The 122,377-nt window shown below is 35.3% G+C and overlaps 23 protein-coding genes and 1 long non-coding RNA gene across 53 annotated transcripts; 12 read left to right on the top strand and 12 right to left on the bottom strand.

The window, feature by feature from the left end:
- Window positions 1–4,418: 4,418 nt before the first annotated feature.
- On the top strand, window positions 4,419–6,612 carry LOC110606440 (glycosyltransferase family 92 protein RCOM_0530710). The gene has a single exon (XM_021745241.2). It carries the CDS (start codon window positions 4,576–4,578, stop codon window positions 6,355–6,357), a length of 1,782 nt encoding a protein of 593 aa, XP_021600933.1. The 5' UTR covers window positions 4,419–4,575; the 3' UTR covers window positions 6,358–6,612.
- A 1,857-nt stretch (window positions 6,613–8,469) lies between these two features.
- On the top strand, window positions 8,470–9,874 carry LOC110606927 (transport and Golgi organization 2 homolog). The gene is made up of 5 exons (XM_021745937.2): window positions 8,470–8,707; window positions 8,775–8,958; window positions 9,030–9,236; window positions 9,309–9,500; window positions 9,576–9,874. The coding sequence occupies exons 1-5, from the start codon at window positions 8,625–8,627 to the stop codon at window positions 9,714–9,716; spliced, it is 807 nt and encodes a 268-aa protein (XP_021601629.1). The 5' UTR covers window positions 8,470–8,624; the 3' UTR covers window positions 9,717–9,874.
- A 1,867-nt stretch (window positions 9,875–11,741) lies between these two features.
- Window positions 11,742–13,680, top strand: LOC110606996 (high mobility group B protein 2). The gene is made up of 8 exons (XM_021746035.2): window positions 11,742–12,048; window positions 12,136–12,184; window positions 12,383–12,487; window positions 12,775–12,832; window positions 12,938–12,982; window positions 13,069–13,149; window positions 13,233–13,322; window positions 13,420–13,680. Exons 2-8 carry the CDS (start codon window positions 12,144–12,146, stop codon window positions 13,435–13,437), a joined length of 438 nt encoding a protein of 145 aa, XP_021601727.1. The 5' UTR covers window positions 11,742–12,048; window positions 12,136–12,143; the 3' UTR covers window positions 13,438–13,680.
- A 3,451-nt stretch (window positions 13,681–17,131) lies between these two features.
- Window positions 17,132–26,954, bottom strand: LOC110606780 (Fanconi anemia group J protein homolog). Of its 2 annotated transcripts, none has more exons than XM_043953477.1 (28): window positions 26,434–26,954; window positions 26,050–26,143; window positions 25,729–25,804; window positions 25,262–25,326; window positions 25,133–25,177; window positions 24,953–25,053; window positions 24,717–24,858; window positions 24,150–24,211; window positions 24,001–24,074; window positions 23,846–23,916; window positions 23,645–23,732; window positions 23,483–23,555; window positions 23,309–23,407; window positions 23,023–23,131; window positions 22,815–22,908; window positions 22,644–22,727; window positions 22,391–22,547; window positions 21,972–22,171; window positions 21,457–21,501; window positions 21,174–21,202; window positions 20,971–21,092; window positions 20,616–20,663; window positions 19,971–20,095; window positions 19,566–19,861; window positions 18,032–18,968; window positions 17,830–17,898; window positions 17,537–17,647; window positions 17,132–17,453 (listed from the first exon to the last, which is right to left on the bottom strand). In XM_043953477.1, exons 1-28 carry the CDS (start codon window positions 26,789–26,791, stop codon window positions 17,412–17,414), a joined length of 3,816 nt encoding a protein of 1,271 aa, XP_043809412.1. In that variant the 5' UTR covers window positions 26,792–26,954; the 3' UTR covers window positions 17,132–17,411. The 2 variants fall into 2 exon arrangements, with proteins under 2 accessions (XP_043809412.1, XP_043809413.1); XM_043953478.1 differs by having other exon boundaries at window positions 23,309–23,404; window positions 26,434–26,953.
- Window positions 26,955–27,809: 855 nt separating this feature from the next.
- LOC110606995 (epidermal growth factor receptor substrate 15) lies at window positions 27,810–36,227 on the top strand. Of its 2 annotated transcripts, none has more exons than XM_021746034.2 (13): window positions 27,810–28,088; window positions 28,871–30,008; window positions 30,312–30,530; window positions 30,614–30,834; window positions 32,237–32,311; window positions 32,992–33,063; window positions 33,149–33,247; window positions 33,502–33,573; window positions 33,648–33,762; window positions 34,040–34,108; window positions 34,310–34,598; window positions 34,711–34,792; window positions 35,514–36,227. In XM_021746034.2, exons 1-13 carry the CDS (start codon window positions 27,942–27,944, stop codon window positions 35,928–35,930), a joined length of 3,015 nt encoding a protein of 1,004 aa, XP_021601726.1. In that variant the 5' UTR covers window positions 27,810–27,941; the 3' UTR covers window positions 35,931–36,227. The 2 variants fall into 2 exon arrangements, with proteins under 2 accessions (XP_021601726.1, XP_021601725.1); XM_021746033.2 differs by having other exon boundaries at window positions 27,811–28,088; window positions 34,708–34,792.
- A 773-nt stretch (window positions 36,228–37,000) lies between these two features.
- LOC110606062 lies at window positions 37,001–40,122 on the top strand. Of its 3 annotated transcripts, none has more exons than XR_002486478.2 (9): window positions 37,001–37,373; window positions 37,603–37,629; window positions 37,709–37,788; window positions 38,247–38,319; window positions 38,602–38,653; window positions 38,951–39,019; window positions 39,153–39,177; window positions 39,280–39,371; window positions 39,881–40,122. XR_002486478.2 is itself a non-coding variant. In XM_021744798.2 (9 exons), exons 1-9 carry the CDS (start codon window positions 37,269–37,271, stop codon window positions 39,930–39,932), a joined length of 537 nt encoding a protein of 178 aa, XP_021600490.1. In that variant the 5' UTR covers window positions 37,006–37,268; the 3' UTR covers window positions 39,933–40,122. The 3 variants fall into 3 exon arrangements, 2 of the variants coding, with proteins under 2 accessions (XP_021600490.1, XP_021600489.1); XM_021744798.2 differs by having other exon boundaries at window positions 37,006–37,373; window positions 37,721–37,788; window positions 38,977–39,019; XM_021744797.2 differs by having other exon boundaries at window positions 37,013–37,373; window positions 38,977–39,019.
- Window positions 40,123–41,116: 994 nt separating this feature from the next.
- LOC110607109 (probable protein phosphatase 2C 27) lies at window positions 41,117–46,265 on the bottom strand. 3 transcript variants are annotated; one of them, XM_043953297.1, is made up of 5 exons: window positions 46,026–46,265; window positions 45,342–45,583; window positions 44,758–44,949; window positions 44,156–44,361; window positions 41,117–41,966 (listed from the first exon to the last, which is right to left on the bottom strand). In XM_043953297.1, exons 2-5 carry the CDS (start codon window positions 45,540–45,542, stop codon window positions 41,408–41,410), a joined length of 1,158 nt encoding a protein of 385 aa, XP_043809232.1. In that variant the 5' UTR covers window positions 45,543–45,583; window positions 46,026–46,265; the 3' UTR covers window positions 41,117–41,407. The 3 variants fall into 3 exon arrangements, with proteins under 3 accessions (XP_043809232.1, XP_043809233.1, XP_021601868.2); XM_043953298.1 differs by having other exon boundaries at window positions 45,342–45,573; XM_021746176.2 differs by having other exon boundaries at window positions 45,342–46,263.
- Window positions 46,266–47,266: 1,001 nt separating this feature from the next.
- Window positions 47,267–52,501, top strand: LOC110607106 (glutamate receptor 3.3). 11 transcript variants are annotated; one of them, XM_043953291.1, is made up of 6 exons: window positions 47,267–47,485; window positions 48,652–48,969; window positions 49,058–50,415; window positions 50,501–50,778; window positions 51,016–51,526; window positions 51,804–52,501. In XM_043953291.1, the coding sequence occupies exons 2-6, from the start codon at window positions 48,705–48,707 to the stop codon at window positions 52,281–52,283; spliced, it is 2,892 nt and encodes a 963-aa protein (XP_043809226.1). In that variant the 5' UTR covers window positions 47,267–47,485; window positions 48,652–48,704; the 3' UTR covers window positions 52,284–52,501. The 11 variants fall into 11 exon arrangements, with proteins under 11 accessions (XP_043809226.1, XP_043809228.1, XP_021601861.2 ...); XM_043953293.1 differs by having other exon boundaries at window positions 48,649–48,969; XM_021746169.2 differs by having other exon boundaries at window positions 47,271–47,485; window positions 49,076–50,415.
- Window positions 52,502–52,589: 88 nt separating this feature from the next.
- Window positions 52,590–55,326, bottom strand: LOC110607108 (glyceraldehyde-3-phosphate dehydrogenase B, chloroplastic). Its single transcript, XM_021746175.2, has 9 exons — window positions 55,085–55,326; window positions 54,898–55,011; window positions 54,274–54,435; window positions 54,025–54,192; window positions 53,776–53,936; window positions 53,617–53,678; window positions 53,484–53,533; window positions 52,986–53,392; window positions 52,590–52,889 (listed from the first exon to the last, which is right to left on the bottom strand). Exons 1-9 carry the CDS (start codon window positions 55,181–55,183, stop codon window positions 52,754–52,756), a joined length of 1,359 nt encoding a protein of 452 aa, XP_021601867.2. The 5' UTR covers window positions 55,184–55,326; the 3' UTR covers window positions 52,590–52,753.
- A 562-nt stretch (window positions 55,327–55,888) lies between these two features.
- Window positions 55,889–58,624, bottom strand: LOC110607110. Of its 2 annotated transcripts, none has more exons than XM_021746179.2 (5): window positions 58,397–58,624; window positions 57,354–57,474; window positions 57,055–57,151; window positions 56,724–56,810; window positions 55,889–56,279 (listed from the first exon to the last, which is right to left on the bottom strand). In XM_021746179.2, the coding sequence occupies exons 1-5, from the start codon at window positions 58,455–58,457 to the stop codon at window positions 56,145–56,147; spliced, it is 501 nt and encodes a 166-aa protein (XP_021601871.1). In that variant the 5' UTR covers window positions 58,458–58,624; the 3' UTR covers window positions 55,889–56,144. The 2 variants fall into 2 exon arrangements, with proteins under 2 accessions (XP_021601871.1, XP_021601872.1); XM_021746180.2 differs by having other exon boundaries at window positions 57,354–57,408.
- Window positions 58,625–58,889: 265 nt separating this feature from the next.
- Window positions 58,890–62,868, top strand: LOC110607005 (MLO-like protein 9). Its single transcript, XM_021746046.2, has 15 exons — window positions 58,890–59,331; window positions 59,962–60,019; window positions 60,134–60,357; window positions 60,447–60,563; window positions 60,709–60,766; window positions 60,858–60,946; window positions 61,012–61,086; window positions 61,169–61,257; window positions 61,346–61,395; window positions 61,492–61,532; window positions 61,617–61,790; window positions 61,880–61,915; window positions 62,005–62,072; window positions 62,174–62,234; window positions 62,324–62,868. The coding sequence occupies exons 1-15, from the start codon at window positions 59,203–59,205 to the stop codon at window positions 62,606–62,608; spliced, it is 1,554 nt and encodes a 517-aa protein (XP_021601738.1). The 5' UTR covers window positions 58,890–59,202; the 3' UTR covers window positions 62,609–62,868.
- Window positions 62,869–63,682: 814 nt separating this feature from the next.
- On the bottom strand, window positions 63,683–67,297 carry LOC110606486 (dolichyl-diphosphooligosaccharide--protein glycosyltransferase subunit 1A). Its single transcript, XM_021745307.2, has 10 exons — window positions 67,092–67,297; window positions 66,627–66,671; window positions 65,823–66,457; window positions 65,588–65,735; window positions 65,342–65,518; window positions 65,169–65,237; window positions 64,928–65,017; window positions 64,604–64,762; window positions 64,281–64,505; window positions 63,683–64,086 (listed from the first exon to the last, which is right to left on the bottom strand). Exons 1-10 carry the CDS (start codon window positions 67,188–67,190, stop codon window positions 63,895–63,897), a joined length of 1,839 nt encoding a protein of 612 aa, XP_021600999.1. The 5' UTR covers window positions 67,191–67,297; the 3' UTR covers window positions 63,683–63,894.
- A 117-nt stretch (window positions 67,298–67,414) lies between these two features.
- On the top strand, window positions 67,415–70,361 carry LOC110606487 (outer envelope pore protein 21, chloroplastic). The gene is made up of 6 exons (XM_021745308.2): window positions 67,415–67,700; window positions 67,947–68,021; window positions 68,095–68,247; window positions 68,486–68,584; window positions 69,398–69,505; window positions 70,092–70,361. The coding sequence occupies exons 1-5, from the start codon at window positions 67,608–67,610 to the stop codon at window positions 69,479–69,481; spliced, it is 504 nt and encodes a 167-aa protein (XP_021601000.1). The 5' UTR covers window positions 67,415–67,607; the 3' UTR covers window positions 69,482–69,505; window positions 70,092–70,361.
- Window positions 70,362–71,978: 1,617 nt separating this feature from the next.
- Window positions 71,979–72,980, top strand: LOC110606021 (RING-H2 finger protein ATL8). Its single transcript, XM_021744736.2, has one exon. It carries the CDS (start codon window positions 72,055–72,057, stop codon window positions 72,643–72,645), a length of 591 nt encoding a protein of 196 aa, XP_021600428.2. The 5' UTR covers window positions 71,979–72,054; the 3' UTR covers window positions 72,646–72,980.
- A 1,193-nt stretch (window positions 72,981–74,173) lies between these two features.
- On the bottom strand, window positions 74,174–78,632 carry LOC110606582 (monosaccharide-sensing protein 2). Of its 2 annotated transcripts, none has more exons than XM_021745450.2 (6): window positions 78,065–78,632; window positions 77,782–77,898; window positions 76,977–77,537; window positions 75,179–76,116; window positions 74,871–75,058; window positions 74,174–74,791 (listed from the first exon to the last, which is right to left on the bottom strand). In XM_021745450.2, the coding sequence occupies exons 2-6, from the start codon at window positions 77,858–77,860 to the stop codon at window positions 74,347–74,349; spliced, it is 2,211 nt and encodes a 736-aa protein (XP_021601142.1). In that variant the 5' UTR covers window positions 77,861–77,898; window positions 78,065–78,632; the 3' UTR covers window positions 74,174–74,346. The 2 variants fall into 2 exon arrangements, with proteins under 2 accessions (XP_021601142.1, XP_021601143.1); XM_021745451.2 differs by having other exon boundaries at window positions 78,226–78,632.
- A 1,317-nt stretch (window positions 78,633–79,949) lies between these two features.
- On the top strand, window positions 79,950–81,115 carry LOC110605786. Its single transcript, XR_002486444.2, has 2 exons — window positions 79,950–80,298; window positions 80,896–81,115. It is a non-coding gene; the product is annotated as an uncharacterized LOC110605786 (long non-coding RNA).
- Window positions 81,116–83,492: 2,377 nt separating this feature from the next.
- On the bottom strand, window positions 83,493–86,198 carry LOC110605785 (protein CUP-SHAPED COTYLEDON 3). 3 transcript variants are annotated; one of them, XM_043952914.1, is made up of 4 exons: window positions 85,835–86,198; window positions 84,723–84,997; window positions 84,193–84,403; window positions 83,493–84,102 (listed from the first exon to the last, which is right to left on the bottom strand). In XM_043952914.1, exons 1-4 carry the CDS (start codon window positions 86,034–86,036, stop codon window positions 83,678–83,680), a joined length of 1,113 nt encoding a protein of 370 aa, XP_043808849.1. In that variant the 5' UTR covers window positions 86,037–86,198; the 3' UTR covers window positions 83,493–83,677. The 3 variants fall into 3 exon arrangements, with proteins under 3 accessions (XP_043808849.1, XP_021600114.2, XP_021600113.2); XM_021744422.2 differs by having other exon boundaries at window positions 83,493–84,099; window positions 85,835–86,197; XM_021744421.2 differs by having other exon boundaries at window positions 83,493–84,403; window positions 85,835–86,189.
- A 1,599-nt stretch (window positions 86,199–87,797) lies between these two features.
- LOC110606135 (probable inorganic phosphate transporter 1-9) lies at window positions 87,798–91,487 on the bottom strand. The gene is made up of 2 exons (XM_021744900.2): window positions 89,563–91,487; window positions 87,798–88,953 (listed from the first exon to the last, which is right to left on the bottom strand). The coding sequence occupies exons 1-2, from the start codon at window positions 90,258–90,260 to the stop codon at window positions 88,065–88,067; spliced, it is 1,587 nt and encodes a 528-aa protein (XP_021600592.1). The 5' UTR covers window positions 90,261–91,487; the 3' UTR covers window positions 87,798–88,064.
- A 145-nt stretch (window positions 91,488–91,632) lies between these two features.
- On the bottom strand, window positions 91,633–94,138 carry LOC110606010 (increased DNA methylation 3). Of its 4 annotated transcripts, none has more exons than XM_021744722.2 (3): window positions 93,845–94,138; window positions 92,262–92,435; window positions 91,633–92,017 (listed from the first exon to the last, which is right to left on the bottom strand). In XM_021744722.2, exons 2-3 carry the CDS (start codon window positions 92,428–92,430, stop codon window positions 91,755–91,757), a joined length of 432 nt encoding a protein of 143 aa, XP_021600414.1. In that variant the 5' UTR covers window positions 92,431–92,435; window positions 93,845–94,138; the 3' UTR covers window positions 91,633–91,754. The 4 variants fall into 4 exon arrangements, with proteins under 4 accessions (XP_021600414.1, XP_021600412.1, XP_043808850.1 ...); XM_021744720.2 differs by having other exon boundaries at window positions 92,262–92,453; window positions 93,845–94,128; XM_043952915.1 differs by lacking the exon at window positions 93,845–94,138 and adding an exon at window positions 93,312–93,711.
- Window positions 94,139–94,824: 686 nt separating this feature from the next.
- On the top strand, window positions 94,825–96,596 carry LOC110606774 (heavy metal-associated isoprenylated plant protein 44). 2 transcript variants are annotated; one of them, XM_021745762.2, is made up of 3 exons: window positions 94,825–95,575; window positions 95,783–95,861; window positions 95,936–96,596. In XM_021745762.2, the coding sequence occupies exons 1-3, from the start codon at window positions 95,570–95,572 to the stop codon at window positions 96,121–96,123; spliced, it is 273 nt and encodes a 90-aa protein (XP_021601454.1). In that variant the 5' UTR covers window positions 94,825–95,569; the 3' UTR covers window positions 96,124–96,596. The 2 variants fall into 2 exon arrangements, with proteins under 2 accessions (XP_021601454.1, XP_021601455.1); XM_021745763.2 differs by having other exon boundaries at window positions 94,831–95,575; window positions 95,789–95,861.
- Window positions 96,597–96,739: 143 nt separating this feature from the next.
- On the top strand, window positions 96,740–99,873 carry LOC110606773 (short-chain dehydrogenase/reductase family 42E member 1). Its single transcript, XM_021745761.2, has 5 exons — window positions 96,740–97,076; window positions 97,849–98,191; window positions 98,454–98,725; window positions 98,922–99,118; window positions 99,334–99,873. Exons 1-5 carry the CDS (start codon window positions 96,887–96,889, stop codon window positions 99,766–99,768), a joined length of 1,437 nt encoding a protein of 478 aa, XP_021601453.1. The 5' UTR covers window positions 96,740–96,886; the 3' UTR covers window positions 99,769–99,873.
- A 543-nt stretch (window positions 99,874–100,416) lies between these two features.
- On the bottom strand, window positions 100,417–107,948 carry LOC110606427 (AT-hook motif nuclear-localized protein 10). Its single transcript, XM_021745225.2, is given in 6 exon segments — window positions 100,417–100,794; window positions 100,796–100,959; window positions 101,732–101,893; window positions 103,139–103,270; window positions 105,750–105,802; window positions 106,815–107,948. Coding segments are annotated over 6 exon segments (1,362 nt in total). The 5' UTR covers window positions 107,629–107,948; the 3' UTR covers window positions 100,417–100,757.
- A 4,088-nt stretch (window positions 107,949–112,036) lies between these two features.
- LOC110605865 (SWI/SNF complex subunit SWI3B) lies at window positions 112,037–115,452 on the bottom strand. 3 transcript variants are annotated; one of them, XM_043953343.1, is made up of 7 exons: window positions 115,082–115,452; window positions 114,576–115,003; window positions 113,813–114,223; window positions 112,892–113,018; window positions 112,460–112,590; window positions 112,207–112,374; window positions 112,037–112,075 (listed from the first exon to the last, which is right to left on the bottom strand). In XM_043953343.1, exons 1-7 carry the CDS (start codon window positions 115,284–115,286, stop codon window positions 112,052–112,054), a joined length of 1,494 nt encoding a protein of 497 aa, XP_043809278.1. In that variant the 5' UTR covers window positions 115,287–115,452; the 3' UTR covers window positions 112,037–112,051. The 3 variants fall into 3 exon arrangements, 2 of the variants coding, with proteins under 2 accessions (XP_043809278.1, XP_021600225.1); XM_021744533.2 differs by lacking the exon at window positions 112,037–112,075 and having other exon boundaries at window positions 112,159–112,374; XR_006349427.1 differs by lacking the exons at window positions 112,037–112,075; window positions 112,207–112,374 and having other exon boundaries at window positions 112,457–112,590; window positions 112,736–113,018.
- Window positions 115,453–115,980: 528 nt separating this feature from the next.
- Window positions 115,981–120,817, bottom strand: LOC110606989 (RNA-binding protein 38). 4 transcript variants are annotated; one of them, XM_043953345.1, is made up of 8 exons: window positions 119,956–120,814; window positions 119,558–119,681; window positions 119,091–119,205; window positions 117,914–117,950; window positions 117,575–117,773; window positions 117,030–117,140; window positions 116,851–116,950; window positions 115,981–116,524 (listed from the first exon to the last, which is right to left on the bottom strand). In XM_043953345.1, exons 1-6 carry the CDS (start codon window positions 120,184–120,186, stop codon window positions 117,043–117,045), a joined length of 804 nt encoding a protein of 267 aa, XP_043809280.1. In that variant the 5' UTR covers window positions 120,187–120,814; the 3' UTR covers window positions 115,981–116,524; window positions 116,851–116,950; window positions 117,030–117,042. The 4 variants fall into 4 exon arrangements, with proteins under 4 accessions (XP_043809280.1, XP_043809279.1, XP_021601719.1 ...); XM_043953344.1 differs by having other exon boundaries at window positions 117,575–117,785; window positions 119,956–120,810; XM_021746027.2 differs by lacking the exons at window positions 115,981–116,524; window positions 116,851–116,950 and having other exon boundaries at window positions 117,058–117,140; window positions 117,914–117,970; window positions 119,956–120,817.
- Window positions 120,818–122,377: the final 1,560 nt, after the last annotated feature.

Raw genomic sequence — 122,377 nt, 5'->3', positions numbered from 1 at the left:
CAGCCATTGGCGACTAGCTCTTAGAATTCAAAAAGGCTAAGCAGCACAAATTTAAGCCAACAACAATAAAAATAGACCACCATGAGAGAGATAACAGAGCTCACAACGATTTTTACCTATGAATGCATGTATTAGTGGATATAGTGGTAGCACATGCAAGACTTCTCAAATAACAATAAATATATCTTCAAATAAAAAAGAGAGATTTACAATTTAGTTTATGAGTATTATCATTATTAACAAGTCAGTCCCTATATTTTTAAAAACATATTAAAACATCCTTATATTTTCTTTCGCCAACGAAATAGTTATTCTGTCATTTTTTCCGTTAAAATTAGATAAATGAGAAGAGATAAAATTTTTAAAATTCAATTTTACCCTCAAATAAAATCCTTTATTTAGTTATTGGATATTGTTATTATTAACAAATTAGTCCTTACATTTTCAAAAATCTATTAAAATATTTTTATATTTTTTCATATCTATTAAAACGTTCTTATCATTTCTTTTCGTCAATAAAATAGTCTATATCTTTTCTCATATCTATTAAAACGTCGTTATCGTTTCTTTCCGTCAACGAAATAGTCCTTTCTTATCGTTTCTTTCCTTTAACGAAATAAATTTCTCATCGTTTCTTTCCGTCAACGAAATCGTCATTCCCTTTATTTTTAGAAATATATTAAAACGTCATTATCGTTTCTGTTTATCAATAAAATAGCCCCTATCTTTTCTCACATCTATTAAAATGTCCTTATCGTTTATTTTTGTCAACGAAATAGTCCTTATCGTTTCTTTTTGTTAATGAAATAGTCCTTATCTTTTCTTTTCTCCTCCTCCTCCGAAAAAGAAGAAAAAGAAGAAGAAGAAGAAGAAGAAGAAGAAGAAGAAGGAGAAGAAAGAGAAGAAGGAGAAGAAGAAGAAGAAGGAGAAGAAGAAGAAGGAGAAGAAAGAGAAGAAGGAGAAGAAGGAGAAGAAGAAGAAGAAGGAGAAGAAGAAGAGAAAGAAGAAAAAGAAGACAAAGAAGAAGAAGAAGAAGAAGAAGAAGAAGGAGAAGAAGGAGAAGAAAGAGAAGAAGAAAAAAAAGAAGAAAAAAAAAAGAAGAAAAAGAAGAAAAAAAAAAGGAAGAAAAAGAAGAAAAAGAAGAAAAAGAAGAAGAAGAAGAGAAATAAGAAAAAAAAAAAAGCAAAAGAAGAAGAAGAAGAAGAAGGAGGAGAAGTAGAAGCAGAAGAAGCAAAGAATGAGGAAGAATTGATGAAGAAAAAAAGGAAAGAGGAGAAGGAGGATGAGGAAAATAATGGGAGTAATTTAGTTTTTTACTATATTTTTAACGGTAAAAATAGATAGAATAATTATTTTGTTAACGAAAATAAAAGATAAGTACGTTTTAATAAATTTTAAAAAATATAGGGATTGATTTATTAATAATGGTAATACTCAAAAATTAAATCTCTCAATAAAAAAATATATAAATGGCAACAAAATTTCCTTAACGAATAAAGCATGAGGGCCGCGAGAATCACACCAAAACTAAAACCACGCCAACAGAGCAGAGAGAAACCACTGAATGGAGAAAGATCAAACGAGATAAAACAACTTTTCTTACTAGGAAAAAAATTTAAAAAAAAAAAACTCCCAAAATGCTTATAAAAGTATCAAAAAAATGTAAAAACAAACAAAGAAGATTGCATGCTACCACGCGTTCACTCCATTTCATTATTGCCCTTGATTTCTCGTTCTCTCCCTTAAGTCTTCTGTTTTGATTTGATGAAGTTGCAATTTCCTCCTATTTTTAGATTATTTCATAAAATTACTTTTTATTTCTAAATTAATGCAGCAAACGTCAGAGTCTCATTTGAAAATGAACATATTCAGATTTGAGTCGGAAATGAGATTTACTTAAATGTATGAATAAAATTAAAATCAATTTTGTGAGAATATGTCTAATTACGGCTGAATTTTAATATTAATTGAATTTAGGTGAAATTCAAACTAAAAAAATAGAGTTTAAATTTCAAAAAAATCCAGTGTGCAGCTCTAAGATTTGTATGAGATCGGAGCCAGACTGGACATAAATCTGTTATTAAATACTCATCTCGAATACCCATTATTTCTTCCTGAATAATATAGAATCAACTTAAATTACATTTTTACATTTAAATAATAAAGTTAAAATGTCTGTTAAATATAAATTTTAAAATACAGATATAAAAATATACATTTAGTAAAAATCAGTTCTAAGGACTTCTTTTTTTGATGTTTTTGTTTTTGAATAAATTTTTAAAATAAATATTTATTTATATTTTATTGATAAAAAAATTTAAATAAAATAATATATATAAAAAACCTTAAAAAGCAAAAAGGAAAAAGAAAAAAATATCCCATAATAAAATAATAATAAAGGTCGGGATTGTTGATCATATTGTGATAATTAGAATGGAATGCGCGGAGGGGACAGGTGGTTGACCATGTTAGAGGGTCCACATCACATGAGGCACCACCACCACCGCTAAACCACAGATCCATCATCACCGTAGTCAATAGCTATCACTCTTTTTTAATTTTATTATATAATAATCAATATAAAATGTAATAAAAAATAAAATAAATTAGTTTTTATCCGAAAATGAAGGAGAAGGTCCATACCTAATTACCATTAGAGATAAAAATTTAAAGAAAGTAAATAAAATGAGAATATTGTGGTTCAATTAAACCTTTTTAAGCAGACAAAGGGCGAGGGTTGATCAGCAATGGTGATTACTATTGTTGTTATTTTTAATTGGATTACATTTCTGATGCTCATGACCCCTCAATTTGAGCCGTTTAATTAATTTAAAGGTTTAAATTTAAGAGAAATGATGATACGTATTATTCTTAAGAGTATAATTAATAATTAATATATTTTTCAATAAATAGTTTAACTACTTTAAACTCATGTAAGCATAATCAAATACCATCGGACCAAATCTAGTTCACAAGACTTATTGCTGCTTAAGCAGGCAGTGACCTCAGCTGTAGGCATGCCATAGTAGAAAAACTCCAAAGTGTTGAGGGAAAAATAAAGAAGCCTGTAATCATGGCATATGGGTATGGGGTTATTATCCACAATCATAAGTTTGACTCTCCCATTCAGATTTTTGTACTTTCAATTCTGCATTCTATCATCACTATTTCAGACTCATTGTTTTCTTTTTCTTTATTCTCCATCATAAAAATAAGATGAAAGACAAGGATTGAAGAGCCAAAACTAAAGAAAAGGAGTCCTATCCTATCCTATGTGCTCAAGGCCTGATTCCATACTTGTAATAAATTTATGGGCTTCTATTCTTAAATTACACTCAGTTTAACATAATTCATATTTCATTTTTAATCAAAATAATTTTAAAACCACCGGACCCAATCCATTTACCACCTCTAATAAAAAGGCAGAGAGAGAGAGACTTCCTAAGCCCAAGTTTGGGCCTCTACTCTATATTTCAGCTATGAACTGCAACATCATAAATTTTATAGCCACACCAACAATACGCTATCAACAATGGAACACACCAAACTGGTTGGGCCATTGCCATGAACCAATGGAAGCCCTAATTCCCAAACCTGAAGATGGAGAAACTATATTTTTCAAATATCTTTTAACTAAATAGAATAAAGGTTTTTCAAAATATTTTAAACATGCAAATTATTTTCTGTTAAATGCGATAATAATTAGTTACTCCTTTTTTATTATTATTATTATTTCTTAGAAAAATTTTCATTCTTTTTCTTTAAAGCTGTCTGTGTTAAAAACATGCTAAATCTATTTAAAATGAGATTTGTTTTTTTTAATAATTTGTTTCTTTTTGACATTTTTTTTTATTTAAATTTAGGGAAATGAACATATGCTTGAGATATCTTAATTAAGAAGACAATACACAAAAGTAAGAAGAAACAATTTGTTTCATAACGTTTTAATTAATTAGAGAAATGGATAATAATTAACATAACGGGTGAAGAACGGAATACGATCAATGCCGATTACGAATAAATGGAGAATTATTATTAGATTCTGAAATTTTTAGGAAATCCACCACTTTATTTTTTTTTCAAAGTTATTTCATTTATTTTATAAAATCGGATCTTTTTTTTTTTAAAGTCATTAATTAATTGTAATTTTGATAAAACATATTAATAATATTTTTTAATTTAAGAAGGATTGTATAAAATATAAAAATAAATTAATAAATTTTTTAAAATATTTAGATGCTTAATTATAATTTACCGAAGAATAAAAGTCCTTATAACCGATAATTGTAATTAATTAAGAATGCCAATATTATAAACTGGAAATCTAATATTTTGAAATTAAATATTTCCATTATATATATAGAAGCAACCTTCCGTATCATCCTAACAATCATAATCTGCTCTCCCCCCCACCCCACCCCACAAAAACAAAAAATCGAAATTCTTGAATTGTCCGTTGTGCAGAAACGTGAAACCCTCAAACAGTCGTTCCTCTTTCCCTGGTACTGGACTGCAACCCTATTCCGACTGCTGATTTCTAAGTTCCAAACTGCTAGTTTCTTCTTCAAACTTCTTATGATGAGAAAATCTCCATCTCTTCATCTTCTTTGTGTAGGGAGAGGAACACTCCCCACTTTCAAATTTTCTTTTACTCTCTTCGAAACCACGCCTCGTAGAATTCTTCTTTTTGCTTTCTTTTCCCTTTTCCTCTGCGTTTCTTTCTCTCTATTTTCCTCCCACAACTCAATCTATGCAAACCACCTTTCTGTCAACTATTCTTCTCTTCCTCCTATCCACCCCACTCGCCTTGCTTCTTCTTCCTTTCAAGATTTCATTTTTATTCATACTCAATCTGTTTTGTTGCCGGATTGGCAGGTTCTTGTCATTGTCTCGCCGGAGACGGACTCGCAGCTTCTTTCCTGTGGAAATTTCATATGTGTTTATCCAAACAACGCCACTGCTCCTGCTACTTTCTCTGGGATCTTGCCTTCCACGAACCAGACCACGTTCAAGTGTCTTCTTCCCCGAAGCACAAGGCGTCGATTACCCTTTGCGGCTCCGATATTATCGGATAAGGAATCGCCTGTTCCTTGGTTGTATTCGCCACCACAGCAAGAGTTGATCAGGTGGACATACCTCGTGTACGAGTCGTTCTCCACGGAGGACGACGTCGTTCTCTTCGTTAAAGGCCTGAACAACCGCCAAGGGCTCAACAGATCTCCTCGCGAATTCAAGTGCGTGTTCTTCGTCGAAGAGGCCAATAACGACAGCGGCACCGTTAAAACCACCGTTACCAGCTCAATTCAAGAAGTCTTCAGGTGTGGTCATCCGGATTTAACGGCGTTTGGTTCCATCGATGAGCATGATCATGATCATAACCCAATCAAACTCAAACTCTCAGTGGAAGAAACCACCGCGACGGGGGCGAAGAAGGTAGTTCCTTCCGTGGCGTACTACACCCCTCGGCGCAAGAGAGCAAAATCACAGCCAAAATCCCTACTGTGCGCTTCCACCATGGTCTACAACGTGGGCAAGTTCTTGAGAGAATGGATCATGTACCATTCAAAGATTGGCGTTGAGAAGTTCATATTATACGATAATGACAGCGATGATGATTTGATTAGCATCGTAAAGAATCTTAATGAAGAGGGTTATAACGTAGAGACGCTATTATGGCTGTGGCCTAAGACTCAAGAAGCTGGATTTTCCCACGCTGCTTTATACGCTAAAGACTCGTGCAAATGGATGATTTATATAGATATTGATGAATTTATCTTCGCCCCATCGTGGGATAATTCATCCCAACCGTCTGATCAAATGCTAAAATCTTTACTGCCACCGTCTTCAACCTCCCGTCGCCATATGATTGGAGAAGTTTGGATAATGTGCAACGAATTTGGTCCGTCGAATCAAAGATCGCACCCAGCGGAGGGTGTGATACAAGGGTACACTTGTAGAAGGCGGCTAGAGAACCGGCACAAGTCTATAGTCCTATTAGAAGCAATCGATGATTCATTACTTAACGTGATACACCATTTTAGTTTAAACAAGTGTTATAGAATGAAGCAGTTGAGCTTGGAAGTTGCTGTGGTGAACCATTACAAGTACCAAGCGTGGGCGGAGTTTAAGGCCAAGTTTAGGAGAAGGGTATCGGCGTACGTGGTGGATTGGATGAGTTCACTGAACCCATTGTCAAAGGACAGAACACCAGGGTTAGGGTATGAAGCAGTGGAGCCACGAGGGTGGGAAAACAAGTTCTGTGAAGTGAGAGATGATAGGCTGAAGATGCTGACAAGGAGATGGTTTGGTAAGCAAATGGGAAGTAGAGGAACATACAGAATGGCATGGCAAAGTTGAAAATTGAAGGAGAGTAGTGGATCAGCGAGGAAAGGTTCAAGTGAAACCCTATTGAGCTTTTTTTTTTGTGGTATGTAAACTAATATAGTATGTGAGGTTGGCCTGCTACTGTTCCATTATATTGGTTCTTGAGTTCCTAACATATAACCAAGAAAATTCTTGAAATTTTGGGAAGTGGTTTAGTCTTTTAGAACATGATGGGAAGGATTTTATATATTTATCTGTAATTTTAGTCGAATTAATAAATATCATTGGAGGAGGAATTTACTTTTTTTTTTTTCAGAAAAGGATAAAATTATCCCTAAATTAATATATTTCCTTTGTTTCCCTCCAATTTGATGTGAAAAAAAAACAAATTAGCATAAAATGGGATAAAGAAATCAATTAGCATAATCATAGAGTTTCTTCATCGAGATGGGTGAAGTTATACATATTCGTAGGTGAATTGTATCATTGATTTGTAAGAAAGAATAATTGACAATTAATTGTACAGGAGCACGAAAGTAGCAATTGTCCCATAATGAATATTATGGACATACCCTGGGAAAGGGAAGTTTTGCTTGTGATACCATCTTCAATTTGATTATTGCAAAATTTTCAATTTTTAGATAGAATTAAATTGAAATTAAAATTACTGAATTAATTACTTTAGATAAAAAAATAAATTAAACAATAAAAAATCGTCATTAATCCTTAATTCATCCGCGTACTTTAGGGAGAAAAATATTAAAATTTTAATCATAAGAATTCATGGGAGTCTGTCTTGCCACTTATTAGGCTTATTCTGCCAAATCAGGCTAGAGAAATTGCGTTAGCATTTTTCATATGGGTGACGTCATCTCTCACCATGAGACCTTGGCAAGTATCCTTTTTGGTAAAACAATCACCGCCGCCACTGCCAGAGACGCTCTGAAAAGTTCCTGCACAACTCTGTTTTGATAAATTATAATAATAATAATTTTAACTCAAAACTTCTAAAAAATTTTTAGAAATTATTTCTTTCAAGCATAACTTTAAATAGCAAATGAGGCTAAATTATAAGCTGCATTCAATCCATGTGTGTCAATTGCTCATACAAAAAAAAAAGAAATGGCCTAGAGGGGAATTGACACATTGATCTGTACAAAATCTCACCCTAGGGTTTATCATGTTAGGAATCATGTAGATGCTACTCATCATCATGTTAAGATACTAGATAATGTCGGATTCCCATGCGAGAGCAAGAATGAAGGGGTGCTTCAGTTCTCCCTTTAAAATATTCAAGGACGATGGCCCATGTGAAGAAGCTGATGGATGCTTATAGGTGTGTCGCCTATTCTCATCTACTGCAAATGGTTTCTTCCCATATCAGAGCATAGTCTTCAGAATAGTAGCTGCAAGTGACGAGGAAAATATCTTAAATTGGGTTGCTGGGCAATTCAATAAATTTTTATAGCAATGCAAGGAAATTCATTTTCCCATTCAGACATCCAGTTAGAATAGGTTTCACTGACATCTGCAGCCTGATACTTGTGTGAATGGGTTCTTATTATTCTAACCAGAACTACTCTCCAGAGGCTAGAATTGCATATGAGGAATATTCAGAACAAGCACCATACATCTCAAGTGATTTTTTTAGCCAAATATCAAGAGTTTTATTAGATTAACCCCTCAATCAAATATTAAGACATTTAAAATTTCTCTGTTATCACCTCTTCTTCTTTCTCCTTTGACCGAATATTGACTTTTTATTTTAGTATAAATTACTATAAAAAATAATCTGTTTAAATTGGTTTATGACAACCCAATATTAAAAAGAATTTTAGATTTAAAATATTTAAAAAATTATATTAAAAATAAAATTAAATAGAATTATAATAATTAATTTATATATTAATTATAATATAAAAAAATAAATTATAAAATAACGTAATAAATAAATGTAGGCAGCTAAAAGCATCACCGACCTTTTGAAGCCTGTCATGAATGAAGACCAACAACTTTTTCTGTTTATAATTATCCGTTGCATAATGGTATTTATGATCTATAGCTAGCCACCTAGAATTAGCAGTTTTATTTATTTATTTATGATTTGCTAGAAGGGAGACTCTGAGGCTATATATGATCATACAAAGCTGAATGGATGCAAACCCTTTTGGATGCTCATCTTTTTCTCTCCCCCTTCTTCCACCATCCTTCCCTTTTTATTCCCCTTTATATTATTGATTCTGCCATTTCTGAATTTGCAAATAAGCTCTAACATCCAATATACTTGATAGTGTTCAACAATGTGTATAGCTGCTTTTATTTGGCAAGCTCACCCTCTCTACCCTTTGCTTCTCTTGCAAAACAGAGATGAATATCACAACAGGCAAGTTTCTAAATTGGTGGGTTTTTTGTCTAATATTTTGAATTTTTCTAAATTTTGATTTTTGTAGACCCACTGAGCCAGTGGCGTGGTGGGATGGGTGTGATATACTGGGAGGGAGAGATGCAGTAGCAGGTGGAACATGGTTGGCTTGTTCAAGAACAGGCAGAGTGGCTTTCCTTACAAATGTTTTGGAGCTTCATGCCCTCCCCGAGGCAAAGAGCCGAGGAGAACTTCCTCTTCGTTTCTTGGAGGTAACAAATCATACATTAGCATTTTGTTTTGACACTTTTAATGACTTATTTTGTTCTTTGCACCATTGTAGAGCACAAAGAGTCCAAAAGAATTTGCTGAATCACTGGTGAAAGAGGTTCATCTGTACAATGGATTCAACCTGATAGTGGCCGATATTGCATCCAAAAGCATGGTGTATCTGTCCAACAGGCCCAAAGGTGAAGCCATTGTCATTCAAGAAGTTTCTCCTGGTATTCATGTCCTTTCAAATGCCAAGCTAGACTCTCCATGGCCTAAGGTTAGAACACAGCATCAAACTCTGGAAAAGCAGGTGCTAAAATTTTTAATTGATCTTTCTGTTCTCTTATAGGCACAGCGCTTGGAAAAGAATTTCAAGGAACAGCTTGAACAATATGGTGAAGGTGAGATACCCGTCAAAGAGATGATACACAAACTCATGAGAGACACAGTTAAGGCTGCAAAAAGCAGGTTGCCAGGCATTTGCTCTACTGACTGGGAATACAATCTAAGCTCCATATTCATTGAAGTAGAAACTCCACTGGTAAACATTACAGACATGTAATTTACTGTCACTTTAATTAATAGGATTTTACTCAGGTTTTTGTTTGATGTACAGGGACGTTATGGCACAAGAAGCACCATTGGGTTGACTGTAAGAGCAAATGGAGAAGCAAGCTTTTATGAAACATATCTTGAAAATGATATGTGGAAGGAACGGACAGTGAAATATTATATTTCAAAAGCCAAATCATACTGAGAAGGAATTTTACATCCACTTATGATATGTACATGGTCGTGTTTGATTGATGTGCTCCGTAGATGGGCAGGTTGGCAGATGAAAAATTTGTATTTTATCGCTATAACATTATGTAATTCTATTAATATCACTATAAAATTTTTATTCTTTCGCGTGAATGAATTGATTATTTTTTTGAATAAAAATTATTATATCTAAACGATTATTATTTTAATTAAGTTGATATAAATTTAGGTATTTAATATATTAAAAAGATTTTAAATTTAAGGTAATTTTCGTGAATACTTTATTGGCTAGCCATAGAAATAGCAGTTTTACAAGAAAAGGAAAGGAAAGGAAAGTAGCCAAGTGCGTTTATTTTCAATTATCCAAACGGAGGAAGAGCTATTGAGTTTTAGACTAGGGCCATGTTTATGGATGTCTTGCTCCATGCAGGCGTGGTCTTATTTGGGCATGTTGATAGCAATGAGGGCAGTTTCAGATTAAATTTTTTTTGTTTTTTGAAGTTTTGGTATGAGAAAATTTTTTTATTAATTGTTTCTATTGCGCTTGAAAAATACAATAAAAATCATCACATTTGCATGCATGTGATGCGTTCATTTAAATTAATAATTTAAATTTTATTTATTTTATTTTTTATATTTTATTATATTAATATAATTAATTTAATTATATATTAAATTATATAAATATAATTATAAAAAATATATAAATTTAAAATTTAAATTTTAATAATTTTAATTCGATTTAAAATATTTTTTTAAAAAAGTTATTATCTAGATAAATTAATTTATAGAAATAGAAATAGATAAAAAATAAATTTAATAAATAATTATTTTAAATTTATATAATGTATGTCGAAAAAAATTATATAAAAATATTTAATATAATAAAAATATAAAAATTTTAAAAATATGAAATATTTATTGAAATATTTATATAGGCTGATCGAAAATATTTTAAATTTAAATAAAATTACTAAACTTTAAATTTTTATATTAATATAATTTTTTATTATAATATTAAAAAAATATCACATATTATTAATTATTATCATATATTTTAATTGGTTATAATTAAGTTAATATTATAAAAATATTTTAAAAAATATTATCTATTTTATTTGATAAATTAATTTATAGAAATACACATGAAAAAAATTTAAAAAATTAATGCTTTAAATTTATATAAATATATATTAAATAAAATTTATATAAAGATATTTAACGTGATTAAAAATATAAAATTTTTAAAATAAAATATTAAAATTTCTTTATACATTCTAATTAAAAATATTTTAAATCGGATTGAAATTATTAAAATTTAGATAGTTAAGTTTATATAATTTTTATAATTATATTTATATAAATTTAATATATAATTAAATTAATTATATTAATATAATAAAATATAAAAAAAATAAATAAAATTTAAATTATTAATTTAAATAAAGTACCTTACAGCACTTTAAAAGTACAGATTGCACATGTAATAAAATGTTACCAATTTTTTAAATGTGATAATATTTTTAAATTTTTCAAAGTGGTGATTTTTATCGTAATTAAAAAATACGGTAGATTTTATTGTATTTTTCAAGTATGGTGAAAATCATTTTCAGTCTAATTTTAAAAATATTTTTTTTGACTAAAATTTTAAAATTATTATTATTTTTTAATTTGAAATTACAAAAAGTAATGACAAATAACTAATAATTAGTCCATGTATACATACCATATTTACAACTAAATAGGTATTTTAAAACAATGCATTAAATTAAATTATTAATTTATTGACAACCAAATAATGCAAAACTATTCAAAAATTGAAAATTTAATTATTATGCTACTGAAGGTGTGTTTCACATTACTTTTTTTTTTTAAAGTTAACTAACATTTTTTGAATAAAATAAAAAGACACATGCTCATGAAGCCCATTGAGATTCAAGAGCCCATAATGTGCTGGTTGAGTTGAGATCCAACTTCTTACATTATCCTATAAAAAATCACAAAGAGAAGCGCTGTCTTTGTGAGAGCAAAGAAGCACATAGAAAACACAAAAGCATCCTGCACGATACCAACTAAGCTTTACCCTCACAATCCTATACCCAATCCCTTCACACCACACGGATCGCTTACGTGGCATTTAATTTTCCAAAATCCCGCCTAAACCCCTCAATTTCATTTCGTGTGCAATTGAATTTTAATTTCCCTCACGCTTAATATCTCCGCTCTTCGCCCCTTCAAGCATCCCCTTACAATTCGCACTATCCTCTTTATATTTTATTATTATTTTCTCCCTTGCCTTCCAACCCTAACCCTAACCCACCAACCCTGTAAGTATCGTCTATTTTTCTACGATTTTTGCGTTTTTTGATTGGTTTATTATGTTTTTTTTCACTCATTGGCTCTTCAATTTGCAGGATTCGCCATGAAAGGAGGTAAATCGAAGTCAGATACCAAAGCCTCCAGGTAAGTTATTCTTATCCAGCTTCCTCTTTTCTTTGAAACTCCTTGTTTCACTAACTTTTTACGCGGAAAACCTGCAAATCGCGGCTTGGCTGATGTTAGATCTAATTAATATTGGGTTGAAATTCTTACTTTTTGGATTGTTTGTGTTTAGATACATCTGTGTCTCTTATTGTGACGTGGTTGTTTGTACGGCAATAGGCTTTCCGTGAACAAGAAACCCGCCAAGCCAACTAAGAAATCTGGCAAGGCAGCTAAGGACCCAAACAAACCTAAGAGGCCGGCCAGCGCTTTCTTCGTTTTTATGTGAGTAGTCCTTTTTTTTTTTTAATAATTTGAAATATAAAAAATTTACTCTGTGATATTTCTGGGAAAATTAATCCAATTGGGAACTTGACTTTTTTCGGAATTGTAAATACTAAATAGCAAGTGTAATATTGAAGTATCTTCATCCTTCCAATAGTGTGCCAACACATCCGCAGAAAGAGTGAATTCTGAGTACAAATGTTCTTGAAATTTTAAGCATATGGAGATTCGTTAATCGATCACTTGATGTGTAAATTTATTGTTAAAAGATGAATTCTTGCCTGCAGGGAGGAGTTTAGAGAGCAGTATAAAAAGGAACACCCTAAAAACAAATCTGTTGCTGCTGTGAGTATGAGTTGGTCCTCATAATCTTTGGTAGAGTTTAGCAGTTCCATTTTTCTGGTTTGTCAATTGTTTGATTTAATATTATTTTCCTTCCTTGCATTTTAGGTCGGCAAAGCTGGCGGAGACAAATGGAAGTCATTGTCTGAAGCTGTACGTATTTATTTTTTTTCAATATTTTTTTTGGCTCTTATGGTCTGATGAAAAGGTTCGAGTGAGTTTGACCTTAATGAATATAGGAAAAAGCTCCTTATGTGGCCAAGGCTGAGAAGAGGAAGGTCGAGTATGAGAAGAAATTGAAAGCCTATAACAAGGGACAGGTGGTTGCCTTAATTTGGTTGCTTGCTGTCAATTTCTTATCGTGCTTGTATTTAATAGTTGCGTTTATGTTTTATTATTTTAGGCTGAAGGACCCAAGGAAGAAGAGGAGTCTGAGAAGTCGATGTCGGAGGTGAATGATGAAGACGAAGATGATGAGGAGGGCAGTGGAGAGGTTAGTTGGCATTATGTTCCAAAACTTTTGACTTGCTTGTGCTTGGTATATGTTTGTACACTTAATGTGTGATTTTGCTTTTATTCAATTCATGCAGGAAGAAGATGATGATTAGGAGCTGGCAGGAAGTATATCATAGTCATGTAGGCGGTGACTTGGAACAACTCATGTTAATGGGAATATTTGCTTGTTAATTTTTGTTGCTTTTGTCTTCTAAGAGGAGGATGTCCCTGCCTCATCTTATTGTCTCCTCTTTTTGGGAAAAAAAAAAGGTTTAATAGCTGTAGAAGGGAGATTGCATCTGCTTACTGTGCACCAAAATTAATGATTTAGCTAAGTTGTTATCTTTTGTAGAGAATGTGGTCTCTTTGATGATTATTCGTTTCGTTGTGGATTTTCATATCAGATTTATTGCTTTTCACATACGAGTTACTTTAACATCTAATTCAATGCCTTCAATTCTTTTTTCCTACGCAATTTGTAATGAAGAGCTCCGATAACTGGAAGTTGAGAAACCTGCTATGATATTGTAGTTGTCGCCCAGTATATCTCGTAGCAATGTGGGGTGGCTTTTGTCCTCGTTGATATTTCCCTTTCTTCAAATTGTGTATTCTGTCTTGGGTTTGTTATTTGTTAGTCTTGAGTTAGATTAAAACGTGTTTTTACTCGGCACAATGTTTTAGTTAGTTTTGCATTTTTCACATTCCCTTGCGGATTATGTGAAATCTTTAATAAGTTCCGTAGAACTGATAGGATTTTTTTTTTTGTTTTGGTAGAGCAATCCTTGTTAAACTTATGTGCGCGTAATGGAGCTTGAACCTAACATTATTTTGGTCGTCAAAATTGTTCTTTGTTTGGTTTGTCGAGTCTGCCTGGAGTATGAAATTTTTTGGTATCTCGGCTGGTCTTTCTATTTTTCTCCAAAAGGTAAATCCATTAAAAAGTTTTAAACAAGCAAGCTAGGAAATATAAAATTCATTTGAGCATAGGATTGCATTTAAAAAAACAATGAGCTTTTTGTAAAGAAAAAATTGGTATCTCCAATTTGATTAGATCCAACAATAGAATATCTGCAACACGCATTTGCAAATCGTTAGCGAAACTTCTTCTAGGATCTTCTTCTGATGCTAATTGGAAAGCTTCATTCTATAACACCACTATGTAAATTGCGAAACATTAGATGTTGCTGATTGACTTTACGGGAGGACATAATCGACGTTGGATTTTTGATAGAGTTGGAGAGGCGATGTGGGGAGGAGATGTTAAAAGAAGAGGAGAATAAACAAGTGGAAAATATTTTTTGATAGCGAATGGCTCATATGTTTCCATGGCTGTGATTATGATATCGGTGGTAGGTCTTCACTTTTTATTGAAGGTTTTATCATTTTTACTTTTTCAAATTTATCAAAGGAGGAAGTCCATTAGCTGCAACAGGTTACTTTCCAAATGAGAAGACAAAAGCTTCTTTATTTCTTTTCATATATCAAGTATTATTGAGTTTATAAGAAGAGTTGATTGGATTCTCAAAGGGGATTGAATGCAAACTGAAGCACCAAGCAATAAGACAATGAAGCACTAAGTAATAAGACAATGAGAGAAGATATAAGGTCCAAAAACTAAGACACTTGCTTGAAGAGTTTGAATGTTCTGGCATTGGATTATAAGGTCCAAAAACTAAGACACTTGGGATATCGAAGGTTGATGATCTTGATTCACTTTGAAGTCTAAAGGGGAATAAGCTGAGAATCCAACAATCTTCCTCGTAAAAAATAGCCCTACATTGCTGTCTGGGATTATTTGTTAGAAAATGTATTGATTTAATAATTATTTGGTCTGTTAGTATGATAATTATTTGAATGTAGTGATTTTTTTTCCTTGAGTATTGCGTGTTTCCTTCAACTAGAAGACAAAAAGTGATTGATATAGTAGATCAGTAGTAAGTAGTGTTGTAATAATCAGAGTGAACCAATCATTTGTTTTAATAAGTTATATGTTTTTTGCTATATTTTATTAAGTAAAATATATTAATTTAAAAATAATTTAATAAATGAGCGAATTAATACTGTAATGAAAACATGAGAGCCAGCCGCACTCTTAAAATTATCAAAGGAGAATGTTCTACCTTCGTCTTCGTCTTCGTCTTCGTCCCATTGGCTTGTCGGTACTAGAGATTGGAGACTGCCACTTTGGCTGAAAACCTCTTGTAACCTGCAATACGGTTGAACTTTCTGTGCCAGCAATTAATTAAACAGATTCCAATTATCACCGCATGGTTTTTTTATTTTTTTTTTTAAATGAAAAATATTATTGTTTTCTAATGCTTTGAAGTGGAAGTTTCATTTTGGGCATCTCCTAGCATGGCAGAGTTGACAATTCTGATGAACACCATCCACATGTTCTCTTGTCCAAAAAAATTCCAAGTGTTGGGCGATGAGAAGAATAGTAAAAGGGGATGTGGTTGAGCTGTGCTGGGGAGTTGTATGATCTCATCCTTGTCAAACGTGCTAAAAAACTATCCTACAAAACAATCAAAAACCAAATATCTTTCAATGGCCCATTTTTGTGATCTAAACTTATCCAGCATTTTCTTTTTAAAAGTTTCGTTTCTTTTCAGATTAGAAAGAGCAGGGAAAAAGGAAGACCAATCATGAAGATTACTAGGTTGTTGAAGATCATACTCTGCACCAAAGAACACATGATTTAGGTGCACCAAATTCCCAAGAAATGAAAGATGAGATTTGATTTCATTGCGTCTCATGAATTCAATTCAACAAAGCAGTGCTTCTTTATTATTACTAGTGATTCAATATTATTAAAAATAGACCACCTATAAAATCATTTACCAAAGCTAATATCAAACTGGATTCAGGTCAAGCACACTAAATTTTATCTCACTATATTGAATGTTGGAATGATGGATGTGTACTCAATCAAACTCTTTTGATATTTCTTCATTCACTGAAATTAAAACAAAAAAAAAAAAAAGCAATTGAAGGATTTAATTAGTTAAAAAATCATATACTCTGCATGTGTCATGTGTGGGCTACCACCCTTTCCTCCTTATTTTGTGGCTAACAATAACATTGCTAAAAAGAGGGGTTTTCTTTTCCTCCCAAAATCAAGGAGGAATTTTGAAATTTTAAATTGGGGTTTTAATGTTGGAGATTTCTTCCAAATTTGGGTGTATGGGATCAATCTATAATGGACTCACTGTTTCATAAATCTAACTACCCCTTGAAGAGAAGATATACATGCTTTCATTAGTTTACAAGTCCATCATTGGATGCATGCATGTACACTAGGGTGTATAGAAGAAATTTTTTAATTATACTATAATTTCGTTTATTTCATAAAAAAATACGTTTTATATAATATTCAGAGTCAGAGAGTTCAAAGGCTTGAGAGTAGATTTGAGCAAAGCAGATAGGCAGAGAGGTTAGCAATCAAGTTGCAGTGCATGGCCCAATTTCTGAAACATTGGTTGCAGAACAGAAGAGCGAAAGCAACCAATAGCAAACCATCATCACTCTTCTGCTGAAGAAGAGAAATATCCAAATGGACGAAAACTTGGCACTCATGCTCCTCCATCACTCGCTAAAAGATTTTGATATTCAGAGAAGATATTTCTTATTGTTGGTAGGTACCTTACTCTTTTGATTATGGCATGTAAAGATAATTTACCTTCGTCAAGCCTAATTCCAACCGACTCTGCCCCCACAATCATCAATCACCATAAATGCAAAATCAAAGCACCAATTGTCGGAAGCTAACAATTCCCCAAACGTTAAATATCTAAACAATGCCCACTATGGGAGTCGGGACAATTAACTAAACTTTCTCTGTTGAATATCAATTCCTTGTGCCAGTGCTCAACACACAAGGATCTACACGATCAAAACAGCAGTGAAATGAAGCCAGAATCCTGTTATTATACATAATTTACAATGACTTGTTTTTACTGTCACATGCACTTGTGAGTAGACAGACCTGAGCCTATTTTATACTAATAGTAATAATTATCACTCTTAAGTGAAAACAAAAATGGCAAAATTATACATCCAAGCTGGCCATATGCAATGTACAAAGAGTTTACTTTCTGTTCGAAACTTGGCCTCTGTTTGGTAGCCTCAGCTGCAAGGAAAGAAAAAATAAAGTGCATATTTCCCTGGCGGAATCTTATTATTAAAAGTTCAACGCATGCATAAATTTCTCACCTTTGGCCTTGTAGCCCTCCAACCTCCGGAATTCTGCTGTGGGGAATATGAAAATCTACCAATGGAGTTGAAAGCAGAAATTTTATCCACGCCTTGGCTGTCTGGCAAATCCTGCAATTGTACAGAATTATAACTTGACTATTAACACAACAATGAAAGCAAGGCAAACAAACCTTTATTTTTTTTCAACCAGTCAGACGTGTGAATGCATGGTTAGTCCATTGAGATTCTTTGACATGGACACCCACAAAACCATAAAAAAAAAAAAAGAGAAGCTACAACGTCAATAGTACCTTTTCACTTGATTCCCCCATTGCTGATTCAGGATTCTGAATGTCGAGACGATCTAAATAAAACAATATCTGCACATTAAGCAGTAATCAGAAGAATAGGAAGCACGAAAAAATTAACAAAGCAGGACCAATTAAAGAAAATAAAGATGAAACTACGTTTAATTTGCAAAAACATTAGATACAAAATCCCATTAAAATGAACCTTGTTAAGTAATTGAACATTTGATGCATCAGTAGCCATGATTTGCACTCCGAGACAGTTGGAGGTGTTGCAGAAGGGACAAAAGAGAGAATGGAAAACACACCCATCTTCTTCACACCAAACACCCCGTCCTGGCTTATCTTTGATAGTATTATTGCAGAGACGCTGATCTACTGATGTGATATCAGTCATGAGAACAGGTATGCATGTTGATGCATTCTCAGAGCAAGGCTCCAATCCTCCATTCACAAGAGACATTAAGTAAACTTTTGATGATGAAGTCAATGAGCACCTAACATATAGCTGGTTTTCAGAAAGACCCAAGGGGCTATTACAGCGTGAACAAGAAATGAGTAATTTCTGGTCCATGGCAGGATCAGAAGAGATATATGATGGAGCACAATTGCCCACCGGGAGAAATTGGGATGCTCTTGACTTAGTGGACTGGCATTCTGAAGGGTTAGTTGGAAAATCAAATTCGATCTTCCGATTTGCATCTTTATTAGCAACTGTGTTTCTTATGAAACTAACACAGCCAGGAGTTTGAGCGCTGGGAGAATCAGATTTTTCTTCAACAAGGTCAATTAATGGCCAGACCATGCACTTGCTCTTTTTCTGGGTATGAGAATTAACACTCAAATTAAGGGTTGACTCTGCTTCTGGCATCAGGTTGCAGGTGTTTTCAGTGAAGTCTTTTTTGGGAGTCACTTCAGCTAAACACTGGGATTTGCGAACAGCTTTGCTCACATTTGTTGGAGACAAGGGACAGGACGACACTTGATCTATAAACTCAGCAGAGGCCTGAACCATGGTTAAACTAGAGTTCCCATCCTTAGAGAAAGAACTGGACTTGGTTGTGGCTCCAGTGCAGCCCATACCAGGGGTTTCCTTCACAAGGGTTACTTCTGGATAGTCCTGGAAGGATGCCTCAGAGCACCTACAAAAATGCACCTTTTAATCTTGCAAGAGGCATAGTTTCAATAATTAATAGGAAGAAAAGATACTTTGGGCATAACCAAATATTCACCCTATAATCTATATATATATGATTGTATGTATGGATCTCATATACTAGTACATAACATAAAAAGAGTAGCTTTATGCTTTTTTATTTTCCATTACCGTATGTTGTACCAGGAAAGTTAGAAACATTGCCAGATTTATGGACCAAGATTATAATGCAGGAAATTTTGATCGAATTTTTCTTTCACTACATTCAGTTCGTTTTACGAAATGTTGCTCAAATTTCTTTTTGGTATAATCAGAATAACTACATTTATTTTATTTAGCTTCTAACATGTAATATACTAACTGAAGTTTCTTGAGGTTTGTATTTCATTGAACATTCATTCACCATTATGTAGTCAACAGAACCTTGTTGCGCAATAGAATAGTACCCATAGATAAGATATTAGCTGTAATCTTGATCTCACATGTTAGACCTGAAAACTAGACCCTAATGATCATCATACCACAGTATCCGAAGTTGATCTGATCACCTGAAAATGAACTAAAAATCACAAGATACTCTTACCTTGAACTTGAATCTTTCTGAAAGTCACATTCTAGGTCAATAATTTCTCTCTGACTGTCAATGTCCTCATTCATTCGCATAGATGCTTGTCCTTCAACATCATCTTCAAACTTTTCAGGAGAAGTTGCATCGCACTTGGCCAAGGGCACTGGTGTCCCTCCAGAATGATCAGACTTGTTCAACATCTGTTTTTCATTTCGAGCACAAACTTTTACTTGATCACCAGCAGTCATGTTTTTCCCCTTGCTAGTGTCAGAATTCAGCAAGAGATCCACCGTTCTCTTGCCAATGTTGCCCTACAAGCAATTTCAGCCACAGAAACAATATAATGACGTATCATTCATCCACTAACTTGTCTTGGCTATAGGAAAGAAGCTGCTTAGCAACGCAAAAATATTTAGATACCTTGACATCTCTGAAAAAGGACTTCAATCCCTCCAGTGAGGTTTTATAGCTGTCATAGTGGCGAACAGATTTCTTTAACCACTTTGAAATGTATGCTTTATTCTGCTCTTTGTTATAACGCTCATCTGCTTGTGGGAGTCATATAAAAGAAGCCTTATTGACTAGATAGTCGCCTTATTGGCTAGATAGTGAAGGCAATGGTTAAATTGCAACTAAGTTTTCGTTCATTGTAATGATCTGAATGCAATATTGAAATTCCAAATTATCCAAGGCCAGGGTTTTCACAACTGGTTGCAGAGGCTTCACATCAAACTCACTCCAATAAATTTTCAAAAAATGCACTTAGTAGAAACATATTCTTTATCCTTTTTTAAAAAAATGAGAAATATTTTCTCAGTTAAAAAATGTAAGCATAACAAAGAACTTAGATGTAATTGATAACAAGGTGCAGTAGATTCTCCTTGAGGCCTTTCACTGAATAAAAGGGCACTTACTTCAGTAAATCCGGGCAATGCCAAACTAGAAATATGGCCAATGGAATTCTTGCAAATTAATTAGAAGACATTGTTTCATAATAAAGGTAGAGAAACTCATTTCAGATGACATGAAATGATGATTATAAATCAAAGCAATCAAAAGAATTACCTAACAGGATGATGGCTCCATAGTCAAACCTATGCCGTATACAGCGTCCTACATGAATTTAAACAAAGATAATATCACGTGCAAATATAGTATATAACTAGTTAACCCGAATAATACCTCCAAGAAATTGTTATGGTGATGTTAAATTTTTTGAAACAGCATTACAGCCATAGTCTCCACGTTCATAGTAAAATTATAATCTCACCCTTGACCATCTACATTTACACACACACACAATTCTTAAAATTAAATGTAAAAATTTGCTGAGCACAATACATTTGTGGTTAACGTGTGTGTGCATGCATGTATGTCTTTGCACAAGAAACACTAAAATTAACACCAATCATTAGAGTACCTGCAGCTTGATTCAGAGCTCGGAAGGCTTGATGACAGTACCAGTCATTCCCACTTAGAAGTTTTTTGGATGTTTTGTATATGTCGTTGTAGTTCTTCTTTAGACTGACTTGAATATCATGTCTAAGAAGAATTTTGAATCAATAAGCAATTCCAAATTGTAAATTACACTCTCTTCATTAAAAAGCTTTTATAACTTCTTACATGTTTGGAAATGGAATACCAACTACTATCTGAATGTTAAGGGTTTTGAAGTTAAGGATCTCTAGGGGAAAGAGCAACGACAATAAGTACTGAATTAATTGCTTTTACCAACACGAACAGGAAGCACCAAAAAAAAAAAAAAAAGACATTGCACACTCCTTGCCACTTAGTTACGCCTCTAGTAGGAAAATTTTATAGACAATAGGGGCACATATATTGCATAAGATGTTTAAGAAAATATAAATAAAATGGCAAATATAATTCATGTAAAACACAAGGATACGACCACTCGAGCATTATCATCAGAAAAGTCAATTCCTTCAGAAACCTGTAAGAAATAATCCACTAATTGAAAATTGGAAGAAAAAAATCACATAATTTGAAATGAGCATCATTTATTTTTACCAAAAACAACTGCGCCTCGACAATTGTTACTGTAAGGAAACATTTAGATGAGCCAAATATGATAAAAAGTTTTTCATTTCCTTTTGTGGGGAATTTGGGGGGGTATCATTTGTCTCAAGAGCACATCAATAAGATTTCCAGAATTCAATATCAATTATCCAAACAGTATCTGGATAAACAAGACATGTATGGTAATTTGTTCCTTACTATGCAAGTGAATTTGGTTGAAGGAGAACCATCCTAGTGACTAATCCAAGAAAGAATGCCAAATTGATTTACTATTATAATGAGAACTTCCTGACAGAAAATGACGCCCAAAAATGGCTCAGAGATTCTTGGACCAAAACAATCCAATTATCTGATAACTTGCGCTTTTGAAATTAAACAGTTGACCTTTCCCCGGCAAACAGCGAGAAAAGCAGCTCCTCCTTTTTGAGAATTTTCTGTGGGTTCTGCAGCCTTGAAGTGATTTTGGTCTATCTTTTTTATCTTTCTCTTTTTTCCAACAGTATGTTTGGTACGTTGATGAATAGAATCATAATAACCCGTCAAAACGGAGTCAAAATCATCCTCCTGGCTTCCTCTTCTTGGCTCTGCATTAACCAGCACAAAGCGGCATTTTCAAACTAATATAACTCCAAAGAGATATCCAAGAATAAAGAGGTCAAGACATGAATGCCAAATATATAAAATTATGAGAACATAATAAAAAAGGGTTGACCAAAATCCATAGAGACAAAATATTACAGCAATTCATGAGGAATAGTTGTCAAGTATATGATCAAGTACATATAAACAGTAATCAGTCTCACCGACAAACAGGCTCTTTTCCACATTTAGTCGAGACCATTGACCAGTTTCACGCCAACGATTGCACAGTTTTTCCATAAGCTTATAACTTGGGAAGAACACAAGAGAACCAGCTGGGACAACCGTGAAAATATCCTCCAACGTTTTTCCAAGTGCATCCTTCACAATGAGATATAAATAAAATATTATCCGAGTCAAACATGCACAAAATCCATCTAGGATCATCCTATATCAATGATATAATAGATAAGGTACCTGGAAAGCAAACTCATCTGCTGTTTTGTAACTTGCATTCAGTGGATAATTATCAGGACCAGTGGATATTACAGCAGCCCACACCTTATGCAAAAGATTGATAAACCATATATGAAATGAGGAACAAACTAGAATTAGGATCAATAAAGACATAACGATAACAAAGTTTACCTGTGACTCGGTATCAACTACATGCGGTGCTTCCAGACAAGTTCCGAACTGAACTCCCAGCTCAGATGAGAAGGAATTCATTGGTGATAGAGTTCTAAAACATCAGAAATCATACATATATAAGTAATATTCTATACAGAAATTAGTGACCTGTAGGATGTAATTGAACCAAGGACCAGAGAAAAGAATGTTAATGCCTCACGCTTACCCAGAGGTTAAAATGACTGACAAAGAAATATTAGCAATGTCTCCGAAAACAACAGCTGGATTCAAGCACCATAAACTTAAAGTGTGCTTCCAGTCACCAACAGGATTTTCTGCATGTATAATTAGAAAAAAAAATGATAATAATAGGGAAACAATGAAAGAAGGCATCTTTGTTTTCTAATAAATAATGAACCTGCATCCAAAAATTGGGTGACAAATCGCCTATTTTTGAATGATAAATAACTCTATTAAAGTAAATCAAAAGGCAATAATTTTGTGCGACTTACTTCTATCTCTTTTAATAGATCGTTGCAAAGCAAGCTGATAGTCAGATGTGTGACAACCATTTCTTGAGAAGAAATAAGTAAGTGAACAGAATAACCCTGCTTTGAAACTTTCAAAGTCAGTCAGTTTATAATGTTGAATCACTGACCATACAAGCACAGGGCAACGACCTATACCTTCCAACACTATGACTGACATGCCACTTAAATGATCTGTGTCAGATTCCGCATCTGTTGCAGCTTTAATTGCCTTAAACAAAGTAAGATTCAGAAACAGTGTAAATGGTGAAGATCACATAAAGTAACAAGAATCAAACCCAAAAGAATGCAACAAGAAACCTTTGTGGCACAATCCAGCAAGATTGGAAAGCACTGCTGTGAAATATTAGCCTCTTCAAGCTCCCTCAGGGCCTTATCACCGCTCCAACTATAATGCAAAGAAAAATTAGTCACACTTTGACAATAATGTTTAAATTATAATATTGAGCAATTTGTCACAGAAAGTTTATACATATAGATGAACAAATAAAAGGAACTTACCAAGAACAGTAGTGCTGAAATTCACGTTTCTGCAATGTGCTTTTCCTCCGGTTAATCCAACTTAACAAATCCTAAGCATATTTAGCACAAATTATCAACTGGTAAACAAGCGAACGATATTTCAAGCTTCTACTATTGTTAAGTACAGCTATTACCTGTGCCATATCATGTAAGGGTTGGTAAATTGCGGGTTTGAGCATACAGAGTTCCTGTAATTCCATCTGCAATTCTTTGGCAACATGGCAACAGTAAGGAAATAATGATTTAATGATGAAATGAAAAGCTATCAGGTTTTGTAACCTACTATATAAAACCTCTTCTTCAATATCTACACTTCCAGCATCGCGAGCAATGTCTTCTATGTTACTGAAGACCAGGATTTTCAGTAAGAAATAAGACTTGAAACCCAACTTAAAATGTACAAAGAAATCCAGCATCAGTTAGTTACTGAGGATAACATGGCTGGTGATACTGACATGAATCAGATACTAGCTTAGCAGATGTGTAAATATATCATATTCCAAAACCATGGGATACATGCAATTTCTATTGCTTTAAAAGAAAATGCTGAAAATCTCATTTTAAAGGAAATAAAAAGGACTTGTACATTTGCAAACATCATGCTGCCACAAATTGAATATCATAAGTTGCACCTATACACTAGGAAAACTTTAAGGAAAAGAAAAAAAAGCGCTGGCCATATTTGTTCACAGAATGTAAGAGTGGATGCAAGTTCTGAAGGTTTAGTAGATATTGCTCAAATAAGTAACAACAATAAATTTATATACACAATATGATTAACAAAGAATATGTAAACTTGTTAAATTCTTTGTTTTTCTGAGCACTTTTAACAGAAAATTGCAAGACATACTGGGCTTCATCAAGAATAATAATGGCTTCTTTAATGTCTACATCCATTGCTCCTCGGATGACTGGATTAATTATATAGCTGTATGGGCAGAAAATTAACTGTGCATCATCTGCCATTGAGCGAGCTGCATAGTATGAACAACCTGGAAAAGAAAAGAAATGCATATATGATATTGAATGGCAATTAAGTGTTTGGAACATATTGTGCAACAAGATTCTTAAGAGTACAACACAAACCTTTAACAACTTTTCCAACTTTAACAAGATCTTCAATATCGTGGACCTCATGGCAACCTCCACTTTGAAGTGATGGATGAGCTTTGACCTTATTTGCATTTCTGATTGCAGAAAGTAATTTTTCTTTTATGTAAAATAAGATAAATGAATCAATTATATATGGTTTGACAAGTAACTCACTTGAATTGTGAGCACCCAGCATCTGGATCTTTCAAGAGTAGTTTGCTGAAAATTTTCAAAAGCAAATTTCAGGTAGAGAAAAAGGATATAATCTACATACGAATGGGCCATTTAACATTAAAAGTGTACCATTCTTCATCAATATTCTCTCCCCCACGTACATGTGCATTTGTGCAGTAATGTTTTCTTGAAGCCTGGAAAGCAAATAAATGACATCTAAATTTGAGAAAATATAATTAATATAATCTTTGAAACTCGGATATTTAATGAGGGTGATTTTCAGACACCATAAGAACATCTCATCTAGAAACTTATATATGTGTATGCACCCAAATGTGAGTATTAAATTATTTTTCACCTAAAAAATAACGAGTCAAGTTAGTTAAAAATTATAAATACCATCATAAAACCACGATATGATGTCGAATTTAATTAAAGCATAATTTCTAACGTTACAATTTCTTCGAAAGCAAGAGGAACATAAATAACTGGTAAATGAGACCAAATAAACTTCAAGTCAAGTGCAAACTAATTAATGAACGCCTCATAGTCAGACATAGAAAAGTACAGTACTTTATGGAAAGGAATAAACCTACCAACACTGCCATTGGCACCCGATATGCCGTTTTCCGATATTCGCGGATCACTTGAGAAATCTGTGAATGCGTCCTCCTTTAATGAACCATAGACAGCAGCAGAGAAGAAATTTTGATCAACTATTGCGGCATGTTATTAAATAACTTTATCTCCAGGTGAATTTAAAAGAGAATTTAACATATTACGCGAAAAATTTAACATCAGAAACATATAAGGAGCATGAGATGTATCGACTATCAATACAAAGAACAATGAGATTTCATTACCCAGAAGAAGATAGCGAGACATTTATGGTGTTAATTAAAGATTGGAAAACTTACGATGAGTAAAATATGGTGGGTGCAACCTTTTTCTTCTGACTTTTGTTAACTGCTACAGATTGGGGTGGCTCTGCATTCCCAGAAGGTGGAATACCTATGGAAAATCAAATGTTAGCCTGACTGATCGGTACAGAGTTCCAAATAAGTACCTAGATTAATTTAATTAAATTAAAATCCATGTCCCTTTTCGTCGCCTAAAAGAAAGCAATCAATAACATAAATAAAAATTAAGAATTTGGTTTCCTTTTCACTCCCACTTAGTTTTATGTGTAAGAATGGGTAAGACTAACAGAAAACTATCGTTACTCTCCGGTCGTTATACATCAACTGTTACTTTAGGGAAAAAATGTTATGGTTTAACACAATGATCAGTCTCCAGCTTACTTGAAGGCTGTGTCTCCGGAATAAATCCACCGCCATGGGCCAGAGGATCGGACATTGCCTCGGGATTGGGTTTTTGATGAGACTGATTGGCTTGCTGTTGTTTGGACGTGTAGTTCTGTTGCCACGCGAGAGTGGAGCAAAGAAGAGAGAGGGATTTCCCTGTACCAGTAGGTGACTCAAGCAGTGCATGGCAATGGCCGTCTTTCTGAGCTCGATCGAGGGTAGAAATGACCCTTCCCATGAAAGCGAGCTGCGTTCCATACGGTTGATACGGAAATTCCACTTTGATTCCACCGATGTGATATACATTTTTAGTTTTAGGGTTTGGTTTCTTGCTTTCGGGAGTTGCAGAGACCATTATCGTGCGATTCGGTGGAGGTTTTTGGAAACACGGAAAGAGGACAATGAACAAAAGAAGAGCTGGCGACGGAGAGAAATTAGAAATGTAATAAAGTGGATACTGTGATTTTGGCGGGAAATTTTGAGTTTACGCGGTCTCTTGTTTTTTCACTGCGTGTTGATCCTTGTTTGGGCAAGAAAAGGCGGGAGAGGGAGGAAGATATATGGACAGGAGGGAAGGAAAGGTGGGGGAAGAGAAAGTTATCTTTAAATTAATTAAATTTTCGGATTAATTTCATAATATTAAATTGATTTAGCTCTGTTAAATTGGAAAAAAAAAGAAAAAGAAAAAAAAATTATTAACTAAATCAATGACGCATATAATCTAGCAAGTAAATTAATAATTGGATAAATGGTTAACGGAAAATAAACTGATGAACTAATTTAAAAATCATAAATTAAATTCAATATTGTATAATGAATTCACATGAAAAACTTCAAATAAATTAATTTATTTATGCTTTAAAAAAAAAATTAATTTATTTAAAACATTATTTATAAAGTCTTCGTCTCACTAAATTGTTCACGGAGAATTTTAATGAACCACTTTGTTATTCCACTGGTACACAATCAAGATTAATTGGAAAGCTAGCTTATGAATTAGCAAAACCAAACTTGCATCTCGTTTTTTTATTTATTTGTTTTTTAATAGCATCTGGGTATGAAGTAGTCCATATATTTAAGTTTTGTAGAGTTAATAATGTTAGAAAACATACTTAAGACTAGTCCATATATTTATTTAGCGAATGCATTCGAGTACCACATATGATTTTTTTTTATTTGTTTAAAATTGTATATTTCAAATGCTATTTAAGATATTTAGACCAAAAATGCCATTTTAGTTCCTAAACTAGATGATTTTCATGATTCAAATAATTCTCATAAAAAAGCAATTCAATGGTGCGTAATAATAGGAAATTAGATATATATATATATATATTTTAACCAGAGGAAATTAGGTAACTATACAATAGCAACATATTTTTTAATCGAAAATAAATATTTCGCCATTGTGGGGCTAATAGCATAATACCAATTACCAAACCTGTGCTGCAACTCCTAGGGAGATCTAATCTGAGGATTTAGCCAGTTAACGATATCGCCTGGAGATGGCGGGACAAACTCAACTACCTAACATGGATCAATTCGAAGCTTACTTCAGGAGAGCTGATTTAGATGGAGATGGCAGGATCAGTGGAGCTGAAGCTGTTTTTTTTCTTCAAGGAGCCAATTTGCCCAAACAAGTTCTTGCTCAGGTGCTTTATCATTTCAACCTTTGATTTTATTTTTTCTTTTTAAATTTTCAGTTTGCTTGTTTCGCATTTCAAATGATTGTTCTACGTGCTTCCTCGCGTCAGTTGGAATCTTGATCAAATTTAGGTCAAAGATGTATTTCCGCAAATTATCACCGGTTATGATATGTCTAAATCTGAAAATTTTGTTTGACCCAACTCAATTACTTAATTTTGGCTATCAGCGGTTCGGTGCTTATTTTCGATGTAAATTTCTTTGAAGAGCTTCAAGGATATGAAATTTGGAACGCCCAAAAGCGTTATGAATTATTTATTCTCAAAGGCTTGAAAATAGAACTTACTGCCAGTTGTATAGTTTGTTGTTCTTAATGGATAGCTAGTGTTTTCCATTTATCACTAGACTGGTTGCCTTTTGATAACCTATGTATCAGAATATAGATTCCATGTTCATGGATATATGAAAAGCAAAAAGGTGAATGATTCTATCGCTTAACACATTACTAATTTAAGTGAATGAATTGTTTAACAAGGTTCTGATTTGCACCGGTGGCTTTTATGTTCGCATTTGTAGAGAATTGGGTCATTGGTGGTTTTATGGCATTTCTTTTGGTAGACTGATGATTGATACAGGATGATAGGACCTTCAATTATGTGTGTATAAGTATCAGATTTCTTTTCCCAGCTATATTTTTCTCTTTATGGGAAGGAAGAACCAAAGTAATGCATCATGTTATGGTGCATGCTAATCATTTCTCCCTTCTATCATTTTCTCTATGTGGTTGCAGATCTGGACACATGCTGATCAGAGTCGTAGTGGTTTCCTCAGTCGTACTGAATTTTATAATGCTCTCAAACTTGTGACAGTTGCACAGAGTAAAAGAGAATTGACACCAGATATTGTCAAGGCAGCATTATATGGCCCTGCTGCAGCTAAAATTCCACCACCAAAAATTACTCTTCCGGCCACTCCTGTTCAACAGGCAAACCCAATGGGTGCTGCATCTGCCCCACAGATGGGTTTAGTTGCCCCAACATCATCTCAGAATCTTGGCTTTAGAGGGCCAGGAGTTCCAAATGCTAGCATGAACCAGCATTACTTTCCTTCTCAACAGAGTCAGTCAATGAGACCACCTCAGGCCACCCTTCCTGGAACTGCTTCCCGTCCCACTCAGGGCATTATTAGTCCAGAATTTTCTAGAGGTGGTAGTGTGGTGGGTCATTCTCAGGCTATGGCTACTAGCACTGCATCTGGTTCCCCTCAAGCCATTCCCAGTTCTACTTCTTGTCCTGCCACTCCAAACTCAAACATCTCAACCAGTTGGATTAGTGGAAAGACTAGTGCAGCTTTGACTGGCCCTCCATCCACACCCAGTGCTACTATGCAGCCACAAACTCAAGTTTCTATGTTTTCCCAACCAACTTCTAATGATTCTAAAGCTTTAGTTGTTTCTGGAAATGGGTTTGCAACTGACTCGTCTTTTGGAGGTGATGTGTTTTCTGCACTCTCATCAACTGGAAAAAAGGAAACTTCCATGCCTGCTTATTCTTCTAGTGGTCCACCAGCCTTAGCAACTGCAGTTCCAGCTTCTAGTGGAGGTCACCTTGCTGTTAAGTCCAACTCACTTGACTCACTTCAGAGTGCTTTTGCCATGCAACCTCTAGGTGGTCAGCTTCAACGAGCTCAATCGCTCCCAACATCGGATCAACAAGTTTCCGCTTCAAGTTCTTCCTCAATCACATCCCCTAGCATCCCAGTTGGAGTTGGAAACTCATCTGATAATTCACAGATTCCTTGGCCAAAGATGAAACCATCAGATGTTCAGAAATATACTAAAGTGTTTATGGAAGTAGATACGGATAGAGATGGAAGAATCACTGGTGAGCAGGCACGTAATCTATTTTTGAGTTGGAGGCTACCACGAGGTATGGATTTCTATTTTTCATATGGCTTTGGGCTTTATGCTCTCTTTCTCTCTCTCCCTCTCTTATTGGCTCGAACGAAGTAATAATTCATGGAAAATTAACCTAGTAGGTGTTTTCTATAGGATGATGATGGTGATGATTTTCAATACCCCATAATTTGATTTATAGGAGATAACTTTGTTGGTATACTTGTATTTTTCTTGTGTTATTGCATTCCAGCCTTGTGTATTCTTTGTTTTTCCTTTGTCATTGCTTATGCTTAATGAGTCTATTTGCCTTTTTTTTTCCTTTTTCTTTTTCTAGAGGTTTTAAAGCAGGTCTGGGACTTATCTGATCAGGATAACGATAGTATGCTTTCTTTGAGGGAGTTCTGCTTTGCTCTTTATTTGATGGAGCGGTACAGGGAAGGTTGCCCTCTTCCAGCATCACTTCCAAGGAATGTTATGTTAGATGAGACACTTTTGTCCATGACAGGTCAACCAAAAGTTGCTTATGGAAATGTAGCATGGGGTCAAAGTCCTGGTATAGATTTTGCTTGTTCTCTTATTTCTGTTTCTTGCTGTACCTATAAATTTTTGAAGTTCCCATCCTGTCTTCATCATCAGGTTTTGGACAATTGCCTGGAATGGGTACTCAACCAATAGCTCCTGCAACTGGTTTGAGGCCACCAGTTCCAGTGACTGGACCCCGGGCTCTGCCTGATGGTGCAACAGCATCTAATCAGCAGAACGCAAGAGCACCCATTTTGGAGGATTCCTTTCTGAACAAAAGTGATGGTGGAGAGCAGAACTCAACTCCTCAGGATGGAACGGCCTCAGATAAAAAGGCATAATTCTCTTTCTTCTTTTGCTCTTATATATTGTTTGATTGATGTGGAATTTTTATTTCTTAGAGGTTTTTTACATTCTAAAATCATATGTAGACCGTTTTAACTTGAGTGTGAGAACTAATTTTTTTCAGCCCTTCTAATAGAGAGTGCAGAGGAGCATGAATGCATGATTTGTGTGACTTCTTTTTATACAAACTAAAATGGGGCTGAAATATTTATTCATATAATGGCCATGAACAAATAATGCCACTTTGAATTATCTTTCTTGAACTTTGACTTGAATTTCAGTTATTAGTCATGGAGTTGGGTTGGGGTGAAATTTCTGAGTGAATTTATGTACCTGAATCAATATGAATGTGTAGAGTTAGAGTTAGTGTTTTCAGTCTATGGCTAAGAGAGTTATTGTGCTGTAGTCAGCTATTTGTTTCTTGAATGTCTGATTTAGATCTGCTCTTCATGTGATCAAAGTACATTATTGTTTTGTGTAATGGCTGTCCTGTAATCCCACTGTTAGTGGTTTTTACCCTTACACTTTGTTTGGATAAAAAAACGGAAGGGAAAGGAAAATAAGTTCTATTTTTCCTTCTTTATTTTCCCTCTATGTTTGGATAAGTAGAAAATAAAGGAGGATGGAAAGGAACATAAATTTATTTTCTTTTATTTAGAAAAGAAATGAATGGAAAGAAAATAGTTGAAAATACAATTTTATCCTTATTCTATAAATTATTTATAATAAATTTAAAAATATTAAATAATAATACTACCAAACCTATTAAATTTAACATAAAAGATAATTTTACATAATTACGGAATAAAATTAAATATTACAAGAGAATAATTTTTATATAATCATGGAATAAAATTAAAGATTACATGAGAGAATACTTAGAAAAATTATAAATAAAGAAATATTCTATAAAAATAGTTAGCGTGGAACTCAAATATGCTCAAATTTGCTGCTGGATTAGTCATAGCAAATAATCATAAAGAATAGCCTTGCATGCATTTGGTCGCGACGGTGAAGATATGAATAAAAATAAAGGGATAGTTATGTAATTTTCTACTTAATTGTTCACTTTTTCACTTTTACTGTCAACTTTCTCTCCATTTTGGAGGGATAATATGCAATGTAAAATAACCATTATTTTCCCTTCTGTTAGAATTTTTCATTGGTTAACCAAACGGCGGAAAATGTCTTGTCATGCTTATTTTCCACTGGTTATTTTCCATTCCCTCCATTTTCGCCTCATCCAATCACAGCATTATTTTTTATTGTTTTTATTTTTTCCCAAGGACCTCTCATAAAAGCTCATACAGTATTGTTTGCTACCTAATTTCTTAATTTAAAAGGATAAATGCACTTATGGATGATATAAGGACTGCCTTAAATTTATTTCAGGTTGATGAACCAGAAAAGGTGATTTTGGATTCAAAAGAGAAGATTGAGTTTTACCGTACTAAAATGCAAGACCTTGTAAGTAGCTTCTATTACCTAATCTTCACTTTAATTGTTTTCGTCACTGCCCAGTCTTTGTCAATGTTGGGCATGCAACAATGACATGCAAATTTCTGAATTACCAAAAAAGCTTTTGATAACCTAGTTATGCTAGAAAGGCATCATACCTTATTTCTGTTGCTGGTGTTGATATCCTGTGACTGAGAAGCTTATTCACAAAAAAAAATCACCTGAGACTTGAGTGTTTTTGTTTGCAGCATGAGGCTGCACCCCTGCATTGCTTGTTAGTTTAAAAGCTTCCAAGCTAGGAGAAGAAATGAAAATGTTCATATAAAGGCACTAAATATGTGTTCAAGTAGAGATAGACCAGTTTAATTGTCAGAAAGAAACTGTTCTGTTGAAAGCAACACTTACATTTTTTTACTAGCTTGGAAACTTTTAAACTGGTCAATGACTCAATGCTCCACTTGAACACATATCTGCAATAAAATATCTCCTTTGCTAAAAAGGCACTTGTAATTTAATCCTAGACATGAAAATAGTTTTACTTAGCTATTTTTATGTGTTAATTTATTAGTAAGAACCCTAAAGAATTTATTTTTTTAAATATGGTCCTAAACTCTGAAAACTTTAAGGTCTATACTCTATATCCCATTCTTGGACCGTTTTTTTCTAATCTTTTGGTCAATATATGTCAGGTGCTTTATAAAAGCAGATGTGATAATAGGCTAAATGAAATCACTGAAAGGGCCTTGGCAGATAAGCGTGAGGTATTCTTTGAAATATAAGGTTTAGGTAGCTCTTGTCTATCAAGATTTTACTTCTGTTGGCTTCATGTCAATATGTACATAACAGGCAGAGATGCTGGGTAAAAAATATGAAGAGAAGTACAAGCAAGTGGCAGAAGTAGCATCTAAATTAACCATTGAAGAAGCTACATTTCGTGACATTCAGGTAGATATAAATTGGCTTAGGGATTTTTCCAACTGTTTAAGTCCCATGTAGCATTTAACTTTCCTTTTATTTAATAGTTCTCTCTCTCTCTCTATCTGTGTGCATGCTATACATTCTTTAATTAAAAGATTTACTACCACATTTCTCAACCTAAGAGGACAATTATGACATTGTATTGTATTTTAGGACTATATGTTTGTAATTGTTGTGTGAAATCTTACTCCATGATAATTATTTCACCTGTTAATGATTAGGAAAGGAAGTTTGAGTTGAATCAGGCAATTATTAACATGGAACAAGGTGGGAGTGCCGATGGTATTCTTCAGGTATGTTCTCACTATTTAGCTTTGTTGAGTCAATGGAGATTTATTCAACTCTAATCAGTTATTGGCCTGTATAGGTCCGTGCTGATCGTATTCAATCTGATCTTGATGAGCTAATTAAGGCTTTGATTGAACGTTGCAAGAAACATGGGTTAGAGGTTAAGTCAACTGCAATGATTGAGCTTCCTATTGGTACTTTCATTACTTTCCAATGTTTAAAATTTGGACACAGTTCTTTCCTTGTGGATTTTATCATTTTCTGAAACATGTCCTCAAACAATTCAAGAGTAATAGATCGTATTATGCAACTGGCATGTATCTGCATGGATTGCGCTTGTTGTAATAGTGCTTAGCCAGAGCCATGTGAAAAGCCTTGTGTTGTGCATTTTGTACTTTAAGCGTCTTAGTTTTAGTTTCCACCCAGTTCCAAACAAATTGATTACCAAGTTCTCATCTGGTGATTTTTAAGGTTGGCAACCTGGAATTCAAGAAGGAGCAGCTGTTTGGGATGAAGACTGGGATAAGTTCGAAGATGAAGGTGAATTTCTGGCATGGAATCTTTTCTCATGTTTCGTCCTCAAATTTTCTCCCAGCCCCCCTTTTATCCTTTTCTTTCCCCTTCCACCTCTTCTATCCCTTCCTCTCTAATAAATGCCATCAACCATATGCTCTTAAATGAGAATTTGGACAAGTATTGGTAAGGCTTTTTATTTATGTAACATGCCATTGTCCCTTTCAGGATTTGCCAATGACCTCACAATTGATGTGAAAAATGCTTCTGCCACACAAAAAGAGAAAGTGTCACAAGATGGTAGTCTAACCCCTGATTCTTTATCGAATGGTGATGGCAAGTCTGGGAACTTCTTGAGTGGTGGTGAACATGCCCTCAAGGGTGAATCTGCATATACCCACAGTGAAGATGAATTGGCAAGAAGCCCTCAAGGTGGTTCAGCTAGAAGAAATGCCTTAGATAGTCCGTCTTCTGATGTTTTTGCAAAAAGCATAGATCCAGATGCAGAAACACATAGGTATTATGTCCATCCATTTCTGTGTTTTGGGTATCTGTTTCTTGCTTTATTGTGGATCTATGGCTCAAAATTATGGTGGTGACAAACTTTTCTATATTTCTTGCAATAGAAGTTTTGATGAATCTACATGGGGTGCTTTTGACACTCAGGATGATACAGACTCAGTCTGGGGATTTAACCCTGCTAGTACTAAGGTGAGTCTTATCTACCCTTCTCAAAATATAAGGTCTCATTTGTAAATCCATTGTTTTGTTTAGATGTTTAACATGTCATTAGTTTATCAATTCAAAGTTAACATTTATACATTTGTTTAGGTGTTCAACGTGACATTAGGTTTGGTGGATTTGACTACTGGACATTCCTCTAGGTCTTGAACATTTATACCCTAGCTCCTTTGAGCTCTAGGTTTCCAGATTTAACAGTACTGGACACTTAAGCTGTTCATGGATGTCTGCTAGTTTCTAGCATTTGGGTGTAGCATTCACATGCATATCTCTGTACATTCATAGGGTTTAATGAGATCCAGAAATTTCTTCTTTGTTGAGATTGTGGTGTCATGTATTTGAGGAAACTTCTGGTACTGCAAGTGGAAGCAATCTTACAGTTGCCTGACACTAGACTCTTTCATACTTTTAATTAGGCATTCTCGTTGGTGCACCTTGTTTTTAGCTTCAATTAGCGTGATGCACGAGCAGAGTTTTACCATTAAAGATTTCTGCCATCTCTTTTACCCAAAAAAAAAAAGGAATACCGATAGGGTTCAGCAAGCTTTATGGCTGTACATGTGCTGCTATTTTCTTTGTTTGACTATTATTAAGGGTAGTTGCTGATTCATTTAAATAGAGCCACTTGGATTCAAAAGGGATTCGCTGCATGACTTGTATTAACTATTTATATAATTTTATCATCTGGCAGGATTCAGATTCTGATAAGCATAGAGATTTTTTTGGAACTGGTGATTTTGGTGTAAAGCCAATAAGAACGGAATCGCCATCCTCTGAGAGTATTTTTCAGAAAAAGAGTCCATTTTTTGAAGATTCTGTTGCAGGTTCGCCAGTCTCCAGGTTTGGCAACTCCCCAAGATACAGTGAAGCAGGGGATAGCTTTGATAATTTCTCAAGGTTTGATTCCTTCAGCATGCAAGAAAGTGGATTTTCTCCAGGAGAGAAGCTTACGAGGTTTGATTCCATAAGCAGCACAAAAGACTATGGCCATAGTCGTGCCTTCTCATCTTTTGACGACGCAGACCCATTTGGCTCCAGTGGACCATTTAAGGTTTCATCAGACAATCAAACTCCAAAAAGCGGTTCTGGAAGTTGGAATGCTTTCTAGTCGGCAGTCCAATTGTCCATAATATTTTTTTCTCCTTGCCGCTAATTTCCTAGTTTGTTTAGATTATATGTATTTGGCCATTTTTTCCCATCTCCTGTATAGATTGGGTAAAGAGCTGGACTATTGTCAAGTTATTTGGTATGGTTGTGCTCTTTTTTCCTTTTCGGTGGGGTGCGGGTATGGCGAGGCTGGTCTGTTTGTTTGTGTGTGTGTTCCTAACATGCCAAGTTGAAAAATATATTGCTTATGTTTTGGAGTAACAAATTCTGGAAGAGCAACGAGCAATTATTTTTGATCTCTTATGTCTTAACCACAAGTTAAAATGGAGCATTAAAGGCATCCAGTCTTGTTCTTTAGCTTACTATTGCTACCAATGACGTTGCATTATTATGTCTTGATTTATGAATGCAAAATTGCACCTTTCCTTTTTTTTAAAAAAAAAAAAAAAAAAACTTTTTCCAATTAGTTGCTCATTTAAGATTTCGCTCTTAGGTTACTTGCTCTTCATTTTGCAAAGATCAGTAGAAACGTTTTTGCGAAAAAAAAAAATGTTCTCTCGCACATCCCTAAAAATATAAAGGTAATTTATAATATAATGCTAAGGTTTAATAGAACTCATTCTAATGAAAAATAATTTAGTTTTAAAGTTTTATTTTATTAATAAAATATTATTTGTGTCAAAATTTATTATTAAATTATAATAATTTAGTTTCGAATTTTACTTTTTATAACAATTTAAATTTTTTAATTTTAATAATTTATAACAATATAGTTTAAATAGCTTTAATATTTATAACAATTTAATCACTTTAATTTGAATTGATTTTATCCATTTATATTTAGTTAATAGTAAATTTGATATAATGATTATTTTATTAATAAAATAAAATTTTAAAAATTAAATTATTTATTTATAAAAATATAGAGGTTAAATAATAAAATTTGGTAAAATTCAGGGACTATATTACAAATTATTAGACTTTTTTTTTCTCAGTCCCTATTAGGTTCAAATGGGATACATCCTGGAGAGTGAACCCAAGAAGTAATTACTTTTACTTTTTTTTTTTCCATCTAGAGAGAGTTTTTTTAGTTCTCATTCATGAAGTTCAGAAAAATACCAACAAAACAAATTTTAACGCTTTTTTAGGTACTTCAAACTACCTAACTAAGTTCCCCAACCAAACAGGCCTAATTCGCGTTATTAGGATGTGAATCTAAGGCTCGAGATTTTAGGATGGGTTGGGCCAACTGACGTGGGTTTTAAACACAAATCATAAGTTGGTAGGGACGCAAGAGGACCAGAGGAGGAGGAAGAGGAAGAAGAAGAAGGGGAAGAAAATGGCGGAGTCAGTGGCAGTGTTGCTCATCACCATTTTCACCATCTCGACCTTCACTATTGTTTCGGCCGTCGAAGACAAGTGTGCTGCATGTTATGCCGTTGCGGTATTTCTCATCCTCATCTCTTCTTCGGTCTCACATTTTTACTCAGAAATTGCGTCGCACACTTCATCTGATCATAATTTCAGATCCTTCATTTCGATGATCTCTGTTTTTTTTATCACTCAGAGCGTCTTTGCCAGATAAATTGATCTTATTTGCGATATTAGTGCTTGCTGTTTATTATTAGCTAAATAATTAATGTTATGTGATCGCGTTTGCAAATGCTTTGCAGGATGAGTTGGAGCAAGGACTTTCAAATGTAACGGTTTTTGCTGTTTGTTCTCTTGTTCTTTTCGCTTTTGTTTTAAGGGAACTTGTAATGATTTCACACTCTATAGGAGAAACCAAAGAATAATTTGGATATGAGAGATCGATTGAATTCTAAAGGTCAGCGTGAAGGAAAGGTAATCGATTACAGGTATATTCAAAATCTCCTTTCAGCTTCTGCAGGCGGAAAAAGGAGAGAGTAAAAAGACCAGTTATATGAGTCGCAATGTTCGTTTCTGATGGTAATGCTTCGTATTAAATTTAGAATGGGAGATTAAGAACAAGGGACTGGACTTAGTGAATAACAATTAGATCAGCAAATGGCTTTAAACAGGCAAAATTTTGTTCTTTTCAATGTTTCACTTATTTTAGATAGTAGAATCAGGTGTTGCATATTGATATAAACTGAATTTACTCAGAAACGTACGTTTTACTTTAATTTTTAGTTAAGATATATGCCTTTGACCTTTAAAACAACTACTGTTTATTTAAATGTTATGGACATTTCTTTATATGAACTCTTGTCAAATAAATTATTTCTTATTGGGTGTAATTTCTGTAACAATGTCTAATTTTGTAACTGAGCAAATGCTTCAAAATTTCAAATAGAGTCAGCGAACTGAGAGTTGTCGAACTCTTGGATGGACTTTGCGAGAAGATGCAAGAATACACCCTTCAAAAGGTATTTTCAAAGGATTGGTTTCTCTGTCAATCATGTCCTTTTCATTCATATTTGAGGCAAGGCATGTTTCAAAATTTTTTGTTCTGTCACGGCGTGTCTTTCTTTCTCTTCTTTCTTTCTTTCTTTCTTCTTCTTTTTTTTTTTTTTGGAATCAGACAAGGCATTTTTGTGGACATGGTTCTATTAATGAGGTTTCTACTGAAATTTGTATAAAAGATGGATATTCTGTAAAAAATTTTGTGACATTGTAAATAATATGCAACTTCGTCTTTTTCTTTGCAGATGGATTCCACTACAAGCTGGTGGGTCAAAACTGATTACTATCTTTCAGATGGTATGTACTTTCTTGTACTTAACCATATCTCTCCTTTACTTTGGCTAGTATGCTTTTAAGCCTTGTACAAATTTGCGCCTGGGGAGTCATTTTCTTCCGCTTATTGACCTTGATTTCTTTGAATAAATTAGAATTTTCTGTTCATTTTCATGTACTCCCAAAATGGTAGATTATTGATGGACTCTTCACCTAACATCTTATATGTTTCCAAATTACTAACTGGTTTAACTGTGGATGTCTAGTGCGAATTCACTCTTCTATAGTTTTTTGAAATTTTTGTTAAATTATTATTAACAGCTATTTTTTGCTCAATATTATGCAAGAGGCTCGAGCATATTCAAAAGAGATATCATCTTATTGTGGAAGGTGAGATGCCAAATGCTTTTGACCTATTCTCTTAAGTTGTTGTTTACTTTTGTAAATGGCCTCTGTTCCAATGTTGTTATGCCAATAAGATCATAGTCTACTGAGTTTAACCCATGTGTTTAAAATGGGACAGGTTACTGGAGGAAACTGAAGATGAGGTGATTATTCTCATCCTGATTAGCCATTTCTAGCTTCAAAGGCCATTTTTGTTTGTACAGAAGCTAACAATGTAGTGCTACCGATGTTGAATGATACTGCAGTTGGCAGAATTGATAAAGAAAGGGTCTGTGAAAGTTGGAGGTGTGAGGAAAGTTCTATGTCAAGATTTGAGCAAGCATTGCGTCCATTCAAGGTAATATTGAATCTGAAATTTGAATCCATCGGTCACTTAACAAATACTGAACTTATTGGTTACAAGCATAATAACTACTGGACAAGGCTGGCCATGTGTAGTAATTGTGCTTCAAATGAAGGCCAGTTTTAGAAGTGTGAGTTTAGTAGCGGGGACTTAGCTTTAAAGGTTTACAACCTATGCTTATAAGTAGTGACCTAACTTGATATAGTTGGTGGCCATATAGTTGGCATTCCTATAGGATTAAAGTTGGAAGTGGAAGACTAAAAACGCAAATAAAATAAAAGGTATAAAAAAAATGATATTAACAAAAAAAACATCAGAAACTCGGAAATTGTAATTCATTCTTCAATTTCATATCTTTTGTAGATTGTTATTTTTATAAAAAGATATTGTGGTTCTTTCCCTTTTTTAAAAGAAAAGTCCTAGGTTTAAATGTTGACGTATAGAGTTATGTTTTACTGATCTAGTGATCTTCGTATAAGATGATTTTTCTATTTTACGTGCAGTTATTCTCATCAGTCGCATGAGGATGATGATGAACCAGATGAAGAGCTATGAGTCGGTAACTTGTCATGAAAAAAATTGCCATGATTGAACTTTGGAATCTTCTTTCTTTTGGCATTACAATTTTGTTTCAATACTTAAAACTGGTGCACTGTTGGGGCATTGTTAGTTCTGTTTCCATCCCCAAACAACTCGGACAATTTTTATTTAGTCACCCGACTTCAAGAGCTTCAAATTTACTTCAGAAAAAGTCATTGTAAAGGCTTGGAGATCACCCATCCTTTTACGTATTTACACTCTTTCTTTTGCATTTTTAATATTCAAATATAATTTTTTTATAGATAAAGCAATTTTATTTTAATAAGTTTTTTTTATTGCTAACCTTATAATTAAATATATGATATGATATCTCCTTATTAAATATAATATTCGGACTTGAATTTAGATTTTACACGGTCATTTGCACCGGTATAAAATCAGAGATTAAAAATTCATAGTTAGTTGTAAAATTAAGGAGTAATTGTTAACCAACTTATTAATAATGTTTTGAAATTATATTATTCAATATATAAAATTAGATTGTCAATAATAAATTTATTTTTTAAATTTATAAAATAAATATAAAAATTAATTTAATTAAAAAAAATACAATGTTTAAAAAAATAAAATCAATTAAAATGGTAATGCTAATTGTTTAAAGCTATGTGAATAAAAATTTATAATTATTTTAAAGTAAAAATTTATAACTAATTTAGTAACATAAAATTATATTTTTTTACATTATTAATTAAATAATTAAATGCATGTATTATTACGTTCATATCGTTGTGTTGTAGAAAATTTTTTGTATTTCTTTTTATTGAAATATTTAAAATTCTTATTCATAATACTTTTTACTAATTAGAGAGAAAATAAATAAAAACTCAAGATTAAGTAATAATAATTTGCAGTAATTAATTTAATAAGTTTTTTGTAGTAATATTAAATAGAAGAAATAAAATTATTTAAAAATAAAAATTTTATTAATCAACAATCAACTTTTTTAGAAACATTTAAATTTCTTTAAATATCAAAGATGAGGGTAGAGAGAGAGAGAGAGAGAGGGGTCAAATTTCATTTTGATAATGTGAAAACTTGTTATAAATTATCAGAATGATTTTAAAAAATAAATAAATAATTTCAATGAATTCAATGAGCGATCAAAGAGGATAATTAAGACAAGTGACAAATGGGAAATGTAAGAGAATACCCCCTCAGTTTTCATTTTTCAAGTTTATGTACAAAGGATAAACGAAAAATGAGAGATTTGTCGGTGCAACTGGATAGTGTTGAACAATGAACTCATTGAAATGTTACAACATAAATGATCTCAGATTTACAGGGTTCTGAAACTCAAAAGAATCACATTCTATGCCATGTTTATTTCCTGAACAAGGAAACCATCCTAGGAGAGAGGAAAAAAAATGTCCATACCAATTCTAAACCGTGAAATGCATTTGCACACGCCTCCATAAATCATCCCCATCGTTTCATGAGTTGCTATTCAGCACACCCTTGAGCAAATTCAGACCTTCTGATGATATGCTTCTTCGAACTCGAAACTGTGGGATCTCTATCCGAGGGGGTGGGTCTAGCGAGAAACATACCACTATCACCGTTACATTATCACATGTGCTGCGCTTTAGAGCCTCCCTGACCAATTCTCTTGAGCATCTTTCAGCATCATTATGGAGCATTAGTTCCTTCCTTGCAATTGTCACTGCGCACTGGCTGCTCATTACATCCCACAGGCCATCACAACCCAGGATCAAAAACTCATCCTCCTCAGTTAGATTTGTCTCTTGCAATTCTGGCTCTGCACTTAAAGGGCATGCAGAACCCTTGGGCCCCTTCATGTGCCAGTCTCCCAGTGCACGTGCAACAGATAATTGGCCATTAAGATAGCCATCATATATCACTCCTCCTAGTTTCTCAATCCTCAGCCTTTCAGATGTGCAATTAGGTTTATGGTCTTTGGACATCTCAATTGCTCTACCTCGCCTTCCTAATACTGCTCGACAATCTCCAGCATTGGCAACTATCAAGGTCCTGTCAAAAGAAATCATTTCAGAGACAAACTAGTCATATATCAAAAGAAAAGCAACTGAGGACAGAATTCCAAACGACCAATATATCTAGCTGTTCCATGTGTCTAGGAACCAGGAAAAAGCTGCAAACATTTCATTTTTCAGCGATTAAGATAATCTAGAAAAGACATATTAATGTTCGTTTTCCAGAAAAAGATGGTGCAACAGAACAAAAATACCATTAGACCTTTTCTTAATATCTATGTTCAACTTCCCTAGTCCTTGATCTAAACTCAACTCACGAAGATAAATCATGGTGCATCCTAGCTCACATAGTCACACTAACTTAAAAAGTTCAAATGGAACTTTGATCAGATGCATCACTATCAGTGTGATAGAACCAAATTTAGACTCATTTTCTATATTGTTATTTATGTTAAATTACATATTTTCTGCCTAATTTTATGGTTTTGATCTTATTTTGCAAAAAATGGAGTAAAAGGGTAATTTGGCAAAAAAAGCCTTAAATCTGCCTAAAAGAGAGCAAAAGAGAGCAAACGTGGTTTGCCCATACCAAAGTGAAGCTGAAACGAAGAGAAGAATGAATTGCTGACTGACTAGGTTGTTTGCCCAAGCAAACTGGACAAACAGCGGAGCAAAGCAGAAACAGTGCACAGACAGCAGGCAAGACAGCCTGTCAGCCCGCGTCGTTTGCCCGCACTACCTGGGCAAACAAGGAATAGCCCGCAGACAGCAGAGACGACAGATAGCTTGCCCAGTCTGTTTGCCCACACAACTCGGGCAAACAGCACCAGCAACCAACAGACAGCAGATCCGCCAAACTTGGAAACCAAGTCATCAAGAGTTCTTTTTCACTCCAACCACGTGGGACAGCTTAGCAACTCATTAATATACCTCAGCAGTCTCTCCTACATAGTTAGGAAGCCAAATATCAAAAAGACACAAATGCCCTCCATGAGTTCAAATAGGAAAAGGAGTCCCATCTCAATAAAGAAACCTAGGGCAGCCTCTTCAAACTATAAAAGGGCATGCAAACCAGCAAAAAAAAAATCTCGAATCTTGGGAATCAAGGCCAGCAGCCTCGCGCACCTCCAGCCGCACCAGCCGGCTCTTCTTCTACCTTTTTCTTGCTTTCTTTCTTTTCTTTTATGTTTGTTTCAGCCATGAGTGGCTGAAACCCTTATTTCTAGTTGAAGATTAGGTGAAACTTTAGTTGATTATGAATTGGGAGATCTGAATATAATATGTTAATATTTTATTTATCACTATTTATGCAATTTGATGCTGAATTCTATTGTTGCTTTGTTATTTAGATCAATAGGGCCCATTGATTCTTAATTGCAAAGTGATAATTTGTTAGTTTGGATAGTTTGAAATCCGTAATTGCTTGAATTATTCAAACATGAGTAACCCTTGGTGTAAAAATCTAGGAAATTGCATAATCTAGCAATATCAGTTTGGGTAACTAGAATTAAGTCTCTCTATTTCTCAATACAATTAACAGTTGTTACATGCCAAAGGTCAAAAGACGTTCCTTGGCAACTTGTTGATTAATGGTTAATTAGAGGACGTTCCCTAATTAACCTATGCTTAAGGAGGGATATGGAGGTGAGAAGCTTCTTCCACCTCCATAACTAATTTATTGAGTCAAATAAAAGGACATAAGCATCAATGATCAATCTCAACAACTAAAGTGGATCCAACTCTTCAACTAGGCTTTTCTCAATATTAAATTCTCTTTACTTTATTACTTGCTTTACTTTGCTATTTTTAATTCTAGTTTAGTCATCAAACTTCAAAACCCCCCCAATTTACTTTTATTGTCTATTTATTTACTTGGTCTTGATTAGGAAAATAAATAAATATCAATTCCCTGTGGATTCGATCCTTTTGCCACTATCTACAGTTGTAATATTGTGCTCTCACTTTGGTTTTCATTTTTTCTTTTGTGATCCTTCTTTACTGTAATTATAATCTTACAGCTCCATTCTGTTGAAACTAAAATTTATCCATAAAGTCATCTGTGTCATTCTCAAGGGAAGCATTTTTGGGGGGCCAGTGTCCATTGCCGAATGCTCGGACACTTGGGGAACTATCCCTTGAAAGGAATTTGACAGCAATTTTCACCAGTACAGCAATAAATCCCAGGTCAAAATTTTAAAATCAAAAGCAACCATGAGGTAAACCTACCGTCCAAAGATAATGGCAGTTAGTGCAGTGGTGCCAGAGGAGATATCAAGTTCACTATCATCTGCAAATGCATAATCAGCTTTCACAAAAGCACTCTTAATTGCCTTCTCCATGCAAATTGGAAAATGAGAATCCTCAGTTATGAAAGTGAGAATATTATTTCTAACAAAAGATGCTGCATCAGTACCTCCATGTCCATCGAATACCTGGGCACATGTTTCAATAAGTATCAGTTAATGAATATGGCCAGCTAAGGCAACATGTTTTTAACAACTTACCAAAGTCACAACTTACCAAAGTCACAACTTTTGCCACTAAATTTAGAAGTATTGATAAATGCTACCTCTATATCAGCAATGAAGTGAAAGAATATCACAATATATATGTATCTCTCTCTCTCTCTCTCTCTCTCTATATATATATATATATATATATATATATATATACACATATATGCTTAGATAATTAAAAAAAAATCAACAGATCAAATGCTGTATGAATTTTGATTCGCCCCCTTTCAATTACATACAATGAAAGAAATTATCCATCTAGATGTTTCCATGATCAACGGGAAGCATATGGTAAGACAATGACATACTCACCCCATAGAAGGCTCCAGGAGAGGGAAAGTTGGATGGTGCACCAAGATATTCAGTAAGATTATCTATACAAACATGTTCATCCTCCATATATTGCTTAGGTCCTCCTTCAGCACAGCTCCCTGATCGGAACACAGGTAGAAAATTTGATTTTTCATCAGAAGGTGACTTGCTGACAACCCCAACATCCGTTGCCTGAAGAATATTGAGGTAAATAGTTAATCAAAGGACTGGTAATAAATCATATAACTATCCACACGTAAAGGAGAGATCTTTAAAACCTTGTACTAATTTTTGAAAGGGAAATGAAAAGAAAAATCTAGAACCTTGTCTCTGCTTGTTGCTAAAGATTTGTATCTGAAATCTGTCTTAGGTGGTTTTTCCTCATTACTCGAGGAAAAAGATTGTATTGCCATTGCAGTATGCAAGATGTTCAAATTCTCAAGATTAACTCCCTAACTATATGATGGCTATAACATTCAGCATTTAAATCAAAAGTTACGGACTCGGACACAGACCCACTGCTACTGGTTATTAACACCAAAGGAAAAGGACGAAAAACGAGGACAAAACAAAATAAAACTTACCAGATCAGCAGCATCCAGCATCCTCATGGCATTCATACTATGCCGCATAACCGAGAGGTTCCGAGGAGGTTTCGCATTTGCAGTTTGTTTAACATTATCTAAATTTTCCGAGTTCGGATGTTCCATAGATGATGCATTGACCTTACTGTAACCACCTTCTAATACAGTAAACGGAGGTGAAAAATCCATACCAGCGGCCATACTCCCTTCCCAGTCATAAATCAAGTATTTTCTGCGAATACCTTTAAAGCAAATTACTTTTACTTTCCCTCAAAACCTCTGATCTATTAACATATCCTAAAATATAAGCTTCACAAATCAGGCAAAATAACGAACTACACACTTCAAGAAACGAAATTCCTCAAGATATCAGGCAACTATGCAAAGAATAACAGGAGCAAACTCAAAGCATCAGGGGAACAATTCTCAAATCTTCAGCAAGTTCCAGATCACAAAATCATGCAAAATTATTCAAAATTTCCAAGAAAATAATACTAAATTATCTGAAATCCGCAGCAATTCAGAGACACATAGTGACCCAAATCGAAGGTAATCCACAGATTAACCCAGAAACACGAGGAAGAATTCCGGAAATGGTACAAGAAATTAGCAAAAACACATGGAAAGATAAAAGGGAAAATTTGGAAAACAAGGGAGTGTAGAAAAGCAAAACAAAATTCTCACAGATGGAGATGATGGTAATTCCTTATTCCTCTTTCTATGTCAGATGATCGAAGAACCCTAAAAAGAGACGTCTGAGAGAGAGAATGAAAAGTAGTTCAAAAAGAGAGGAAAATTGCAACGCAGAGAAAGAGAGAGAGGGCATTGGTTGGGTACTGGCGATTCCAGGTAACCGGTGGACCTTCTAGTTGGCGGTCTTAAGATCGGGTACCGACACGTGGTAGTAAGGGGTTGGTGGATGGATATGAATCCCAGCCATTGGATCTCTGAACCGGCGCAGTAAGGACGGTGCAAGTGGTGGAAGGTTAGATTCCGTTGAAGCTTGAAGGGGTAACAGCATTGGATTCCCGCGGTACACGCGTCGATGTTTGGTTGGTGAAAACTTAAAAATTTCGGCTAAGATAAGAATGGTTTTCTTTTGTTTTCACTCTTGAGTAGTGAGAAAATAGTTGAAAAGAGTTGTTAATCTCTTTCTTTTTGCGGTCATAATTCATAATATTGATTATTATAGCTTTAATAATTTATTTATATATTCTTATCATAATTATAAAAATAAAGTTAAGAATATTTACATTTAGCTATGATAATAATTATTATATTTTATTTATATTAATTAAAATATGTTGAGATATTAAGATCATAACTCTGTAAAGGTTTGGTAAATAATTGATTTAATTATACAATCATTGCATTGCATTGCATTGCATGATGGATTTGGTGGTTTAGTGAATTGTTGAAGAAACTCAATCTCATTTGGGTCATGTTATGATCTAAATAAGCCCAAATTTGAAAAGCAAAGCCCAAATCCCAGCCCACTTAAAACTTCAAAATTTCATAATTATGATGGATGACCTACTTAGGATTTTTCTTCAGAGGCATAATTTGGAGATTGTCTTGTAATGCCCTAGGTAACATCAGTCATCAGGTGGACCAGGGCAAGAAAAAGAAGTAGGCTTTTTTTTTTTTTGTTTTTGGCTAAGCCAGTCATCTACTTCACATTCTCATCCTCTTTATTCCTTCCTTCGTCCAATCAACAAACACTTGCTTGCCACTTGCTAGCTTCTGAAATTAAATACAACCCACTTTTTTTTTATAAATATATTTAATAAATTATAAAAACTTTTCATTTTAATTTGAAAGGGAACAAAAAAATACTAAATAAATTATGAGATTGATAGGAAATTTTAGTGCATGGAAATCATGGGTATTATATTTAATTTTTGACTGCCTAATGATGAATTTATGAAGATAGTGAACGCATAGAACGTGGAAATAGTGTGTGAATTTTAAAGCAAATTATTTCAACAATGATGATTGACCATTTCCCTTTCACATAGTATTTTCTTTGTTTTTTTTTCTTACAATCAACATAGTTAATATAAATCTAACGGCCACCTTATTCAACTGAGCAGGATTATTGCCAGAATCGCTTTGAATTTGGACAAAGCTTGTCTCTCCTCGAAGTAAGCTCCTACACCTCTGTCTTTGTCATGTGCATTTCAAATGTTTTCGTCGGTTTTGGTCATTTCCCTGTCGCTCAAGTTCTCCCTGGTTATAATTAATCGAATACATTGTATTTAAGTCTCTCGAATGATCCATAAATGATCAGTTTCATCAGGTGAGTTTGGCATCTGGGTCTTCACTCTTTTGTTCTCTACACAGAAGCCCCCTCTTCTTTGTCCACCTATCAAATTGCATATGGCGATGTTTTGAACAACTTTACTTAATCTTCAATGGGCCTTTTCATGGTAGTATAAAACCTGGTGGCTATTTGTTTGTGTTCTGCAATTATTTCTTTTTGGACATTATTCTATCATTTGTGTATTGCAAAGTGAAAATTGCAACAGATGTTCCTTGCCCAAGTGAATTCCTATGCCCTACTCTCTTCCTCACGCGAATTTCCGGAGAAAGGTTGCTGCTTGGTGCTCCACTCAGTTCCCATGCTAGATTTCTCTTTTTCATAACTTGTCGCCTGGCTCTTTATTCTTCAGATCTGCCTCCTTGTTTATTTGTTTCGGAGAATTGGTCTTTCGGTGCATTAATTGAATTGAAGAGTAGTAGAGCACATGGATAGTAAACAGCAAGAATCGGCAGCAGAAAAATGCTGTCTATTCTTTATAATTTTAGCGTCATTTCTTCAAACTTTAGATATAAATTTTAGCTTTTAACATGAATGGGGAATCTGATTCTACTTTACGCTTTCTGTCTCTTTTTTGGAATTGAATTTCATATTCCTTCATTTTCCTCTTCCTCTTCCTTTGGCCCTTCCCCTTACCCCCTTTATATTCTTCTCACTAATTTGTTGCTTTGATAAGAAAACTGAAGAAACAAAGTTGAATAATAATTTGAAGCGTGTGTCTTCAATTTCCAATGAATGAATCACGAAGTTAAAATTAGTGCAAGAGGTATGATTGAGTAGATGATTTTATTTCTCTGATTAATGAATTCTGTTATTTGCTTATTCTCAGTAGTTTTGTTCAGCAATAAAGAATGTATTTGGTGGTCTACTAGTTATTTATATTCAGTTTTGCTCATTTCTACCCTTGGAAAGTATATCTGCTGCTGAAATTTATGGTTTTCATCTCCTAAAATCCCATGATTCAATTGACTGCAAATTCTCTGGCAGCAGCAGTCAGCAAATTCATTTGCGATGCACGAGGAGTAATGTGCTTTTGATTTAAAATGAACGCGATAGTGCTTCTTTCGTTTTTCTTTGCCGTCTGTGGACTGTTTTCAAGCATCCACAGTAGGAATTTTACTTCAAGACCTGCTGTTGTCAATATTGGAGCCATTTTTTCATTTGAAACTACCATTGGAAGGGTGGCCAAAATTGCTATTGAGGAAGCTGTCAAAGATGTAAATGCAAATTCTAGTATTCTGCGCGGAAGCAAACTTGTAGTTTCGATGCACAGCTCCAACTGCAGCGGGTTTACGGGCATGGTTGAAGGTGAGTAACTAAATACTCCTATATTGTTATCAGTTGTGCACTGAACTACTTAGTTTGGGCTGGAATAGATTTTGTTTACGTGCTCCAGTTGTTGTATTTTTCACAGCTTTGCGATTCATGGAGACTGATGCCGTTGCAATTATAGGTCCACAATCTTCTGTGGTTGCTCATATCATATCCCAAGTTGTAAATGAACTCCGAGTTCCTTTATTATCTTTTGCTGCAACAGATCCCACTCTCGACTCTCTCCAATTCCCCTTTTTTGTTAGGACAACACGAAGTGATTTATACCAAATGGCTGCAATAGCTGAAATAGTTGATTATTACGGTTGGAAGCAAGTAATTGCCATTTTTATTGATGATGATAATGGACGAAATGGCATATTAGCTCTAAGTGACAAACTTGCTGAGAGGAGGTCTAAAATCTCTTACAAAGTGGGGATTCCACCAGACTCTGGTGTTACTAGGGGAGACATCATGGATATTCTTGTTAAGGTTGCATTGATGGAACCTCGAGTTGTTGTTCTTCATGTTAATCCTAAATTAGGTTTTAGTATCTTTTCTGTGGCAAAATATCTTGGGATGATGAGCAATGGATATGTATGGATTGCTACAGATTGGCTATCATCTTATTTAGATTCCTCTTCTCCTCTGCCTTCTGAGACCATGAACATAATGCAAGGAGTTCTTGCTTTACGTCAATACACACCTGATTCAGATAGGAAGAGATCCTTTTCCTCTAGGTGGAGCAATTTGACTGGTGGTTCTCTGGGGCTGAATTCTTATGGGCTTTATGCTTATGATTCTGTCTGGCTGGTTGCTCATGCTATTGATGCATTTTTTGAACAGGGTGGGGTTATCTCATTTTCTAATGATTCCAGGTTGCGTTCAGAAGGTGGTGATCTTCATCTTGATGCAATGAGCATTTTCGATGATGGACTGCTCCTGTTGAAGAACGTATTGAGAAGTGATCTTGTTGGTTTAACAGGTCCACTAAAGTTTGATTCAGACAGATCTCTGATTCTTCCTGCCTATGATGTTATTAATGTGATAGGAACTGGGTATAGACAGATCGGTTACTGGTCCAATTATTCTGGTTTATCAACTGTTCCTCCTGAGACATTCTATATGAGGCCACCAAATCGGTCCAGTGCAAACCAACAACTATACAGTGTTATTTGGCCTGGAGAGACAGTATTAAAGCCTCGTGGATGGGTATTTCCAAATAATGGGAAACAATTGAGAATCGGTGTGCCCATTCGAGTTAGTTTCAAGGAGTTTGTAACAAAAGTGCAAGGGACTGACATGTTCAAGGGTTTTTGCATAGATGTGTTTACAGCTGCTGTAAGTTTATTACCATATGCTGTTCCATATCAGTTTATCCCCTTTGGAAATGGCAAAGAAAACCCCAGCTACACAGAACTTGTGAATTTGATCACAACCGGTGTGAGTACAACACTACTGATTTGTTGTTTAATATTCAAATTTATGTGCCCATTGGCTGACTTAGTGACTTGTATTCTTGTTGCAGTTCTTTGATGCTGTTGTAGGTGATATTGCCATAGTTACAAATCGAACCAAAATTGTAGATTATACACAGCCATTTGTAGCGTCAGGATTGGTTGTTGTGGCCCCATTTAGGAAATTGAATTCAGGGGCCTGGGCTTTCCTGCTGCCATTTAGTCCACTTATGTGGATTGTTACTGCCTGTTTCTTCATTGGTGTTGGCACAGTTGTCTGGATTCTGGAGCATAGGATAAATGATGAGTTTAGGGGCCCACCTAAAAGACAAATTATAACTATTTTATGGTCAGTTCTTAAATTAATACCTTGTTAGTATATAACTTGTGCCAATTTGCATTATGGAGCACATTTTACACATTCCTCTCGATTTGTACAATAGCAATAGCATCAGCAAGAAACATTCATCAAGGGAGCTCTATTATTTGGAGATTTTTTTTAAAAAAAATTCATTAACCAATTATCTTATTACAAGCATGCGAAATTATTGCCATCTGATTCATTTCTCGTTTGTTAATATTGCAGGTTCAGCCTCTCAACCTTATTTTTTGCCCATAGTAAGAGCGAGTTGTATTTTTGCCAGGATACATTATTTTCGGTAAAGCTGATATCTTTGTTCTGTTTGGCAGGGGAAAACACTGTGAGCACCTTGGGTCGCTTTGTGCTAATTATATGGCTATTTGTGGTTTTAATAATCAACTCAAGCTACACTGCAAGTCTGACATCAATTCTCACAGTGCAGCAATTATTTTCTCCTATAAGCGGGATTGACAGCTTAAAGGAAAGTGATGAACCCATAGGATACCAAGTGGGTTCTTTTGCTGAATATTATTTGAGCCAGGAACTTGGAATATCTAAGTCTAGGCTTGTTCCCCTAGGATCACCTGAAGCGTATGCTAGAGCTCTCGAACTTGGTCCTAAAAAGGGGGGTGTTGCTGCTGTGGTTGATGAACTTCCTTATGTTGAACTCTTCCTCTCAACCCAGTGCACATTCAGGATTGTAGGTCAAGAATTCACAAAAAGTGGCTGGGGTTTTGTAAGTACCTGCCTTTTAGTTGCTGTGTTCTTTTATCATGTGAAATCAGAGTATTAGGTCTAAGGTTAGATGCATATTTGTGTTTCGAACAATAGATGAATACCATGCATTCAATTGTTTAATTGCTGCATACCACTCAAGTATTGGAGGAGATGTGGTTTCAACTAAATTTCACCCTAGCATGATCTCATTTTAGGTCTCATATAAAAGTACAATGTTGGAATTATATTATTTTTATTCTTCATTCTTCCTTCTCATTTGCATTTCTGCATGCCAGGCATTTCCTCGGGACTCTCCCTTAGCTATCGATATGTCAACTGCAATTTTAGCACTATCCGAAAATGGTGATCTTCAAAGGATCCATGATAAGTGGCTCATGCATAGTGGTTGCAGTTCAGATTCAACTGAACTTGAATCAGATAGACTTCAGCTTAAAAGCTTTTCAGGCCTCTTCCTCATTTGTGGGCTGGCTTGCTTCTTGGCTCTCTTCATATACTTTTTGCAGATTATACGGCAACTGTATAGTGCCCCCACTGTTGAAGCCGCTTCCCCTCTTCAAGGAAGCTCACGCTCTGGACGTCTGCATAGATTATTATCACTAATGGATGAGAAGGAAGACCAGTCTCGGCAGAAGAATAAGAGAAGAAAGGTTGAAAGATCATTATCTGAGAATGATGGGGATGCAAAGTCGGGAAGTAATACCAAGAGGAAAGGAATTGAAATGACCTCAGGTAGCAACATCAACCCCATAAGTTAATCCTACGCTTGTTCATTAGAATACAAAGCCATTTATACACATTAATCAACAGGGTCTTATGTTAAAGCCTGTTAATTGTTTATAGGAGTCTTTTCGTAGGAATTTTAGCATACCGAAATTTACTTTATCCCCATAAGAGAATCTTGACATAATGTGAGAAGGAAATGTAAAATGAGAATTACTAGATTTAATAAAGACCTCCTTTATTTTTGTACTAATTTTCTCAATATATTTCATATAAGCTTAAAACAAAATTAACAAAAGAAAAAGAAAAACTGAGAGTTGCAAAAGCAGAGAACATGTGGGTTTATCTCAGCTAATATATAGTTCATTGATAATAAGCTTCAACATCACTACTTCACAATAATAATATTCCTCTTCTCAGCATTTGATTATTTCAAGCACTAGAAAATCCAGAGTCTCAATAAGATTAAATCAATAAGAAAAGAATTTTAATTATCATCCATAATCTAAGCTTCATAAACTTTGCACTCTTCATCTGCTGGGTTCGTCTCGCAGAAGTCTTCCAATGGATCTCCACTTCCTGATGAAGATACTCCTGACCACTTGCTGGCTACCAAATGAGCCAAATCAACAACCCTTTGGCTGAAAACAAAAATCATAATCATATATTTGTTAAAATCAACAACATTTTTGAAATGCCATTCAAGTCTTATAGTTTAGAATCTCCTGATTCCTGACCTGTAACCCCATTCATTGTCGTACCAGGCAACCACCTTAACCATGTCATCTCCCATGACCATGGTCAATGAAGAGTCTATGGTGGAAGAAACATCACTGCACCTGAAATCAACCGAAACAAGAGGAACATCACACACATCCAATATGCCCTTCAATGGCCCTTCTGCTGCTTTTCTGAAGGCTGCATTGACATCTTCTGCTGTAATACCCTTCTTCTCAACATTCACAACCAGGTCCACTACCGATACGTTAGGTGTTGGGACACGGAGTGCAATGCCATTGAGCTTTCCTTTGAGCTGGGGCAGCACCAGAGACACAGCCTTGGCAGCACCAGTGCTTGTTGGCACAATATTCAATGCTGCAGCCCTGGCTCTCCTCAAGTCGCGGTGTGAAGCATCCAAGAGCCTCTGGACAATGCAATTAAACCTTTCATGTTTACAATTCAATTATTTGCAATAGGCTGTAATAGCTGAGTAGAAATTTTTAGCATTTGCCTACCTGATCTCCAGTGTAGGAGTGAGTGGTTGTCATTGTTCCCTTGACAATGCCTGTAAAGTTAAAATAGTTCTTGATTACAGGATCAAGCCTTTCATTTTACGTGAACCTGAATACTATTTGGAGCAATTCTTACCAAATTCCTCATCCATAACCTTCACAAATGGAGCCAGACAGTTTGTGGTACAGGAAGCATTGCTTCGAAACATAAATAGAGAGAATATCAACTTAATAAAGGATTGATGATTTTAGCGAGAAGATGGATTTTTTTTTCCCCTTTAAAAAAGACACCAACCTTACAATGTTGGAAACCTCGTGACTGTAATCCTTTTCATTAACACCAACAACGTACGTTGGAATATCAGCACCTTTTGCTGGAGCAGTGATAATGACTTTCTTGGCGCCGGCTTGAATGTGTTTCCCAGCTCCAGGGCCGTCCACAAAAACTCCAGTTCCCTGCAAATTTCCCAACACATACATGGTCAAATCATCTTCGAAACATCAAAATTAAATAAAGAAGGATAGTTGAAAGTCGTCCCTGTACCTCAATGACAATGTCTATTCCAAGCTCAGCCCAAGGAAGCTGAAGAGGGTCTCTATTGGAAACAACCTTGATGGGGTTACCATCAACACTAATGGTGGTGTCATCCACGATTTTCACGTCTGCTTTGAATGTGCCTAGCATGGAATCATATTTCAGCAAGTGGGAAGCCTGTATATAGTATGATTAGTTGGTTTCTAGTTCAATTCTTCAAGATGTAGACAACTCATCAGAATATCATAGTTTGCATACGTTCTTGACACCACCACTGTCATTGACAACGATCACATCAAGGGGAGAGTTCTTGCGCCCATGCCAGCATCTCAGGAAGTTTCTGCCAATGCGTCCAAATCCATTGATTGCCACCTTCAGTTTGGCTAGTGTTTCTGCTCTAGTTGGAGTTGATGCTGCTACCTTATTTTCCAAATAATTTCCAATAGAAAATTAATCTAGATATAGGACGCCAAGGATGCATATATCTTAAATGATTTTGCCCAACAAGGACCGCTTATCTTTAATCTTATAAAATTCACAAGCAGACATGAAACCATAAACCTATGATCATTTATAGCCAAGATCTGAAGAACCTAAACTCGGATTATTAATCATCAGATCAATTTGAGAAACCCTTTTCTTTAATTATATATTTACTTAAGGATCAAGAAGAAGTACGGTTTTGAAGTCCTAATTACTTGTACTGCTGCACCATTTCACTAAACATGATAATGAAGCAGAGTAAGTTTAATTCAAACTGATGATATAAAAAAAACTTGATTTTGGTGTAAGTTGGAAAATGAATAGACTCAGCAAATAAACATGGACCTTATTAGCTTCGTAGAAAAACCAGCTTTGAGAGAAAAAGAGTGTGCAGGAAACCTTGGGAGTCATCTGAGCAGCCACCAGATCAAAGAAGGATGTCTCGCTAGCATTCTTGCCATAGGTCACAGAAGAACTGGCTCGAAGTCCAGAAAACTCGGTCACTTCAAACCTCTGCGCAATCAAGTAGAAATTAGAGGGCAGCAACTTTACTTGCTAATATCTATAGATTGCAATATAAAGAGACCTTAGAGGAGCATTGAGTAGGGATCGAGTGGACGCTCTTGTAGGGAAGCCTTGTGCTGGCTGGGATTCTTGAAAGAGCTAGAGCTGCTTGGGAAGCCATTGTTACAACTAAAGCTAGCAGAAAAATTTCCTTGCTATATATACAGTTCAACTCGTTTTTTCAGTTACTCCCATTTTCACTTTGTAAATGTTGTTTCTTCAAACATGGGTACCATTAACTTGAGACCAATGTGTGGTGAGAATCATACATGAGGACATATGGGATAAGGTGATATTTAAGGCCATCAATTTCAAATTCTGAACCACAGATTTGTAACTGTTGTATACTTTTTCTTCAAGTGCCTTTTTGTAGTCTTGCACATTGTAAAAGCAAAGACTTCCTAATTGCCACAATCTGGGTCACGTACTGTTCATGAATTATGTTAATGCCCCGCAACAAATATGTCCCACACACAATAGATTTTTCTTGCTTTATTTTTCTGGCTGATGGGGAAGCCATAGTGAATGGTGGATGACACTCAAAAACGGAGAACATCGATGTCAATTCAGGCTGGCAAGCGGAGAATTGATACAAGGATTGATCAGATTGTTGGGAGTTTTCCGGCGGAGTTAGGCCTTGCTACGTGTATTTCATATAAAAACGGATGGAGAAACCAAGGGGGAAGAAAATATGAATCCCTCTTATGTCCAGAATGGCAAAATCATTTGCCATTTGATGTGTAGCATCGCATAGGCCGAACTAGAAGCTCATTCAGTGCAGGTGGGCTTCAAAGTGTTCTTTTTTTTCTTTTAATGATTTCAAATATTTGGATAAAATTCTTTGGCATTTCATAATACATGCAATCCAAGCACCAAAATCACAGCTATATGGAAGTTTAGGTCCAAATGATGCATCATAAAAGTCACAAAATATGCGTGCCCACTTGAGCCTCAAACACAATTGTGCAAACAACCACACTGCCTGGTAAGAAGAAGACATCATAATCAAGCTCGGCTGTTATTTCTTGCCCTGAAATTACACGAGGGCGAAATGATGTATCGTAACACATACAGTGTCTATCTCATATAGCAGCTTCAATTTCATCCGAGTTCACCGCCACTCCATTTGGGGCATCTTCTGTTCGAAGCTGAGCAGAAACATCATCAATAGCAGAGTTCAGTTGTGCAATCTTCTCGGTTAATATCTTTCGGGTTTTCTGTAAATCAACCAAATCCAAGCATTACCTATCATCAGAAATAGAGGCATCGACCATATAACACATAATCATAAGCGTACAAATGTGATGGTGGCTGGGATCAACTAAGCATTGGCTTTTCAAAATGAAACAAAAACAGCGACGAAGAAACTTCTAAAATCTGCTTCTAAGACAATAATCAACTAGTACTTTGATAGATCAAGAAATACGAATGACTTGGGAAAACACATAGCAAATATGATAATCACAAGTGTTGGAGTTCTTCATGATAAAAGCAGAGTTAAAAAAAGAAAAAGAAAAATAAAAAAAAAAGAAACACTAATTTTAAGCATGGGGAAAAAGCTAACCATACGAAAATATGATAATCACAAGTGCTGGACTGCTTCATTACATTAAAATGCCAATAGTTGACAGCGTATAAACACAACAAGAGCAAAAACTCACCTCCAGAGCCTTTTCTTCATCATAGATGAATTTAGGGAGTTTTCTCATAAGATCTTTGCGGTCGGTACCGGCCAATGCCTTGCTAATCTATATATAAGAAACAAGATTCATCCACTGTTAAAAGTCATTTTTAACAGTAATTTTCGGGTTGCTAAATGTGCATTCACCATTAATTCTAGAAATAGAAGAGCTTAGCCATATCTTAACAACAGAACTATCTTTTAAACATCCATTTAGTTTATCAGACTATGCCACTAATGCTAAAACCATGCGTCTTGAGACTGCAAGTAACCATTCCAAAATGTAATAGCAAAAGGCCAATCAATTATACCTGAGGTGCATATACACAACCAAGTGCACCAACTACAAGTCCTCCCAAAACAAAGCCACCAACAAAAATACCTGCACTGCTTGGCCTTCCACTGTCACTGTAATAGAAAAAAAAGAGCTCAGTCTAGGATAAAAATGATCAGAAAATCTAAAATGCACATTGGTGTAAGAAAATAAATTAGTATTTCCTTTTTTATTTTTCTTCCCTTGCCTTCCCACTAATTAAAAACCATCTCAGTATCTTACACCTTTATGCTAATGTTGTGATGGCATAAAGAAGCAAAAGCAGTGGTACGGTACCTATGTGCAGCTTTAACTGTGAATGCCCTTCTGGAGGTAGCAAGTTGAAGTTTTCCTGGACAATTCAAATTGAACGACAACTTGGTGGGCATAGAACTCTGAAGACATATATCCAATGGGACTAGAAAAAAAATTTAAAAACCAATCAAGATAATATGAAAGCCACGAAATCTTCAATGAACCGATTCACAGCTCAAAACAGAGACGAACTAAGCCTAGAACTTATAAAGATATATGCATTCTGAATATGACACTTCGAGTATGGAGAATTCACAAAGGACATGAAAATTCGATAGTTCAAATGTAGACAGGTTTAACATTTGAAGAAATTTTGGTTTCCTGCCTCATATAACAAAAATATGACAATAAGAGCAATGAGATACACATGTGTTGTATTATTTATAATTGAGAACTACCAATAATGTGTCAGTATGGTGCCATCCAGGACCAGGACAGTCCAGACCCTCAATGGCATGGGATTTTGCACGATGGAAATTAACATTTTGTTGATCTAAATTAATGCCTCGATGATCTGGTTGTTGGAGGAAACAAGCCCTAAAAATTTCAAAGGGATTTAAGTTACTAGATTCCATTCTTTGTTTTGAAGTTATCAAAGTGATAAGGCCCCAGTCACATACCCAGGATAACATTCCCAAACAAAATATGCAGTATATTGGGAACTTAAATTCGAATTTATAGTTTTTCAAGAATCTCAGCTTTCGCTGATTACATAAACTCAAATCCTTAGTAAAACGTAATTCTTTGATTGAGGACGCAAAGGACTTTTAGAATTTGTGACGAATTCAACCTAAAACCAGCATCCTAAACGTTTTAACAGCAGCGGTTCTCGATATATGCACCAAACAAGTGATGCTAAAATTGATTTTCTCACTCATATAACATGCTCAAAAATTAAAATAAAAAGAACAAGTCATTAATTTAAGATGTCGGAAATCCAGAACTTATCCATATAGTAGTAAGGAATTGGATTGCAAAAGAAGAATCAGAAAAAGAAATGAAAAAGAGAGAAAGAGCAGTATTACCAGGAGAGAACTGAACCCGGGGATTTCTGGTAGGAACCAAAGAATTTGAGATGGCTGTCATTGTTATCGACAGTAGAGAGCTGAGAGCGAGGGAGTGTGCTGCGTAGTGGAAGAATTAGATGATGATGATGATGATTGGTAAAGGATCGATGATTTCTAAGCTTCAGTTTCAGTGAGATGAATGAACGAGCGAATGAATGATACTCTACGGACTCATCACCAAAATTGATAATGGACTCTCAGATTTTATGCCTGATTAGCGACGGCGACACGTGTTCTTGGGCCGATTCCCTCCGGCCCGACCCATTAGATGGATCCTTTTCCTTTGTGACCGATCCAGTTTCCTCCATAATGTCATCACGTAACATTATTTTAGTACAAGCCATGCACTTCCTTAATTTTTTTTTCTCTTTTTTTTTTAATTTAAAAGTTTGTAGAAAAAAAAAATAAAAATAGAATAGTGCTAAGCAAAAAAATAGGTACTGTCTTGAAGGACAACCATTATTTGTTCCTTTGTATATTCGCAGTTCAATACAGTTATGAAAGGAAAAAGAGAGCCAAAAAAAGGAGAGAAGGAAAAACAGTCCTCTCGGAATCCTTGAAGCCTGTCAAACATTAGCATCAGCAGCAATTTTCATAAGCTCGCAGAGGTTTGCACAGGTCATGAGATTGAGAAAGGGGGCATTCTAACAAGGCATATGCTCGTCTAGAATTGGATAATTGAATCGAATTGAAAAGTTTTGTTTTTTCTTTTTTAATAAATATATATAAATAAATAATTGTGAAGAGCTCGAGGTTTCAGAGAAATGGGAGGTGCAGAAGCCCCAGGTGCAAGAGAGCTAGACCAGACACCCACATGGGCAGTCTCAGCAGTTTGTGCTGCTATTGTTATGATTTCTATCATCCTGGAGAAAGTTCTTCATTCGACTGGAGAGGTGATTTTTTAAAAAAAAAGAAAAAAAAATTCAAACAATGATTTTCAGTTTCATATATTTGGATTGGCAATTTTTTTTTTTCCTTTCAAGAAGATGAATAATGGGTTCTTGTTGCTTGATTGTATGGAGTTGGATTGATATCTTCAAGGAATCAGCCTTTTTCTTTTTAACTTTGATTCCTATTGTTATACGACAGACATGCATGGGGAAGAATCATTGATTTTGCATTTTTTATTCATTAAGCTGAGATATAACAATCTAAATTTCCATTTTGATTCATTATTTTCATTTTATACAAGACTGAAACATTGATCTCATTGCATTCTCAACTTTCTTAAACATGATAAATTCTTGTAAGGTGTTGAGAGTATTGAAGAAAACAGATCGTAAAAATACAAATTGGGGGCGATGGAGCATTTATTGTAACCATTTAATTTATTTGAATATCTCTGATTTCCCGAGATTCCTGAATCCCTGCAAAAAGAAAGGCGTTTGCCTCATTTTACCTTCATCTTTTTTAACAGGCCTTCATGTCCTGCTTTTTCATTTTTTTTTTCTGTAGGGTTAATCTCTCTCTCTTCATGCGTATATATATGTGTGCATGCTCATTCTGCTGCTTTTATCTGTCAGTGGTTTCAAGAAAGACACAAAAAAGCTCTGTATGAAGCTCTTGAGAAAGTTAAAGCAGGTAAACCTCTTCTGTTTTATCCTAGAATTTATTTTGGTTCTTTATTGGTTTAATAGAGTAGATGTGAATTTCAAGTGATCAATTAATATCCAAATTTGTGATTAATATTTGCAGAGCTTATGGTTTTAGGATTCATATCCTTGCTCCTAACATTCAGTCAGAGTTACATTGCCCAAATCTGTATTGAAGAAGATTATGCATACACAATGTTACCTTGCACCAAAAAGGTTGAAGAACATCATTCCGCCTCTGCGCATGAGGAGGAACATCATCGCAGGCTTCTATGGTATGACCGCAGATTTTTAGCTGGTGGCCACCATGTTAAAGGATGCCAAACAGTAAGCCTATCCTTTTAGGAATTTGTATTGAAAATTGAATCTGTAGCACACAAGTTTAGTTCCTGAAATTGTTTTTTCTGTTATTTCAGGGATATCTACCTCTCATATCTTTGAATGGACTGCATCAGTTGCATATCTTCATATTCTTTTTAGCAGTTTTTCATGTGATGTACAGTGCCATAACAATGATGCTTGGAAGATTAAAGGTATAATAGTTCTGTTGTATTTATTTAGTTTTGTCATTTGGCTTATTACAAATGGAGCTGCAGGAATAAATCAGCATTTCTGATTGCATTCACTCGATACAAATTTATGAGCCTCTTCACTTCTTCACCTTCTTCTTCTGTGCAGACCCGTGGATGGAAAGAATGGGAAATAGAGAATACCAAGGACCACGATGCCATGAATGGTATTTTATTTGGAAGTTAACACATCAAATGATCAATATTCCTGTGCTGTTGAAGTGCCTTATATTTTTGGTGCTGATGTTTACTGTACAGATCCATCAAGATTCAGGCTCACTCATGAGACATCTTTTGTAAAAGACCACACAAATGCCTGGACGAGAACTCCAGCCCTCTTTTACTTTGTAAGGTTTTACAAGGTATACTTTTCCTATTCATATGTCAGTGCTTGAATATTTAATCCTTGCAGGTGTGCTTCTTTCAACAATTCTTTAGATCAGTTACAAAAGCTGACTACTTGACCATGAGACATGGATTTGTTTCTGTGAGTTTCAACAGTATGTAAAAATTTCAACGCTGTCTTGGAACATTTATGATTTGTAAATTAACTGACTTTTTCTTAAAAGGTTCATCTAACACCTTCGAGTAAGTTTGACTTCCAAAAGTACATCAAAAGATCATTAGAAGATGACTTCAAGGTAGTCGTCGGTATCAGGTAAAAATAATGAAATCTGTGTCTTTTACACTTGTGGATGGCGAAGTCAATTTTATTGAAACCATGTATGAATTGTTATTTTTGGCAGTCCATTACTGTGGGCTTCTGTAGTGCTCTTTTTGCTTTTCAACGTTCATGGTTAGTCCTTTTAAATTCCTTTTAGCATTTCACTGGATTTTCAATTTCTGCATTCAAATTTGACTTAGAATATCATGCTGCTTGGTTGTCTTTCAGGATGGCATGCTATGTTCTGGTTTTCTGTACTTCCTCTATTTGTAAGACATTAACCTTACAAGATTCATTGGTAATGTTGGTTAATATTTTACGAGATGAAAGATTAACCAGAAGTGTTATTGAAGATAATCTTAGCAGTTGGAACAAAGCTTCAAGCAATTATAACACAGATGGCACTTGAAATTCAAGAAAGGCATGCTGTAGTGCAAGGAATACCACTTGTGCAGGTTTCTGACAGGAATTTTTGGTTTGCTTGGCCTCAGCTTCTCCTTTATCTCATCCACTTTGTCCTGTTTCAGGTATGAGTTGAGTTGCAAACTAAATTATAAAAAAGGAAAGAAAGAACTAAGCTTTCTAGGATTTTCTAACAGAAATGGTTTATATGTAGAATGCATTCCAGCTAACGTATTTCTTCTGGATATGGGTAATGAGCTAATCACGTTTCCCTGTTGTAATTCCCTTTAACTTTCTTGAATGGATATGTCTAATGACAATTTCTCCTGCTTGCTTCAGTATGAGTTCGGGTTGAAATCATGTTTTAATGAGAATTTCGTTCTTATATACTTGAGGGTTGCTCTCGGGTAAGTTAGATATTATTTTGTTTGTGTAGAGGGGATCATATGTCCTGAAATCAGGTTGCAAATGAACAATGGGATATTAATGGAAGTTGTCATTTACACAGGGTAGGAGCCCAGTTCCTGTGTAGCTACATTACACTTCCGCTCTATGCCCTGGTTACTCAGGTATGGATATGCGAACCTTGAGAATTAAATGAAAGAAAACAAAATTGAAGGTGTTGAGTTGTGTTTTGATATGCATTTGGGAAATTTAGATGGGATCGAACATGAAGAGATCAATCTTTGATGAACAAACTTCCAAGGCCTTAAAAGAGTGGCATAAAAAAGCAGTAAAGAAGACGCACGATGGGAAGCCAGAACACATGACCACCAGGACCTTGGGAGGAAGCCCAGGTGACTCTCCACCTCCAGAACTTATGGGAGATCATCCAGGGGATCAGGAAATGGCAGATGCTGAAGCAGACCACACAGCAAATATCACGGCCACTGTGGATATTAAAGACGATTCCCAATATGACCAACGTGATCTACTAAGTTGATGATGCTTAATTACATGGCAAACAACTGTTTCTGTTTTAGGGTAGCAAACCAAAGCCTTATTAGTAGGTTTTTTTTTTTTTTGGTTCCAAAGTAGTTTATTGTTTGAGATTAAAGCTTAGGTGTTATCGTTTTTGTTTAAATTAATATTTGCTTCAGAGTTGAAAGGTTGACCTTGAGTGTAATGTTATTTAAGGGTCACCCACTCACTTTTGCTACTTGGAAAACCAAAATTATGTAATAAAAATACCGTTTCCTTAACTTTTGGCGTTTTGTATGTATACTAGCGATTTCAACTGGCATTTGAATTGGGTACTTTTACAGTATGGAGATGCATTTGCCCTTTAAGAGAAATGAAATCCAAGGAGAACCAGTTATCATTAGAGCACCAGGAATGAGCTGGTCAGTCCAATGATGTAAGAAGTTGCCTAGGCTGTCAATAAAAATTGCTCAAGGACAACGTGATTCCCGGTGTATTCACATGAAAACTAAGATTTCCGTTCAGCCAACCGCTGCTACATAAATGTGCTAGTCATTTGAACTATGAACTCAAACTCATAGATCTGACGGCCACTGCCACTGGTATTTTGGATTTGAAATTAACAGTTTGCTTTTTTCATTGGTTGCGCAGCTGATGGATTAAAATATTATGACTTTGTAGAGGGAAAAGATCCGATTAACAGTTGAGGTAAAGGTGATTGCAGATGTCAACCAGTGAGAGTCATCTCTGATGGTTGCAGCTATAGATGATTGCAACGTAGCTTGAGGTTAATTGTGGACAAATGTAATTTCCATTTTGGATTTTGGTTTTAGGTTTTAGTTCACTTATTAGGTAAGTTTACCGTGGTTTCTGTAATTGTTCAGTAAAGTTTGTTTTGCTTTTTGTACATAGGAAAACATTTGTTTTACAGAATAAAAAAGGGGCTGTTTGTAACTGGTAAAGCTGATTTGTTTATTCAGTAAACAAGGTATGATTCATATTCGAACTTTAAAAAATATAAACGAGTTGTTCATTCTCACGGTAGATTAATTGTGTTGGCAAACCGATATGAACATGTACAGTACACACAAAAAACTGTTGGTCAAGAGGACTGGTTCGCTTACAGCCCTCTAATCTCTAATTGCTCCCCAAGAGAAGTTCAAAATTCCAGTTTATCATGACAAACTAAAAGTATAGTCTAACAAAATGTAACCATGGAACTCACAGTTATCTCTTCGAACATAACTTAATAAACAACCAAAATTCTGACCCCGATATTTAGTTTTACTACGCCGCTGCTCATTCAATTTATATTTCATCAATGTACTCTAGAAGATCTTCAACCTCCTGTCTCAAGGCTACAACTTTTTGCTGCTGTGGAGCAATCCGATTCTCAATTTCCCTTCCTCCAAGCTTCTTCTCATAGCAGTCCACTATTGTCGAGTGTTTCGCCATCAACTTCTCTTGCAATTCTTTCTCCTTAACCACCAACTCCTCCACCTGTATGATCATTACAGATCACTTAGTAAGAAGATGACTCAAGATAAACCACAACAGGCACCACTTCTCAAGTAAATACCAACTCATGTTGCCTGTGATGGTTTAACCTTTTTTTCCGCTACGTTACTAGGACTAACTATGATATTGAGATGCATTCTAAATCCTTAAGTTGCATCATAAATATAAAAATGAACCTTAGGCAATATATGAGAAGCTGCAGGAGATGATTGTAGGAATGCTAGCAAGGGCTTCAATTCTTTTGAATGTTCTTTCAACAAACTGTCAGCTGCCTTGCGAGCGGTTTTACAAGACTGGACATCTCCTATCCTAGAAAGATCACGTAGAGACGCTTCAAGCTTCTCATGTGTTGCTAAGCATTGCTTGATGATGCTCTCAACCTGCTGAATTGTTGCACGCACCTGAAATTATAAAGATTCTATTATACATGTAGGTTTTCCAAGTTGGAGTTAAAAAACTGACAGTGAACTTGCGAATATTGTGTCAACACCCTACTTACCTCATCCCACTGCAGTTTTGCCAAATAAGAAGCAGATGACTTGGAGATTGACAAGTCAACATGCACATATACAATACAAGCAACAAAGAGGAAAAAAAATCCAGAAATCAACATAAATGGCTCACTAAGCATCGAAAGCTTGTTGAAGCTGTAATAGACCTGCAATAAGGAAGAAGTAATTTCTCAATATTCCCATGACAACTCTAAGGAGAAGCTACCACAGAAATTGCATAAAATTCATGAAACAATGAAGAAGCATTCTTTTAAAAAGGTATTTACTCAACTGAACAGTTCATTCAAATAACAAAGAGGCGAAAGGAGTACCTGAAAATGCTGATTATGCTCTGGCACAATATTGGCCTTTTCCAGCACAACTACTGGTCGACCAACAACATCCAGGTGGGAAATTTTGGACTGTGGTAAACAAAAATTTTGAAATTACATAAAGATGTCCAACAAATTTTCCAAGCATTAAAAAGAAAAACCTATGACTAAAAGTAGTCTAAATGAAAATTGATTTTAAGAATACACGAGAAAGGGATGAAAAAAATTAATTCATAGATACCTCTTGCCTCTGCTTCACAGCAAATGGGATTGAAACAGATAAATCTCTGGACCCCTCAGGCAAAACAACCTGCAATCAAAATACTGAGTCAAGACAGCACTACTGTAGATCACAAGGCTGCAGCTGGTAGATATTTACATAACCTAAAACCAAATGAGCACTATATCACAAACCTTCACGATTAGATTATCAATTACCAACTCATTAATAGGAGAAGCAAAAGAGATGTTAAGGAAACGTTTCCCCTCTGACTCAAACAAGAAGTCCTGAAGTGGCATACTATATCCAATGGTAAAAGCTGTTCTCCAGCCTCCAAACATTGGATATCTAGGTTCCATCAATAGCTCTATCTGCAAATACAAGAGGTAACTCAATTAGAAGCAGGAGTTGAAAAGATCTGAACAATTCAAAATATCTACCTTTTTAGAATCAGCCCAAAGATGAGATGTAGATATATTCCCAATTTCATCCCTATAATAAATGGAATGAGCTCTGGGTGGCAATTTTGCAACAAGATGTCTAATGGCTGATGCACCTCTAACTTGTGGTCTGGCCTGGTAATCAAGCCTGCAAGATTTAAGAGAGAAGAAAAATCAGAATAAAGTTTACAGAATCTTAGCAAAAGACAAACAGATCAAGTACATTCTTACTGACCTAGAAAATTCACCCTTGCTTTTAGCACCTTCATGGACAATGTTGTAGCATTCTGTGACCTGCACATTGCCCCAATGTGAAACCTCTATCTCTTTCACCAACTCCTTAGCAACAGCAAAAGGCTGATTGGTTTCAAAATGCACAACTATGGGCAAGAATGAAAATGGCTGGAGATTCTCATATGGACCATATTTGATCTCTGAGCCATGAATCTTAGTATTCTCAATTTTTGTATACGACTCTATTCTCCCATCAGGCAGCTTAATGCTGAGTGACTGAAACTTTACTGCATATGGAGAGAGATAGTGTGCACTATCCTGGTACAAAACCAACTGAATATCAGCCTGAGTAATTTTCTCAGGAAACGGTTTTAAAGTATGGGTAAAAACGGCCAAAACATCCAGAGTCACTGCATCCCCTTCACCAAGAGCCTTGGGTAATGATACAGAATAAATATTCAATGCAGGAGGCATTCCTTTTGGATTGGCAGATTCAATAGGGAGACTAACACTAGAACCTTTTGTTTTGCCTTTTCCTTCATTAGCTGTTGCCACCAAATATACCAAATTTTTTGCCTGAAGCTCTGGGAAAGCCAGCAAAACCTCTGAAACGAGACTGGAACCAGCATTCTCCACCTGAAGCAACAAATTTGGTCAGAGGATCATAACTATAAGAAACTAACATAAATAAATGCAATAAGCTGCCAGAAAAATACGAAATTCTAGCTTTAAGGTTCAAAAATCGTTCTACAAAAAATTAAACCAGAAAGGAAAACACAGACACAGAGGAAAACCAGTTAAGCACCTTTAGGTTTGAAGTGATGCGTACAATTTGTGAAGTCAAATCAATCTGCAATAGAAAATCAAGCTAGGGTTATCAACAAGAATCAGAAACAAGAACAAGAAAAAATTCAATGCAATAAACAACATGCATTTATCAAAAGTGAGACAGAACACAGTAATCTAAGGTCAATTCTGAATCTCAACATAGAAGACAATTCAAACAGCAAAAGAAATCAATAGAAGCTGATAAAAGCTCTGTTATTTCTCTTCCTTTCTACTCTCTACTCAAACCAAATACGAAACTTCAGCTCATTTGGCTTCCATTAGATCACAAAGATGAAAACAAAGCAAACGAGATCTCCATAAACTGAAAGCATTATAGCTTAAAATGATGAAGGAGCTCAGTTTTCACAGCAAAAAGGGTTGCGAGAGAGACACGGTTTTTTGTAGAAACTGGAGACAGATAGAATAGGAGGAAATAACTTACACGTCGATCAACCTTAGAGAGTATCAGATCGGAAAGTACAGGAGTTGATAGAATTGCAATAGTAAACACAAGCAGATTGAACCTCAACCAAAACCCCATCTCGTTGATTCTAATCCAATCTCAGATAGGCTCTGCGTCTGCGTCTGCGTCTGCGTCTGCGTCTGCGTCTGCGTCTGCGCCTGCGTCTTCCTCGATAGTTTTCCTTTTCCTCAAAAACTAATGAAGATCGCAGTCTCTCTCCTCAATGGCTGGTTCAGCTGGCTTGGGCCAGCCCATTAGACAAAGCCCATAACTTTAACAGTAATTTCTGGCCTCGTACCTGAAAAAGTGGCCTTACCTTGTTGGTTCAGTTTAGCCGTAGCTCTCCAAGATAACAGAGTGAAGAAGCACCGTATATTGTGCCAGTATACACCGCAGCCAGCGGCGATAACTGTGGTCTGCGCTGTGGACGGGCAAGTCAATTTTCGGTTCAGGGCTTCTCCTCTTCTTATTCAGATTAGACTTCATACCAAACGTATGGAGACGTCTTTGAGATATGGAGGAGACTCCAAAGCTCTGAGAATCCATGCCAAGGAAAAATTTCCTCTCGATTCTATAACCCGCTTGCAGGTGAATTCATCTCTCTTTACTGTATTTATTCACAAATATTTCTTATCCTTAAGAGGTTTAACTTCTAATTAACTTCATTGTTTGTTAAAATTGCTTGATTCCATGCGAAGCCTATACATTTTCTGTTGCCAGAGGCTGATTTATTACCATCTTCAAGCGCTTCACTCCTGCTCATTTGGAATTCATGTTTGATATTAGCTGGCATTGATTTCCTCCTCTTTTGTTTTTTATTTAAATTGTGGTTAGGTTCATGGAGCCCTAGATACAAGAATTGGGGCGCCAAGCTATTTTAGTGCAATGATAAGACGCTTCTACCCAGATGTACGTCTTCCTTTTTTCCTTGTCTTTAGATCTTTATTGTTGTTATACTGATTATTTTGTTGACTGATAATAGTTGTCAGCCAGCCTTGGTGTGGGATTGCAGTACGATAAACATGAGAAGCTCACATACAGAATGCGAGCAAAGAAAGCCTTTCCTGTGACTAGTGATGGTTTGTTAAGCTTCAATATTAAGGGATGGTGCAATATTGACAAAGAATTTAAAGAGGTTGGTGTTTTCTTTGGTTCCCGGAGAAGCTTAAAGGAACTGTAGTTGGTTTATTAGGATTCTTGCTCCTCCAATCATTTTAGCCTGATGGCATTGTTATATCTTTTTGCCATTTCCCAAAATTCCAAATGTATTTTTTTTTTCTCATATAATTATTATAACTAGGAAATGAAAATCTGAAACGTAATATGTTTTTCTATGTTCCCTGTGCAATTAATGTTTTCTGATATGTTGACAGAGGAAGTCAAAAGGAGCTGCAGAATTTGCTTGGAGCATATTTAATTTTCAGAAAGACCAAGACGTTAGGTTCAAAATTGGGTATGAAGTGGTGGATAAGGTATGTTCCGCTTGCCAATAATGTTTAGAAGTCTACTAGTGTACTTCTTAAACTTCATACAATTTATCATCATTAATTTTCTGCATACAAATGTGCTTCAATTTGCATTGTATAGCTTGTGTCATGATTCTTCCTGACCATTCTGTCTTCCACCATTGATTTTTATCTTTACCTCTTCTTTCTCTCTATGAACAAGAAGATGAAAATGATGATGTTAATCTTCCAAGAATATAATGCAATCTTCCAGTTTACACATTTTTAGGTGGAAGGTAGATTTTAGCTTCTGGTTAAGCATTAGGCACAAATGTTTGTTATGATTTACAGTAAACCAGTGAGGGAGGGAGAGAGGGAGTGCAAGCAAAGGAAGATGGGGAGGGGAGATTGCTCAGAGATGATGAGGACGAATTCTAATTGGCCGATTACAATGTCCCGGCCAGTTGTCCAAGTTGCTTTTTCCCCGCTTTTGGAATTGAAGGTTTTTTTGGGATAAATTGAATAATTAATTCTGAATTAGGGTCACATGTTATAATGACTGTTTCAATTACAACAAGCAAATGATTTTGACACTCCTTTCCTGCATGATCTCAATGAGTCAGCTGCTTAAATATTCATAACACCTGCTTTACTTTATCAGGGGACAATCAGGTTAGAAAGAGTGTTTATGTGTGTAATGATGCAACTTAGTGAGATGGTACCTTCCATTAAAAAATCCATTAGTAGCTTTCACCGTGTAGCATACTGATCTTCAATTTTCTCATTTGCTGTTGAATTCTCAAGTTAACTCCTTTTGCTCCTTTTTCTTCTTCCTTTCAGGTTCCTTACGTGCAGATTAGGGAAAATAACTGGACCCTCAATGCTGACATGAATGGTAGATGGAATGTGAGATTTGATTTGTGAGTATGAATCGGCATATCTTTGGAGGTGAGACGCTCAACTGAAAATTGCTGATTATGTTTATTTCAATTGAGTAGGTGCTTAGAACTCAGAAGTGATTAGTAGAATACTGATTGGCCTTTATGTCTTGGGTCCTCAACTGGATTTTCAAGGGCCACAATGTGCAAGAACACTTTATTCACGACTAACAACTTGTCATCCATAGGAGAAGTCTAAAACTGTCCCTCATATTTTAGGGTGAACGATTTAGTAAAGCTCTTCCATCAAAAGTTGTCCCTCTGTTAGGGTTACATTGAGTAAATGTGCAATGCTGGTAAACAAAGGTGAAGGGTTGCTTCAGATACATTGAGAGCACAAGAGAAATAACTGTCTTTGTAGACTCTGTTCTTCATAGCGTTCCCAGTTCCATGACTCAGGGATGTGGAACAAAGTCCTAAGGTTTATTTGTTTCCTGTTACCTTTTATTCATTGAAGAATTTTCTTGTTGTAAATATTTAAACTTTTGCCATATATAATCACAAGCACATCTGGCTCTTTGTTTGGTGTTGGTGCATTAAGATATATATTTAGGTCTATTATTTCAATGACCAAGATTTCACATTGTTGGTTGCAGGCATGATATGTGAGATACACAATGAGTTGGTTTATGCCAGTCTACCAAAGAGTTCTGACGTAAATGTTGTCGCTGTCTCACTGGGTGATTGTGAAGGCCAAACTCTTGAACTTAAATGTTACCTGGAACTATGATTCGTCCCTCTTTTTATGTCAAGCCATATTTTCTTGTTTCAAATATTGGTGATTTTATTGACTATTACTCTGAATGTTCTATATTCCATCATATCAGTGATTGCCTAACGATATGTCATAGAGATTATTGGTTTAAGACGAGTTAGAATGAACTGATTCCTTGATTAGAGACATCCTATATTGAGTGGACATGTGATCCCAACTTCTGTGGTTGCAAGTCACTTACAGCAAGCTTTGGACAAAAAGTTAAAACTGATTTGTAGCAAAATTCGACTTGCTATTTATGTAAGCCATAATCCTTTGTCCTCTAGGTACTCCTCTCCGGAGGCTAAACAGGATTATAGTTGAATGTTTGATATTTCCCAACTCTTTCGTGTTTTCCTTTCATGGTTTGTGGAGCTGTTAGGGGCTGTGGCTTTCTACCTCTCAGGGATGCAAAAGCAGCCAACTTGGATGTAAGATGAGAGGAAGATATGGTCACAGCTCACAACAGACTTGGGAATACCATCTTATCAAGTTTAATACTATGCTTGGTAGAAGTTGTTAACTTGTTAGAGATAGAGCAATCGTTTTTAAAGTCATATTGATATATTATATGTATTAGATCGATAAGCAAAGAGCGAAGCCCATGAATTGTGGTAGAGAATAGCCCCTTAACAAAAATGGATATTGTCACACACACTTACAGGGAGACGTGTAATGGTCCTACTGAAGCTGGATTTTATCCCCTTTGGATATGAGTTTTGTGCATCCTGCAGCAATAAAATCAATGGAATAATAACCAGTGAACAGCAAAATAATTTGAAATCATTAATCGTGGACTGATGACTCTTGAAAAGTTAATTCTAAAACTTAATTTTATAATCACAGATTGAATATTTATGTTAAGATTTATTTTAAAAATGAAGCTCAAATTTGCCATGCATTGCTTTTTGACACGAGTAAAAAGTCGGTGAAGGATGTTATGCATCAAACGCAGAAAGCTTTACCATCACAATCTTGGATTGTTTGGTAACACCTGTGTCTTGGGTAAAAGCTTGCTTTTATACAATAATTTTGTACTTCTGACGATCAATGTTTCTTCTTATAATTTGGTCTCTTGGGTTCTTGGAATACGTTGTCCCCATTTTTGTATATTTAAATTTCATTCTTTCTAAGTTGTAAAATAAAATATAAAATAAAAAAATATTAATAGGGAATAAAAAAAGCACTCATAGATTTCCCAATCCTCAATTCCTATGTCTTTAAAAATAAAATAAAAATAAAAAAGAATCGTGAGGAAATTGTGTTATATCTTTATGCAGCAAAGAGAGATTCAACCTGTAACAAAGATTTTAGCTCTTTTTGCGACATGTCCGTGGTGGATTAGTTTATTCAATTCATAAATTTCAAAATTAATTTTTGACCTCATGGATACAATCGTTGTCTCTGTTGCAAATACATTATGATTAATTTACTTCAACTCATAAAAATTATATTAATTATTTATATGTAAAAATATATCTATTGAATGAGATCAAATTTTATCATGATAAAAATAATTTTGAGCTAAGCTAATAATATATTTGATCGAGAGGTTGTTTTTGTTGGTTATTCTTAGTAAAAACTTATTTTATTTTTGGAAAAAGTAAAAAAATAATATGAAAAAAAAAATTAATAAATACATAAATAAATTGTACTAGTATTTTATAACAAATTAAAATAAAAGGGCAATAATAAAACCCAGCCCAAATCATTCAATGCTGAGATTAATAATCATACTAATAAACACTTTACGCACACTGTCACGCGCTGTGAAACAGCAAGGCAATTTCACCCTCTCGCTTCAAATGACTCGTTGTTTCAGGTTTCTTCGCGCCGTAAACTCGTCGGCGATCACCGGCGCTGCTACTTCGGACTCGCCGGAACAACCGGCTACTTTGGACTCAGATTTCGTGGTGATACTGGCTGCACTTCTATGCGCTCTTATATGTGTTCTGGGACTCATCGCCGTCGCCCGCTGCGCCTGGCTTAGAAGGCTTTCTTCCCCTACTAACTCCAGGGCTTCGGCTTCGGCTCGGTCTCAGCCTCCTCTTCATTCAGCTGCAAACAAAGGTCTGAAGAAGAAGATCCTTCACTCCCTCCCTAAACAGACCTTCTCTGCCAATTCTGCAGCCAAATTCACCGATTGCGCAATTTGTCTGACGGAATTCACAAACGGAGACGAAATCCGAGTGTTGCCTCAGTGCGGTCATGGATTCCACGTGAACTGTATCGACATGTGGCTAGGGTCCCACTCATCCTGTCCATCTTGCCGTCAAATTTTGGTGGTAACCACGTGTCAGAAGTGTGGCGGTTTCCCGGCTAGTACGAGCGGCGGAGCTGGAACGGAGGCTAGATTCAAGGAGCGAGCAGATGAGGCCAATAGGTTCTTGCCCTAGCCTTCTTATCTCTCGTTGTGTGATAGTAATTAAGATGCTTGACTATTAGTCCAGGAACTAAATTAGATGGAGAGCAGCAAATTAGGATTAGAAAAGGAAGAATGAAGCATGGATCCGACTAGAAATTGTGTTTTGGCTTACGTACCTGTGTGTATGTCAATATCTGTAAAAATAAAAAAAAAAACATTAGAAAAATTACCCCAACAGAAAGAAATAGTCAACCTTGGTTGTGTAATTATTTAGTGATTAGGGTGTAATTTAAAATTTTAATCTCTCTCACCCAGGAGTTGTGCTGGGTGCTAATGTGCTGGGCAATTTGTTTTTTACCCTTTTGCAAGCAAATTGTGTCGCTTTTGGTGACCCATCCTTGTATACTTTTATCAAACAGTTTTAAAAGAGTGAAGCCAACGAAGGAAAAACTTACACTGCTACCTTATTAACCAATTAGAGTAATATCGCCATCTTCATTTTAGGATTAAATAATTCTTATTTATTTTCTATATAAATTTAGATATTCACAGAACGTAATTCTTAATGCACTATTATCTATACTCAATTAAAAACAAAAACAAAAACAACCTCTCCCATTATGGGTTTTGGTTTGGTTGAATTTATAAATGAACCAAACGTGTGCTTATGGTATGCTTACACAAATGCAAGTCACTAACTTGTATATTTATTTTATAAATCACTAATATCGTGACGAATCTAGAAAGAAGTTTTAATGTTATTTTTCTTTTAATAAAAAAAATGGTGGGATTGACTTTTTACTTGTAGAAAAAGTTTTACATTTAAGAAACTCAAAAAATTAAAAAGGGATATATACAAAATATATTACTCCAAAAATTGACCTCATTTCGGTTGGTACATCCCCCCTGACTAATAAGTGTTGACGGAATTGGAATACGGATTCCTTGTTTTGTTTGTGTTGACCCAATGAAATGAAAGGAAGTATTCACTGGAACCCTCCAATTTAATAAGCTTTATATTGTACCTGCATGACCCACCAAGTCACCACCTCACACATCACATTATTAAAATCATCTTAATGATAATATTTATCACCGCTGAGGAATAAATAATACATTAAATTAAACTCATCAAGTTCAGTTTTCGATTTTCTCAAACCATAACCACAATTCAGAACACATCTATGTAAAAAAAAAAAAAAATTGTTAGATATACTAAATAATCTGTCTTAAAATGATGCAACTAATAGAGAAAATGGGATATGAATGCAATCTTGTGACATCATTAGCGACTATAGATCCTAACATCCTTATGACTTAAATTTACTATATAAAATCCTCACATCCTAACATCCAGTTGACATGTACTCGGAGAAATACAACTTTCCACTTGCAATTTTTTTTTTTAATTAAAAAAAGTAAATTCATATAAAAAAAATTGACATAAATTTACAAGAATTTAATACATCTAATGAAAATTTTCTTTAAACACTCAAAACATCTCCAATTAAATAAAAAGAAATAGCAATACCGTTGAACATAGTGCTAAGAACAGTGCATCGTCCAAGTCAAGTATCTATATATTACTCATATATTTATAATGAAAAAAAAATATGAAACAAAATGGTAATTTTAATTGTTTAATTATGATTTTTTTTTTCTCAATATAATGACATCTGTAGCAGCTCAAACTGCATAATAATCAACAGGCCATCCATCCAAGCTTTTTCTATCAATCATTCTTGGCAGCAGCAGCTTGTCTTGCTCCAACAGCAAAGAATTCCGTAATCACTTCAAGGGGCATGCCCTTAGTTTCTGGGACCTTCAAGAACACGAACACCCAAGACATGCTACACATCACCGCAAAAATTATAAAGATGCCCTTAAGTCCAATTGAAGTTAGCATTACAGGCACCGTGTAGGTGACAATGATGTCCCCAATCCAGTATACTAAGGCACAAATGGCAATGCAGAGCCCACGAACCCTTGTGGGGAAGATCTCAGAGCACAGGATGTTTGGAATTGGTCCATAAGCCATTACAAAGCAGCAGAAGTAGATAACAACACAAACGGTTGAGATTGTTGCATTGGCAACTGTACCCAAGTCCACCAGTTGCCCAATTATTAGGATGATGAGGGAGACTATAAGCACAGGAAGTGTAGTGAGTAGCAGGGTCCTGCAAAAAACAGGGAAGAATTCGTCTAACAAAATACCCTTTTGTGAATGAAATTCATATAAAGTGTACAAGGAACCACCTTCTGCCTGAGATATCCATGAGCCTCATGCCCAAGGCTATACAAGGAAGCATCAGAAATGTTGTGAATGCACTAATAAGGAATGATGCAGACGTTGAACTAATTCCCAGGTTCACAAGAAGAACTTCAACGCCTGCCTCTTCAAGAATTTGTGGAGTGTAGTAGAGAATACCACCTATACCAGAAAACTGCAAGCAAGTGTGAAAAAAAGCTTCAGTTATTTGCCACAATACATGATGTATCCACAAGTGTGGATCGCAGGGATACTGTTGCTAATTTCAATTCAATAACGAAAATAAATGGATTACCTGCTGAAGGATTTGAATTCCAACCCCGACAACCAATGCTCGCTTAACTCCGGGATCAAGTAAAGCAGCCCAAGCTGGTCCCTTTTTGGCAGTTTCAGCTGGGTGAACCATTGCAGGTCCAACTGTATGCTGATCTAGAAGCTCCTTGGAATAAAGAGCAGGCTGACTTACAAGAGCAGCAGCCTGGACATAGTCGCCCTCTGCAGGAACATCACCACCAGGAAGTGAAACTAGAGACCCACGACGAGATCCAGGGACTCCCTCCTGGTGCAAATAAATCCTTTTAAATTCTCCTCCCTTCTTCCCATCTTCTCCTTCTCTCTCAGACCATTTCCATGCCAACTGCCAACCACCACCAATACCTGTAGCACCAACAGCCTCCCCAGTTCCTTGCATGAGACTGCTATGGCGTCTCATGCTCAGGATACTGCCATGAGAAGCTGGGGGGGGCATATCCTTTTCCATGCTTGTTGTCTGGCGCGAGATTAATGGACTATGTAAATTGTCATCCGAGTCTCCCTCAGCAGCTTCTGATGCGTAGTCATCACCTTCCCTCTGAAGGCTCTCTTCATCCCATTGCTCATGTTTGGCATGAGGTTCTGCCGTACTAAACATGCTACCAAAGTTAGGGAAAAGCATGCTTCCTGATTCAGGAAGCTTCTCATGAACACTACCAAAAAGGGTCACAAGAGGATCCATAAGAGGCACACTTTGGTTCACCATGCTTCCCTGGCGAGATGCAAGAGCAAGAGAACTCTGTCCGGTGACAGGTTTGGCAACCCAGGAAAGGCCTGCTTCAGGCCCGTACAATTTGATTTTATCTTTCCCAGCAGTGGGTTCCTGATCATCATCAGGTTCATCAGCAGGGCCTATTATGTACTCCTCTATGGATGTCTCACCCCCAATACCAAGACCTTCAACCAGCAAAGCCATCTCACCTGTGGATCATAGAAGCTTTAGCAACATCCACTTTATCATAAGCTACTTCAATGGGAAAAGGATGATTAGAAATTTCCAACAATAGGATTTTTACATAGTTAAATACATGAACCAATCTGAAAACCTGTTGCATGCTATTTTCATCTGAGAAAAAAAAAAGAAAGAGAGGATATGCTGCCATAATGTCAACTCAAAGTTCTAATAAACTAACCACAAACATGTGACTATAAATCTCGGCATGAAATCCAAAAGTAAGGATTTTTTCATCAGACTCGAGGCAGACCAATAACAATGTGAAAATATCGGAATTCCACGGCAAATGAAACAGGATATTCTATAAAAGAATTTTAATTCCATATCACTTTTGAGACTAGCAAAGCAAGTTGTCTGGCATCCATGCAAAAGTAAATTATGGGGACAATGGATGATATAAAATAATAATAAAAATAGAGAGAGAAAGAGGGAGCTTTAATGCTTCCAATAAGTAACTTAAAACTATTTAGCAGAAACATATTAACATTCGGAAGAATTATGTATCAAACATTCAGTTGAAAAGTAGTAAGTTTTTAATTTTGACACTACTAATAAAATTTCAAGTTGACCCACTAAAAAATTGATGATTTGAAGCAGCCAGAATAATCCAGACATCTGCTCCAACGGAAATAACTCATTGTGATAAGTAAACTATAATCCCAAGTTATATTGAAGATGATTATGCAAACCATCCACTTTAATTAGGGCCCTCTGGTGACTGCTAAAACAAACAAGCGTTTATGCCATTGGCTGAATCTGATACCTAAATTACTGAACCTTTTTCCTAGAAAGGACAACAGCAAAGAAAGGGAATAGAGTGAAATACCTGAAACGTCTTCCCTCCCTCTTAATCTCTGCAGAACTTGTTTAGCTTCAAGCATCTTTCCTTTACTCACAAGCCATCGAGGAGTTTCAGGCAAATAAAATATTGTCAATGCAAAATACAACAGTGAAGGTATAGAAAGAATCCCTAGCATCAACCTCCAACTTGGTGAGGGTGTTAATGACATTCCAAAGACCATACAATACGACAGAAACATCCCACCTGAACCAGTGAACTGAGGAAGGGTATTTAACATTCCCCTTATGTCTGATGGGGCAGTCTCAGATATATAAACTGGAACAAGTGTAACAGCTAGGCCAATTGCAAATCCATCTAATAGCCTTGCTATGCACAGGACATACACGTTTGGGGACCAAACCATTATCAAACCACTAATAAAGTAAAGCATGGATGAAATTATTAGCATTGGACGCCGACCAAGCCAATCTGATATTGCTCCTGAGCATGTTGTGATTGCTGTGGCTCCAATAAGTGACATGGCCACAACTAGACCTTCCACTGCAGTTTGCAAATCCAGGTCCTTCTTGATGTAAACAATTGCCCCTGAAATGAATAGAAAGAAAAGGGCAGGACTGAATCCATTCAGTAATTTGACATTGAGACCGAATATTCTTTGCTAGAGAACCAAACAAAGAATAAATAAAGCCCTTAGGTAAGCTCGACTACTATAACCACAATCCCAGAAAAGTTTACACTGAATCAAAATAGACACAGATGTTAAACATTCAAAATGGTCGTCATTGAAGATCAAATAGACGATAAAATTAACCATTTAAGGAAGAAGTACCAGCAATTGTAGCATTATCCCATCCTTGCAAGAAGCTCCCAATGCAAGCAGCAATAGCCACTAATGCAGCTCCGTTCATCTTTTAACCAATGAATCAAACTCTTTTATCTAGGTAATCTGCAAGAAAACAATATCTCAGATAACGAATCAGCAAAATACTTCAGATCTGATTGCACTCATCAGAGACTATAAAACACAGGAATCAACCTACCCCAGCAGCCAGGCAGAGTCTAATGAATAAATTTATTAAATTTGAAAACATGCTGTGAATTAATACACTTACTCAATTAAGAATAAAATACAAGCCCAATTAACATCAGCAAATGGAACAAAACAGAAAGGTGAGTTCTCTTTAGATTAATCTGCTATCGATTGGCCAGTAACAAGAGTAGAGGCTCATGCACTGAAAGATTTAGCTTCTGTTTGGAAGAGAAGAGAAAATACCAATAATCCAAGTGGTTGATGAACTGGATACTTGGTTAAGGAATCTTTGGGGAGAGACAAGTGACACGAGATGTTCGTAAAAATATCTAGGAAAAGAGTTGATATTTAGTCTGAAAAGAAACCAACTTTGGAGATTGAAATTGAAACTGATATTAATTGGACCCCTTTTCCCAACAACCCTTCAACAGCAACGCAATACCCGTCAAACGCTGGCTCCTTGCTCACTCACGCCACCGAGTTGAAACCTCCCCTCAATAACCCACATACTAAATTCCCCAGAAACCATTAGAAGTTCCCAGTGAGTACAAGTAGAGTCACTCTACAGTGAGATATACCAACAGAATCCAAGAACTTGGAATTAAAACTGAAAAGTTAAGCAAATCTTTTGATGGGGGGGGGGGGGGGGGGTAGGAATTGGAGAAGGGTGTCTGGAATCTATGGCTTCCAATACCAATCAAGCGATGGGGTTGGAGGACAGATATTGTTGTTATTTTATATTATATAGTTGTTGTTTTTTTGGCCTCGCTCTTTGGATTTTAATTATAATAATTATTGGAGTAGCAATGATGGTCTGAACTGTACTCGTTCTGTAAGAATTGGACATCTACCGTTGTGTCGAGGGACAAAATCTTCTTTTTTATTATTAATTATTAATTATTCTATCCTGCTGTGTATCCAAAAGATTGACATTTTAATTTTGTTGGACTTTTCAATTATTAATTAGATTAATAAATTTAAAAAAAAAAATTTTTAACATGAATAAGAAAGTTGCACAGAAATTTACCACAGAGCTCAAAACATAAGCCCAAACTCACTTAACTAATTAGCCAATAAAACGAATTAGATAAACTCAACCACCAGATCTCATGCAAAAATATAAATTTACATAAATGATTTTTCATTGTAATTTTATAATTTTGATTCACAATAATTTGATTTAAGGTTTTCTTTTGGGTAAGTAATACTTTTTTTAAGAATTGACACTGAATTAATACTTCTTTCATTCATATCTTAATTTATTGTCTAATGAATGGCATACAATATTCAATAATTTAATTACATATCACATTCAAAGTAAATTTTCTAATAGATAATGGAAAAATTATTATTTAAATATTTGAATTTTATAACATTTTGAATAAAATTTACTATGAAAGTAATGTGTGAATCTTAAATTGAATAAGTATATATATAAACAGCTAAGTTTAAAAAATTAATTTCTTTAAAAAATTTATTATATATAAATGAAATAATGAAAAAAAGGGAAATAAATGAAAAAGCATGTGAATGAAGGTCATAGGATAGTAGATATTTGCATGTGGGTCAAGATCAGGCAGTTTCCAATACATTACCATTTCCTCAAAAATGCGCTGAGCCACATGGGATCCATCGCTGCCTGTCGGTTTTGTCCGCTAACACCCTATTCCATCGCCAACCTCTACGTTTGGACAATTTATATTTTTTTTTTTTATTAAAAAAAGTCATTTTGTTATAATAATTTATAATATTTTTTTATTAATTAATTTCTTCAATTATTTCAAACACTGAGTTATAAAAAAATATTTTTTAAAAAATATTTATTTATTAAATATTAGCACATTCATCAATGGTTTCTATTTGTAGTGATTACATCTAATTTAAAGTTGTATTAACTCATTAAATATTTGAATAAAAATTTAAATATAGTAAATTGTATTTATATTTTCAATATAGAAAATCTTGGGTTTGGAAAGGCCAAAGCCCAGGGCCTCTCCCTCTCATTCATTCACGATGAGCGTAAGCCCAAATTTTGGAATAAATCAATCACGGCTGCTATTGCCTACTGCCTATTGCTAAGCAAGGATCAATCCCCCAAATTGGTCTCCTGAGTATTGTCGAGAAAGCTAAAGTGGGAAAATGGCATTCATGAGGGGAGAGCCTTTGGTGGCCAAGCTGGCTGCGGTCGCCAAGTATGGGGTTTTGCCTGGAGCTATGGTGGCGGCTTTAATATATTCTCCACCTCGATATGGATCCTCCTCCAAGGATGACAAGTCCCCCAAATAAGACCCTAGTCGTCCCTCTTTCTCTCTTTTGGTTGGTTTTTCTTCTCTCTTCTTTTAATTCTTCGTTCTATGTTTAGGGTTTGATACAATTTACTTTTCTATTTGTCCACTTTTGTTTTTGATTATCCATGTCCATTTCTTCTATGCATTATAGTGCTAGCATGAATTATTTGATTAAATCTCGGACATTTTTCATCTGGATTTTTGCTTGAATGCTTAAATCAGTTACTTTTCCTTTGCTCCGTAAACAAATAAATATATTGTGGACTCTTTTATTTATTAGGCCCTCAATGAGCATTTGAGGGATTTAGGTTTTCTAGATTGTTTACCTCCACAAATTGGATCCAATTGTACCTCTTTTTCGACAGAGGTTCTCAAAATGTCGCTGTCATAATCTTAAATCCTTCGTTTATTCTTTTGCAACTCTAGATGGCCCAGTTATTTCAGGGTCACAGAAGGCAGGTGATTCATGTAGGTCAAGTTAAGCTTCGAGCTATATTTAATTTTAATAAAAGAATATACCGCAGCAGAGTTTCTGATTGATAGATAGGATTGAGATTTTACATTCTTCAATAATCTCTGCAAAACCCTGAAACCTGACCTACTTTAACCTATTTTATTGGAACAGGGCGGCTTTGATGGTGGAACTGCATGCAATTGTTGATTTGTGCTTTTTTTTTTATGTGCTTGGACATGTAATAATCCTCAACTCTGGATCTAGCAGCTGGATCCCATGAGTAGGTAGTTTGTGAATGAAAATGTTTTATTATTTTGACATGCACAACCTTTTTGAGTTGTAAATCTTTCTTCTTGGGCTTGCTCATTATGAACATCATCTGGTTAATCAATGCTGCCTCTGTTATGCCTAAGGAATAAAGAAATAGTAGATTAGTCACTTCAGTCAATTGTAACCCTAGAAAGTAGTTATGAGACTCAAAATAGTAAAAATAGGAACTAACTTGTAAAGAGAAAGATATCCAAATCATTTGTAATAAAGATAAACTCTTTCTTCCTATTTTTGCACTTTCCTTTTCTCTAATTCTCTCTATTACTTCTCCCCTTTCTATTTCTTTTCTCAACTCAATCTACTTCTATTTCTTTCACTCCCCATTTTTTTTGTTTCAAAGGGAATTACAAGCTATGTAACAAGTGGTATCAGAGCCTACGATCCAAAGACACTAAATTCCAGGTTTTTCTCATATTTTCTTCTGCTGCTTCCTGTTCTTGGAATCCATATCTTCTGCTCTTCTTTTTACAATTCTTCTTCTTCTTTCTTGAATTTCTTTGAAAATCCAAGAAATATCAAGATTCTAGTCATTTTCCCTCTCTAATTCTCTCTATTCTCTCATCTAAGTTCTGTTTTCTCTCTATTTCTTCTTTTATTCCTCATCCCTTTCTTTCTCTATTTCCCCCTAATTTCTACTCTTTCCTCTGTTTCTCCCTCTTTTCTTCTGTTTCTCTCTAATTCTTCTATCTTCTCTCATTCCTTCTTTCATTTTTGTTTCCTTTCTCTCCCAATCTCTTGATGTTGGAATATATTACATATGGAGGCAACAGTTTCATAGTTATATTGTTGCTTTCCTTATTCATTATTGGGGACAAGAATGATTTCAAGGGGTAGGGAATGTAATGACTAAGGAATAAAGAAATAGTAGAATAGTCTCTTCAGTCTATTGTAATTGTAGAAAGTAGTTATGTGACCCAAAATAGTATAAATAGGAACTTACTTGTAAAGAGAAAGATATCCAAATCATTAGTAATCAAGATAAACTCTTTTTCTCTATTTCTGCTCTCTCCTCTTCTCTAATTCTCTCTATTACTTCTCCGTTTCCTGTTTATTTTCTCAACTCATTCTATTTTTATTTCTCTCCCTATTTTTTTTTTCTTTTTTGTTTCAAAGGGAATTACAGGTCTGCTATGTAACAGCCTCATCAAATTGTGGAATAAATTCTGGATGATTCATGATTTGGTGCAAACACCGGTGCTCTTTCTTTGTAATTAGAGTAGCTCAAGTCATTTGGAAATGTTACATTGGTAATGAGCAATGAATACATGGTATAAAGGAGACCATATGTTAAAGTTTACCACATTTTGCATCTTTATCTTTTATTTCTTTACAAATTGTAATAATTAATATATATGACATGGAACACATGATGGCTACATAGTATGAGGGCTGCATATGATCTTGGGATTCGATTACGACTTTATAGCTTATAGTTTATACACAAATGCTTACGTGAGATGAGTTCAAGATGTAGTCCAGGCACTCTAGTTTATGGCTGCTAGATTATTGTTTATAGCTGCATGAGGTATAGCAATTGGTGAGAGAAAAATTTTCGCGATACTCGCACTAATTGTAGGCTTTATTATTTTTTCCCCTTACTCGGACCTATAGATTATGGCCGCCATGGGTGAGTTGTATGGTGGCTACGACGGGGCTGCCATTTGCCAATCTTAGTATATTAGATCCTGGAACGTGAATTCGACCCTTTATCGATTGTGCTCTGCTCGACCCATAAAACATATCTTGATTGTAGTTCCTGCTCCAGTAATTTCGTAGGATCGAGTTTAATGGTTTAGTTGAATGGTTGGGCCGGTAGCGGCTCTATCTAATCCAGATCACAAAACAACTAGGTGCAATTGAAGAATAGAAACTCTGATTTCCCGAGAAAATTTTGTATAATCTCCCCAGATTTCCACGTACCCAACTTTGTGATGATTAGAAGCAGGCAGAATGGGAAAAAGATGACCGGTCACCATGACCCAAGGTTACATGTGATATTTGTTGATGCAGGCGTTGGTGGCTGTCCCCTCCTGTACATGGATCCAGGATTTTGCACGACATTTTTTTTAACAAGAACAACAAATTCATGATGCCATTGTCATCGACTTTATGAATCATGCAAAGCTTTTCCAGATGCATTCAAATTCTTGTCTCCCTAGCCTCGGTTTTTATAGAGCATAGATTGGCAGGCCCCTACAAAAGCTCTACCAGCGCGCATGCATGCAGAGGGACCCAATCCTATTGCCAATCATCAACACAAAGTGACGTCAAAATATTACTATACCCAAGTATGAACAACTGGAACCTCCAATCCCATCCACCGTGTCACATCAAACAGCTCCTCACTCTCACCTGCTGCGTCCCGTTTTTACCTCCACATCTAGTGAGATGTGGCCATTGTCATCAATCTTTATTAGACGGATAAGAAAAATGTCTTAACCCAACAGCAAAAAAAACACATCTCTAAAAATCCTTAAATTACTACATAGATACGTTCGTATCTCCGAGCACTACATTTAATTATGCTGCAGTACATTAATGAACACAGGGGCTACATTATATAGATGATATACTGTATACATATGAACTAGTATGGCACTAGCTGTTTGGACACTCTAAGATCTTAAGAATCTAATTGCCAAGATTCTGCAGGGTGTCTGATAGGAGTATCTAACATCATCATCTGAAAGCCGGCCCCGTTGAAAGCAATTGAAGTGGACATCTCATAGGCAGTAATGTCTGAATCAGTAGCAGCTGCTGAGATCCCCAAAACATTGCAATCCATCTCACAAGACAAGGGATATTGAATGCATGGGCTTGGATGAACCTTATCCACCCAGTTCATATTACTGTTAGCATCAGGCAGTTGAAAATAGGAAAAGTTTGCCTCTGTCTTGCACTGTTTTGGAATATTGGATTGTTCCTTCAAAGTGCAATCTTGATGCGAGACGGGGGACTTGAAGAGCATCGATGGTGACGCGCCGTTGGTGTTCGTGTCTGTGTGTACGTTTTTGTTTGTTTCTCTAGTGTTCTTTGTTATAGAAGCTGCTGAAAAAGAGGGTTGGAATAACTCATTTACTGAGACTATGTTGTTAGATTGGAAGACTAGGGAACTCAGCAGTAAACTTTTCAGATCACCTTCTTGGTGGTGAATCAGAAAATGATTTTGGAGTACCTCCGTCGGAGCTTGATCTTGGCATTTTAATAGCGTCGATGGGGCTTCAAGCAATGGAGGCAAGGAACAAGATATGGGTGGTGACGAAACTTCCAAGACGAAGCCTTGCCCGTGCACCAGGCCATTTTTCTTCTCCCCAGTTTTGTGAAATATCCTGCAAATTACCCATTCCTCCTGCAGGGCAACAATATTCCAAGGACGATAAAATCTTTCTCAACAGGGTTTAAGCAATGATAATAAAAAACCACCGTGTTAATTAAAATGCATATGTCGTGAATTTTCTGGAGGTCTAATAAATGCGAGAGCCATTGACACAAAAACAGGGCATGTTAAATCAAAGCAATCACATCAGACGCTACCCCGAAGGTTAAATAATGGAGTGAAAATGGTCCAGTCGGCGTGCAGTGCACACAGATTAACAAGTCAACCCGGAAAAGGACAAGAGAGAGGTTGGAGTGTGTGGGAAGGGAGAGACGATGACTCCCACACTAACCTTGCACGTGTGACGGTAGGAGAAATCACCGTCCAAGCGGTACTCGTGCATGACCCACTTGGTCTTCTCGCCTCTGGGAGCTCTGCCCTTGTAGAAAACGAGGGTCTTTTTCATGCCAAGTAATGCACCAGTTGAGGCACTGTACACTTCCCTATCTTTGCCTGTGGCCTTCCAGTACCCAGCTCCGGTTGCTCTATTTGTTCTCAGCCCTGTTGGGTACTTCCTGTCCCTCAGGCTGAAGAAGTACCATTCCCTATCCCCCATTTTTGCCACATCTGATTAACAGCACATAGCTACAGCCTTATCAATTCCACATTTAATGATTTGGGATTTTTCAGAAAGTTAAGTAATGAGCTTTCAGGTCACAATATGGACAAATTTCTAGCCAAATGTATGGTGGGGAATAGCTTAAAGGGTACGTGCATACCATACTCAACTTCATAATAGTGACATTAATAACTAAAAAGAAATATTCATATATATCGGCAAGAAAGCTTTGGACTTCAAACAAATAGTACTATTTTTTGCTCCATTACTTCTCGGATCTAGTAGACTTGAATAAGCCATTGCTATGAATGTCAGCAGTTCAAAAATCTAACCAAGATCTTAATTATAAGCATTAAAGACTAAATATCTAGATTTGAAAAAGAGCGAGAGAGTATTTACAAGGCAGAGATTTAAGGTTTAGTTTAGTAGTTCTGCATGACTCACAAGGCATCTAGCTACCCACAAGGTTCGAAAAACAAGATTTTAAGAAGATAACTAGCTGCATTTCTGTGGTTTAAGTTAAATCCCTCAGGCTTAGCTCAATGAGAAGTTCATTAGATTGAATGTCCAGCCTCAATTGAATCAACCAATCAGTAACTCAATGAAGAACAAGGAAAGAACGAAACAAATAAAAAGTAAAGAAAGAATGCAGAATCTTGAATCATATCAAGCAAAGCAAGAATAACATATACCAGAAAGTGTCGCGATTGCATTGCAACCCTAGTGAAAAATTAATATTCCTATTTCTTAATGGTGTTATGTCCAATAACAACAATGGTGAGCCGCAAGCGGAGAGCAAAGCATTTTTCATCCAGGACCAGGAAGACAAAAAACAAAGCATATACCTGGAAGCTCCCAGGGCTCGCATCTGTTGAGGTCAACTTCAGCTATTTCGATTCCACAAAAGCTCCCATGAAAGACCTTAGAAGCAAGATAGAAGGTTATAAGCTCTTCATCAGTTGGATGGAATCTAAAGCCTGGAGGCAAACCTTGGTCGTTTGGATCTTCCCCATTGAGCTCAAACAAAAGCTCTTCCATGGCCAACATTTTCCAGAAGAGGGATATGGAGTTAGATTTTGTAGAAGAAAGAAGAGAAGAGAATGGTGAGGGATGAAGAGAAAAGGGTTATAATGAGGGGTAATATATAGGGAATTTAAGCACTGAAACAGAAGGAGAAGGAGAGGCGAAGGGAGAGAGTTTTAGAGGGATAAAGGAGGGGACCTACAACAACGCACCTGATGCTGATGAGAAGAGGGCTATCCAATCAGGGATTAGCTTATTATTATTATTATTTAAAAAAAAAAAAAAAAAAAAAAAAAGACGCAAAGATATGTATGGGTGTACAGAGCGTGGATGGGGAGAGTAAAATGCGAAAAGGGAAGAGAGAGAGTATGTTTATTTGGATTTCTTTCATTCTGAGAACTGGGAAGGCCTCTGAGATCATCATCCATCGTCACCTAAATTCTTTTTTTCTCCAAACAAAATAAATTAATGGATGCGTTTTCTTTCCCTGCTATCATGTTATTTTAGATTTCCTAATGCTGAAGTAATGATGCTCACAATGTTCACTTGGATTGGATGAGTAATTGTAAATATGCATGCAATTGCATCCATTGGTACATGAGTGAGCTAACAGAGAAAAGTTTCCCATATATTGCTTTAACATGCAAAATCTAAAAATAAATGAGGAGAGTTTGCTTCTGCAGCTTAGCCTTTTGCCGCAGCTATCATAATAATAAATATAATATAGTAGGAACTACTGTAGAAGCGCACGGCACCTCTAATTGCTGAAACCCTAGTTTAGGTTATACGAGACCACAAGTATTTATGGTGATATCATTAAAAGGGTGTGGCGGTGCACGTGTATTATATATTTATTTAGAAAAAGAAAATGGAAACCTAGGCTAGGCGTACGTGTAGCCAAGAAAAAGATAACAAAGATCTAATGCTCATATTTCTATGTTCTTCTCATTTATAACATAATACAATATAATATCAATTCACTATTATTAATTAATTCAAAAATAAATACCAAATTGTAAAAAAGACAATGCCCAGATGAAGCAGGTTGTATTATTTGGATTAGGAAATGAGATCATCTCAACTGACAACTGGGTCCTCTATATATATATATTGATTCACATAATCATACGCAACCCTCTACCCCCGCCCTATGGCCTATGGTTACCACGCACTTGCATGTTGCATATTTTAAAATTCTGCTCATTGGGTGTGCGCCAAGAGATGATATAAATGAAAAAGGACTGGAAGAACACCAGCTTTTCAAGTTGATTACTGCATTTATTTCCTTCAACCACCTTTCTGTTTTCCCCTGCCTCCTTTTTTTCACTCAATTCATCTCTCTCTCTTCTATTTCCAATTAACTTTTTTTTTTAGTAAGCAAATTACATTTCTTTTATTAGGTGCAACTACAGTTGTAAATGAATAAGAAAATTTTTCACTTGGTCATCTTCAAGTGAAAACAAGGGAAAGATGGATTGAAAAATACATCCAAAATATTACACTTTATTCTGGGGGCCGATGACTTGATAGTGACTTGCAAATTTTTGTCATTTTCTGCTATTGGGCACCATTCTGTTTATGGGATGACTTTGGGCCTCCTCCTCAATTCTGAGCCTTTGGTCCAATCACTGGGATTGCGGACCATCAGGAATATGGGCCAATAACCCTAATCTTTCCCATCATCAGTCTTTTTTAATTTAATTGCTGGAAATGTATTTTTCATGCTATGCTATGCTTTTGCTTTCGATATTGATAATTAGTCATGGTAAGACCTACATAAAATAGTTGTATAAAAAAACTTCTCCAAATTTAATGAGTAATCACCCATTTCAATTTCATATACTATTCTCTCATGTAAGCAGTCTTGCAGTTCTTTAACCATAACATATGGAACAAAAACAAAACTACATCTCAAATTAAGCTAACATCGTATCTCTGCTGCAAGCCTAGTATATATATACGTACATATACAACACGAAGATGGAGAAGCTGAGGCTATAGCTATCTATGCATGGCGTGTACAAAGAGGAAGTCATTAACAAGTGCGCTAAATTAAATAGCGATGACTTCTGCCGAGTCGGAGCGGCCACTAGCACCAGCAAAACATCCCGAACAAAGCTGCTCCTCATCATCTTCATCTTCATTCTCATTCTCCTCTAATGATCTTCCCATGGTTTCGGGTGTGAATACATAGCTCACCACCATTCCCACAAGACAAACCAAACCCAAAACCACCAAAGCAACTCTCATTGGTTTAACTTTTGGATAATCATTGTCATCTCGTTCCTTTGAAGCCCACAAAACCCCAAGAGACCCTATCAGTGCCCCCATCTTCCCAATAGCTCCCGAAATCCCATGACATGTTGACCTAAATCTAGCTGGAAAAAGTTCGGCAGGGACTATGAATGTTGTGGTGTTTGGTCCAAAATTGGCAAAGAAGAATGTGAGTGCATATAGGAATAAGAAAGCTGCATTAGTGTGCCGCCCCCAATAATGGTAAGGAATTCCAAGGGCAAAATAAACTATACCCATGAACAGAAAGCCCATGATTTGTATTTTTCTTCTTCCAATGCGATCTATGAAATAGACAGTGAAGTAATACCCAGGAATGGTGGAGCAGACTGCGACGATGGCTTGGAAGCGGGCGATTTTGAAAGCTTCTTCATAGACGTTGACGTCTTTGAGTTTAAGGAACTGGCTGTAAATCTGGGACTGAAAGAGGTTGCTGCTGTAGAAGACCATGTCGAGGAGAAACCAATTGAGAGAACAAGAGAAGAGGTGTCGGCCGTGGAGGCGAAAGAATTTTCTGGAGAGAAGGGGATAGGTTGGTCGATCTTGTGACCATTGCTCGTCTTCTGCTATTTGGCTCATTGGAACGTCTAATACCTTCTCCATGTCCTTAGCTGCCTGTAGAACATTATTCTCCACTAGGGCTGTGTATCTGCACATTAATTGGAGATCAGCAAACCACATATCATACCATTAAATCCTTATTTTACGGGAGTTAGAACTGAGAGATTCTTCATGAACAAGAATTTTTTTAAAGCGAATAGAAATGAGCTTTTGCAACAAGAGTCGGACACTCGATTAGCTGATGATGTTATGTTAACATTAAAAAGTTAATATCATATGCCAATCAAATAAATTATTAAAAAAAATAAATGATTGCCCATATGCCTTTCATATGCGAATTATATATACTTATCGAACATAGAAATCTCTGGGCAGATGAATTGACTACTTATAATAATAATAAATATATGATCTTAGGTCTTTCCCACCGGCCAAACAGCACAGTTTCCACTTTCCATGCATTGTTTTTTCAGAAGCTGATTCAAACCAAGATCTAATTAGCATGGACTTAGAAACACTGATTTTGATTTACGAGAATAAATCAAGATTTTATTTTGTTTATTATTTGATGTTTTCTTAGAAAGAAAGAAAGAAAGAAAGAAGGCATCTTTCGTTGTTCTTCTTCCCTAGAAAGAGTAGAGTCAAAGAAAAACACCTTTCAAAATAATCCAACTAAAAAACGATGGTTTAAAACTACCTGGCAGTTTCAGGCATCATCATACGCCAATAAAAGGTGAGAGACGCCGGAATTGCACCCAACATCAGTATCAACCTCCATGTAAGATCAGCATCTTCAGGCGTACGATCATTCCTCAAATTCGCTGATGCATTCCAGAATATCTTACACACAACCATGGTCACTGCTGAGCTCGCCAAGATCCCAAATCCTTGCATCGAAAACACTCCGGCTATGAAAGACCCTCGAGTCCTCCTGTTCGCGAACTCCGACATGATCGTTGCCGATAACGGATAATCCCCTCCGATACCCACACCCAGAAGGAATCTAAAGAACGTAAAACTCACCAGAACGCAGTTACGGGTCCTGCATATCGAAAACCCGCATCCCAGAGAACTCAACACCATCAGCATCAATGCGAGTCCATAAACACTGCGCCTTCCCATTCGGTCACCTTGTCTACCGAACACCACCTGACCTATTGCGGTGCCGAGAAGGGCGGTGCTGACCATGAAAGCGAGGACGGGGGTTGGGATATCGTATTTGGCGGGTTCGGGGTGGTTCTCGTAGTATATCCTCCCGATGAGTTTAGTAATTGGAGGGATACAGAAGAAATCGTAGGCGTCGGTGAAGAGGCCCATCCCTGCAACGATGATGGCTTTGAAGTGGTAGTACTGAGTTCTTGCGGAGTCAAGGGCAGAAAGGACTTTTAACGGCATTGTTGCTACTAGGATGGAAATGGGAAAAGTGGAAAGGAAATGAAAATGGGTAAGCTGATTTTGGAGGTGATTAAGAATTTTTATATGCAGAAATTAAGATAGGAAAGTGATTTGTGAAGGAAGAAGGTATGCAAATGTGACGTATGAGAAATTTCGCAGATGAAAGATAAGCGTGGACTTTTGACTCTGATGCTTCAGAAGATGCGGATCATATAATAACTTAATAACATAAAATTTGTGCTTTCTGTTTGGACACGACCAACTCAGGAGATCATTGGGCTAACATTAAGTGACAGTTTTAATTCTCGATAGGGAGACGGTGAAAACATTGAATTTCTGTGTATCCAATACCTATGCCATGCCAGCTGTAATATAGTAGTAATTCCCAACCTGGAACCTTCTTTACTTTCTATGTAGACTCGTTGAGATAACGAGAATACATCCCTCCCTTTAATTTCTAATAACAGTGGACCAAGGTCATATGTGCCATTTGTCAAGGCAGGCAGCCCATGGAAACATTACGCTCAGGCCTCAGTTTCAATGAATGACCAATTTATCTGCATGCTCCACATGGACATGTCTTCTATGGTCAATAAAGATGGCAATAGATGGACTAGGTTGTTGGTGTTTGGAAGGCAAAGAAACTAGGCTTAAAACAACATCGCATTCGACAAATTGCTGATGTACGTACCTGAAATTCTCTGCGGAAACTTCTTCGCTAGTTCGTGGGCCTCCTTAAACCATACCTTCTTCGACTAAATTATCAATAATTAAACTAAATTTACATCTTAGTCGCTGTTTTGTCTTTGAGTAATTAAAAAATTAGATGGAGGCTCACCCAAATTCTACAAGGACCTTATTGGCCATGGGCATTTGGGGATAACAAATGTGATGCTCGTTTATCCACGTTGATTCTAGCCCAGCAAGTTTCATATCCGCTTACATCCTTCCAAATTCTTTGAATGCCTCAAGTCAACCCTTCCCTTCATCATTACCTAAGGCTGGGGCATCAATTTTAGTTCAAGATTCAAAGAATTCTGATCCAACTGCAAAATTCCTCTCAATTTCAATTCCATCTCAAGTAGTTTTCCCCAACTTGACGACTCCATGCGCTTCTTCATGAACCAAAGAAAAATCAAATCAAATCCACGTAGTTTCGTGGCCTTTGCCAGGTGAGAATAAAAGTGGTATCCCAGAGGAACTACACTGAAAAAATTACTGTAAACGTACACATTCTGTAAAGCAGAGAACATACTCTGTGCTCCAAGTTTAAAAACTAAATTAAATAGAAATAAATAAAAAAAAATACTAGGTGCACTGAAAAGCAAGATCTATAGGATAAAAACACAACATCAATATTAGCAATGGAAAATAAAAAAGATGCATCAAGAATGCAGTCTGCCATTACTTTGTCATAAACTTCACCATTGTTTTCTACAGAATGTCTTTGTATTTTAGATGCATTCCTAAAGAAAAACTCAGGGAAGACAGGATTCAACCATCTACATGAATAACTCGCACTCTCTCTTTCATAACCATCCCTTCCAGGATGCCATCACCCCTGAAATTAGGACAGAAGAGGCGAGGGTCAACAGGTCCAGGCAATTTAAAAGAAATAGTAAATGGCCCAGGTGGGCTCAGTTGCTGGACTCTCAACTTGAACACATTCGATGAGTCTTTCAGAATTCCTCCATCAGGTGTTACTACTCCTCGTATGTGAACAATCCCATCATGCTGGATCTCGCATTTTACCCCACCTGCAACAATAACATGCACAACCTACTTGGTCAATTCATATATTTAGTTATGTAATGAATTAACTATATTAAATACATGCCACACATAATCATAATGCTTTGTTTGAGGATTCCTCCTCATTCCCCATGATCCGAACCAGGGACTCCAAATGAATTATGCTTTACATAATTATGTTATAACTGCTTCACCAAGTCAAGGTGCATGGTACTCAATATGTGCCAGAGGTAAAGATAGTAAACTTACATTCATTCTTCCGGATGCCAGGCAGTGCAACTCGGAAAAGGTACGCTTGTTCACTAACACCTATGTCTATTAAACCAATAGGTGGTCCAGCACCACCTTCATTTGCTGTTCCAGTTAATAACATGGGTGGTTTCAGTTGTGGATGGTTGCCAAAACTTCGTGGATCCATGCTGCCTACTCAGTAGCCACAACCTATTAAATTTAAAATCATGAGCACAAGAAATACTAATGCAGCAAAAGACTTCTGAATGTGCAAAAATGCAATTGTCTTTGAAATATTTATATAGAATTAAGAAAAACTTGGGACGTTGGAGAAAATATTTAAAAATCACATGTTAAAATTTGCATTTGCATTAACCACTGCTTTCCTGTCCTAAAAGATGCATCTGGTCACAAATATTTTTATAATTCAAATAAGAATCCTGAAAAGTTCAAACGACAAGTATTCATATTGAAGCTTATATATTGAAGTTCCAGAAAACCGATGTTCTTCGGCCTACATAATCAATTTAAGTGAACTGGAACCAAAGAAACAAAAGTTTAGCAAAATCATTAACTTCCTATAATGGTTCTGACAATTGGCTTGGAAATAGGGCAGTAGAAGCCAAGAAATTCAAAAGTAAATGGTGCATAGCATGCAAAGACAAACTCAAAATATAAACCTATAACATGCCAAGATAAGGTCTAAGAGTAAACAACTACTGCAGCATATTAGAGAAAGCCGGCTCCCTGATGTTAGAATCATAATTGAGTTGTATTCTTCTAAAAGACAATCCTTCATTCGTTATTGCAGTAAAAAATGCTGCTACTTGGAGACAATCACAATACCTAAGATTATCCCCCCCACGAATGAGCCAAGAGGAATGAAAATGAATAAGAATTCTGTTATGAAAACATCATCAGGAAAAAATTGAAGAGCATACTGTAAGAACTACCAAATCCCATTTCGTACAACTTATAAAGTAAATTAATTGTAAAACTCAAACCAGCAGCAAGCTTATTCAGAAAGATAATTAGATCGACAATTTTCTAGGGCAAGAAGTCAAGTACCTTCCTACTTGTGGGTAAAATTAAGCCTAGTTCCCATTCTTAACGGTTCAAGAACATCTCAGGGCAAGCATAGATGAAGGAGAGCGCACTAAACACACACAAGCCCCACAAATAATCAACCTTTATTCACCTTAAATGACTAGATATTTGAAATTACACAGGATAGCGCTGTAAGGGTATCCACACAATGCCATTAAATATCACTACTGCTATGCGCTCCCCATACAACCATTGATACATCTCCCTCCAACGAAAATCTCATTTCGCCATCCGATACCCGAATCTTCGGGGGTAGTTTCTTATTAACAAAATTTACTTCTCTTTTTCATGATATTCTATTAGCAATTGACAAATAGTAAACTTTTAATTGATTAATTTTCTAGATGTTAAAACATCGAATCAAACAACAATGACCAACAGTACAAATATATATATTAAAAAAAAAATTCGAACATTGGATACATATATAAGCAAGTGGACATCTTCAATCAGCATTTGCAGAAGGTAAAGAGAAATCGGAGAATGGTACGAACCATAAAGCGGGAAACAGGAAATCGACGACGCAGCGGGGCCGCCGATGAAGCTCTCTTCTGTATCCGCGATTGCGAGAGAATCAGAATCGGGTATCGTTGGTCGAGAAACCTTGGGCTCGTGTCTGCGCCTATATGAAAGCTCTTACACCCAGTCTCTAATCAGACGATTCTGTTCCTCATAGTGACATTGGTTATAACACTGATTTAGCCGCTATAATTGTTTTAATAGTTAGCAAAAAAAAAAAACTAACTTTTTATAATCAACTCTCTCCTCCACCAAATAAAAGTCAAAGACAATTGTTGAACATACACTTAACCTATTGTCTCCTCAGAATATGATGGGATTATGGTTTAGAGTTTGGAAATTTCTTATGTGCATCAACACAATATGATTTTTATTATTTTAAATGGTTTGGTTGGGTGTATATGTTGATGGCTGTAAGGATTACTCTTAGAGTTTAATGTGGAAAATACTGTTTCTTACATGTATTGGTGAGAATTAAGTCGGTGGCGTGTTATGTAGATCTACCAGAATCTCCAACCCCTTTAAATTCAGCAAACTTGCCTTTGTTTAGTGATCATCATATATGATAATAATTGTTATTTTACCTTTCTAATAATTTCCTAGTTTTTTCAGAGCATCATCTCTTTAAAGTGTGGTCATGATGAAATTAAGCAACCAATGTTGATCCATAGGCCATCGTTCAAGCTAAACTTCTTTTATAAGCTGAGGAACTACTTGACATTTTTTACCATCCTCTGCATAATACATTTGGATGAAATAGTATTCAAGTAGCTACTGAGTCCACGCACTGGGGCGTGAATTGGGCTCCTAAAGCGGTCTAACAATTCAAAAAAAGTGCAATGACCAAACGAAATCCGGACATTTGATTCTTGATAAATCCCAAATTCCAATGTTTCTTCACCTTGATCCCAAGCATCTGTAACTGGAATCGAATCTTCCCTTCTCACTCTATATCAAAACAATAACCATTTTCAGAGCTCTATTGCATTTCAATCATAGATTTTTTATTTAACTTAAAATTCAGCTGTAAAATGGCCTATTAGACCTGATATTTACAAGAAAAAAAATAAATTGCAATAAGACCAAACTTGCTCTATGGTTTATCTCTCTCCTTTTCTCTTCTTTTCTTTCACGTTTTCCAGAGTTTGCGAAGCAAATCCAAGCTATGATACAAAATGCTCATTACATAACTAGGAAAGAGAGAAGCAAGGAATAAGATGGGTATGCCAGATGGAGGGTGGAGATTGTTTTTTGTTTTGGTGGCAACCCTAGAGATAGAGGCAACAAAAAAGTAGGGGTTGGACCCGTCAAAGCCAATCATTTGAAATGCTTAGACTCGCATTGCTTTGCGCAGAGGGAACTACTTTGTGTTTGTGTTTGTTTTTGTGTTTTGAGTGTTGTGCTATGTTACATACAACAGAGCATAGCATGTCACACTCACATCTCTCCATGTTAACGGTTTTCTTGTTATCTGGTTTTTCTCCTTCTTCAATGTTCCCCTTTGAAAAAGCATAGAGCAGAACCCGACACCATAAACCCACTTTACTGTTTATTCCATCTTTTTTCATGTCCTCTCAGTTGTATATATGAGCCTGACATTCCCTATCTGTTCCATTCATTCCAATTGCAGCTTCTTTTATCATCTCTACTTTTCTGCTCCCATCTCATCATCATCATTTGCAGATCAATCAGAGTTCTGAATGGAGGTAATTTATTCATTCCTTTGCTCTCACTCCTCAGTTGCTTTTGCTAGCTATTATTTTTATGTAGATTTTAGCTTAGCTCCTTCTCTTTAGCCAGCCAACTCAAACATCAACTTCTTTTTGTTTTTTGCTCTTATTAGACTCATTTTATCATTTTTGAATACTTTTTTGGCCCAAATGTTAATCAATTAAGATTCTGAAAACCATAAGTTGCAGAGCGTTGAATTGAAGGTGGAGATGGTTGGCATACATGAGAAAAGACTCAGGAAATCCCTCTCGAAATTGAAAGGTCAGTAAATACATATCATGTTCTCCAAGTAATGAACTGGTACAGTATCTGAAGGGCATTGTGTTGAATAACAGGAATAGAGAAAGTGGAAGTGGATGCTAATAGCCACAAGGTGGTGGTTACAGGAAATGCACATAGGAACAAAATACTTAGAGCCATAAGGAGAGGTGGTCTGAAAGCTGATTTCTGGTCTGCACAAAATGACCTTCTCAATGCCTATGCCTATGGAAGCCTGAGATTTAACAACTTCAACTTCTTCTAAGATTTTTCTTTACGCTTTTCATCTTACATTGGATATGGTATACCGAGGCTGTACTTAGTGTTTTTTTATTTTATTTTATTTGGTCCTGATTCTGTTTCTCCTTTGTCTTTTTCAAAGGAACTCTCTCATGATGATACATGCATAGAGATAGAGTGAAATTAAAGAGTCCTAAATTTTGCAGATTTTCCCAATTCTTTTTCTTAGGGGAGAAACATTTCAGTGTAACATTTAATTTCTTCCAAAAAGAGTCAATTGGATGACATTTCTGTTGGTATCACCAGATAATAGCAAGCATTGTTCTAGAATTAGACATCATAAGCTCTTGCATTAAAATAGACACTTTTTTCTTTTAACAAAAATGTCCTTAAAATGGTTGAAACCAAGATGCCATCACATGTAAATTTTTTATTTTAATTAGTCATATGGACATTTTTTTTTTAAAGAAGAAATCATTATATGAAGGAAAACAAAAATTAATTCAATAACTATTACATTAAATTTATATAAAAACATTATAAATAATATAAATATTTAGTTTAATAATTAATGAATGAGAGTTCTGATATTCTAATCTCTCAATCCAAACATCCCTTAAAACTTTGGAGAAAAAAAGATCCAAGGGGCTGCAGAAGAATCGGTGGCACTCTTTTGATAATAAATAAATAAAAAAGAGAATTGGTGGTAGTCTCGCTTGGTCGTCTCCCTCTAGACACAGTCCAATAGGGGGCCAGCGGCTAAAGAAGTAAAATAGTACGTCTTCAAAATGCACTTGAGCGAGAATGAAGGTATAGAAGACAACACCTTCGTGGTAACCGGTGGGCTGGGCTTCGTCGGCTCCGCACTCTGTCTGGAGCTGGTCCGTAGAGGTGCTCGCCAGGTCCGAGCCTTTGACCTTCGTCTCACTTCTTCTTGGTCTCACAAACTCACTACCCATGGAGTTCACTGCATTCAAGGTCTCATCTTTTTTTTTTTCTTTCTTTGATTAATTTTATATTAAATGTACTGGATCGGTGTATGTTCTGCATCTGCTTTGAATCTAATCCCTTACCTTTCTCAAAGTTGATTTCCTTCTATTTGACTGTTAAATTTAACAGGAAGTTTTTGTTCTGGATCTATAAATTGATTGGTTGTATCTTGAAATTTGACTTCTTTTAATTCATAGTTTTATTAGCCAATTTGCTTCTATTTCGTTTTTCTACATGTTCAATTTACCTGGTTTTGCATCTTAGATCGTGTGGATTGGGGACGAATTGATATCTTACAAAATGAAAATTGATAAAGTACATTAAATTGGGAAAACATGGCATTTTTACATCAAAGATCAGCTGCTATGAAGCCAGTTTGATTTGTTGGATGCGCAATCAGAGCTTAATATTTCAAAATTATTATTAATCTGCTTCTCATTATATACATCTCTAATGGGAAGCAAGTAATTAGCAACGAGAGTTTAATTGGGAAGAAAGCTACCGTTGTTCAGCTGTTGCTTATTAACATCTGTGTTTCTAGAAGCGTTAGACCAAGAATTATAGGACTCCATGCTTTCAAGTTTCAGCATCTGGTATTATCTTTTCATTCGACAATACCTAAAGACATTTTCCTCAATTGTCAAATTTGCTTCGAGTATTTGTTGAGTGTAAAGTTTGTCTGCTATGTGCAGCTTTGTGTATTTTTTTTAATGCGTTGAGTGTATTTCAATTCTCTAAGCAATGGTAACTAATGATGTAGGGGATCTCACCCGCAAAAAAGATGTTGAAAAAGCATTACGAGGTGCGGATTGTGTCTTCAATCTTGCTTCATTTGGTATGTCAGGGAAAGAAATGCTACAGTTTGGCCGTGTAGATGAGGTGAATATAAATGGAACCTGCCACATTCTGGAAGCATGCATTGAGTTTGGGATCAGAAGGCTTGTTTATGTGAGCACATATAATGTTGTCTTTGGGGGAAAGGAGATTGTGAATGGCAATGAAACCTTGCCTTACTTCCCAATTGATGACCATGTTGATCCATATGGGCGTAGCAAATCAATTGCTGAACAGTTGGTTCTGAAGTACAATGGTCGTCCTCTGAAGTAAGTTATTTGTGAGAATCCCCATGTTTGGTAATGGGTAGTCTCTGATTGATTCCATTTCTATGCCATTTTTTGTTCAACCCACATTTTGTATCACTCAGTTTTATAATCAAAATGATAAGGCTTGGTTAAATAAGTTACTTTTACTTTCTTGTGAGCATCTCGATGTGGGAAGGGCAAGAGAAAGGGGGGGGGGTGCAATATGTTGATTGTCCAAGTTGGTTAGGGTTCTATAACAGTAAAGGATTTGGTGTCTGTACAGGAAGAATAACGGAAAATGTCTGTATACATGTGCGATTCGTCCAGCTGCTATATATGGGCCAGGTGAAGAAAGACACTTTCCAAGGATCATATCCTTTGCAAAGTTGGGTCTGCTGCCTTTCAGAATTGGTGATGCAAATGTGAAGACTGACTGGGTTTATGTAGATAACCTTGTGCTTGCACTGGTATTGGCAAGCATGGGACTCTTGGATGACATTCCCATGAACGGGGGACATCCAGTAGCTGCTGGACAGCCATACTTTATATCTGACGGTAAAAATATACTTTGAAATAGTCTTCTTGTTAATTTGAAAAATTGAAGTATCAAGAACTTGTTCCCATAATTCTCCAATCCCAATTATAAAATTGGGAATGCGAGAGAGCAACTTCTTTTGAACTGCTACATGAGTTGTATTGATTAAAGTGATATTTGTTGTGAGGGATAACGAAATTGATACTTCTTCCACAGGATCTCCAATCAACAGTTTTGAATTCCTCCAACCTCTTCTCAGAAGTCTAGATTATGATCTGCCAAAGGCTTCTTTAGGTGTTCCCCATGCTCTCCTTCTAGGAAAGATTTTCCAGGGTATCTATACTCTCTTATATCCCTGGTTGAATAGATGGTGGCTTCCTCATCCATTTATCCTTCCAGCTGAAGTATACAAGGTATGTACAAAAATCCATTTGCATATGAGCTGACCTATGAATATCTTGCCTAGTAATCAAGTCAAAAGGGCCATCAAATACACAAATGTTTAGCCGTTGGGTTCCCATTGAAAACAAAGGTTTTTTAAAAAAAAACATATAATTTATAATTCTCTATATTGGTTTATTGTTGTAATTGCCATGTTGTATTTACTGAATCCTTTGAAATTGAACAGGTTGGTGTGACACATTATTTCTCTTTCCTGAAAGCTAAGGAGGAGCTTGGCTATGCTCCAATAGTGACTCCTCGGGAGGGCATGGCTGCAACCATCTCATACTGGCAGGACAGAAAAAGGAACTCTTTGGATGGTCCTACCATATATGCATGGCTATTTTGTATAATTGGAATGGCTACATTGTTCTGTGCTGCCTGCTTACCAGATATAGGACCAGTGCCACTTTTCAAAGCTATCAGTCTCTTCGTCTTCAGGTCGATGCGGATGACAAGGACAGTATTTCTTCTAGCTACAGCAGCACATATTGGTGAGGCCATGTATGCTTGGCGTCTAGCGAAACGGGTGGATCCTGTTAATGCAAGAGGATGGTTTTGGCAGACCTTTGCCCTTGGGATATTTTCATTGCGTTTTCTCTTGAAAAGAGCAAAGAAATAAGCAATGTAACAGAGCAAGCTACTTTTCTTACTTAAAAAATAATAGAGATTGCATGTAAGAATTGTTCTTTTTCCGAGTTTAGATAATGCTATACAATTGTGACAACCTTTGTTTCATAGAAATGGGAATAACCAGCAGCAAACTTAAACTCTCTAAGATGGCTAGTCATCAGATTCAATTTAAGCTTAGCTCTGTTCGTCACTGATGTCTTACAATAATCAATGAGAAGGCAATACTCGTTATCCATTCACCAAGAGATATGTGAGGACGTTGGTCTTTTTGGTATATCAATCTTATGATGCCTTAGCAAAGCTAAGCTATCCCTAAAATGACATACTGATTTTAGCACAGCAATCCAAACTACAAGAAGCAGGCGTAGATCCGTTTGGCATTGAATTCTCTCCTTTTTTAAAAAAAAAAAAAAGAAGAAAGGCATTATTTAAAATTTTTATTTTTAAAAAATTTTAAAAATTCTTTATTATTTTAGAGTTATTAATATTTATTTTAATACTCTTTAATTAAAATATATAAATGATTATTTTTCTCAAATACTACGCAGGCCTTGCTCTCTTGCAGAGCACATGCACACTAAAGTTAAGACTGTTTTCCACAAAACTAACAATGAAGGAATGAGCAGCATGGGGCAGATTCAATAAAAAAGAACTGGCACCTCACCAGTACGACCTTGATTGATATATAATCAGGGATAAGCTATCATAGATCATAGGCGGTAACAACAACAAACAACTACTTAAGTCCTAAACATGAGCATTCATGTCAACTACTTCACAAACTTGCCAAGGGATCTCTCAGTCTCGCTTAGCATCTTCCAGCAACCAATGGTTTTAAGCTGGAAAGCGTCCACCATTCTTTATTGCAATAAATAAAAGACACACTAGCCTTACATCACAATACAACATCAGATTGCAAACCTAATACCTCGATTAGTAAGGCCTGGGTCATAGAATGTTTCACTTCCATGGCATGCTTCAAATGCCTTGGGGGTTGCTGTCACTGCAGGCTCCAACTCTGCTTAATAGGACTACCAGACCCACCTGAGGATTCACTAGAAGTTCCACCTGATGGTAAGCTGCTTGGTCCACTTGTCCCTAGCGCTGGGGACACGGGCTCACTTTGTTTTGCCAACTTTGATACCTTGTAACCATCAGATTTGAAACTTGCCACAACTATCTGAAAGACATCTCAACAATTAGCTTCGGCAACAAAACGTTAGCACAAGCTACAGCCAAAATAAACAAGGCAGTCATGAACCTTTCATTCCTACAAGAGCCAGCACTAAAAGTTAGATCATATTGCCATTATCAATCTTTAGACGTTTTCCACATTCAACATTTCCTTAGCATGGTCCTGTCCTCTCAACTCACATTGTCCATAAACAATATGGGTCTGCACAAGGAACAAAATATGGTCTGGACAAGGAACACAGTCGTGCAATACACCACCTAAACTTATGATAGATTGTGATGCGAAGTAGACCTCTTCAGATCATTTACTCAGTTAACAATGAGGATAGGCAATAGGAGTGTGATGGAAGAAAATTCAAATTCCTTTTCTACTTTTTAAATATTATATACAACTCTAAAAATGGTAATGATATGAGTAACCTTAAGAGAACTAATTCATGATATAGGATGAAATTTTTATGTTAGATTTACATCCTAGATAAAAGAAAAAGTTCCACTTTCCAATTAAAGAAATGCTTATAGAAAAAATATTGCTACAGCAGAGCGATTTGTGATACCTCTATGTTCAACTATTATTGATGTGTCACAAAATTTTCCAAAATGCTAAGACCAGGCCAAAGATGCGATGCTATAATGTGCTGAAGGAAATTTATATGTGCATGGGTGGTGCATAATTCTTTAGGCAACGATGAGCATATGCTCCATAGTTTTTCCAAAAGCAAAAAATTAAAAAATGCTTAACAGAATAGCAAATTCACCTCAACGGTAGATGCAGCTGTTAGAAGACCAGCCACACCGCCACCTATCACACGACCATCTAGTCCACGTATGGACACACTTAACCCCCCAGCTCGGCTTCTTTGACCCCCATCGTAAAATGGCAGAAATGAACCACATAGTGACAAAATTTGGAATCGTCCCTGCAATGACAGAAGTGCCTCTTAAATCTGATCTAAAGTAGCTCTACAAGCAAACTTTTCAAAGTTGAAACAAATTGTTGACAAGAAGTTCAAGTCATAAAATGACACAAGTAATAAGGGAAACCAAATAAAAGCGGCTTTCATTCAAGGATGTGTAGTTTTCAATAAAGTATGAAACTTAATACTCAAATTGTGCCCCTGCTTCAATATGTTAGAAACCCTCAGAAGCTAAATTTCAATATTGTTCTATTGCACTACACCATGTCCAGCACTGAGTTAAGAATACATCCACTTTTACACCCTGGTCCAGCTCGAGCTTTTAATTGTGGTATACTGAGGTCTAGGAAACTGACACCATAAAGTAAAAAGTTGAAGATAGTATTACCCTTGGAGAAAGAAAAGGTTTGTTCAATAATTAAAACAATCAATTAACTAAGGAAAGGTTTGTTCAATAATTAAAACAATCAGTTAACTTTATGTTTTTCCTAGTAACCAAGAAGGAAAAAAGAACATGCAAGTCCTTATCTTTCAATAAGTCAAACAAGTCGGTTATTTTTTAGGAGCCCATTTCAGCAGCTACCATGCATTTGTCTAATTGAAGTAACCCGGAGGGGTAAAATAAAAAACTGCTGGTGAAAGAAAAATTCTTCACAAAAGTAACTGGTAATTATAACGGCAAATGGTTTCATTTCATGCAGCGGAAACCTCAAACACCATAACTGTAAAGAGTGAAAAAATGGGAAGGCACCGAATTTTAATGAAAGTAACCCTCATGAACTGTAGAACTTTATTCTATAAATGTAAATACATCAAGAAGAATTCCTCATTCTACAAATGTGCTTCTTCAATGGCTCAAAAAAAGACATGAGTTTATCAAGCCGAACTTTCCCATTCAATATTAATGCGTTCAACTGTAGATTCCCAATATTCTTACAATTCCGCAAAGCAAATCGTGATGTCATTGAGTTACAGCATCACCTTTTTATGAAGGCACTAATTAAATTCATGGGTCAACACTTGCTCTCTATGTGTGTGCATATGACACAGGGGCACAAGCTGCTAAGATTGTAATAGCCCGACTAAAACTTGCCTAAATAACTTTTTGGACCCATTTTCTGCTTAGTTCAAAATGGTTAACCCTTAGTTCGTAGTTTTTGAACTAGCTATTTATAAACCTATTCAATTCCCTTTCTCCAACCGATGTGGGATCAAAGACGTTAAGAAGACTGAAGTTACATGACAAACCTCATATGTTACAGTTTCACCAGATGTGCCCAGTTGGCGGAGAGTCACGTTGGATATGGTGCCATTTGCTGACAGCACACAAATCGCCCATGGACTATGCTGAGAAAATGACATTATTTTTGATGATACATCCTAAAGAAAGCATATGAGGACAGATGAACTTCTGATTAATAAAATATCTCACTACCAACTAACAAGAACAGAAAAAATATTAGAAATCTAGAACATGAACTACAATCAAAGCAAAGAAACAACACAAGTTCGGGTTACAAGTTAAAATATTATATGATAGATGCCTTGATATAAAGCCTAATGTATCAAATGTGAAACTTGAAGTTGCATTAACAATAATCTGAGAGGTAAGGATGCATAAGTGCATCAATTTCCCCTAAGACTGTAGGATATGCCAAAAGACACAAAATACATTAAAGGAAATGGTAGGATTACCTTCCAAAATATTTGTGCTTTATAATTACTATATTCATCTACCTATTATTGGTAGTTTGGCACATCAATTTAAGTGATACCTCTCATTTGTGTATTTTTTGGTCAATCACGAATGCGAGAAGTAAATAAGTTTTTTTTTTTCTTCTTCTGCATAAGAGGTGCCATGTCCAGGTTAGAAAATTGAGGACTACGCACTTGTTTCAAACACAAAACCAAAATGGTGAAAAATATTCCCACAAGTCATTTCCAGTATTTTCTCATTAAAGATCAAATTCCATGTTCAAAATGAATACATATAGATTACTTCTAAGCATTTGTTTATATGGGACATAACTTTATATGTCAAGTTTGTAATATTGGATGTCAATATTATACCATATTGGCATGAGAAATATGCACGTTTTTCAGACAAAAATCAGATCCAGACACCTTAGAGACTTGCAGACAACACTTCTAAATGTAGTTACGCTATTTTCACATTACAGCCAAGAGCCCATGGAACATGAAGGAAAGAAAAACAAATATGTGAACTAGGATACCTCAGCAATATTGGAAACAATGTGTGATAAGGTTTGGTAGTAATATTTTAAATTACAAGGATAGAATATGAAGAGATCGGACATGTCATCCTATAATCTTATAGCTTAATCAGTTTAAGACCGTGAATTGAACAACCAGCAAATTCACTGGAAGGGAAAAATTGAGCACTTCTGTGCTTTAAGAACGAAGAAAATGAGAAGTATACTAGAACAGCACGAGCTAAAGTGGTCAAGAAAGATTTAGCATAAAACTTTAACGATAATGTAGTGGTTTACTGTATAAATTGAGACTGGGACAAAGTTAAAGTGCACTTTCACGCGTTAATTAAAGATAATCTATGACATTATTGTAATTAACTCTAAATCTATGACTAGGCATATCCAAGGATTATCAGTACATGATACAAGCATAGTTATTTTGATATTTCATATTATATTACCGTAACATGGTTGAACCAAATAAGGATACTTGGACTTCAATATGATATAGTGACACCTCAATTAATGTATAAAAAAACAATGAAATTTAGGAAAATTGGCAAATATGCGAGCCTTGGACAAAGCACATACCTGTATCCATTGCAATGTACTGAATTCAAGTTCACGTACCGCAGGACACAGGTAGCATACAACAGCCCTTCAAAAGAATCATTTCTAAGTAGCATATGGATATCTATAGTCTAATAAAATAAAAACTAAAAAAGACATGTCCCACAAATAGATAATCCTGTTACTATTATGAAAGCATCCCAGTTTTTTAGTATGATTTCTACCGAGGTCACCGCTTAACCTGAATAAATTCAAAGTAACTGATCTTAAAGTATGAGATTAGTACATATTAGTGACTTTTGGAGCTTCAATTCCTTGAATTTTAATAGCATAACAAATGATTCTATGAGCTATTATAGAAACTTACTAAATTGAAATGTTTTTAAAACTCAAATGGATACTGAATTTATATGCATTAATAAATTCAAATTTTCTTTTTATTGCTTTAGCTTAAATTAGGAGCATAAGAAAAATAAAATAGATCAGTGCAAATGTGGATATAAATATGATCATGTTCACACTGGAGTACACAGCTTGCTTTTATACAGGAAACAACGCTCTTCTTGAACAATAATCTTTCAACGGTACTCTGCACAAATCTGTAAACTCATAATAACTAGAAAACAGAGGGAATCCCATGCTCATAGTAAAAAGGAAAAAGCTCTCGAACATACCACTACCCAAGCATTAACTGACCCACAAAATATTCATGCCTCAGATATTATAATCAAGTTAACTAAAAGCCTGAAGATATAACTAAAAATACCTCCAATATGTAATCAGAAGTAATGTAGCTGAATATGAATTTTTGAATACTAAGATGTACGTGAAATTAATGTAGCTGAATATGAATTTTTGAATACTAAGATGTACGTGAAATTAATTACAAATGACATATACATGGTAAATGATTTCAACAGTTACCAACTTGCTATCAACACATAACATAATCAAATGGGACAATTGGTGACAACAAAGTTATGGTTGTGTTAAGTCGCAACTATTAACATTCACCAAGAAATCAGAGAGCAAAAGTTGAACTTAAAAATACATATATATTAAAGGACGAGCAGAACCTCTCCAGCTTTCACAGTAATAACATGTGGTGTAAATCCTACTTCAACTGAACCTGTGAACAGAAACCAATGTGAGCAAATCTTAGTACAAAGGCACACCATGACATGAAAAAAAAAATAGTAATTTCATGTATCTAACGCGCAAAAAAATTACAAAAAAAAAAAAAAAAGGAACTGACTTTTTTCCAAAGTAAGGTATTCTATTCAAAAATTTTATTCCTAAAAGCACCAGCTTTTTAACAAAATAATTATCATGAATACGCAAAGAAAAACAGCATATAAATGTTGAGGAGAAATGAATCTATAACCCCACAGCCAGAAGACCAGTGCGTAATAACAGGGAAGGGCATATAGGTATTTTGCCAAAAAAATAATATGAAATCAGGAGGTACGGATCTCAACTTCCAGCGTAACCCACAATTCATAGTTGTCGCCAACGGCTTCCTAATTTCGTAATTTGATGTTAAGAGCATTACTGTTTCGGGATGTCTGGTTCGAGCCTCCCAATCTCAAACAAAAAATATATATATCTATTTTTCTAATTTTTTTAGAAAATATATGAAAAATATCTGATTTCATAGATTTTTAAGTTTAAAATTTGTGATTTACTCTATAATTTATATTTTGATTTTATATTAAAATAATACATTATAATATAAATTTTACATCAAAATAATATATTATAATATAAATTTTACATTAATATAAATCGATTAACAGTATAATATCAAGAGATATTATTTTAAAATAAATAATAAATTCAGAAAATAAATTAATATTTTTTTGTATTTTTTCTTCTCTATTTTGGAAGTGATCCTAATAAGCCTGCAATCCCACTTCGTCATATGTACAGCAAATTGAGATCCCAAATTCACCAAGCCCGTACCAGCAGAGCGTGTCAATACCACGAAAGCCACTGTTGCCTTTAAAGACATCCCAGTCCCACCACGTGACGGGCAAGAATAATATTCATATTGCAAAAGGTCAAAATCCTAACAGGATTAAAACGCCATAGACTTCAAATGAGATTTAAAAAAGAGGACCAAGATAAAACATATATATTACCCAGAGCTTCAAGTTGCTGCTGCTTTTTTGAACCAGGGGTTCTGCCTCTCGCTTTCTTGGACCCAGAGAAACCGTCGCCACCACTTGTATGGTTTACAGACTGCGACATAGGTACAAGATGCCTCCCCCTCTTCTTCAATGTCTCAGTCGCGCTCCCCATGCTCATGTTTACATTAATCCCATGGGTTGACTCCCCGGCTCTGCGAGTTGATCCTTCCACACCACCTCCTCCAGCGGCAGAGGGGGCTTGGTAGGAAGGTGAGGTGGCGGTAGTCACGGGTGCATAGATAGGTGTGCCGTCGGCAATGACGGATAAACGCACATTGTGAATGAACGGCGGTGACGTCACCGGACTTTTGTTGAGGCCCACGTCGAAGGGCTTCCTGGTAGTGCTTTTCATCAATCCCGTTTCCGATCCAGCATCAGCACCACCAGGAGGATGATGACAAGAAGAGAAACAGTCGCCGCCACTTGTATGGTTTTCAGACTGCGACGCAGGTACAAGATGCTTCCCCCTCTTCGTCTTCAATGTCTCAGCCGCGCTCCCCATGCTCATGTTCACATTAATCCCATGGGTTGACACCCCGGCTCTGCGGGTTGATCCTTCCACACCACCTCGTCCGGCGGCAGAGGGGGCCTGGTAGGAAGGTGAGGTGGCGGTAGTCAGGGGTGTATCGACAGGTGTGACGTCGGCACTGACGGATAAACGCACGTTCTGGACGAACGGCGGTGGCGTCACCGGACTTTTCTTGAGGCTCACGCCGAAGGGCTTCCTGGTAGTGCTTTTCATCAATCCCTTCTCCGATCCTGACATTGCTGCTCTTGAATTCCATAAGAATCAATAGTAAACCTTAAAAATTGAAGAAATTAAAACTAGAGTTTCCTATGAGCAGGAGGCCAAATTTACACATGGTTATGAATCTAACAGAATCAAAAGGAAAATATTTCCACTCTCACTGAGATTCGAAAGACCGGAGTCCAAACAAGTCTCAGTGACTTGGTGGCTTGCTGACTGATTGCAAAAGTAATAATAAGTAATTAAAAACCAGTTAAGTGTAATAATATGATACGGTCAATTTTTTTCTTCAAGCAGCTTCAAAATCTTACTAAACCCTAACCAGGAAATTCAAGCTTTCCTCTTAAATTTCAGGTAAACGCAAAATCAAAAGATTAAATTTGATTTTTTTTTTTCAAAAAAAAAAAAAACTTTTGGCATAATCGCCACAGAATTTTAGTCAAAATTGAGAAAAAAATAAAAATAAAAATCTGCATAAACAGGACGAAACAATTTCCAAAATTGAAAACCCAAATAAACATCCATTGAAAAAAACACTGTGAAAATAGGAAAAAGTTTTAAAAATTAGACAAAACTTACCAATAATTTAGAAAAAAAGAGAAAAGCTTGTATCCAAATGAGAGGAGCAAGTGAGGAGCTGTTCCAATCCAAATGAAATTTTCTTAGGAAATGCGAGATTGAAATCCGCAAATTTTAAGATTTTTAAATATATGATACATTTTTAAAGAGGAGCCTTATTATTTCATTTTTAAAAAAGCAAGTAAAAACCTGCCTTATTTGCTTCTGTGCAAAAATATATATATATATTTATTTTTTAAAAATATATCATTTTTAATAAATCTCTTTATATTCACTCGAGATCAATTTAACTTTCGCTCCGCCTCATTTAAAACTTCAATTTATACCTTATTATTTAGAAAGTTTTTAAAATTGTATAATTAGTCATTATTCTTTCACTCTCTAATTATTCTATAGAGAGAAATTTCTCCCAATTAGGAGAGTTTTTTCTGGAAGAGAAGCTCGCTTGTGTCGATTCTCTTATCCGGACTATGGCTTTTAACATGAAGAATGGGTGGTAAATAGTTTTTTTGCTTTTGTTATTTAGCTGATATGATTTGTAGAGTTTTTTGAGAGGAAATCTTTTGATCTACGTTTTCTTCTGTTTTGTGAGGAAATCTTTTGATTTACGTTTTCTTCTGTTTTTTATTTATTCTCAATAGGTTTATAAAGTTTTCCTTCTAATTTGTTGAATTTTCTTTTAGTTATTTGTTCTATGATTGCATATAGGTGGAGGTCTCAACGGATGTTCTTTCAAGATTTTAGCTAGTAATGGATGAAAGCAGCTCATGGAGAGACGACAAGAGCGAGCTTTTGTCCTTGTTGTTGAGGCTCCATGGTTGGCCGAGAACCTTCTTTGCCTAAGGATGGCTTTGACGATGGTGGTTGTTTTCTTCTTTTTCCCTTCATTGGTCCTCCAAGTTTTAGCTGCTACCAATTTCCGGCCTTATTTTCAGTTGCTTCTGTTGCACAGCTCTTTAGTGTGATTTTTTTTTGCGTTGTCAGGTTCAATTGTGGAGAATCTTCGGTGTGTATGGCGTTTCCTAGGATTGCTAATGTTCAAAGGGGAAGATGGACAATCCACAGTTTTTACTCCATTGAGTCTCTTTATGAATTTTTTAGATTATATTAATATATAAATTAGTTATTATAATTTTATTTTATTTTTAAAATATTTAATAAAATTTTATATATTTGAAATGATATAATTAAAAAGATAATAAAAAATTATAATTTTTAATATATAAAAAATTAAAATAAATAAAATAAAAAATATTACATATTTTTTCTTGTATCTAAATGACCTATTTATTTCTAAGATGTGATAGTTGAGTCAATGCTTATAAATTTTATTATTTTTAATGGAATCATCTAACCTTTCCAAAAAGAAATTGTACGTTGGTTTCAGATTATTTTTAATCAAGTCATCTAACGCTTTCCTTTTAATTTTAAAAAATATATAATATTATAAAATATCTATTAATTAATTTTTTTATTAATTTTATAATTAAATATTTAAAAAAATTAAAATACCCTCAATACAAAAAAATTAATTAATAAATTTTTAATAATTTGAATTAAATTTTTTAAAATTATAAAAATTAAATAATAAAATATCTAATAATAAAATTAATGAAGAGACTAATTAATAATTTTTTTAAAATGACATAAATATTTTAATATATTTTTTAAAATTGAAATAAATAAGTTTTTTTACTATACGAAATAAATAGTAATTTTTTATTTTATTATTAATAAGAGTATTTTTAAGATTATATTTAATTTATTTTCTTTAATTAGATATAAATCATTGACTTAATATAATTTTTTTACGAAAAAATTTTAAATTTTAATATAATTAAATTTAATTTCAAGAGCGAAAATATTGAGTTTTAAAAACTAGAGGAATAACTCTATTAATTATGTTATATTTCAAAATTGAAGAATTTTTTTTCTTTAAACCATAATAAAAAGTCCAAAATTTAGATTTATTTAATTAGTATTATTATTAATTTAATAACTCTTAATTTCACCAATAATCTATATAAACTCGTATTTGGTATATATTTTTTTATTAAAAAAGAATTTAAATTTTTTTATTCATAAAAAATTATTTATTTTAAAATCAACTTAAATATAATAAATTTAATTATAGCCTTTTTATATTAAATAAATTAATAATAAAATTAATTTAATTTATTTATCGTTCTTATCATATTTAAATTAAATATAAATATTTATTCTTATAAATAATTATTTTTATTACATTAATTAAAAAATTATTATTAATATTTTTATAATATTTAAAATTTAGAGTTTACATAATTTTCTATCATTAAAAAATAAATTATGATTTAAAAAAATAATGTAATGAATTTATTAAGATTAATTATAAATGTATTAAATATTAATAGTCAATATTAAATTAAAGAAATTTTTTAAAGAGTAGTTATTTATTAAAAAAAGAAATAAATTTAATATTAAAATAAAAAAATAGTCAATATTAAATTAAAGAAATTTTTTAAAGAGCAGCTATTTATTAAAAAAAGAAATAGATTTAATATTAAAATGAAAAAATGAAAAAACAAATGATAAAAAGAAAAAAAGTTTTAAGGCTAATTAAGTAAGTTTAATGTAAATAGGCTTTAAGTGGAATTATTTTTTTATAAAATATTAATTATTTTGATAAAATTTATTTTTAATTTAAAATCAAGAATTTAAAAAAATTAAATTTTTTTATTATTAATTTTATCAAATACAAAATCAAAAAAATAATTTATCTTTTTTAAAATTTTTTCAAAATTAATTTTTTTAGAGAAATAGTAAATGCTAGTATCTAGTGCCAATAAAAAGTGAGATTATAATTTTTTTTTTATATTTGAAATGAAATAGTAAGTTAGTCTTAATTTTGTTTTTTTAATTATTTTAAAATTATTATCTATTTTTTTAAAATTATAATAATATATAAATTGATTATTATAATTATTTAATTTTATTTTAAAAAAATCTTAGTATTTAATAAAATTTAATATATTTAAAATAGATATAATTAAAAAATATATTTTTTAATATATATAAAAAATAAAATAAAATAAAAAAAATTATGTACAAGGAGAATATCATTTAAGACTATTATTTTAAGCAATTATTTGAGTAATTACATAATATTTAAAATAACTTAAATATAATTTGTCTTTAAATGATAAAAATGGCTGTTAAAATTAAAAGTAATCGATTTAATTAGAAATCAGATTATAATCTGGATTGGTTCAGTTTAAGTTAAGTTATAAATTTTATAATTGTCAAAATTAAAATAAATCGACAGAGTATTAATAAAACTAAAAAAATTAGACGTTTAAATTTAATTTTTCAAATTAACCATCCTCATTTAATTTAATTGCTGTCACAAGGAATTGAGATCCTATGACCTCATGCTAGGCAAACATCTTGAGCCTATCAATTTTCTATAATTTTGTGTTCACTTCCTAAATTAATATAAAATAATTATGAACTACATTAAAAAGTAATTAATATTATTACTAATTTAATTTATTTTAAGTTAAACTATTACCTTGTTCTATTTTTTATAAAGAAAAAGAATACATAAAATTTATGTTCATTATTTCATATAAATATAATAATATTTATTTTCATTTATTATTATAAAATTTTAATTTAAAGTTTTCTCTTGTATATTTTAAATTTAAATTTTTTTTTTTTAGTAATACCAGGTTTAAGAACATTAATGATAAGGTTCGATTTAATTTGAAAATGTAATAATAATAACAATAATCGATTTTATATTTTGTAATAAGCAGGTAATTAGAAACTGGAACCACACATTTTAGGCGGCCGGATCTTTTGGTGATAATTCCAAAGAATCTCAACACAGTTGCAGTGAATTCTTCTGCAAAATCTCAAGATTCTCAAATTGATTGTAAAATAATAATAATAATAATAATAAAAAATCAAATTGCAGACAGACGAATATGTGAAAAAAATTTGGATTTACACATAAAAACATCATTCAGTTCTTACATTTTCCTCCATAAGTTCCCCAGTCTTTGGTGTTGATTTCTTATGAAACATAAGGGTGAGCTGATCAACAAACAGCAGATTTTTAATTTGATCCAACTGTTGCCACTCTTTCTCCATCAGCAAATCCATCTCCTCAAAGCGAACAATCTTATCTTGGATCTCTTTCATCTAGGGACAAGAGAAACACGTCTGATTATGGTGATCAATTACCATGTATCGATGCAAGCACTAGTGTGAGAATTTAATTACGCACCTCCACATCTATAATCCCGGAGATTGCTTTCTCCGCATCTGGCTCTTCCTTCTCAGGCACCGAATTAGCATCTAAGGACGCCCTTTCCAATGGATTTAGGTTGGTGTCACCATTAGATCTAACACCGCCACCTGCACCAATGACAAGCCACTATTTTTCAGAAGCCAAATTGATGAGCCAAATCACTAAACACTCACTGCAGCACCTGTTCATACAAAAAGATACACTAAAACCACCCCCTTGGAAACCATTATACACACACACACACACACACACATTCTGCGAGAAATTTATCCTGCATCTTCCCCAACAGTCCTCAATATTTCTTTGTTCTTCAAGGAGAAATCCTAAATCTCAACAGACCAAGGCCCAGCTAGACAATTTGTCCTGGATCAGTTTCCCTATTCAGCATGTGCAAGAAGCCAATTATACCTTGTTGTGTTGCATTACTGAAAAGAGATCCAACACCACCTTTTCTGTTTTCAGTCAGAGCTGCTATAGCTGCTTGAGCAGCAGCTTCTGCAACATCTGTACCCGCCAAAGCTGATAGAAATGCAGCCTGAGAAAATATCAAATGTGAATATCAACCTCTCATTTAAAATAAATTGCAATAAAAGCAGAACAGACTATTATCACCCTTGTCTGCATGCACCCGGCAGATTTAATATTAGCATGGATTAAATTAATGATAACAATTTCTTCCAAGGGCATATCAATGAAAGATTATGCCTACTCAAGTGAATGGTTGACTGAAAATCAAATGATTCTCAAACTTTATACATCCACCCTGAGAACCACATTAATGAACTAAACGGTTAAACCTCAGATAATTCTTATAGAAGTAGAATGATAATTCTCAATAGAAGTGTAGTGAATAAAGAACCAGAACATCTTTCTAGCCCTCTACCTATAAAAATCAACCAAAACCAAAAAAATTTAAAAAGCATAATGAAGAGTAGGAAAGATGGGCCACGACAACGACCACTGTGCATCAGCTCCTGGAAGTGTTAGTGAAAAGCCAAACTACTCTTGAATGGACTGACCTGGGTAGAATTCATGGGAAAGAAAGGTGACAGATTTTGCTAAAATTTACTCAGTCAGTTGCTCAAAAAAGGGTTAAAAGAAGAATGATTCAACACCTTAAAGCAGTTCAACACATATGCTTCTGAATGTTGAAACGCATCATATTGTAAGTTCTACATTTGTTTTTCCATTTTAGCTAGAATTCTTAATTAAACTAGTGACAAGCCACAGTCTTGCAAAATAATTACAAAAGAAAAAAAACACACAAAAGCAAACATGTAAACACAAAGAGTAGGAAGAAAAAGAAAAAAAAATGACCCAAAATTATACCTGGCCCATTATTGGATTGCTTGCATCTGCAAGAGGTGTTAGACGCATCCTTTTATTTGCAGATGATGAGCCAATACCCTCTGATCCATTCTCTGAATCAGTTGAGTCCTTTATTTGGTCATACTTGTTATCAAGTTCTCCCAAGTTCGTATAACCAGCAAATTCTTCCCCAAAAGGAAGCTTGATGAAATGAGCGACACAGTCCTTTTCACTTCTACCAGGAACATGCAGTGCAACCTTCTTCCAGTCATCACCATAGTGCGTAACAGCTTCCAAAAGTTGTAATGTCTCCTTCTCTGTCCACTCTGTCCGTATCTCTTCACTGATCTCAACCCTCCGGAAATCAGAAGAACTGACACCAACACGATAATTACCACGCACATAGCACCGGGCACAAAGGGTCAAGTCATACTGCATAAATGAACATAAATCATAAAGTATGGGAATCAATAACTTATACCAAACAACAATATAAGTTCCCTGAAGGAGCACAAAGCTTGAAATTTCTGGCTCCATCTCAGGTCTAAGTTTACAAGTGCTGGGATGTTATATATATATATACACATATATACACGCGCGCATAAGTACACAAAGTATCTGGAGGTGCACAAACAGATTCCATCAAATTAAGTAATGATTCAATTCATTTTTGCACAAACAGATGCATGAGCAAAAATTTCAAAAACTTTAAAACTCCTGGCTTGCATTTTAGGAAGCATTTGCAGAAGCGGAAAATGCAATCTAAGCAGATATAAAGGCGTACCTTGTCACAAACAAAGCAAGCAATTGAGCAGACAGACTGGCAACCACTACACAATCTCTTGGAAGTGTCCCTCTTAGGAGGAGTAGAATCAGCAGAAGTGCCTCCACCATCAGCACTACTCTGCGAAGTAGACTTACTGTCCTTGTCTTCCCACTTCAAGGGCTTGTTTAAAGCCGAAGGAGAATAATTAATCAAACCCCAAGCCTCCAGGAAGTCAAAAACCCTGCGAATGGAGCCCACGTCACCCACAAGCGTCTTCCTGATCTCCGTGAAGGTGATCTTGGCAGAAGGATTTCGCCTGTAATACTTTATGATGGAATTCCTGTAGTACATATAAACCCTAGGGTTCTTAGAAGGAGACCTCGAATCGAAGAATTCAGGGAGGAACCGGACCTCGCATTCATGAATACTGTTCCACGAAAACCATCCTGCAAAATGCACAAAGTAAAGACCATATATTTATGAATTAAAATGAAATAGAAACTAGGGATTTAGAAGAAACTTACTAGAGTAGCTAGGGATGTGGACAATGTCAGCGTCGGGAGAGAGAGTCGCTGGCGGTGGGCGGTGAGTGGCGGTGGAGGGAGTCGGAACCTCGGGCTTGAGCGAAGAGGAGGGGGTGGTGGGAACAAGGGAAGGTTGGGGGAGCTTGGGGTTGAAGGGTGGAGTTGCGGTGGAGGGGTCTATGAAGGACGATGGTGCTGAGGCCATGCTTAGGCCGAATTGAGGAGGAAGTTGAAGATGAAGGAGAAGGGAGGGAAATCACAAATCCAAAGCCGCCTTCTCCTCACTCTAGTGATTCCTGAGGCCTGTGCGTGTCGAAACTGATTTCGGGTCGGGTCGGCATGGAACCCATTGCATATATGGACCAGCCGTCCTGATTACAAGGGTCAGATATCAGCCCACATAATGAAATTTTATATCATCAACTACTAAAAATCACTATTAATATCCGAAATGTATATTAAATTAATTTCATTATAATTTAATTTTGATATGACCATATTTACATATTTCAATCCTTTTGTTGGACTCGCATAATATGAAAATTGAAAAAAATGAATTTACATATTATTGCTATTTTGTAAATTATCCAAAAGTTTTCTTTAGAAATATAGGGATTACTAAATTTTAGATTCCCCAACTTCATGAATTACAAATAAGTTCCCTTTCTCTAATTTTTGGATAAAACCGGTAATTGGCCTGGCCCAAATTTCCCTCAGGAAAATTGATGCAATCCATCGAGGAACGGAACTTTCAGGTTCCATAAAATATCATTTTCAGATTCTTAAAATTAAAATGTATTAAATTTCAATTTAACTAATTTCTAAAATTTTCTAATCACAGAAAATCAAGCAAACAAAAAAAAGAAAGAAAAATTTAAGCAGCCTTCTGGCCCTCATGCTGACATAATCAGAAAAAATGTTAATAGATAGAGAGAGAAAACACACAGCATAGGAAATTTTTCCTTGTCTTTCCAAATAAAATAAAACTGAAGCTTCCTTCCCTCATTGTTTGAGTTGGGACGTTTCGTGTTCTGTCCACATGAACAAAAGAGTTGAGATTTCAATGAGAAACCACACCTTCTACTACTAATATGCACAAAACTTAAAACCGTGTTGTAAATACAATGCAGGACACCAACACGAGCCACCAGAGACTATAACCTAATACACCCAAATGCTGGGCTTGGACTACTAACACTAAAAGAATCATATGTTGATTCTAACCTTTCTTTTTACACTGTTCTATTCCTATCACATGGCTGCCAGAAACCCATTCCTGCATCCATCAAATGCACTACTACCAGAAGTTCATCCTCAGCTCTCCTAGTATATAACATTTTAATACACTAGGGTAAAGGAATAAATGCTAACATCTTCCACATTCTCTCTGTCATAGAGCAACTTGGACGCCTGACTTCTCTGGTTAGAACGACAATGTATGACCTGCATAATATAAAACCTATGATTAACAATGCACATCATCCATAAATTTCATACAAAATAGTTCTAAATTTTTTCCATATAAGCAAAGTTAGTTGATTCCCCCCCATTTTTCAATGATGATAAGATTCAAACCTAAAACATAGGTCAATCATGCTCACAGAAAAAGGAAAACTTTTAAGACAGATAAAAATTTTGGTGGAAAATCTCAACAACTGTTTTGGATGCACGGTCCTCGGAATGAATAGCATCTGATCACCGTTTCTATTAGCTTAGGCCATCGTTTTATCCCTTATGCTATTGATTTTAACTGGTTGAAAAACAGTTACCTCTAGAATGCAAAATAAATAGTTTGCAAGGCTAGATTCGAAGCCCGCCACTCAAGTAGCAGTTCCGCTGCTCTTAGTCCTGCTGCAATCTTAAGGATACCTGCAGTAATAACTGTTTCAACAATCTGCCCTATTGGAAAACTTAGCATGATACCCAACAGTAGGGCAATACCGCATACCTTGATCAGCCCCTCACCCAGCTTTTTGGTCAGAACCGCTACCCTGCATGTGCTGAGGAGAAGGAGCAGGAACTATAAACGGTGGTTGTGCTGGAAGAGGTGCACGTATGCCTGAAAAAACCAAGCACTAGCCCACTTAAATCTATTTGCATGGGAAGTATTTTGATGTTATGACCATCAGTAGAATGCCATAACATTGTCCCTAAATGATCTGTGTTAGATAAACCATATCATTGTGAACTATTACATTGCTTTCTCCCTTGACCTGCGTTCGCAAAAGAAATCCATGTATGCCTTTCCATGGTAAATTGCCTTCCGCATCAATTTTTCCATTTTAATTATCCATCTCCATTTAGATATTCACTATCCTCATAATTAACTAGTTTTATATTCAATATGAAATTTATATGAAGTAAACTTCTGATACCAAGAGCAGCTATACTATGGGAAAGATAGATAAGCTAGAACATTACAACCCTCTTGCTTGGTTGACCTTTCAACAGAACATTTACACGTAGGATATGGCGCTTGAATACTATATTCACCTGTAGGATATGGTGCTTGAATACTGGGTATAGGTGAAGATGTTACTGCATTAACACTAGGACCACCAAACTGCACAATATGATGACCTGGCATTGCATACCCATGCACTGTAGTGTAACTGTGGCCTCCAGGAAGGGTTTGACCCAACTGTCCATAAGGATAGATTGGCGTGTTGACTGTTCCAGGTACACCATATATCTGAAGGTAATGCTGACCCGCATAAGGATTAAAGACACCCCACAGTTGGATGAGAACAGGCAACAATTGGAGCAAGTCAGCATCGTATAATTACAATAGAAACAAAAGAACAAATAAGTCTCATTGTTGCCGTCATTTACCTGGGGGTAGACATACTCAGGTCCATATGCTGCATATCTGCATAAATAACAAGTCCACTGAGTATGTTGAAAAGGTCAGCATACAGCAAGGATTTTGCAATATAGCATTAATAATCGTAAGAGTCTAGAAGTTAAGTGAACTACATGCGGCATCAACCCTACAAATGAGCCATTTCAAGCATGTAGAAAAGATGGATCAAGACAAGTGATAAGCCCAAGAAAAGGAAACCAAAAATTTTCAGGTCAATGTTTCTCCTTCTGTGTTAATTAAACGACAGCTGTAATCTTGCCTGTTAATAGAAAATGTGCTGGGGCACATGTCTTCTGCAACTACCATTTGCATTCCCGAAATTACCAATCACACCATGTCATACCCCTGGAGTCTGAGCCGAATGAACCCTGATTTATGGGAAACTGAATAATAATCCCGTATCGACTAAAAACTTCTAACTGACATTTGATGATGTGATCGGCACATGCACAGATACCATTATATAATAGAGAGAGAGAGGGAGGGAGTAGTTGCAAAGGACATGTACCCATCAAACTCAAATGAGCCCACAGGCTGGGATCTATTTGGTATCATTGTTAGCATTGTTAATTAAAAAAAAAAAGCAATATCATGAATATGTTGATTGGACTCCATAATGATCGTTCTTAATGTAATTTCAAACTATTAAAACTTGTATGCAACTGCTGTTTGAAACATCTAAAAGCATGGTTTTGAAATGTAGTTCTCAATAGGTATGCCAAACATCTAATTAACGTCATAGGTTCACAAGCAAGGGGCAGAATATATGGCTCCTTCACTAGTTGACCATTAGCCAACAATTGAACCACCAAAACCTTAGGCAAGGCATGATTTCCACCTGAAATTCCAGTGCAATATCTGACTGGAATTATCATTTAATGAATAATGAAGCATTGTTAGCGAGCCATAGAGACCGCCCAATGTGGGGTGTGACAATGAATGCTCTGAAAACAAAACAATTTAGTCACTTCTACTTCAAGCTACCTAAGGGCAGACAGAAGGAGGAAGGGAAATGAAATTAAACATTTAATGCAAAAATGATACAATAGGGTTTGAACAACTAAACAAACAAATTTGAGTGAGCATCAACTTACAACATATACTAGTCTAATAGTGATAACTTTTCCCATCTAACACAAAACTCACCCATATGGATGATACATCAATCCTTGTTGGTAGCTGTAAGAAAGCGGTTGATGGCACCCAAAATTTCCAACGTATGTTCCCCGGGGCGTTTGCAGACTTGCAATATATGGGGTACCTGGTCTCAAACGTAAAAAAAAAAAAAAAAAAAAAAAAAAAAAACAACAAGAGAGAGAGAGAGAGAGAGAGATAAGCATGGAAAAAAACCCAAGTACTGAAAAATAAACTGGCAGAAACATAATGGATGTTTGTCCATATACAAGCAACAACAAGATTGGGTGCGTGTCGAGTGTCAAATACTCCTAATAAGAGCTTTGACAAACTTCAAACGTTGAAATCATGATACTGAACACCTTGCATTAAAAAGATAATCAGCAACCTAATGAAGATATGTTCTAGTAGGAAGGCATATCCTAGTAACCCAACGTAAGATTGGGTGTTCAGTTGGAAAAAGATACAGTATAAAATACCATGTGGCAATGGTGGTCGAGGTCGCCCAAGTGAAGCCAAATTACAATTTGCACGTCTACCATCAATAATTGGGGCAGGATCAGCACAGGCTCTCTGAGCAGCCTCTGGTTCCCGGAAAGTCACCTACACCCTCCACACAAATACAAACGAGAAGTCATTCGTCAGCCATTAAAGTACCCATTAACATTAAGGAACAAGGAATTGGCGTGCATTGGCTAGAACAAGAGTAAGCATATTAAATAGTTACCCAGTTCTTGCTTTAAATAGGCATCCGGATCACTCGAATAAACTTTATGTATCATGCACAGAGTAACTTATCGTGGACTTCTGAATTGAAATAGACACGAAAGATAACGGGACCCAGAAAATCAAAATTAGAGAAAAAGTAAATACTCACAAAACCGTAGCCTTTTGATCGGCCAGTATTCTTATCGGTGATGACAACGGCCTCGAGAATTTCACCAAACTGCTCGAAATAACGGCCCATGGTCTCACTCTGAGTCTCCCAAGCAAGCCCCCCAACGAAAACCTTAGTGTAAGTGGTATCTCCAAAAGGAGAATTCAAATATTGAAACCCTGAACTTGAACTCGATCCCGAGCTAGGACCCGGAATCGACTGATGAGCCATGAATTTGAAATGGAAACGAAAAATGGAAATTCCTAATGCAAAAAGGCGAAAAAAAAAAAAAAGACAAGAGAAGCTAGTTGGTAGTTAAAATCCGAAATTGGAATTGAAGTAAAAGGAAAGGAAGATTCCAGTATAAAGAGAAGGGAATGATCAAATTGGAGAGGATTAAGTGATACTAAAGTCGACTAAGCCACAACGTAAAAGAAAAACACTATAATTAGAAGAAATATACTGAGAATCCATAGTGGATGACAACACAGATTATGTTAATTTAGACAGAAAAACAAAACATGGGAGAAGAGTGATGAGGATTCGAGAGGGGCAAGAAAAATTATCCTTAATTATAAAAACTTCTTTTAAAAAAAAAAAAAAAAAGAACACCAGAATTGAGGTGGGATGTGCAAGAGAGGTGTTGGAATTGAAAGAACAAAGATGTGATAATGATCTTGGCTTGGGGAGTAGTGAATATAGAAAAACAGTAATAACTGTATTAACAGTAATAGAGTGGATTTTCCATTGATGTTATAGTCCTAGATGATGAAGAAGAGAGAAGGGAGAAGGAGAAGTCATGATTGGCAGTGAAGAGGAAGAGGGCGAAAAGAAGACAAAGGTTGGACCCTTTTGTCTTCCATTCCAGGCTTCTCAAACAAATTGAGACAGCTGGGAAAGGGGCTACTCTGTGGGTCCCCCATCTCTCTCTCTCTCTCTAGCCCTAATTTTCATCCACCACACCCCGTACACTTGGAGGGCCAATTACGTCTTTACACAACACGCTTCTTCCATTATTTTTATTATTATTGTTCTCGTTCAATAATTTTTATTTATTTATTTAATTATTTAAGATTATTATTTATTTTTTAAAATTTAATATATAAATTGATTACTATAATTTTATTTTATTTTTAATAAATTTTTTAAAATATTTTTTAATATCTAATAAAATTTAATATATTCAAAATAATTGTAATTAAAAAATTAATAAAAAATTATATTTTTAATATATATATATAAAAATAAAATAGATAAAAATTATTTATTTTAACTCCCTATTGTTTAGTTAGATTGATTCAGTTGCTGGCCGAGCTGCATCTTCGGCAGATGATTCCTCATTCCTTAGCTATGAAGTTTGTTAGTTACAATAAGATAAGCCTTATGCGTAGCTCTTGTCCTGCCTTAAATTTTTAATATACCCGTGAGGGTGCTTCTTAATTATAATAAATAAAATTTTAATTATATATCCACTAATTTAACCATTATATATTAAATTTCATGTGAATTTAGAATATGACAGTATGATCCTTATCAGAGTTTTCTATACTACTCTTTTTTTTCAATTAAATTTTAGAATGAATTAAATCTAATATAAATTTAACATGTATCAAAATTTTTCATTAATTTTGAATTTTTTATAAATATATTATGTTGCAGTTTAGCTCTATATACAATAGGGGTTTATTTTATAAACATAAAAATCCTTGATCAAATAAATTGTAAAGTAAACAAGAGTAAATAGGTTATCTAAGTCTCTCTTTTGGTTGGGAGAGATTTTTCTTTATGATTTTTTTCTCTTTCTAACCATAAAACCTTTGGTTTGTATCAATCTCTTCTTATCTCTTTGGGAGGTCTCCTCTCTCTATTCCAACCGTGAATTTCTCTTCCCATACCTGAAATGGAATGTATATTTAATTTTATTTCTTTTTGTTTACAATCAGAGTTTTCTTTAATTGCATGAGGTCTTTTTTGGTGTTTGATTGTTAATTTTCTTTCTTTGCAGGTATATCTATTTTGCTCTAATTCACTCATCATCGTTTGGACTTTTCTCCCGTCTCCCTTTTACTTTTGGCAAAGGTGGGATTCATTGATTATTAAGTATATGAAAATTGCTAAATTATCGTTATTTACTTCAACGATTGATCTTCAAAACTATTGTAACAGCCCAGAAACCGAACTGCTACCGGCACTAGGATCCAGATCGATTTAAGGTCGCCGGGACCCGTAGTAAGCCTGCTATACTGTCTATGTACCTGTGAAATCCCATACATGATCATACATTTTCTGTCAAACCAGTAAAACTTTTCTTTCCTCCAGGGCTTAACTTGTGCATGCACTCTTTCTGATCTATCAACTCATAATGTTAAGCCTGGTTTTCTCATTATACATAATAATAAAAGAAAAACATACATAAACTGAT

This window comes from Manihot esculenta, chromosome 18, assembly GCF_001659605.2.
Source record: "Manihot esculenta cultivar AM560-2 chromosome 18, M.esculenta_v8, whole genome shotgun sequence".
NCBI lineage: Eukaryota > Viridiplantae > Streptophyta > Magnoliopsida > Malpighiales > Euphorbiaceae > Manihot > Manihot esculenta.
The sequence above is the reverse complement of the archived record's forward strand: the minus strand, read 5'-3'. Positions and strand labels throughout refer to the sequence as shown.

What these genes read in the sequence shown, in the direction of transcription:
- LOC110606440 (XM_021745241.2), top strand. Translation starts at nt 4,576, where the DNA reads ATGATGAGAAAATCTCCATCTCTTCATCTTCTTTGTGTAGGGAGAGGA.
- LOC110606927 (XM_021745937.2), top strand. Translation starts at nt 8,625, where the DNA reads ATGTGTATAGCTGCTTTTATTTGGCAAGCTCACCCTCTCTACCCTTTG. An exon ending in AGAGATGAATATCACAACAG is followed by an intron (nt 8,708 to 8,774) that starts GCAAGTTTCTAA and finishes TGATTTTTGTAG; the next exon opens with ACCCACTGAGCCAGTGGCGT. An exon ending in TAGACTCTCCATGGCCTAAG is followed by an intron (nt 9,237 to 9,308) that starts GTTAGAACACAG and finishes GTTCTCTTATAG; the next exon opens with GCACAGCGCTTGGAAAAGAA.
- LOC110606996 (XM_021746035.2), top strand. Translation starts at nt 12,144, where the DNA reads ATGAAAGGAGGTAAATCGAAGTCAGATACCAAAGCCTCCAG. An exon ending in AAAACAAATCTGTTGCTGCT is followed by an intron (nt 12,833 to 12,937) that starts GTGAGTATGAGT and finishes CTTGCATTTTAG; the next exon opens with GTCGGCAAAGCTGGCGGAGA. An exon ending in AAGCCTATAACAAGGGACAG is followed by an intron (nt 13,150 to 13,232) that starts GTGGTTGCCTTA and finishes TTATTATTTTAG; the next exon opens with GCTGAAGGACCCAAGGAAGA.
- LOC110606780 (XM_043953477.1), bottom strand. Translation starts at nt 26,791, where the DNA reads ATGGTCTCTGCAACTCCCGAAAGCAAGAAACCAAACCCTAAAACTAAA. An exon ending in TGAAGAAGAGGTTTTATATA is followed by an intron (nt 24,075 to 24,149) that starts GTAGGTTACAAA and finishes ATGTTGCCAAAG; the next exon opens with AATTGCAGATGGAATTACAG. An exon ending in GGTATTCCATTTCCAAACAT is followed by an intron (nt 21,093 to 21,173) that starts GTAAGAAGTTAT and finishes AATTCTTCTTAG; the next exon opens with ACATGATATTCAAGTCAGTC.
- LOC110606995 (XM_021746033.2), top strand. Translation starts at nt 27,942, where the DNA reads ATGGCGGGACAAACTCAACTACCTAACATGGATCAATTCGAAGCTTAC. An exon ending in AGCATGGGGTCAAAGTCCTG is followed by an intron (nt 30,531 to 30,613) that starts GTATAGATTTTG and finishes CTTCATCATCAG; the next exon opens with GTTTTGGACAATTGCCTGGA. An exon ending in CTACATTTCGTGACATTCAG is followed by an intron (nt 33,248 to 33,501) that starts GTAGATATAAAT and finishes GTTAATGATTAG; the next exon opens with GAAAGGAAGTTTGAGTTGAA.
- LOC110606062 (XM_021744797.2), top strand. Translation starts at nt 37,269, where the DNA reads ATGGCGGAGTCAGTGGCAGTGTTGCTCATCACCATTTTCACCATCTCG. An exon ending in TGGAGCAAGGACTTTCAAAT is followed by an intron (nt 37,630 to 37,708) that starts GTAACGGTTTTT and finishes CACACTCTATAG; the next exon opens with GAGAAACCAAAGAATAATTT. An exon ending in TGATTACTATCTTTCAGATG is followed by an intron (nt 38,654 to 38,976) that starts GTATGTACTTTC and finishes ATATTATGCAAG; the next exon opens with AGGCTCGAGCATATTCAAAA.
- LOC110607109 (XM_043953297.1), bottom strand. Translation starts at nt 45,542, where the DNA reads ATGGCCGCTGGTATGGATTTTTCACCTCCGTTTACTGTATTAGAAGGT. An exon ending in CTCCTGGAGCCTTCTATGGG is followed by an intron (nt 44,362 to 44,757) that starts GTGAGTATGTCA and finishes ACATGTGCCCAG; the next exon opens with GTATTCGATGGACATGGAGG. An exon ending in ACTGCCATTATCTTTGGACG is followed by an intron (nt 41,967 to 44,155) that starts GTAGGTTTACCT and finishes TTCTTTTGACAG; the next exon opens with GACCTTGATAGTTGCCAATG.
- LOC110607106 (XM_043953291.1), top strand. Translation starts at nt 48,705, where the DNA reads ATGAACGCGATAGTGCTTCTTTCGTTTTTCTTTGCCGTCTGTGGACTG. An exon ending in TGAATTTGATCACAACCGGT is followed by an intron (nt 50,416 to 50,500) that starts GTGAGTACAACA and finishes TTCTTGTTGCAG; the next exon opens with TTCTTTGATGCTGTTGTAGG. An exon ending in CAAATTATAACTATTTTATG is followed by an intron (nt 50,779 to 51,015) that starts GTCAGTTCTTAA and finishes TTAATATTGCAG; the next exon opens with GTTCAGCCTCTCAACCTTAT.
- LOC110607108 (XM_021746175.2), bottom strand. Translation starts at nt 55,183, where the DNA reads ATGGCTTCCCAAGCAGCTCTAGCTCTTTCAAGAATCCCAGCCAGCACA. An exon ending in GAATAGACATTGTCATTGAG is followed by an intron (nt 53,937 to 54,024) that starts GTACAGGGACGA and finishes GGAAATTTGCAG; the next exon opens with GGAACTGGAGTTTTTGTGGA. An exon ending in GAGGTTTCCAACATTGTAAG is followed by an intron (nt 53,679 to 53,775) that starts GTTGGTGTCTTT and finishes TATGTTTCGAAG; the next exon opens with CAATGCTTCCTGTACCACAA.
- LOC110607110 (XM_021746179.2), bottom strand. Translation starts at nt 58,457, where the DNA reads ATGACAGCCATCTCAAATTCTTTGGTTCCTACCAGAAATCCCCGGGTT. An exon ending in CCGGGTTCAGTTCTCTCCTG is followed by an intron (nt 57,475 to 58,396) that starts GTAATACTGCTC and finishes TTTTTTTTCTAG; the next exon opens with TCCCATTGGATATATGTCTT. An exon ending in GTTGTGTATATGCACCTCAG is followed by an intron (nt 56,811 to 57,054) that starts GTATAATTGATT and finishes TCTTATATATAG; the next exon opens with ATTAGCAAGGCATTGGCCGG.
- LOC110607005 (XM_021746046.2), top strand. Translation starts at nt 59,203, where the DNA reads ATGGGAGGTGCAGAAGCCCCAGGTGCAAGAGAGCTAGACCAGACACCC. An exon ending in TTTCTGTACTTCCTCTATTT is followed by an intron (nt 61,533 to 61,616) that starts GTAAGACATTAA and finishes GTGTTATTGAAG; the next exon opens with ATAATCTTAGCAGTTGGAAC. An exon ending in TACTTGAGGGTTGCTCTCGG is followed by an intron (nt 62,073 to 62,173) that starts GTAAGTTAGATA and finishes TCATTTACACAG; the next exon opens with GGTAGGAGCCCAGTTCCTGT.
- LOC110606486 (XM_021745307.2), bottom strand. Translation starts at nt 67,190, where the DNA reads ATGGGGTTTTGGTTGAGGTTCAATCTGCTTGTGTTTACTATTGCAATT. An exon ending in AGCAAGGGTGAATTTTCTAG is followed by an intron (nt 65,736 to 65,822) that starts GTCAGTAAGAAT and finishes TAAATCTTGCAG; the next exon opens with GCTTGATTACCAGGCCAGAC. An exon ending in CTTCTCATATATTGCCTAAG is followed by an intron (nt 64,087 to 64,280) that starts GTTCATTTTTAT and finishes ATGATCATACAG; the next exon opens with GTGGAGGAGTTGGTGGTTAA.
- LOC110606487 (XM_021745308.2), top strand. Translation starts at nt 67,608, where the DNA reads ATGGAGACGTCTTTGAGATATGGAGGAGACTCCAAAGCTCTGAGAATC. An exon ending in TAAGACGCTTCTACCCAGAT is followed by an intron (nt 68,022 to 68,094) that starts GTACGTCTTCCT and finishes GACTGATAATAG; the next exon opens with TTGTCAGCCAGCCTTGGTGT. An exon ending in GGTATGAAGTGGTGGATAAG is followed by an intron (nt 68,585 to 69,397) that starts GTATGTTCCGCT and finishes TCTTCCTTTCAG; the next exon opens with GTTCCTTACGTGCAGATTAG.
- LOC110606021 (XM_021744736.2), top strand. Translation starts at nt 72,055, where the DNA reads ATGACTCGTTGTTTCAGGTTTCTTCGCGCCGTAAACTCGTCGGCGATC.
- LOC110606582 (XM_021745450.2), bottom strand. Translation starts at nt 77,860, where the DNA reads ATGAACGGAGCTGCATTAGTGGCTATTGCTGCTTGCATTGGGAGCTTC. An exon ending in GGATAATGCTACAATTGCTG is followed by an intron (nt 77,538 to 77,781) that starts GTACTTCTTCCT and finishes TATTCATTTCAG; the next exon opens with GGGCAATTGTTTACATCAAG. An exon ending in ATGGATATCTCAGGCAGAAG is followed by an intron (nt 74,792 to 74,870) that starts GTGGTTCCTTGT and finishes TGTTTTTTGCAG; the next exon opens with GACCCTGCTACTCACTACAC.
- LOC110605785 (XM_021744421.2), bottom strand. Translation starts at nt 86,036, where the DNA reads ATGTTGGCCATGGAAGAGCTTTTGTTTGAGCTCAATGGGGAAGATCCA. An exon ending in CGAGCCCTGGGAGCTTCCAG is followed by an intron (nt 84,998 to 85,834) that starts GTATATGCTTTG and finishes GCTGTTAATCAG; the next exon opens with ATGTGGCAAAAATGGGGGAT. An exon ending in CCTACCGTCACACGTGCAAG is followed by an intron (nt 84,404 to 84,722) that starts GTTAGTGTGGGA and finishes GTTGCCCTGCAG; the next exon opens with GAGGAATGGGTAATTTGCAG.
- LOC110606135 (XM_021744900.2), bottom strand. Translation starts at nt 90,260, where the DNA reads ATGCCGTTAAAAGTCCTTTCTGCCCTTGACTCCGCAAGAACTCAGTAC. An exon ending in ATGATGCCTGAAACTGCCAG is followed by an intron (nt 88,954 to 89,562) that starts GTAGTTTTAAAC and finishes ATTAATGTGCAG; the next exon opens with ATACACAGCCCTAGTGGAGA.
- LOC110606010 (XM_021744722.2), bottom strand. Translation starts at nt 92,430, where the DNA reads ATGGATCCACGAAGTTTTGGCAACCATCCACAACTGAAACCACCCATG. An exon ending in TGGCATCCGGAAGAATGAAT is followed by an intron (nt 92,018 to 92,261) that starts GTAAGTTTACTA and finishes TTATTGTTGCAG; the next exon opens with GTGGGGTAAAATGCGAGATC.
- LOC110606774 (XM_021745762.2), top strand. An exon ending in ATCCCTCTCGAAATTGAAAG is followed by an intron (nt 95,862 to 95,935) that starts GTCAGTAAATAC and finishes GTTGAATAACAG; the next exon opens with GAATAGAGAAAGTGGAAGTG.
- LOC110606773 (XM_021745761.2), top strand. Translation starts at nt 96,887, where the DNA reads ATGCACTTGAGCGAGAATGAAGGTATAGAAGACAACACCTTCGTGGTA. An exon ending in TGGAGTTCACTGCATTCAAG is followed by an intron (nt 97,077 to 97,848) that starts GTCTCATCTTTT and finishes CTAATGATGTAG; the next exon opens with GGGATCTCACCCGCAAAAAA. An exon ending in TTCCAGCTGAAGTATACAAG is followed by an intron (nt 99,119 to 99,333) that starts GTATGTACAAAA and finishes GAAATTGAACAG; the next exon opens with GTTGGTGTGACACATTATTT.
- LOC110605865 (XM_043953343.1), bottom strand. Translation starts at nt 115,286, where the DNA reads ATGGCCTCAGCACCATCGTCCTTCATAGACCCCTCCACCGCAACTCCA. An exon ending in CCACATCCCTAGCTACTCTA is followed by an intron (nt 115,004 to 115,081) that starts GTAAGTTTCTTC and finishes TGCATTTTGCAG; the next exon opens with GATGGTTTTCGTGGAACAGT. An exon ending in GGGAACTTATGGAGGAAAAT is followed by an intron (nt 112,076 to 112,206) that starts GTAAGAACTGAA and finishes GAGATTTTGCAG; the next exon opens with AAGAATTCACTGCAACTGTG.
- LOC110606989 (XM_043953344.1), bottom strand. Translation starts at nt 120,186, where the DNA reads ATGGCTCATCAGTCGATTCCGGGTCCTAGCTCGGGATCGAGTTCAAGT. An exon ending in GATCAAAAGGCTACGGTTTT is followed by an intron (nt 119,682 to 119,955) that starts GTGAGTATTTAC and finishes TGGAGGGTGTAG; the next exon opens with GTGACTTTCCGGGAACCAGA. An exon ending in TCGACCACCATTGCCACATG is followed by an intron (nt 119,206 to 119,557) that starts GTATTTTATACT and finishes GTTTGAGACCAG; the next exon opens with GTACCCCATATATTGCAAGT.